Source organism: Amblyomma americanum, chromosome 1 (genome assembly GCF_052857255.1).
Source record: "Amblyomma americanum isolate KBUSLIRL-KWMA chromosome 1, ASM5285725v1, whole genome shotgun sequence".
Classification (NCBI taxonomy): domain Eukaryota; kingdom Metazoa; phylum Arthropoda; class Arachnida; order Ixodida; family Ixodidae; genus Amblyomma; species Amblyomma americanum.
The window spans coordinates 320186742-320330920 of NC_135497.1; positions in this window are offsets into that span (position 1 = coordinate 320186742).

The following is a 144179-nucleotide window of genomic DNA, read 5'->3' on the forward strand; positions in this document are numbered from 1 at the left end:
AGCAGGAACAAGTGCAGAGTTGTTGGATGTGAATTCTGTGTAATGAGACTGCTGTGACTCGTACGCTAGTGCTTGTGATGATGAGGCGACGTCCGGGAACTCTGGAACCTGAGAACAAAAAAAGGTGCATCGTAAGAACTATGAACATGTTTCGTAATCGTTACGGGAAAGACGGAGTCCACCGCACAGACACTTAAACTGGGAGCACAGCAGCAAGAGGCCACCTACGTTCTTAGACGCGTCCGTGACCGCCATGGCGATGGACGCACCGTCCCAGGTTAACACGGCGGCAGGAAAGGCGGCGACCACAGGTGGTATCGTCTGGTCATCGTATGGTGTCAAATAATTGGTCGACGGCTCGATGTCTTCTGCAAATTACGAGTTACGAGGCGGTGTCAGCAACAGGGCCAAGAAACTTGAGCAAAACTTTGTTTACCTTGACTCGTGATAAAGAAGTCTGAAGGCAATGAATCTTGAGCAGGAACAGGTGCAGAGTTGTTGGATGTGAACTCTGTAATGAGACTGCTGTGACTCGTACCCTAGTGCTTGTGATGATGAGGAGACGTCCGGGAACTCTGGAACCTGAGAACAAAAAAGGTGCATCGTAAGAACTAAGAACATGTTTCGTAATCGTTACGGGAAAGGAGTCCACCGCACAGACACTTAAACGGGGAACAAAGGAGCAAGAGCCCGCCTACGTTCTCAGACGCGTCTGTGACCGCCATGGCGATGGACTCGCGTCCCCGGATAACGCGGCGGCAGGAAAGTCGGCGAAAACAGGTGGTATCGTCTGGTCATCGTATGGTGTCAAATTATTGGTCGACGGCTCGATGGCTTCTGCAAATTACAAGTTACGAGGCGGTGTCAGCACCAGGGCCGAGAAACTTGAGCAAAACTTTGTTTACCTTGACTCGTGATAAAGAAGTCTGAAGGCAATGAATCTTGAGCAGGAACAAGTGCAGAGTTGTTGGATGTGAACCCTGTGTAATGAGACCGCTGTGACTCCTACCCTAGTGCTTGTGATGATGAGGCGACGTCCGGGAACTCTGGAACCTGAGAACAAAAAAAAGGTGCATCGTAAGAACTAAGAACATGTTTCGTAATCGTAACGGGAAAGACGGAGTCCACCGCACAGGCACTTAAACGGGGAGCACAGCAGTAAGAGGCCACCTACGTTCTTAGACGCGTCCGTGACCGCCATGGCGAAGGACGCGCCGTCCCAGGTTAACGCGGCGGCAGGAAAGGCGGCGACCACAGGTTGTATCGTCTGGTGTCAAATTATTGGTCGACGGCTCGATGTATTCTGCAAATTACAAGTTACGAGGCAGTGTCAGCAAGAGGGCCGAGAAACTTGAGCAAAAGTTCCTTCACCTTGACTCGTGATAAAGAAGTCTGAAGGCAATGAACCTTGAACAGGAACAAGTGCAGAGTTGTTGGATGTGAACCCTGTGTAATGAGACCGCTGTGACTCGTACCCTAGTGCTTGTGATGATGAGGCGATGTCCGGGAACTCTGGAACCTGCGAACAAAAAAGGTGCATCGTAAGAACTAAGAACATGTTTCGTAATCGTTACGGGAAAGACGGAATCCACCGCACAAACACTTAAACGGGGAGCACAGTAGCAAGAGGCCACCTACGTTCTTAGACGCGTCCGTGACCGCCTTGGCGATGGACGCGCCGTCCCCGGTTAACGCGGCGGCAGGAAAGGCGGCGACCACAGGTGGTATCGTCTGGTCATCGTATGGTGTCAAATTATTGGTCGACGGCTCGATGTCTTCTGCAAATTACGAGTTACGAGGCGGTGTCAGCAACAGGGCCAAGAAACTTGAGCAAAACTTTGTTTACCTTGACTCGTGATAAAGAAGTCTGAAGGCAATGAATCTTGAGCAGGAACAGGTGCAGAGTTGTTGGATGTGAACTCTGTAATGAGACTGCTGTGACTCGTACCCTAGTGCTTGTGATGATGAGGAGACGTCCGGGAACTCTGGAACCTGAGAACAAAAAAGGTGCATCGTAAGAACTAAGAACATGTTTCGTAATCGTTACGGGAAAGGAGTCCACCGCACAGACACTTAAACGGGGAACAAAGGAGCAAGAGCCCGCCTACGTTCTCAGACGCGTCTGTGACCGCCATGGCGATGGACTCGCGTCCCCGGATAACGCGGCGGCAGGAAAGTCGGCGAAAACAGGTGGTATCGTCTGGTCATCGTATGGTGTCAAATTATTGGTCGACGGCTCGATGGCTTCTGCAAATTACAAGTTACGAGGCGGTGTCAGCACCAGGGCCGAGAAACTTGAGCAAAACTTTGTTTACCTTGACTCGTGATAAAGAAGTCTGAAGGCAATGAATCTTGAGCAGGAACAAGTGCAGAGTTGTTGGATGTGAACCCTGTGTAATGAGACCGCTGTGACTCCTACCCTAGTGCTTGTGATGATGAGGCGACGTCCGGGAACTCTGGAACCTGAGAACAAAAAAAAGGTGCATCGTAAGAACTAAGAACATGTTTCGTAATCGTAACGGGAAAGACGGAGTCCACCGCACAGGCACTTAAACGGGGAGCACAGCAGTAAGAGGCCACCTACGTTCTTAGACGCGTCCGTGACCGCCATGGCGAAGGACGCGCCGTCCCAGGTTAACGCGGCGGCAGGAAAGGCGGCGACCACAGGTTGTATCGTCTGGTGTCAAATTATTGGTCGACGGCTCGATGTATTCTGCAAATTACAAGTTACGAGGCAGTGTCAGCAAGAGGGCCGAGAAACTTGAGCAAAAGTTCCTTCACCTTGACTCGTGATAAAGAAGTCTGAAGGCAATGAACCTTGAACAGGAACAAGTGCAGAGTTGTTGGATGTGAACCCTGTGTAATGAGACCGCTGTGACTCGTACCCTAGTGCTTGTGATGATGAGGCGATGTCCGGGAACTCTGGAACCTGCGAACAAAAAAGGTGCATCGTAAGAACTAAGAACATGTTTCGTAATCGTTACGGGAAAGACGGAATCCACCGCACAAACACTTAAACGGGGAGCACAGCAGCAAAAGGCCACCTACGCTCTTAGACGCGTCCGTGACCGCCTTGGCGATGGACGCGCCGTCCCAGGTTAACGCGGCGGCAGGAAAGGCGGCGACCACAGGTGGTATCGTCTGGTCATCGTATGGTGTCAAATTATTGGTCGAGGGCTCGATGTCTTCTGCAGATTACAAGTTACGAGGCGCTGTCAACACCAGGGCCGAGAAACTTGAGCAAAACTTTGTTTACCTTGACTCGTGATAAAGAAGTCTGAAGGCAATGAACCTTGAGCAGGAACAAGTGCAGAGTTGTTGGATGTGAACCCTGTGTAATGACACTGCTGTAACTCGTACCCTAGTGCTTGTGATGATGTGGCGACATCCGGGAACTCTGGAACCTGAGAACAAAAAAGGTGCATCGTACGAACTAAGAACATGTTTCGTAATCGTTACGGGAAACACGGAGTCCACCGCACAGACACTTAAACGGGGAGCACACCAGCAAGAGGCCACCTACGTTCTTAGACGCGTCCGTGACCGCCATGGTGATGGACGCACCGTCCCAGGTTAACACGGCGGCAGGAAAGGCGGCGACCACAGGTGGTATCGTCTGGTCATCGTATGGTGTCAAATAATTGGTCGACGGCTCGATGTCTTCTGCAAATTACGAGTTACGAGGCGGTGTCAGCAACAGGGCCGAGAAACTTGAGCAAAACTTTGTTTACCTTGACTCGTGATAAAGAAGTCTGAAGGCAATGAATCTTGAGCAGGAACAAGTGCAGAGTTGTTGGATGTGAACTCTGTAATGAGACTGCTGTGACTCGTACCCTAGTGCTTGTGATGATGAGGCGACGTCCGGGAACTCTGGAACCTGAGAACAAAAAAGGTGCATCGTAAGAACTAAGAACATGTTTCGTAATCGTTACGGGATAGGAGTCCACCGCACAGACACTTAAACGGGGAGCACACCAGCAAGAGGCCGCCTACGTTCTCAGACGCGTCTGTGACCGCCATGGCGATGGACTCGCGTCCCCGGATAACGCGGCGGCAAGAAAGTCGGCGACCACAGGTGGTATCGTCTGATCATCGTATGGTGTCAAATTATTGGTCGACGGCTCGATGGCTTCTGCAAATTACAAGTTACGAGGCGGTGTCAGCACCAGGGCCGAGAAACTTGAGAAAAACTTTGTTTACCTTGACTCGTGATAAAGAAGTCTGAAGGCAATGAATCTTGAGCAGGAACAAGTGCAGAGTTGTTGGATGTGAACCCTGTGTAATGAGACCGCTGTGACTCGTACCCTAGTGCTTGTGATGATGTGGCGACATCCGGGAACTCTGGAACCTGCGAACAAAAAAGGTGCATCGTAAGAACTAAGAACATGTTTCGTAATCGTTACGGGAAAGACGGAATCCACCGCACAAACACTTAAACGGGGAGCACAGTAGCAAGAGGCTACCTACGTTCTTAGACGCGTCCGTGACCGCCTTGGCGATGGACGCGCCGTCCCCGGTTAACGCGGCGGCAGGAAAGGCGGCGACCACAGGTGGTATCGTCTGGTCATCGTATGGTGTCAAATTATTGGTCGACGGCTCGATGTCTTCTGCAAATTACGAGTTACGAGGCGGTGTCAGCAACAGGGCCAAGAAACTTGAGCAAAACTTTGTTTACCTTGACTCGTGATAAAGAAGTCTGAAGGCAATGAATCTTGAGCAGGAACAGGTGCAGAGTTGTTGGATGTGAACTCTGTAATGAGACTGCTGTGACTCGTACCCTAGTGCTTGTGATGATGAGGAGACGTCCGGGAACTCTGGAACCTGAGAACAAAAAAGGTGCATCGTAAGAACTAAGAACATGTTTCGTAATCGTTACGGGAAAGGAGTCCACCGCACAGACACTTAAACGGGGAACAAAGGAGCAAGAGCCCGCCTACGTTCTCAGACGCGTCTGTGACCGCCATGGCGATGGACTCGCGTCCCCGGATAACGCGGCGGCAGGAAAGTCGGCGAAAACAGGTGGTATCGTCTGGTCATCGTATGGTGTCAAATTATTGGTCGACGGCTCGATGGCTTCTGCAAATTACAAGTTACGAGGCGGTGTCAGCACCAGGGCCGAGAAACTTGAGCAAAACTTTGTTTACCTTGACTCGTGATAAAGAAGTCTGAAGGCAATGAATCTTGAGCAGGAACAAGTGCAGAGTTGTTGGATGTGAACCCTGTGTAATGAGACCGCTGTGACTCCTACCCTAGTGCTTGTGATGATGAGGCGACGTCCGGGAACTCTGGAACCTGAGAACAAAAAAAAGGTGCATCGTAAGAACTAAGAACATGTTTCGTAATCGTAACGGGAAAGACGGAGTCCACCGCACAGGCACTTAAACGGGGAGCACAGCAGTAAGAGGCCACCTACGTTCTTAGACGCGTCCGTGACCTCCATGGCGAAGGACGCGCCGTCCCAGGTTAACGCGGCGGCAGGAAAGGCGGCGACCACAGGTTGTATCGTCTGGTGTCAAATTATTGGTCGACGGCTCGATGTATTCTGCAAATTACAAGTTACGAGGCAGTGTCAGCAAGAGGGCCGAGAAACTTGAGCAAAAGTTCCTTCACCTTGACTCGTGATAAAGAAGTCTGAAGGCAATGAACCTTGAACAGGAACAAGTGCAGAGTTGTTGGATGTGAACCCTGTGTAATGAGACCGCTGTGACTCGTACCCTAGTGCTTGTGATGATGAGGCGATGTCCGGGAACTCTGGAACCTGCGAACAAAAAAGGTGCATCGTAAGAACTAAGAACATGTTTCGTAATCGTTACGGGAAAGACGGAATCCACCGCACAAACACTTAAACGGGGAGCACAGTAGCAAGAGGCCACCTACGTTCTTAGACGCGTCCGTGACCGCCTTGGCGATGGACGCGCCGTCCCCGGTTAACGCGGCGGCAGGAAAGGCGGCGACCACAGGTGGTATCGTCTGGTCATCGTATGGTGTCAAATTATTGGTCGACGGCTCGATGTCTTCTGCAAATTACGAGTTACGAGGCGGTGTCAGCAACAGGGCCAAGAAACTTGAGCAAAACTTTGTTTACCTTGACTCGTGATAAAGAAGTCTGAAGGCAATGAATCTTGAGCAGGAACAGGTGCAGAGTTGTTGGATGTGAACTCTGTAATGAGACTGCTGTGACTCGTACCCTAGTGCTTGTGATGATGAGGAGACGTCCGGGAACTCTGGAACCTGAGAACAAAAAAGGTGCATCGTAAGAACTAAGAACATGTTTCGTAATCGTTACGGGAAAGGAGTCCACCGCACAGACACTTAAACGGGGAACAAAGGAGCAAGAGCCCGCCTACGTTCTCAGACGCGTCTGTGACCGCCATGGCGATGGACTCGCGTCCCCGGATAACGCGGCGGCAGGAAAGTCGGCGAAAACAGGTGGTATCGTCTGGTCATCGTATGGTGTCAAATTATTGGTCGACGGCTCGATGGCTTCTGCAAATTACAAGTTACGAGGCGGTGTCAGCACCAGGGCCGAGAAACTTGAGCAAAACTTTGTTTACCTTGACTCGTGATAAAGAAGTCTGAAGGCAATGAATCTTGAGCAGGAACAAGTGCAGAGTTGTTGGATGTGAACCCTGTGTAATGAGACCGCTGTGACTCCTACCCTAGTGCTTGTGATGATGAGGCGACGTCCGGGAACTCTGGAACCTGAGAACAAAAAAAAGGTGCATCGTAAGAACTAAGAACATGTTTCGTAATCGTAACGGGAAAGACGGAGTCCACCGCACAGGCACTTAAACGGGGAGCACAGCAGTAAGAGGCCACCTACGTTCTTAGACGCGTCCGTGACCGCCATGGCGAAGGACGCGCCGTCCCAGGTTAACGCGGCGGCAGGAAAGGCGGCGACCACAGGTTGTATCGTCTGGTGTCAAATTATTGGTCGACGGCTCGATGTATTCTGCAAATTACAAGTTACGAGGCAGTGTCAGCAAGAGGGCCGAGAAACTTGAGCAAAAGTTCCTTCACCTTGACTCGTGATAAAGAAGTCTGAAGGCAATGAACCTTGAACAGGAACAAGTGCAGAGTTGTTGGATGTGAACCCTGTGTAATGAGACCGCTGTGACTCGTACCCTAGTGCTTGTGATGATGAGGCGATGTCCGGGAACTCTGGAACCTGCGAACAAAAAAGGTGCATCGTAAGAACTAAGAACATGTTTCGTAATCGTTACGGGAAAGACGGAATCCACCGCACAAACACTTAAACGGGGAGCACAGCAGCAAAAGGCCACCTACGCTCTTAGACGCGTCCGTGACCGCCTTGGCGATGGACGCGCCGTCCCAGGTTAACGCGGCGGCAGGAAAGGCGGCGACCACAGGTGGTATCGTCTGGTCATCGTATGGTGTCAAATTATTGGTCGAGGGCTCGATGTCTTCTGCAGATTACAAGTTACGAGGCGCTGTCAACACCAGGGCCGAGAAACTTGAGCAAAACTTTGTTTACCTTGACTCGTGATAAAGAAGTCTGAAGGCAATGAACCTTGAGCAGGAACAAGTGCAGAGTTGTTGGATGTGAACCCTGTGTAATGACACTGCTGTAACTCGTACCCTAGTGCTTGTGATGATGTGGCGACATCCGGGAACTCTGGAACCTGAGAACAAAAAAGGTGCATCGTACGAACTAAGAACATGTTTCGTAATCGTTACGGGAAACACGGAGTCCACCGCACAGACACTTAAACGGGGAGCACACCAGCAAGAGGCCACCTACGTTCTTAGACGCGTCCGTGACCGCCATGGTGATGGACGCACCGTCCCAGGTTAACACGGCGGCAGGAAAGGCGGCGACCACAGGTGGTATCGTCTGGTCATCGTATGGTGTCAAATAATTGGTCGACGGCTCGATGTCTTCTGCAAATTACGAGTTACGAGGCGGTGTCAGCAACAGGGCCGAGAAACTTGAGCAAAACTTTGTTTACCTTGACTCGTGATAAAGAAGTCTGAAGGCAATGAAGCTTGAGCAGGAACAAGTGCAGAGTTGTTGGATGTGAACTCTGTAATGAGACTGCTGTGACTCGTACCCTAGTGCTTGTGATGATGAGGCGACGTCCGGGAACTCTGGAACCTGAGAACAAAAAAGGTGCATCGTAAGAACTAAGAACATGTTTCGTAATCGTTACGGGATAGGAGTCCACCGCACAGACACTTAAACGGGGAGCACACCAGCAAGAGGCCGCCTACGTTCTCAGACGCGTCTGTGACCGCCATGGCGATGGACTCGCGTCCCCGGATAACGCGGCGGCAAGAAAGTCGGCGACCACAGGTGGTATCGTCTGATCATCGTATGGTGTCAAATTATTGGTCGACGGCTCGATGGCTTCTGCAAATTACAAGTTACGAGGCGGTGTCAGCACCAGGGCCGAGAAACTTGAGAAAAACTTTGTTTACCTTGACTCGTGATAAAGAAGTCTGAAGGCAATGAATCTTGAGCAGGAACAAGTGCAGAGTTGTTGGATGTGAACCCTGTGTAATGAGACCGCTGTGACTCGTACCCTAGTGCTTGTGATGATGTGGCGACATCCGGGAACTCTGGAACCTGCGAACAAAAAAGGTGCATCGTAAGAACTAAGAACATGTTTCGTAATCGTTACGGGAAAGACGGAATCCACCGCACAAACACTTAAACGGGGAGCACAGTAGCAAGAGGCTACCTACGTTCTTAGACGCGTCCGTGACCGCCTTGGCGATGGACGCGCCGTCCCCGGTTAACGCGGCGGCAGGAAAGGCGGCGACCACAGGTGGTATCGTCTGGTCATCGTATGGTGTCAAATTATTGGTCGACGGCTCGATGTCTTCTGCAAATTACGAGTTACGAGGCGGTGTCAGCAACAGGGCCAAGAAACTTGAGCAAAACTTTGTTTACCTTGACTCGTGATAAAGAAGTCTGAAGGCAATGAATCTTGATCAGGAACAGGTGCAGAGTTGTTGGATGTGAACTCTGTAATGAGACTGCTGTGACTCGTACCCTAGTGCTTGTGATGATGAGGAGACGTCCGGGAACTCTGGAACCTGAGAACAAAAAAGGTGCATCGTAAGAACTAAGAACATGTTTCGTAATCGTTACGGGAAAGGAGTCCACCGCACAGACACTTAAACGGGGAACAAAGGAGCAAGAGCCCGCCTACGTTCTCAGACGCGTCTGTGACCGCCATGGCGATGGACTCGCGTCCCCGGATAACGCGGCGGCAGGAAAGTCGGCGAAAACAGGTGGTATCGTCTGGTCATCGTATGGTGTCAAATTATTGGTCGACGGCTCGATGGCTTCTGCAAATTACAAGTTACGAGGCGGTGTCAGCACCAGGGCCGAGAAACTTGAGCAAAACTTTGTTTACCTTGACTCGTGATAAAGAAGTCTGAAGGCAATGAATCTTGAGCAGGAACAAGTGCAGAGTTGTTGGATGTGAACCCTGTGTAATGAGACCGCTGTGACTCCTACCCTAGTGCTTGTGATGATGAGGCGACGTCCGGGAACTCTGGAACCTGAGAACAAAAAAAAGGTGCATCGTAAGAACTAAGAACATGTTTCGTAATCGTAACGGGAAAGACGGAGTCCACCGCACAGGCACTTAAACGGGGAGCACAGCAGTAAGAGGCCACCTACGTTCTTAGACGCGTCCGTGACCGCCATGGCGAAGGACGCGCCGTCCCAGGTTAACGCGGCGGCAGGAAAGGCGCCGACCACAGGTTGTATCGTCTGGTGTCAAATTATTGGTCGACGGCTCGATGTATTCTGCAAATTACAAGTTACGAGGCAGTGTCAGCAAGAGGGCCGAGAAACTTGAGCAAAAGTTCCTTCACCTTGACTCGTGATAAAGAAGTCTGAAGGCAATGAACCTTGAACAGGAACAAGTGCAGAGTTGTTGGATGTGAACCCTGTGTAATGAGACCGCTGTGACTCGTACCCTAGTGCTTGTGATGATGAGGCGATGTCCGGGAACTCTGGAACCTGCGAACAAAAAAGGTGCATCGTAAGAACTAAGAACATGTTTCGTAATCGTTACGGGAAAGACGGAATCCACCGCACAAACACTTAAACGGGGAGCACAGCAGCAAAAGGCCACCTACGCTCTTAGACGCGTCCGTGACCGCCTTGGCGATGGACGCGCCGTCCCAGGTTAACGCGGCGGCAGGAAAGGCGGCGACCACAGGTGGTATCGTCTGGTCATCGTATGGTGTCAAATTATTGGTCGAGGGCTCGATGTCTTCTGCAGATTACAAGTTACGAGGCGCTGTCAACACCAGGGCCGAGAAACTTGAGCAAAACTTTGTTTACCTTGACTCGTGATAAAGAAGTCTGAAGGCAATGAACCTTGAGCAGGAACAAGTGCAGAGTTGTTGGATGTGAACCCTGTGTAATGACACTGCTGTAACTCGTACCCTAGTGCTTGTGATGATGTGGCGACATCCGGGAACTCTGGAACCTGAGAACAAAAAAGGTGCATCGTACGAACTAAGAACATGTTTCGTAATCGTTACGGGAAACACGGAGTCCACCGCACAGACACTTAAACGGGGAGCACACCAGCAAGAGGCCGCCTACGTTCTCAGACGCGTCTGTGACCGCCATGGCGATGGACTCGCGTCCCCGGATAACGCGGCGGCAAGAAAGTCGGCGACCACAGGTGGTATCGTCTGATCATCGTATGGTGTCAAATTATTGGTCGACGGCTCGATGGCTTCTGCAAATTACAAGTTACGAGGCGGTGTCAGCACCAGGGCCGAGAAACTTGAGAAAAACTTTGTTTACCTTGACTCGTGATAAAGAAGTCTGAAGGCAATGAATCTTGAGCAGGAACAAGTGCAGAGTTGTTGGATGTGAACCCTGTGTAATGAGACCGCTGTGACTCGTACCCTAGTGCTTGTGATGATGTGGCGACATCCGGGAACTCTGGAACCTGCGAACAAAAAAGGTGCATCGTAAGAACTAAGAACATGTTTCGTAATCGTTACGGGAAAGACGGAATCCACCGCACAAACACTTAAACGGGGAGCACAGTAGCAAGAGGCTACCTACGTTCTTAGACGCGTCCGTGACCGCCTTGGCGATGGACGCGCCGTCCCCGGTTAACGCGGCGGCAGGAAAGGCGGCGACCACAGGTGGTATCGTCTGGTCATCGTATGGTGTCAAATTATTGGTCGACGGCTCGATGTCTTCTGCAAATTACGAGTTACGAGGCGGTGTCAGCAACAGGGCCAAGAAACTTGAGCAAAACTTTGTTTACCTTGACTCGTGATAAAGAAGTCTGAAGGCAATGAATCTTGATCAGGAACAGGTGCAGAGTTGTTGGATGTGAACTCTGTAATGAGACTGCTGTGACTCGTACCCTAGTGCTTGTGATGATGAGGAGACGTCCGGGAACTCTGGAACCTGAGAACAAAAAAGGTGCATCGTAAGAACTAAGAACATGTTTCGTAATCGTTACGGGAAAGGAGTCCACCGCACAGACACTTAAACGGGGAACAAAGGAGCAAGAGCCCGCCTACGTTCTCAGACGCGTCTGTGACCGCCATGGCGATGGACTCGCGTCCCCGGATAACGCGGCGGCAGGAAAGTCGGCGAAAACAGGTGGTATCGTCTGGTCATCGTACGGTGTCAAATTATTGGTCGACGGCTCGATGGCTTCTGCAAATTACAAGTTACGAGGCGGTGTCAGCACCAGGGCCGAGAAACTTGAGCAAAACTTTGTTTACCTTGACTCGTGATAAAGAAGTCTGAAGGCAATGAATCTTGAGCAGGAACAAGTGCAGAGTTGTTGGATGTGAACCCTGTGTAATGAGACCGCTGTGACTCCTACCCTAGTGCTTGTGATGATGAGGCGACGTCCGGGAACTCTGGAACCTGAGAACAAAAAAAAGGTGCATCGTAAGAACTAAGAACATGTTTCGTAATCGTAACGGGAAAGACGGAGTCCACCGCACAGGCACTTAAACGGGGAGCACAGCAGTAAGAGGCCACCTACGTTCTTAGACGCGTCCGTGACCGCCATGGCGAAGGACGCGCCGTCCCAGGTTAACGCGGCGGCAGGAAAGGCGCCGACCACAGGTTGTATCGTCTGGTGTCAAATTATTGGTCGACGGCTCGATGTATTCTGCAAATTACAAGTTACGAGGCAGTGTCAGCAAGAGGGCCGAGAAACTTGAGCAAAAGTTCCTTCACCTTGACTCGTGATAAAGAAGTCTGAAGGCAATGAACCTTGAACAGGAACAAGTGCAGAGTTGTTGGATGTGAACCCTGTGTAATGAGACCGCTGTGACTCGTACCCTAGTGCTTGTGATGATGAGGCGATGTCCGGGAACTCTGGAACCTGCGAACAAAAAAGGTGCATCGTAAGAACTAAGAACATGTTTCGTAATCGTTACGGGAAAGACGGAATCCACCGCACAAACACTTAAACGGGGAGCACAGCAGCAAAAGGCCACCTACGCTCTTAGACGCGTCCGTGACCGCCTTGGCGATGGACGCGCCGTCCCAGGTTAACGCGGCGGCAGGAAAGGCGGCGACCACAGGTGGTATCGTCTGGTCATCGTATGGTGTCAAATTATTGGTCGAGGGCTCGATGTCTTCTGCAGATTACAAGTTACGAGGCGCTGTCAACACCAGGGCCGAGAAACTTGAGCAAAACTTTGTTTACCTTGACTCGTGATAAAGAAGTCTGAAGGCAATGAACCTTGAGCAGGAACAAGTGCAGAGTTGTTGGATGTGAACCCTGTGTAATGACACTGCTGTAACTCGTACCCTAGTGCTTGTGATGATGTGGCGACATCCGGGAACTCTGGAACCTGAGAACAAAAAAGGTGCATCGTACGAACTAAGAACATGTTTCGTAATCGTTACGGGAAACACGGAGTCCACCGCACAGACACTTAAACGGGGAGCACACCAGCAAGAGGCCGCCTACGTTCTCAGACGCGTCTGTGACCGCCATGGCGATGGACTCGCGTCCCCGGATAACGCGGCGGCAAGAAAGTCGGCGACCACAGGTGGTATCGTCTGATCATCGTATGGTGTCAAATTATTGGTCGACGGCTCGATGGCTTCTGCAAATTACAAGTTACGAGGCGGTGTCAGCACCAGGGCCGAGAAACTTGAGAAAAACTTTGTTTACCTTGACTCGTGATAAAGAAGTCTGAAGGCAATGAATCTTGAGCAGGAACAAGTGCAGAGTTGTTGGATGTGAACCCTGTGTAATGAGACCGCTGTGACTCGTACCCTAGTGCTTGTGATGATGTGGCGACATCCGGGAACTCTGGAACCTGCGAACAAAAAAGGTGCATCGTAAGAACTAAGAACATGTTTCGTAATCGTTACGGGAAAGACGGAATCCACCGCACAAACACTTAAACGGGGAGCACAGTAGCAAGAGGCTACCTACGTTCTTAGACGCGTCCGTGACCGCCTTGGCGATGGACGCGCCGTCCCCGGTTAACGCGGCGGCAGGAAAGGCGGCGACCACAGGTGGTATCGTCTGGTCATCGTATGGTGTCAAATTATTGGTCGACGGCTCGATGTCTTCTGCAAATTACGAGTTACGAGGCGGTGTCAGCAACAGGGCCAAGAAACTTGAGCAAAACTTTGTTTACCTTGACTCGTGATAAAGAAGTCTGAAGGCAATGAATCTTGAGCAGGAACAGGTGCAGAGTTGTTGGATGTGAACTCTGTAATGAGACTGCTGTGACTCGTACCCTAGTGCTTGTGATGATGAGGAGACGTCCGGGAACTCTGGAACCTGAGAACAAAAAAGGTGCATCGTAAGAACTAAGAACATGTTTCGTAATCGTTACGGGAAAGGAGTCCACCGCACAGACACTTAAACGGGGAACAAAGGAGCAAGAGCCCGCCTACGTTCTCAGACGCGTCTGTGACCGCCATGGCGATGGACTCGCGTCCCCGGATAACGCGGCGGCAGGAAAGTCGGCGAAAACAGGTGGTATCGTCTGGTCATCGTATGGTGTCAAATTATTGGTCGACGGCTCGATGGCTTCTGCAAATTACAAGTTACGAGGCGGTGTCAGCACCAGGGCCGAGAAACTTGAGCAAAACTTTGTTTACCTTGACTCGTGATAAAGAAGTCTGAAGGCAATGAATCTTGAGCAGGAACAAGTGCAGAGTTGTTGGATGTGAACCCTGTGTAATGAGACCGCTGTGACTCCTACCCTAGTGCTTGTGATGATGAGGCGACGTCCGGGAACTCTGGAACCTGAGAACAAAAAAAAGGTGCATCGTAAGAACTAAGAACATGTTTCGTAATCGTAACGGGAAAGACGGAGTCCACCGCACAGGCACTTAAACGGGGAGCACAGCAGTAAGAGGCCACCTACGTTCTTAGACGCGTCCGTGACCGCCATGGCGAAGGACGCGCCGTCCCAGGTTAACGCGGCGGCAGGAAAGGCGCCGACCACAGGTTGTATCGTCTGGTGTCAAATTATTGGTCGACGGCTCGATGTATTCTGCAAATTACAAGTTACGAGGCAGTGTCAGCAAGAGGGCCGAGAAACTTGAGCAAAAGTTCCTTCACCTTGACTCGTGATAAAGAAGTCTGAAGGCAATGAACCTTGAACAGGAACAAGTGCAGAGTTGTTGGATGTGAACCCTGTGTAATGAGACCGCTGTGACTCGTACCCTAGTGCTTGTGATGATGAGGCGATGTCCGGGAACTCTGGAACCTGCGAACAAAAAAGGTGCATCGTAAGAACTAAGAACATGTTTCGTAATCGTTACGGGAAAGACGGAATCCACCGCACAAACACTTAAACGGGGAGCACAGCAGCAAAAGGCCACCTACGCTCTTAGACGCGTCCGTGACCGCCTTGGCGATGGACGCGCCGTCCCAGGTTAACGCGGCGGCAGGAAAGGCGGCGACCACAGGTGGTATCGTCTGGTCATCGTATGGTGTCAAATTATTGGTCGAGGGCTCGATGTCTTCTGCAGATTACAAGTTACGAGGCGCTGTCAACACCAGGGCCGAGAAACTTGAGCAAAACTTTGTTTACCTTGACTCGTGATAAAGAAGTCTGAAGGCAATGAACCTTGAGCAGGAACAAGTGCAGAGTTGTTGGATGTGAACCCTGTGTAATGACACTGCTGTAACTCGTACCCTAGTGCTTGTGATGATGTGGCGACATCCGGGAACTCTGGAACCTGAGAACAAAAAAGGTGCATCGTACGAACTAAGAACATGTTTCGTAATCGTTACGGGAAACACGGAGTCCACCGCACAGACACTTAAACGGGGAGCACACCAGCAAGAGGCCACCTACGTTCTTAGACGCGTCCGTGACCGCCATGGTGATGGACGCACCGTCCCAGGTTAACACGGCGGCAGGAAAGGCGGCGACCACAGGTGGTATCGTCTGGTCATCGTATGGTGTCAAATAATTGGTCGACGGCTCGATGTCTTCTGCAAATTACGAGTTACGAGGCGGTGTCAGCAACAGGGCCGAGAAACTTGAGCAAAACTTTGTTTACCTTGACTCGTGATAAAGAAGTCTGAAGGCAATGAATCTTGAGCAGGAACAAGTGCAGAGTTGTTGGATGTGAACTCTGTAATGAGACTGCTGTGACTCGTACCCTAGTGCTTGTGATGATGAGGCGACGTCCGGGAACTCTGGAACCTGAGAACAAAAAAGGTGCATCGTAAGAACTAAGAACATGTTTCGTAATCGTTACGGGATAGGAGTCCACCGCACAGACACTTAAACGGGGAGCACACCAGCAAGAGGCCGCCTACGTTCTCAGACGCGTCTGTGACCGCCATGGCGATGGACTCGCGTCCCCGGATAACGCGGCGGCAAGAAAGTCGGCGACCACAGGTGGTATCGTCTGATCATCGTATGGTGTCAAATTATTGGTCGACGGCTCGATGGCTTCTGCAAATTACAAGTTACGAGGCGGTGTCAGCACCAGGGCCGAGAAACTTGAGAAAAACTTTGTTTACCTTGACTCGTGATAAAGAAGTCTGAAGGCAATGAATCTTGAGCAGGAACAAGTGCAGAGTTGTTGGATGTGAACCCTGTGTAATGAGACCGCTGTGACTCGTACCCTAGTGCTTGTGATGATGTGGCGACATCCGGGAACTCTGGAACCTGCGAACAAAAAAGGTGCATCGTAAGAACTAAGAACATGTTTCGTAATCGTTACGGGAAAGACGGAATCCACCGCACAAACACTTAAACGGGGAGCACAGTAGCAAGAGGCCACCTACGTTCTTAGACGCGTCCGTGACCGCCTTGGCGATGGACGCGCCGTCCCCGGTTAACGCGGCGGCAGGAAAGGCGGCGACCACAGGTGGTATCGTCTGGTCATCGTATGGTGTCAAATTATTGGTCGAGGGCTCGATGTCTTCTGCAGATTACAAGTTACGAGGCGCTGTCAACACCAGGGCCGAGAAACTTGAGCAAAACTTTGTTTACCTTGACTCGTGATAAAGAAGTCTGAAGGCAATGAACCTTGAGCAGGAACAAGTGCAGAGTTGTTGGATGTGAACCCTGTGTAATGACACTGCTGTAACTCGTACCCTAGTGCTTGTGATGATGTGGCGACATCCGGGAACTCTGGAACCTGAGAACAAAAAAGGTGCATCGTACGAACTAAGAACATGTTTCGTAATCGTTACGGGAAACACGGAGTCCACCGCACAGACACTTAAACGGGGAGCACACCAGCAAGAGGCCACCTACGTTCTTAGACGCGTCCGTGACCGCCATGGTGATGGACGCACCGTCCCAGGTTAACACGGCGGCAGGAAAGGCGGCGACCACAGGTGGTATCGTCTGGTCATCGTATGGTGTCAAATAATTGGTCGACGGCTCGATGTCTTCTGCAAATTACGAGTTACGAGGCGGTGTCAGCAACAGGGCCGAGAAACTTGAGCAAAACTTTGTTTACCTTGACTCGTGATAAAGAAGTCTGAAGGCAATAAACCTTGAGCAGGAACAAGTGCAGAGTTGTTGGATGTGAACCCTGTGTAATGACACTGCTGTAACTCGTACCCTAGTGCTTGTGATGATGTGGCGACATCCGGGAACTCTGGAACCTGAGAACAAAAAAGGTGCATCGTACGAACTAAGAACATGTTTCGTAATCGTTACGGGAAACACGGAGTCCACCGCACAGACACTTAAACGGGGAGCACACCAGCAAGAGGCCACCTACGTTCTTAGACGCGTCCGTGACCGCCATGGTGATGGACGCACCGTCCCAGGTTAACACGGCGGCAGGAAAGGCGGCGACCACAGGTGGTATCGTCTGGTCATCGTATGGTGTCAAATAATTGGTCGACGGCTCGATGTCTTCTGCAAATTACAAGTAACGAGGCGGTGTCAGCAACAGGGCCGAGAAACTTGAGCAAAACTTTGTTTACCTTGACTCGTGATAAAGAAGTCTGAAGGCAATGAACCTTGAGCACCAACAAGTGCAGAGTTGTTGGATGTGAACCCTGTGTAATGACACTGCTGTGACTTGTACCCTAGTGCTTGTGATGATGTGGCGACGTCTGGGAACTCTGGAACCTGAGAACAAAAAAAAAGGTGCATCGTAAGAACTAAGAACATGTTGCACAATCGTTACGGGAAAGACGGAGTCCACCGCACAGACACTTAAACGGGGAGCACAGCAGCAAGAGGCCACCTACGTTCTTAGACGCCTCCGTGACCTCCATGGCGATGGACGTGACGTTCCCGGATAACGCGGCGGCAGGAAAGGCGGCGACCACAGGTGGTATCGTCTGGCCATCGTATTGTGTCAAATTATTGGTCGACGGCTCGATGTCTTCTGCAAATTACAAGTAACGAGGCGGTGTCAGCAACAGGGCCGAGAAACTTGAGCAAAACTTTGTTTACCTTGACTCGTGATAAAGAAGTCTGAAGGCAATGAATCTTGAGCAGGAACAAGTGCAGAGTTGTTGGATGGGAACCCTATGTAATGAGACCGCGGTGACTCGTACCCTAGTGCTTGTGATGATGAGGCGACGTCCGGGAACTCGGGAACCTGAGAACAATAAAAGGTGCATCGTATGAACTAAGAACATGTTTCGTAATCGTTACGGGAAAGACGGAGTCCACCGCACAGACACTTAAACGGGGAGCACAGGAGCAAGAGGCCGCCTACGTTCTCAGACGCGTCCGTGACCGCCATGGCGATGGACGTGCCGTCGCCGGATAACGCGGCGGCAGGAAAGGCGGCGACCACAGGTGGTATCGTCTGGCCATCGTATGGTGTCAAATTATTGGTCGACGGCTCGATGTCTTCTGCAAATTACAAGTTACGAGGCGGTGTCAGCACCAGGGCCGAGAGACTTGAGCAAAAGTTCCTTTACCTTGACTCGTGATAAAGAAGTCTGAAGGCAATGAACCTTGAGCAGGAACAAGTGCAGAGTTGTTGGATGTGAATTCTGTGTAATGAGACTGCTGTGACTCGTACGCTAGTGCTTGTGATGATGAGGCGACGTCCGGGAACTCTGGAACCTGAGAACAAAAAAGGTGCATCGTACGAACTAAGAACATGTTTCGTAATCGTTACGGGAAACACGGAGTCCACCGCACAGACACTTAAACGGGGAGCACACCAGCAAGAGGCCACCTACGTTCTTAGACGCGTCCGTGACCGCCATGGTGATGGACGCACCGTCCCAGGTTAACACGGCGGCAGGAAAGGCGGCGACCACAGGTGGTATCGTCTGGTCATCGTATGGTGTCAAATAATTGGTCGACGGCTCGATGTCTTCTGCAAATTACGAGTTACGAGGCGGTGTCAGCAACAGGGCCGAGAAACTTGAGCAAAACTTTGTTTACCTTGACTCGTGATAAAGAAGTCTGAAGGCAATGAATCTTGAGCAGGAACAAGTGCAGAGTTGTTGGATGTGAACTCTGTAATGAGACTGCTGTGACTCGTACCCTAGTGCTTGTGATGATGAGGCGACGTCCGGGAACTCTGGAACCTGAGAACAAAAAAGGTGCATCGTAAGAACTAAGAACATGTTTCGTAATCGTTACGGGATAAGAGTCCACCGCACAGACACTTAAACGGGGAGCACACCAGCAAGAGGCCGCCTACGTTCTCAGACGCGTCTGTGACCGCCATGGCGATGGACTCGCGTCCCCGGATAACGCGGCGGCAAGAAAGTCGGCGACCACAGGTGGTATCGTCTGATCATCGTATGGTGTCAAATTATTGGTCGACGGCTCGATGGCTTCTGCAAATTACAAGTTACGAGGCGGTGTCAGCACCAGGGCCGAGAAACTTGAGAAAAACTTTGTTTACCTTGACTCGTGATAAAGAAGTCTGAAGGCAATGAATCTTGAGCAGGAACAAGTGCAGAGTTGTTGGATGTGAACCCTGTGTAATGAGACCGCTGTGACTCGTACCCTAGTGCTTGTGATGATGAGGCGACGTCCGGGAACTCTGGAACCTGAGAACAAAAAAAAAGGTGCATCGTAAGAACTAAGAACATGTTTCGTAATCGTAACGGGAAAGACGGAGTCCACCGCACAGGCACTTAAACGGGGAGCACAGCAGCAAGAGGCCACCTACGTTCTCAGACGCGTCCGTGACCGCCATGGCGATGGACGCGCCGTCCCAGGTTAACGCGGCGGCAGGAAAGGCGGCGACCACATGTGGTATCGTCTGGCCATCGTATGGTGTCAAAATATTGGTCGACGGCTCGGTGTCTTCTGCAAATTACAAGTTACGAGGCGGTGTCAGCAACAGGGCCGAGAAACATGAGCAAAATTTGTTTACCTTGACTCGTGATAAAGAAGTCTGAAGGCAATGAATCTTGAGCAGGAACAAGTGCAGAGTTGTTGGATGTGAACCCTGTGTAATGAGACCGCTGTGACTCCTACCCTAGTGCTTGTGATGATGAGGTGACGTCCGGGAACTCTGGAACCTGAGAACAAAAAAATGGTGCATCGTAAGAACTAAGAACATGTTTCGTAATCGTAACGGGAAAGACGGAGTCCACCGCACAGGCACTTAAACGGGGAGCACACCAGCAAGAGGCCACCTACGTTCTTAGACGCGTCCGTGACCGCCATGGCGAAGGACGCGCCGTCCCAGGTTAACGCGGCGGCAGGAAAGGCGGCGACCACAGGTGGTATCGTCTGGTCATCGTATGGTGTCAAATTATTGGTCGAGGGCTCGATGTCTTCTGCAGATTACAAGTTACGAGGCGCTGTCAACACCAGGGCCGAGAAACTTGAGCAAAACTTTGTTTACCTTGACTCGTGATAAAGAAGTCTGAAGGCAATAAACCTTGAGCAGGAACAAGTGCAGAGTTGTTGGATGTGAACCCTGTGTAATGACACTGCTGTAACTCGTACCCTAGTGCTTGTGATGATGTGGCGACATCCGGGAACTCTGGAACCTGAGAACAAAAAAGGTGCATCGTACGAACTAAGAACATGTTTCGTAATCGTTACGGGAAACACGGAGTCCACCGCACAGACACTTAAACGGGGAGCACACCAGCAAGAGGCCACCTACGTTCTTAGACGCGTCCGTGACCGCCATGGTGATGGACGCACCGTCCCAGGTTAACACGGCGGCAGGAAAGGCGGCGACCACAGGTGGTATCGTCTGGTCATCGTATGGTGTCAAATAATTGGTCGACGGCTCGATGTCTTCTGCAAATTACGAGTTACGAGGCGGTGTCAGCAACAGGGCCGAGAAACTTGAGCAAAACTTTGTTTACCTTGACTCGTGATAAAGAAGTCTGAAGGCAATGAATCTTGAGCAGGAACAAGTGCAGAGTTGTTGGATGTGAACTCTGTAATGAGACTGCTGTGACTCGTACCCTAGAGCTTGTGATGATGAGGCGACGTCCGGGAACTCTGGAACCTGAGAACAAAAAAGGTGCATCGTAAGAACTAAGAACATGTTTCGTAATCGTTACGGGAAAGGAGTCCACCGCACAGACACTTAAACGGGGAGCACACCAGCAAGAGGCCGCCTACGTTCTCAGACGCGTCTGTGACCGCCATGGCGATGGACTCGCGTCCCCGGATAACGCGGCGGCAAGAAAGTCGGCGACCACAGGTGGTATCGTCTGATCATCGTATGGTGTCAAATTATTGGTCGACGGCTCGATGGCTTCTGCAAATTACAAGTTACGAGGCGGTGTCAGCACCAGGGCCGAGAAACTTGAGCAAAACTTTGTTTACCTTGACTCGTGATAAAGAAGTCTGAAGGCAATGAATCTTGAGCAGGAACAAGTGCAGAGTTGTTGGATGTGAACCCTGTGTAATGAGACCGCTGTGACTCGTACCCTAGTGCTTGTGATGATGAGGCGACGTCCGGGAACTCTGGAACCTGAGAACAAAAAAAAAGGTGCATCGTAAGAACTAAGAACATGTTTCGTAATCGTAACGGGAAAGACGGAGTCCACCGCGCAGGCACTTAAACGGGGAGCACAGCAGCAAGAAGCCACCTACGTTCTCAGACGCGTCCGTGACCGCCATGGCGATGGACGCGCCGTCCCAGGTTAACGCGGCGGCAGGAAAGGCGGCGACCACATGTGGTATCGTCTGGCCATCGTATGGTGTCAAATTATTGGTCGACGGCTCGGTGTCTTCTGCAAATTACAAGTTACGAGGCGGTGTCAGCAACAGGGCCGAGAAACATGAGCAAAATTTGTTTACCTTGACTCGTGATAAAGAAGTCTGAAGGCAATGAACCTTGAGCACCAACAAGTGCAGAGTTGTTGGATGTGAACCCTGTGTAATGACACTGCTGTGACTTGTACCCTAGTGCTTGTGATGATGTGGCGACGTCTGGGAACTCTGGAACCTGAGAACAAAAAAAAGGTGCATCGTAAGAACTAAGAACATGTTGCATAATCGTTACGGGAAAGACGGAGTCCACCGCACAGACACTTAAACGGGGAGCACAGCAGCAAGAGGCCACCTACGTTCTTAGACGCCTCCGTGACCTCCATGGCGATGAACGTGACGTTCCCGGATAACGCGGCGGCAGGAAAGGCGGCGACCACAGGTGGTATCGTCTGGCCATCGTATTGTGTCAAATTATTGGTCGACGGCTCGATGTCTTCTGCAAATTACAAGTAACGAGGCGGTGTCAGCAACAGGGCCGAGAAACTTGAGCAAAACTTTGTTTACCTTGACTCGTGATAAAGAAGTCTGAAGGCAATGAATCTTGAGCAGGAACAAGTGCAGAGTTGTTGGATGGGAACCCTATGTAATGAGACCGCGGTGACTCGTACCCAAGTGCTTGTGATGATGAGGCGACGTCCGGGAACTCGGGAACCTGAGAACAATAAAAGGTGCATCGTATGAACTAAGAACATGTTTCGTAATCGTTACGGGAAAGACGGAGTCCACCGCACAGACACTTAAACGGGGAGCACAGGAGCAAGAGGCCGCCTACGTTCTCAGACGCGTCCGTGACCGCCATGGCGATGGACGCACCGTCCCAGGTTAACACGGCGGCAGGAAAGGCGGCGACCACAGGTGGTATCGTCTGGTCATCGTATGGTGTCAAATAATTGGTCGACGGCTCGATGTCTTCTGCAAATTACGAGTTACGAGGCGGTGTCAGCAACAGGGCCAAGAAACTTGAGCAAAACTTTGTTTACCTTGACTCGTGATAAAGAAGTCTGAAGGCAATGAATCTTGAGCAGGAACAGGTGCAGAGTTGTTGGATGTGAACTCTGTAATGAGACTGCTGTGACTCGTACCCTAGTGCTTGTGATGATGAGGAGACGTCCGGGACCTCTGGAACCTGAGAACAAAAAAGGTGCATCGTAAGAACTAAGAACATGTTTCGTAATCGTTACGGGAAAGGAGTCCACCGCACAGACACTTAAACGGGGAACAAAGGAGCAAGAGCCCGCCTACGTTCTCAGACGCGTCTGTGACCGCCATGGCGGTGGACTCGCGTCCCCGGATAACGCGGCGGCAGGAAAGTCGGCGAAAACAGGTGGTATCGTCTGGTCATCGTATGGTGTCAAATTATTGGTCGACGGCTCGATGGCTTCTGCAAATTACAAGTTACGAGGCGGTGTCAGCACCAGGGCCGAGAAACTTGAGCAAAACTTTGTTTACCTTGACTCGTGATAAAGAAGTCTGAAGGCAATGAATCTTGAGCAGGAACAAGTGCAGAGTTGTTGGATGTGAACCCTGTGTAATGAGACCGCTGTGACTCCTACCCTAGTGCTTGTGATGATGAGGCGACGTCCGGGAACTCTGGATCCTCAGAACAAAAAAAAGGTGCATCGTAAGAACTAAGAACATGTTTCGTAATCGTAACGGGAAAGACGGAGTCCACCGCACAGGCACTTAAACGGGGAGCACAGCAGCAAGAGGCCACCTACGTTCTTAGACGCGTCCGTGACCGCCATGGCGAAGGACGCGCCGTCCCAGGTTAACGCGGCGGCAGGAAAGGCGGCGACCACATGTGGTATCGTCTGGCCATCGTATGGTGTCAAATTATTGGTCGACGGCTCGGTGTCTTCTGCAAATTACAAGTTACGAGGCGGTGTCAGCAACAGGGCCGAGAAACTTGAGCAAAACTTTGTTTACCTTGACTCGTGATAAAGATGTCTGAAGGCAATGAATCTTGAGCAGGAACAAGTGCAGAGTTGTTGGATGTGAACTCTGTGTAATGAGACCGCTGTGACTCGTACCCTAGTGCTTGTGATGATTAGGCGACGTCCGGGAACTCTGGAACCTGAGAACAAAAAAGGTGCATCGTAAGAACTAAGAACATGTTTCGTAATCGTTACAGGAAGGACGGAGTCCACCGCACAAACACTTAAACGGCGAGCACAGCAGCAAGAGGCCACCTACGTTCTTAGACGCGTCCGTGACCGCGATGGCGATGGACGCGCCGTCCCAGGTTAACGCGGCGGCAGGAAAGGCGGCGACCACAGGTGGTATTGTCTGGTCATCGTATGGTGTCAAATTATTGGTCGACGGCTCGATGTCTTCTGCAAATTACAAGTTACGAGGCGGTGTCAACACCAGGGCCGAGATACTTGAGCAAAACTTTGTTTACCTTGACTCGTGATAAAGAAGCCTGAAGGCAATGAACCTTGAGCAGGAACAAGTGCAGAGTTGTTGGATGTGAACTCTGTGTAATGAGACCGCTGTGACTCGTACCCTAGTGCTTGTGATGATGAGGCGACGTCCGGGAACTCTGGAACCTGCGAACAAAAAAGGTGCATCGTAAGAATTAAGAACATGTTTCGTAATCGTTACGGGAAAGACGGAGTCCACCGCACAAACACTTAAACGGGGAACACAGCAGCAAGAGGCCACGTACGTTCTTAGACGCGTCCGTGACCGCCTTGGCGATGGACGCGCCGTCCCAGGTTAACGCGGTGGCAGGAAAGGCGGCGACCACAGGTGGTATCGTCTGGTCATCGTATGGTGTCAAATTATTGGTCGACGGCTCGATGTCTTCTGCAAATTACAAGTTACGAGGCGGTGTCAGCAACAGGGCTGAGAAACTTGAGCAAAACTTCCTTTACCTTGACTCGTGATAAAGAAGTCTGAAGGCAATGAACCTTGAGCAGGAACAAGTGCAGAGTTGTTGGATGTGAACCCTGTGTAATGAGACCGCTGTGACTCGTACCCTAGTGCTTGTGATGACGAGGCGACGTCCGGGAACTCTGGATCCTGAGAACAAAAAAAGGTGCATCGTAAGAACTAAGAACATGTTTCGTAATCGTTACGGAAAAGACGGAGTCCACCGAACATGCACTTAAACGGGGAGCACAGGAGCAAGAGGCCGCCTACGTTCTCAGACGCGTCCGTGACCGCCATGGCGATGGACGTGCCGTCACCGGATAACGCGGCGGCAGGAAAGGCGGCGACCATAGGTGGTATCGTCTGGTCATCGTATGGTGTCAAATTATTGGTCGACGGCTCGATGTCTTCTGCAAATTACAAGTTACGAGGCGGTGTCAGCACCAGGGCCTAGAGACTTGAGGAAATCTTTGTTTACCTTGACTCGTGATAAAGAAGTCTGAAGACAATGAACCTTGGGCAGGAACAAGTGCAGAGTTGTTGGATGTGAACCCTGTGTAATGAGACCGCTGTGACTCGTACCCTAGTGCTTGTGATGATGAGGCGACGTCCGGGAACTCTGGAACCTGAGAACAAAAAAAGGTGCATCGTAAGAACTAAGAACATGTTTCGTAATCGTTACAGGAAGGACGGAGTCCACCGCACAAACACTTAAACGGCGAGCACAGCAGCAAGAGGCCACCTACGTTCTTAGACGCGTCCGTGACCGCGATGGCGATGGACGCGCCGTCCCAGGTTAACGCGGCGGCAGGAAAGGCGGCGACCACAGGTGGTATCGTCTGGTCATCGTATGGTGTCAAATTATTGGTCGACGGCTCGATGTCTTCTGCAAATTACAAGTTACGAGGCGGTGTCAACACCAGGGCCGAGATACTTGAGCAAAACTTTGTTTACCTTGACTCGTGATAAAGAAGCCTGAAGGCAATGAACCTTGAGCAGGAACAAGTGCAGAGTTGTTGGATGTGAACTCTGTGTAATGAGACCGCTGTGACTCGTACCCTAGTGCTTGTGATGATGAGGCGACGTCCGGGAACTCTGGAACCTGCGAACAAAAAAGGTGCATCGTAAGAATTAAGAACATGTTTCGTAATCGTTACGGGAAAGACGGAGTCCACCGCACAAACACTTAAACGGGGAACACAGCAGCAAGAGGCCACGTACGTTCTTAGACGCGTCCGTGACCGCCTTGGCGATGGACGCGCCGTCCCAGGTTAACGCGGTGGCAGGAAAGGCGGCGACCACAGGTGGTATCGTCTGGTCATCGTATGGTGTCAAATTATTGGTCGACGGCTCGATGTCTTCTGCAAATTACAAGTTACGAGGCGGTGTCAGCAACAGGGCTGAGAAACTTGAGCAAAACTTCCTTTACCTTGACTCGTGATAAAGAAGTCTGAAGGCAATGAACCTTGAGCAGGAACAAGTGCAGAGTTGTTGGATGTGAACCCTGTGTAATGAGACCGCTGTGACTCGTACCCTAGTGCTTGTGATGACGAGGCGACGTCCGGGAACTCTGGATCCTGAGAACAAAAAAAGGTGCATCGTAAGAACTAAGAACATGTTTCGTAATCGTTACGGAAAAGACGGAGTCCACCGAACATGCACTTAAACGGGGAGCACAGGAGCAAGAGGCCGCCTACGTTCTCAGACGCGTCCGTGACCGCCATGGCGATGGACGTGCCGTCACCGGATAACGCGGCGGCAGGAAAGGCGGCGACCATAGGTGGTATCGTCTGGTCATCGTATGGTGTCAAATTATTGGTCGACGGCTCGATGTCTTCTGCAAATTACAAGTTACGAGGCGGTGTCAGCACCAGGGCCTAGAGACTTGAGGAAATCTTTGTTTACCTTGACTCGTGATAAAGAAGTCTGAAGACAATGAACCTTGGGCAGGAACAAGTGCAGAGTTGTTGGATGTGAACCCTGTGTAATGAGACCGCTGTGACTCGTACCCTAGTGCTTGTGATGATGAGGCGACGTCCGGGAACTCTGGAACCTGAGAACAAAAAAAGGTGCATCGTAAGAACTAAGAACATGTTTCGTAATCGTAACGGGAAAGACGGAGTCCACCGCACAGGCACTTAAACAGGGAGCACAGCAGCAAGAGGCCACCTACGTTCTCAGACGCGTCCGTGACCGCCATGGCGATGGACGCGCCGTCCCAGGTTAACGCGGCGGCAGGAAAGGCGGCGACCACATGTGGTATCGTCTGGCCATCGTATGGTGTCAAATTATTGGTCGACGGCTCGGTGTCTTCTGCAAATTACAAGTTACGAGGCGGTGTCAGCAACAGGGCCGAGAAACTTGAGCAAAACTTTGTTTACCTTGACTCGTGATAAAGATGTCTGAAGGCAATGAATCTTGAGCAGGAACAAGTGCAGAGTTGTTGGATGTGAACTCTGTGTAATGAGACCGCTGTGACTCGTACCCTAGTGCTTGTGATGATTAGGCGACGTCCGGGAACTCTGGAACCTGAGAACAAAAAAGGTGCATCGTAAGAACTAAGAACATGTTTCGTAATCGTTACAGGAAAGACGGAGTCCACCGCACAAACACTTAAACGGCGAGCACAGCAGCAAGAGGCCACCTACGTTCTTAGACGCGTCCGTGACCGCGATGGCGATGGACGCGCCGTCCCAGGTTAACGCGGCGGCAGGAAAGGCGGCGACCACAGGTGGTATCGTCTGGTCATCGTATGGTGTCAAATTATTGGTCGACGGCTCGATGTCTTCTGCAAATTACAAGTTACGAGGCGGTGTCAACACCAGGGCCGAGATACTTGAGCAAAACTTTGTTTACCTTGACTCGTGATAAAGAAGTCTGAAGGCAATGAACCTTGAGCAGGAACAAGTGCAGAGTTGTTGGATGTGAACTCTGTGTAATGAGACCGCTGTGACTCGTACCCTAGTGCTTGTGATGATGAGGCGACGTCCGGGAACTCTGGAACCTGCGAACAAAAAAGGTGCATCGTAAGAACTAAGAACATGTTTCGTAATCGTTACGGGAAAGACGGAGTCCACCGCACAAACACTTAAACGGGGAGCACAGCAGCAAGAGGCCACGTACGTTCTTAGACGCGTCCGTGACCGCCTTGGCGATGGACGCGCCGTCCCAGGTTAATGCGGCGGCAGGAAAGGCGGCGACCACAGGTGGTATCGTCTGGTCATCGTATGGTGTCAAATTATTGGTCGACGGCTCGATGTCTTCTGCAAATTACAAGTTACGAGGCGGTGTCAGCAACAGGGCCGAGAAACTTGAGCAAAACTTCCTTTACCTTGACTCGGGATAAAGAAGTCTGAAGGCAATGAACCTTGAGCAGGAACAAGTGCAGAGTTGTTGGATGTGAACCCTGTGTAATGAGACCGCTGTGACTCGTACCCCAGTGCTTGTGTTGATGAGGCGACGTCCGGGAACTCTGGAACCTGAGAACAAAAAAAAAGGTGCATCGTAAGAACTAAGAACATGTTTCGTAATCGTTACGGGAAAGAAGGAGTCCACCGCACAGACACTTAAACGGGGAACAAAGGTGCTAGAGGCCGCCTACGTTCTCAGACGCGTCCGTGACCGCCGTGGCGATGGACTCGCCGTCCCTGGATAACGCGGCGGCAGGAAAGGCGGCGACCACAGGTGGTATCGTCTGGCCATCGTATGGTATCAAATTATTGGTCGACGGCTCGATGTCTTCTGCAAATTACAAGTTACGAGGCGGTGTCAGCAACAGGGCCGAGAAACTTGAGCAAAAGTTCCTTTACCTTCACTCGTGATAAAGAAGTCTGAAGGCAATGAACCTTGAACAGGAACAAGTGCAGAGTTGTTGGATGTGAACCCTGTGTAATGAGACCGCTCTGACTCGTACCCTAGTGCTTGTGATGATGAGGCGACGTCCGGGAACTCTGGAACCTGCGAACGAAAAAAGGTGCATCGTAAGAACTAAGAACATGTTTCGTAATCGTTACGGGAAAGACGGAGTCCACCGCACATGCACTTAAACGGGGAGCACAGGAGCTAGAGGCCGCCTACGTTCTCAGACGCGTCCGTGACCGCCATGGCGATGGACGTGCCGTCGCCGGATAACGCGGCGGCAGGAAAGGCGGCGACCATAGGTGGTATCGTCTGGCCATCGTATGGTGTCAAATTATTGGTCGACGGCTCGATGTCTTCTGCAAATTACAAGTTACGAAGCGGTGTCAGCACCAGGGCCTAGAGACTTGAGGAACACTTTGTCTACCTTGACTCGTGATAAAGAAGTCTGAAGGCAATGAACCTTGGCCAGGAACAAGTGCAGAGTTGTTGGATGTGAACCCTGTGTAATGAGACCGCTGTGACTCGTACCCTAGTGCTTGTGATGATGAGGCGACGTCCGGGAACTCTGGAACCTGAGAACAAAAAAAGGTGCATCGTAAGAACTAAGAACATGTTTCGTAATCGTAACGGGAAAGACGGAGTCCACCGCACAGGCACTTAAACGGGGAGCACAGCAGCAAGAGGCCACCTACGTTCTCAGACGCGTCCGTGACCGCCATGGCGATGGACGCGCCGTCCCAGGTTAACGCGGCGGCAGGAAAGGCGGCGACCAGAGGTGGTATCGTCTGGTCATCGTATGGTGTCAAATTATTGGTCGACGGCTCGATGTCTTCTGCAAATTACAAGTTACGAGGCGGTGTCAGCAACAGGGCTGAGAAACTTGAGCAAAACTTCCTTTACCTTGACTCGTGATAAAGAAGTCTGAAGGCAATGAACCTTGAGCAGGAACAAGTGCAGAGTTGTTGGATGTGAACCCTGTGTAATGAGACCGCTGTGACTCGTACCCTAGTGCTTGTGATGATGAGGCGACGTCCGGGAACTCTGGAACCTGAGAACAAAAAAGGTGCATTGTAAGAACTAAGAACATGTTTCGTAATCGTTACGGGAAAGAAGGAGTCCACCGCACAGACACTTAAACGGGGAACAAAGGAGCAAGAGGCCGCCTACGTTCTCAGACGCGTCCGTGACCGCCATGGCGATGGACGTGCCGTCGCCGGATAACGCGGCGGCAGGAAAGGCGGCGACCACAGGTGGTATCGTCTGGCCATCGTATGGTGTCAAATTATTTGTCGACGGCTCGATGTCTTCTGCAAATTACAAGTTACGAGGCGGTGTCAGCAACAGGTCCGAGAAACTTGAGCAAAACTTTGTTTACCTTGACTCGTGATAAAGAAGTCTGAAGGCAATGAACCTTGAACAGGAACAAGTGCAGAGTTGTTGGATGTGAACCCTGTGTAATGAGACCGCTGTGACTCGTACACTAGTGCTTGTGATGATGAGGCGACGTCCGGGAACTCTGGAACCTGCGAACAAAAAAAGGTGCATCGTAAGAACTAAGAACATGTTTCGTAATCGTTACGGGAAACACGGAGTCCACCGCACAGACACTTAAACGGGGAGCACACCAGCAAGAGGCCACCTACGTTCTTAGACGCGTCCGTGACCGCCATGGCGATGGACGCGCCGTCCCAGGTTAACGCGGCGGCAGGAAAGGCGGCGACCACAGGTGGTATCGTCTGGTCATCGTATGGTGTCAAATTATTGGTCGACGGCTCGATGTCTTCTGCAAATTACCAGTTACGAGGCAGTGTCAGCAACAGGGCCGAGAAACTTGAGCAAAACTTTGTTTACCTTGACTCGTGATAAAGAAGTCTGAAGGCAATGAACTTTGAGCAGGAACAAGTGCAGAGTTGTTGGATGTGAACTCTGTGTAATGAGACTGCTGTGACTCGTACCCTAGTGCTTGTGATGATGAGGCGACGTCCGGGAAATCTGGATCCTGAGAACAAAAAAGGTGCATCGTAAGAACTAAGAACATGTTTCGTAATCGTTACGGGAAAGACGGAGTCCACCGCACAGACACTAAAACGGGGAGCACAGGAGCAAGAGGCCGCCTACGTTCTCAGACGCGTCCGTGACCGCCATGGCGATGGACGTGCCGTCGCCGGATAACGCGGCGGCAGGAAAGGCGGCGACCACAGGTGGTATCGTCTGGCCATCGTATGGTGTCAAATTATTGGTCGACGGCTCGATGTCTTCTGCAAATTACAAGTTACGAGGCGGTGTCAGCACCAGGGCCGAGAGACTTGAGCAAAAATTCCTTTACCTTGACTCGTGATAAAGAAGTCTGAAGGCAATGAACCTTGAGCAGGAACAAGTGCAGAGTTGTTGGATGTGTACTCTGTGTAATGAGACCGCTGTGACTCGTACCCTAGTGCTTGTGATGATTAGGCGACGTCCGGGAACTCTGGAACCTGAGAACAAAAAAGGTGCATCGTAAGAACTAAGAACATGTTTCGTAATCGTTACAGGAAAGACGGAGTCCACCGCACAAACACTTAAACGGCGAGCACAGCAGCAAGAGGCCACCTACGTTCTTAGACGCGTCCGTGACCGCGATGGCGATGGACGCGCCGTCCCAGGTTAACGCGGCGGCAGGAAAGGCGGCGACCACAGGTGGTATCGTCTGGTCATCGTATGGTGTCAAATTATTGGTCGACGGCTCGATGTCTTCTGCAAATTACAAGTTACGAGGCGGTGTCAACACCAGGGCCGAGATACTTGAGCAAAACTTTGTTTACCTTGACTCGTGATAAAGAAGTCTGAAGGCAATGAACCTTGAGCAGGAACAAGTGCAGAGTTGTTGGATGTGAACCCTGTGTAATGAGACCGCTGTGACTCGTACCCTAGTGCTTGTGATGATGAGGCGATGTCCGGGAACTCTGGAACCTGCGAACAAAAAAGGTGCATCGTAAGAACTAAGAACATGTTTCGTAATCGTTACGGGAAACACGGAGTCCACCGCACAGACACTTAAACGGGGAGCACACCAGCAAGAGGCCACCTTCGTTCTTAGACGCGTCCGTGACCGCCATGGCGATGGACGCGCCGTCCCAGGTTAACGCGGCGGCAGGAAAGGCGGCGACCACAGGTGGTATCGTCTGGTCATCGTATGGTGTCAAATTATTGGTCGACGGCTCGATGTCTTCTGCAAATTACAAGTTACGAGGCAGTGTCAGCAACAGGGCCGAGAAACTTGAGCAAAACTTTGTTTACCTTGACTCGTGATAAAGAAGTCTGAAGGCAATGAACCTTGAGCAGGAACAAGTGCAGAGTTGTTGGATGTGAACTCTGTGTAATGAGACTGCTGTGACTCGTACCCTAGTGCTTGTGATGATGAGGCGACGTCCGGGAACTCTAGATCCTGAGAACAAAAAAGGTGCATCGTAAGAACTAAGAACATGTTTCGTAATCGTTACGGGAAAGACGGAGTCCACCGCACAGACACTAAAACGGGGAGCACAGGAGCAAGAGGCCGCCTACGTTCTCAGACGCGTCCGTGACCGCCATGGCGATGGACTCGCGTCCCCGGATAACGCGGCGGCAGGAAAGTCGGCGACCACAGGTGGTATCGTCTGGTCATCGTATGGTGTCAAATTATTGGTCGACGGCTCGATGGCTTCTGCAAATTACAAGTTACGAGGCGGTGTCAGCACCAGGGCCGAGAAACTTGAGCAAAACTTTGTTTACCTTGACTCGTGATAAAGAAGTCTGAAGGCAATGAATCTTGAGCAGGAACAAGTGCAGAGTTGTTGGATGTGAACCCTGTGTAATGAGACCGCTGTGACTCGTACCCTAGTGCTTGTGATGATGAGGCGACGTCCGGGAACTCTGGAACCTGAGAACAAAAAAAAGGTGCATCGTAAGAACTAAGAACATGTTTCGTAATCGTAACGGGAAAGACGGAGTCCACCGCACAGGCACTTAAACGGGGAGCACAGCAGCAAGAGGCCACCTACGTTCTCAGACGCGTCCGTGACCGCCATGGCGATGGACGCGCCGTCCCAGGTTAACGCGGCGGCAGGAAAGGCGGCGACCACATGTGGTATCGTCTGGCCATCGTATGCTGTCAATTTATTTGTCGACGGCTCGATGTCTTCTGCAAATTACAAGTTACGAGGCGGTGTCTGCAACAGGGCCGAGAAACTTGAGCAAAACTTTGTTTACCTTGACTCGTGATAAAGAAGTCTGAAGGCAATGAACCTTGAGCAGGAACAAGTGCAGAGTTGTTGGATGTGAGCCCTGTGTAATGACACTGCTGTGACTCGTACCCTAGTGCTTGTGATGATGAGGCGACGTCCGGGAACTCTGGAACCTGCGAACGAAAAAAGGTGCATCGTAAGAACTAAGAACATGTTTCGTAATCGTTACGGGAAAGACGGAGTCCACCGCACAGACACTTAAACGGGGAGCACAGCAGCAAGAGGCCACCTACGTTCTTAGACGCATCCGTGACCGCCATGGCGATGGACGCGCCATCCCAGGTTAACGCGGCGGCAGGAAAGGCGGCGACCACATGTGGTATCGTCTGGCCATCGTATGCTGTCAATTTATTTGTCGACGGCTCGATGTCTTCTGCAAATTACAAGTTACGAGGCGGTGTCAGCAACAGGTCCGAGAAACTTGAGCAAAACTTTGTTTACCTTGACTCGTGATAAAGAAGTCTGAAGGCAATGAACCTTGAACAGGAACAAGTGCAGAGTTGTTGGATGTGAACCCTGTGTAATGAGACCGCTGTGACTCGTACACTAGTGCTTGTGATGATGAGGCGACGTCCGGGAACTCTGGAACCTGCGAACAAAAAAAGGTGCATCGTAAGAACTAAGAACATGTTTCGTAATCGTTACGGGAAACACGGAGTCCACCGCACAGACACTTAAACGGGGAGCACACCAGCAAGAGGCCACCTACGTTCTTAGACGCGTCCGTGACCGCCATGGCGATGGACGCGCCGTCCCAGGTTAACGCGGCGGCAGGAAAGGCGGCGACCACAGGTGGTATCGTCTGGTCATCGTATGGTGTCAAATTATTGGTCGACGGCTCGATGTCTTCTGCAAATTACCAGTTACGAGGCAGTGTCAGCAACAGGGCCGAGAAACTTGAGCAAAACTTTGTTTACCTTGACTCGTGATAAAGAAGTCTGAAGGCAATGAACTTTGAGCAGGAACAAGTGCAGAGTTGTTGGATGTGAACTCTGTGTAATGAGACTGCTGTGACTCGTACCCTAGTGCTTGTGATGATGAGGCGACGTCCGGGAAATCTGGATCCTGAGAACAAAAAAGGTGCATCGTAAGAACTAAGAACATGTTTCGTAATCGTTACGGGAAAGACGGAGTCCACCGCACAGACACTAAAACGGGGAGCACAGGAGCAAGAGGCCGCCTACGTTCTCAGACGCGTCCGTGACCGCCATGGCGATGGACGTGCCGTCGCCGGATAACGCGGCGGCAGGAAAGGCGGCGACCACAGGTGGTATCGTCTGGCCATCGTATGGTGTCAAATTATTGGTCGACGGCTCGATGTCTTCTGCAAATTACAAGTTACGAGGCGGTGTCAGCACCAGGGCCGAGAGACTTGAGCAAAAATTCCTTTACCTTGACTCGTGATAAAGAAGTCTGAAGGCAATGAACCTTGAGCAGGAACAAGTGCAGAGTTGTTGGATGTGTACTCTGTGTAATGAGACCGCTGTGACTCGTACCCTAGTGCTTGTGATGATTAGGCGACGTCCGGGAACTCTGGAACCTGAGAACAAAAAAGGTGCATCGTAAGAACTAAGAACATGTTTCGTAATCGTTACAGGAAAGACGGAGTCCACCGCACAAACACTTAAACGGCGAGCACAGCAGCAAGAGGCCACCTACGTTCTTAGACGCGTCCGTGACCGCGATGGCGATGGACGCGCCGTCCCAGGTTAACGCGGCGGCAGGAAAGGCGGCGACCACAGGTGGTATCGTCTGGTCATCGTATGGTGTCAAATTATTGGTCGACGGCTCGATGTCTTCTGCAAATTACAAGTTACGAGGCGGTGTCAACACCAGGGCCGAGATACTTGAGCAAAACTTTGTTTACCTTGACTCGTGATAAAGAAGTCTGAAGGCAATGAACCTTGAGCAGGAACAAGTGCAGAGTTGTTGGATGTGAACCCTGTGTAATGAGACCGCTGTGACTCGTACCCTAGTGCTTGTGATGATGAGGCGATGTCCGGGAACTCTGGAACCTGCGAACAAAAAAGGTGCATCGTAAGAACTAAGAACATGTTTCGTAATCGTTACGGGAAACACGGAGTCCACCGCACAGACACTTAAACGGGGAGCACACCAGCAAGAGGCCACCTTCGTTCTTAGACGCGTCCGTGACCGCCATGGCGATGGACGCGCCGTCCCAGGTTAACGCGGCGGCAGGAAAGGCGGCGACCACAGGTGGTATCGTCTGGTCATCGTATGGTGTCAAATTATTGGTCGACGGCTCGATGTCTTCTGCAAATTACAAGTTACGAGGCAGTGTCAGCAACAGGGCCGAGAAACTTGAGCAAAACTTTGTTTACCTTGACTCGTGATAAAGAAGTCTGAAGGCAATGAACCTTGAGCAGGAACAAGTGCAGAGTTGTTGGATGTGAACTCTGTGTAATGAGACTGCTGTGACTCGTACCCTAGTGCTTGTGATGATGAGGCGACGTCCGGGAACTCTAGATCCTGAGAACAAAAAAGGTGCATCGTAAGAACTAAGAACATGTTTCGTAATCGTTACGGGAAAGACGGAGTCCACCGCACAGACACTAAAACGGGGAGCACAGGAGCAAGAGGCCGCCTACGTTCTCAGACGCGTCCGTGACCGCCATGGCGATGGACTCGCGTCCCCGGATAACGCGGCGGCAGGAAAGTCGGCGACCACAGGTGGTATCGTCTGGTCATCGTATGGTGTCAAATTATTGGTCGACGGCTCGATGGCTTCTGCAAATTACAAGTTACGAGGCGGTGTCAGCACCAGGGCCGAGAAACTTGAGCAAAACTTTGTTTACCTTGACTCGTGATAAAGAAGTCTGAAGGCAATGAATCTTGAGCAGGAACAAGTGCAGAGTTGTTGGATGTGAACCCTGTGTAATGAGACCGCTGTGACTCGTACCCTAGTGCTTGTGATGATGAGGCGACGTCCGGGAACTCTGGAACCTGAGAACAAAAAAAAGGTGCATCGTAAGAACTAAGAACATGTTTCGTAATCGTAACGGGAAAGACGGAGTCCACCGCACAGGCACTTAAACGGGGAGCACAGCAGCAAGAGGCCACCTACGTTCTCAGACGCGTCCGTGACCGCCATGGCGATGGACGCGCCGTCCCAGGTTAACGCGGCGGCAGGAAAGGCGGCGACCACATGTGGTATCGTCTGGCCATCGTATGCTGTCAATTTATTTGTCGACGGCTCGATGTCTTCTGCAAATTACAAGTTACGAGGCGGTGTCTGCAACAGGGCCGAGAAACTTGAGCAAAACTTTGTTTACCTTGACTCGTGATAAAGAAGTCTGAAGGCAATGAACCTTGAGCAGGAACAAGTGCAGAGTTGTTGGATGTGAGCCCTGTGTAATGACACTGCTGTGACTCGTACCCTAGTGCTTGTGATGATGAGGCGACGTCCGGGAACTCTGGAACCTGCGAACGAAAAAAGGTGCATCGTAAGAACTAAGAACATGTTTCGTAATCGTTACGGGAAAGACGGAGTCCACCGCACAGACACTTAAACGGGGAGCACAGCAGCAAGAGGCCACCTACGTTCTTAGACGCATCCGTGACCGCCATGGCGATGGACGCGCCATCCCAGGTTAACGCGGCGGCAGGAAAGGCGGCGACCACAGGTGGTATCGTCTGGTCATCGTATGGTGTCAAATTATTGGTCGACGGCTCGATGTCTTCTGCAAATTACAAGTTACGAGGCAGTGTCAGCAACAGGGCCGAGAAACTTGAGCAAAAGTTCCTTTACCTTGACTCGTGATAAAGAAGTCTGAAGGCAATGAACCTTGAGCAGGAACAAGTGCAGAGTTGTTGGATGTAAACTCCGTGTAATGAGACTGCTGTGACTCGTACCCTAGTGCTTGTGATGATGAGGCGACGTCCGGGAACTCTGGATCCTGAGAACAAAAAAGGTGCATCGTAAGAACTAAGAACATGTTTCGTAATCGTTACGGGAAAGACGGAGTCCACCGCACAGACACTTAAACGGGGAGCACAGGAGCAAGAGGCCGCCTACGTTCTCAGACACGTCCGTGACCGCCATGGTGATGGACGTGCCGTCGCCGGATAACGCGGCGGCAGGAAAGGCGGCGACCACAGGTGGTATCGTCTGGCTATCGTATGGTGTCAAATTATTGGTCGACGGCTCGATGTCTTCTGCAAATTACAAGTTACGAGGTGGTGTCAGCACCAGGGCCGAGAGACTTGAGCAAAACTTTGTTTACCTTGAGTCGTGATAAAGAAGTCTGAAGGCAATGAACCTTGAGCAGGAACAAGTGCAGAGTTGTTGGATGTGAACCCTGTGTAATGACACTGCTGTGACTGGTACCCTAGTGCTTGTGTTGATGAGGCGACGTCCGGGAACTCTGGAACCTGAGAACAAAAAAAAAGGTGCATCGTAAGAACTAAGAACATGTTTCGTAATCGTTACGGGAAAGAAGGAGTCCACCGCACAGACACTTAAACGGGGAACAAAGGTGCTAGAGGCCGCCTACGTTCTCAGACGCGTCCGTGACCGCCATGGCGATGGACTCGCCGTCCCCGGATAACGCGGCGGCAGGAAAGGCGGCGACCACAGGTGGTATCGTCTGGCCATCGTATGGTATCAAATTATTGGTCGACAGCTCGATGTCTTCTGCAAATTACAAGTTACGAGGCGGTGTCAGCACCAGGGCCGAGAAACTTGAGCAAAAGTTCCTTTACCTTCACTCGTGATAAAGAAGTCTGAAGGCAATGAACCTTGAACAGGAACAAGTGCAGAGTTGTTGGATGTGAACCCTGTGTAATGAGACTGCTGTGACTCGTACCCTAGTGCTTGTGATGATGAGGCGACGTCCGGGAACTCTGGAACCTGCGAACGAAAAAAGGTGCATCGTAAGAACTAAGAACATGTTTCGTAATCGTTACGGGAAAGACGGAGTCCACCGCACAAACACTTAAACGGGGAGCACAGCAGCAAGAGGCCACCTACGTTCTTAGACGCGTCCGTGACCGCCTTGGCGATGGACGCGCCGTCCCAGGCTAACGCGGCGGCAGGAAAGGCGGCGACCACAGGTGGTATCACCTGGTCATCGTATGGTGTCAAATTATTGGTCGACGGCTCGATGTCTTCTGCAAATTACAAGTTACGAGGCGGTGTCAACACCAGGGCCGAGATACTTGAGCAAAACTTTGTTTACCCTGACTCGTGATAAAGAAGTCTGAAGGCAATGAACCTTGAGCAGGAACAAGTGCAGAGTTGTTGGATGTGAACTCTGTGTAAGGAGACCGCTGTGACTCCTACCCTAGTGCTTGTGATGATGAGGCGACGTCCGGGAACTCTGGATCCTGAGAACAAAAAGGTGCATCGTAAGAACTAAGAACATGTTTCGTAATCGTTACGGGAAAGACGGAGTCCACCGCACAGACACTTAAACGGGGAGCACAGGAGCAAGAGGCCACCTACGTTCTCAGACGCGTCCGTGACCGCCATGGCGATTGACGTGCCGTCGCCGGATAACGCGGCGGCAGGAAAGTCGGCGACCACAGGTGGCATCGTCTGGTCACCGTATGGTGTTAAATTATTGGTCGACGGCTCGATGGCTTCTGCAAATTACAAGTAACGAGGCTTTGTCAGCACCAGGGCCGAGAAACTTGAGCAAAACTTTGTTTACCTTGACTCGTGATAAAGAAGTCTGAAGGCAATGAACCTTGGGCAGGAACAAGTGCAGAGTTGTTGGATGTGAACCCTGTGTAATGAGACCGCTGTGACTCGTACCCTAGTGCTTGTGATGATGAGGCGACATCCGGGAACTCTGGAACCTGCGAACAAAAAAAGGTGCATCGTAAGATCTAAGAACATGTTTCGTAATCGTTACGGGAAAGACGGAGTCCACCGCACAAACACTTAAAAGGGGAGCACAGCAGCAAGAGGCCACCTACGTTCTTAGACGCGTCCGTGACCGCCTTGGCGATGGACGCGCCATCCCAGGCTAACGCGGCGGCAGGAAAGGCGGCGACCACAGGTGGTATCGTCTGGTCATCGTATGGTGTCAAATTATTGGTCGACGGCTCGATGTCTTCTGCAAATTACAAGTTACGAGGCGGTGTCAGCAACAGGGCCGAGAAACTTGGGCAAAACTTCCTTTACCTTGACTCGTGATAAAGAAGTCTGAAGGCAATGAACCTTGAGCAGGAACAAGTGCAGAGTTGTTGGATGTGAACCCTGTGTAATGAGACTGCTGTGACTCGTACCCTAGTGCTTGTGTTGATGAGGCGACGTCCGGGAACTCTGGAACCTGAGAACAAAAAAAAGGTGCATCGTAAGAACTAAGAACATGTTTCGTAATCGTTACGGGAAAGAAGGAGTCCACCGCACAGACACTTAAACGGGGAACAAAGGTGCTAGAGGCCGCCTACGTTCTCAGACGCGTCCGTGACCGCCATGGCGATGGACTCGCCGTCCCCGGATAACGCGGCGGCAGGAAAGGCGGCGACCACAGGTGGTATCGTCTGGCCATCGTATGGTATCAAATTATTGGTCGACGGCTCGATGTCTTCTGCAAATTACAAGTTACGAGGCGGTGTCATCAACAGGGCCGAGAAACTTGAGCAAAAGTTCCTTTACCTTCACTCGTGATAAAGAAGTCTGAAGGCAATGAACCTTGAACAGGAACAAGTGCAGAGTTGGTGGATGTGAACCCTGTGTAATGAGACTGCTGTGACTCGTACCCTAGTGCTTGTGATGATGAGGCGACGTCCGGGAACTCTGGAACCTGCGAACGAAAAAAGGTGCATCGTAAGAACTAAGAACATGTTTCGTAATCGTTACGGGAAAGACGGAGTCCACCGCACAAACACTTAAACGGGGAGCACAGCAGCAAGAGGCCACCTACGTTCTTAGACGCGTCCGTGACCGCCTTGGCGATGGACGCGCCGTCCCAGGCTAACGCGGCGGCAGGAAAGGCGGCGACCACAGGTGGTATCACCTGGTCATCGTATGGTGTCAAATTATTGGTCGACGGCTCGATGTCTTCTGCAAATTACAAGTTACGAGGCGGTGTCAACACCAGGGCCGAGATACTTGAGCAAAACTTTGTTTACCTTGACTCGTGATAAAGAAGTCTGAAGGCAATGAACCTTGAGCAGGAACAAGTGCAGAGTTGTTGGATGTGAACTCTGTGTAATGAGACCGCTGTGACTCCTACCCTAGTGCTTGTGATGATGAGGCGACGTCCGGGAACTCTGGATCCTGAGAACAAAAAGGTGCATCGTAAGAACTAAGAACATGTTTCGTAATCGTTACGGGAAAGACGGAGACCACCGCACAGACACTTAAACGGGGAGCACAGGAGCAAGAGGCCACCTACGTTCTCAGACGCGTCCGTGACCGCTATGGCGATGGACGTGCCGTCGCCGGATAACGCGGCGGCAGGAAAGTCGGCGACCACAGGTGGCATCGTCTGGTCACCGTATGGTGTAAATTATTGGTCGACGGCTCGATGGCTTCTGCAAATTACAAGTAACGAGGCCTTGTCAGCACCAGGGCCGAGAAACTTGAGCAAAACTTTGTTTACCTTGACTCGTGATAAAGAAGTCTGAAGGCAATGAACCTTGAACAGGAACAAGTGCAGAGTTGTTGGATGTGAACCCTGTGTAATGACACTGCTGTGACTCGTACCCTAGAGCTTGTGATGATGAGGCGACGTCCGGGAACTCTGGATCCTGAGAACAAAAAAAGGTGCATCGTAAGAACTAAGAACATGTTTCGTAATCGTTACGGGAAAGACGGAGTCCACCGCACAGACACTTAAACGGGGAGCACAGGAGCAAGAAGCCACCTACGTTCTCAGACGCGTCCGTGACCGCCATGGCGATGGACGTGCCGTCGCCGGATAACGCGGCGGCAGGAAAGGCGGCGACCATAGGTGGTATCGTCTGGCCATCGTATGGTGTCAAATTATTGGTCGACGGCTCGATCTCTTCTGCAAATTACAAGTTACGAGGCGGTGTCAGCACCAGGGTCTAGAGACTTGAGGAAAACTTTGTTTACCTTGACTCGTGATAAAGAAGTCTGAAGGCAATGAACCTTGGGCAGGAACAATTGCAGAGTTGTTGGATGTGAACCCTGTGTAATGAGACCGCTGTGACTCGTACCCTAGTGCTTGTGATGATGAGGCGACGTCCGGGAACTCTGCAACCTGCGAACAAAAAAAGGTGCATCGTAAGAACTAAGAACATGTTTCGTAATCGTAACGGGAAAGACGGAGTCCACCGCACAGGCACTTAAACGGGGAGCACAGCAGCAAGAGGCCACCTACGTTCTCAGACGCGTCCGTGACCGCCATGGCGATGGACGCGCCGTCCCAGGTTAACGCGGCGGCAGGAAAGGCGGCGACCAGAGGTGGTATCGTCTGGTCATCGTATGGTGTCAAATTATTGGTCGACGGCTCGATGTCTTCTGCAAATTACAAGTTACGAGGAGGTGTCAGCAACAGGGCTGAGAAACTTGAGCAAAACTTCCTTTACCTTGACTCGTGATAAAGAAGTCTGAAGGCAATGACCCTTGAGCAGGAACAAGTGCAGAGTTGTTGGATGTGAACCCTGTGTAATGAGACCGCTGTGACTCGTACCCTAGTGCTTGTGATGATGAGGCGACGTCCGGGAACTCTGGAACCTGCGAACAAAAAAAGGTGCATCGTAAGAACTAAGAACATGTTTCGTAATCGTTACGGGAAAGACGGAGTCCACCGCACAGACACTTAAACGGGGAGCACAGCAGCAAGAGGCCACCTACGTTCTTAGACGCGTCCGTGACCGCCAAAGCGAAGGACGCGCCGTCCCAGGTTAACGCGGCGGCAGGAAAGGCGGCGACCACAGGTGGTATCGTCTGGTGTCAAATTATTGGTCGACGGCTCGAAGTATTCTGCAAATTACAAGTTACGAGGCGCTGTCAACACCAGGGCCGAGAAACTTGAGCAAAACTGTGTTTACCTTGACTCGTGATAAAGAAGTATGAAGGCAATGAACCTTGAGCAGGAACAAGTGCAGAGTTGTTGGATGTGAACCCTGTGTAATGACACGGCTGTAACTCGTACCCTAGTGCTTGTGATGATGTGGCGGCATCCGGGAACTCTGGAACCTGAGAACAAAAAAGGTTCGTCGTACGAACTAAGAACATGTTTCGTAATCGTTACGGGAAACACGGAGTCCACCGCACAGACACTTAAACGGGGAGCACACCAGCAAGAGGCCACCTACGTTCTTAGACGCGTCCGTGACCGCCATGGCGATGGACGCGCCGTCCCAGGTTAACGCGGCGGCAGGAAAGGCGGCGACCACAGGTGGTATCGTCTGGTCATCGTATGGTGTCAAATTATTGGTCGACGGCTCGATGTCTTCTGCAAATTACAAGTTACGAGGCAGTGTCAGCAACAGGGCCGAGAAACTTGAGCAAAACTTTGTTTACCTTGACTCGTGATAAAGAAGTCTGAAGGCAATGAACCTTGAGCAGGAACAAGTGCAGAGTTGTTGGATGTGAACTCTGTGTAATGAGACTGCTGTGACTCGTACCCTAGTGCTTGTGATGATGAGGCGACGTCCGGGAACTCTGGATCCTGAGAACAAAAAAGGTGCATCGTAAGAACTAAGAACATGTTTCGTAATCGTTACGGGAAAGACGGAGTCCACCGCACAGACACTAAAACGGGGAGCACAGGAGCAAGAGGCCGCCTACGTTCTCAGACGCGTCCGTGACCGCCATGGCGATGGACGTGCCGTCGCCGGATAACGCGGCGGCAGGAAAGGCGGCGACCACAGGTGGTATCCTCTGGCCATCGTATGGTGTCAAATTATTGGTCGACGGCTCGATGTCTTCTGCAGATTACAAGTTACGAGGCGGTGTCAGCACCAGGGCCGAGAGACTTGAGCAAAAGTTCCTTTACCTTGACTCGTGATAAAGAAGTCTGAAGGCAATGAACCTTGAGCAGGAACAAGTGCAGAGTTGTTGGATGTGAACTCTGTAATGAGACTGCTGTGACTCGTACCCTAGTGCTTGTGATGATGAGGCGACGTCCGGGAACTCTGGAACCTGAGAACAAAAAAGGTGCATCGTAAGAACTAAGAACATGTTTCGTAATCGTTACAGGAAAGACGGAGTCCACCGCACAGACACTTAAACGGGGAACAAAGGAGCAAGAGGCCGCCTACGTTCTCAGACGCGTCCGTGACCGCCATGGCGATGGACGTGCCGTCGCCGGATAACGCGGCGGCAGGAAAGGCGGCGACCACAGGTGGTATTATCTGGCCATCGTATGGTGTCAAATTATTGGTCGACGGCTCGATGTCTTCTGCAAATTACAAGTTACGAGTCGGTGTCAGCACCAGGGCCGAGAGGCTTGAGCAAAACTTTGTTTACCTTGACTCGTGATAAAGAAGTCTGAAGGCAATGAACCTTGAGCAGGAACAAGTGCAGAGTTGTTGGATGTGAACCCTGTGTAATGACACTGCTGTGACTGGTACCCTAGTGCTTGTGATGATGAGGCGACGTCAGGGAACTCTGAAACCTGAGAACAAAAAAGGTGCATCGTAAGAACTAAGAACATGTTTCGTAATCGTTACGGGAAAGACGGAGTCCACCGCACAGACACTTAAACGGGGAGCACAGGAGCAAGAGGCCGCCTACGTTCTCAGACACGTCCGTGACCGCCATGGTGATGGACGTGCCGTCGCCGGATAACGCGGCGGCAGGAAAGGCGGCGACCACAGGTGGTATCGTCTGGCTATCGTATGGTGTCAAATTATTGGTCGACGGCTCGATGTCTTCTGCAAATTACAAGTTACGAGGTGGTGTCAGCACCAGGGCCGAGAGACTTGAGCAAAACTTTGTTTACCTTGACTCGTGATAAAGAAGTCTGAAGGCAATGAACCTTGAGCAGGAACAAGTGCAGAGTTGTTGGATGTGAACCCTGTGTAATGACACTGCTGTGACTGGTACCCTAGTGCTTGTGATGATGAGGCGACGTCCGGGAACTCTGGAACCTGCGAACAAAAAAGGTGCATTGTAAGAACTAAGAACATGTTTCGTAATCGTTACAGGAAAGACGGAGTCCACCGCACAGACACTTAAACGGGGAGCACAGGAGCAAGAGGCCGCCTACGTTCTCAGACACGTCCGTGACCGCCATGGTGATGGACGTGCCGTCCCAGGTTAACGCGGCGGCAGGAAAGGCGGCGACCAGAGGTGGTATCGTCTGGTCATCGTAAGGTGTCAAATTATTGGTCGACGGCTCGATGTCTTCTGCAAATTACAAGTTACGAGGCAGTGTCAGCAACAGGGCCGAGAAACATGAGCAAAAGTTCCTTTACCTTGACTCGTGATAAAGAAGTCTGAAGGCAATGAACCTTGAACAGGAACAAGTGCCGAGTTGTTGGATGTGAACCCTGTGTAATGAGACCGCTGTGACTCGTACCCTAGTGCTTGTGATGATGAGGCGACGTCCGGGAACTCTGGAACCTGCGAACAAAAAAGGTGCATTGTAAGAACTAAGAACATGTTTCGTTATCGTTACGGGAAAGACGGAGTCCACCGCACAAACACTTAAACGGGGAGCACAGCAGCAAGAGGCCACGTACGTTCTTAGACGCGTCCGTGACCGCCTTGGCGATGGACGCGCCGTCCCAGGTTAATGCGGCGGCAGGAAAGGCGGCGACCACAGGTGGTATCGTCTGGTCATCGTATGGTGTCAAATTATTGGTCGACGGCTCGATGTCTTCTGCAAATTACAAGTTACGAGGCGGTGTCAGCAACAGGGCCGAGAAACTTGAGCAAAACTTCCTTTACCTTGATCGTGATAAAGAAGTCTGAAGGCAATGAACCTTGAGCAGGAACAAGTGCAGAGTTGTTGGATGTGAACCCTGTGTAATGAGACCGCTGTGACTCGTACCCTAGTGCTTGTGTTGATGAGGCGACGTCCGGGAACTCTGGAACCTGAGAACAAAAAAAAAGGTGCATCGTAAGAACTAAGAACATGTTTCGTAATCGTTACGGGAAAGAAGGAGTCCACCGCACAGACACTTAAACGGGGAACAAAGGTGCTAGAGGCCGCCTACGTTCTCAGACGCGTCCGTGACCGCCATGGCGATGGACTCGCCGTCCCCGGTTAACGCGGCGGCAGGAAAGGCGGCGACCAGAGGTGGTATCGTCTGGCCATCGTATGGTATCAAATTATTGGTCGACAGCTCGATGTCTTCTGCAAATTACAAGTTACGAGGCGGTGTCAGCACCAGGGCCGAGAAACTTGAGCAAAAGTTCCTTTACCTTCACTCGTGATAAAGAAGTCTGAAGGCAATGAACCTTGAACAGGAACAAGTGCAGAGTTGTTGGATGTGAACCCTGTGTAATGAGACTGCTGTGACTCGTACCCTAGTGCTTGTGATGATGAGGCGACGTCCGGGAACTCTGGAACCTGCGAACGAAAAAAGGTGCATCGTAAGAACTAAGAACATGTTTCGTAATCGTTACGGGAAAGACGGAGTCCACCGCACAAACATTTAAACGGGGAGCACAGCAGCAAGAGGCCACCTACGTTCTCAGACGCGTCCGTGACCGCCATGGCGATGGACGCGCCGTCCCAGGTTAACGCGGCGGCAGGAAAGGCGGCGACCACATGTGGTATCGTCTGGCCATCGTATGGTGTCAAATTATTGGTCGACGGCTCGGTGTCTTCTGCAAATTACATGTTACGAGGCGGTGTCAGCAACAGGGCCGAGAAACTTGAGCAAAACTTTGTTTACCTTGACTCGTGATAAAGAAGTCTGAAGGCAATGAATCTTGAGCAGGAACAAGTGCAGAGTTGTTGGATGTGAACTCTGTGTAATGAGACCGCTGTGACTCGTACCCTAGTGCTTGTGATGATTAGGCGACGTCCGGGAACTCTGGATCCTGAGAACAAAAAGGTGCATCGTAAGAACTAAGAACATGTTTCGTAATCGTTACAGGAAAGACGGAGTCCACCGCACAAACACTTAAACGGCGAGCACTGCAGCAAGAGGCCACCTACGTTCTTAGACGCGTCCGTGACCGCCATGGCGATGGACGCGCCGTCCCAGGTTAACGCGGCGGCAGGAAAGGCCGCGACCACAGGTGGTATCGTCTGGTCATCGTATGGTGTCAAATTATTGGTAGACGGCTCGATGTCTTCTGCAAATTACAAGTTACGAGGCGGTGACAGCAACAGGGCCGAGAAACTTGAGCAAAACTTCCTTTACCTTGACTCGTGATAAAGAAGTCTGAAGGCAATGAACCTTGAGCAGGAACAAGTGCAGAGTTGTTGGATCTGAACCCTGTGTAATGAGACCGCTGTGACTCGTACCCTAGTGCTTGTGATGATGAGGCGACGTCCGGGAACTCTGGAACCTGAGAACAAAAAAGGTGCATTGTATGACCTAAGAACTTGTTTCGTAATCGTTACGGGAAAGAAGGAGTCCACCGCACAGACACTTAAACAGGGAACAAAGGAGCAAGAGGCCGCCTACGTTCTCAGACGCGTCCGTGACCGCCATGGCGATGGACGTGCCGTCCGCGGATAACGCGACGGCAGGAAAGGCGGCGACCACAGGTGGTATCGTCTGGCCATCGTATGGTATCAAATTATTGGTCGACAGCTCGATGTCTTCTGCAAATTACAAGTTACGAGGCGGTGTCAGCACCAGGGCCGAGAAACTTGAGCAAAAGTTCCTTTACCTTCACTCGTGATAAAGAAGTCTGAAGGCAATGAACCTTGAACAGGAACAAGTGCAGAGTTGTTGGATGTGAACCCTGTGTAATGAGACTGCTGTGACTCGTACCCTAGTGCTTGTGATGATGAGGCGACGTCCGGGAACTCTGGAACCTGCGAACGAAAAAAGGTGCATCGTAAGAACTAAGAACATGTTTCGTAATCGTTACGGGAAAGACGGAGTCCACCGCACAAACACTTAAACGGGGAGCACAGCAGCAAGAGGCCACCTACGTTCTTAGACGCGTCCGTGACCGCCTTGGCGATGGACGCGCCGTCCCAGGCTAACGCGGCGGCAGGAAAGGCGGCGACCACAGGTGGTATCACCTGGTCATCGTATGGTGTCAAATTATTGGTCGACGGCTCGATGTCTTCTGCAAATTACAAGTTACGAGGCGGTGTCAACACCAGGGCCGAGATACTTGAGCAAAACTTTGTTTACCTTGACTCGTGATAAAGAAGTCTGAAGGCAATGAACCTTGAGCAGGAACAAGTGCAGAGTTGTTGGATGTGAACTCTGTGTAAGGAGACCGCTGTGACTCCTACCCTAGTGCTTGTGATGATGAGGCGACGTCCGGGAACTCTGGATCCTGAGAACAAAAAGGTGCATCGTAAGAACTAAGAACATGTTTCGTAATCGTTACGGGAAAGACGTAGTCCACCGCACAGGCACTTAAACGGGGAGCACAGCAGCAAGAGGCCACCTACGTTCTCAGACGCGTCCGTGACCGCCATGGCGATGGACGCGCCGTCCCAGGTTAACGCGGCGGCAGGAAAGGCGGCGACCACATGTGGTATCGTCTGGCCATCGTATGGTGTCAAATTATTGGTCGACGGCTCGGTGTCTTCTGCAAATTACAAGTTACGAGGCGGTGTCAGTAACAGGGCCGAGAAACTTGAGCAAAACTTTGTTTACCTTGACTCGTGATAAAGAAGTCTGAAGGCAATGAATCTTGAGCAGGAACAAGTGCAGAGTTGTTGGATGTGAACTCTGTGTAATGAGACCGCTGTGACTCGTACCCTAGTGCTTGTGATGATTAGGCGACGTCCGGGAACTCTGGATCCTGAGAACAAAAAGGTGCATCGTAAGAACTAAGAACATGTTTCGTAATCGTTACAGGAAAGACGGAGTCCACCGCACAAACACTTAAACGGCGAGCACTGCAGCAAGAGGCCACCTACGTTCTTAGACGCGTCCGTGACCGCCATGGCGATGGACGCGCCGTCCCAGGTTAACGCGGCGGCAGGAAAGGCGGCGACCACATGTGGTATCGTCTGGCCATCGTATGGTGTCAAATTATTGGTCGACGGCTCGGTGTCTTCTGCAAATTACAAGTTACGAGGCGGTGTCAGCAACAGGGCCGAGAAACTTGAGCAAAACTTTGTTTACCTTGACTCGTGATAAAGAAGTCTGAAGGCAATGAATCTTGAGCAGGAACAAGTGCAGAGTTGTTGGATGTGAACTCTGTGTAATGAGACCGCTGTGACTCGTACCCTAGTGCTTGTGATGATTAGGCGACGTCCGGGAACTCTGGATCCTGAGAACAAAAAGGTGCATCGTAAGAACTAAGAACATGTTTCGTAATCGTTACAGGAAAGACGGAGTCCACCGCACAAACACTTAAACGGCGAGCACTGCAGCAAGAGGCCACCTACGTTCTTAGACGCGTCCGTGACCGCCATGGCGATGGACGCGCCGTCCCAGGTTAACGCGGCGGCAGGAAAGGCGGCGACCACATGTGGTATCGTCTGGCCATCGTATGGTGTCAAATTATTGGTCGACGGCTCGGTGTCTTCTGCAAATTACAAGTTACGAGGCGGTGTCAGCAACAGGGCCGAGAAACTTGAGCAAAACTTTGTTTACCTTGACTCGTGATAAAGAAGTCTGAAGGCAATGAATCTTGAGCAGGAACAAGTGCAGAGTTGTTGGATGTGAACTCTGTGTAATGAGACCGCTGTGACTCGTACCCTAGTGCTTGTGATGATTAGGCGACGTCCGGGAACTCTGGATCCTGAGAACAAAAAGGTGCATCGTAAGAACTAAGAACATGTTTCGTAATCGTTACAGGAAAGACGGAGTCCACCGCACAAACACTTAAACGGCGAGCACTGCAGCAAGAGGCCACCTACGTTCTTAGACGCGTCCGTGACCGCCATGGCGATGGACGCGCCGTCCCAGGTTAACGCGGCGGCAGGAAAGGCCGCGACCACAGGTGGTATCGTCTGGTCATCGTATGGTGTCAAATTATTGGTAGACGGCTCGATGTCTTCTGCAAATTACAAGTTACGAGGCGGTGACAGCAACAGGGCCGAGAAACTTGAGCAAAACTTCCTTTACCTTGACTCGTGATAAAGAAGTCTGAAGGCAATGAACCTTGAGCAGGAACAAGTGCAGAGTTGTTGGATCTGAACCCTGTGTAATGAGACCGCTGTGACTCGTACCCTAGTGCTTGTGATGATGAGGCGACGTCCGGGAACTCTGGAACCTGAGAACAAAAAAGGTGCATTGTATGACCTAAGAACTTGTTTCGTAATCGTTACGGGAAAGAAGGAGTCCACCGCACAGACACTTAAACAGGGAACAAAGGAGCAAGAGGCCGCCTACGTTCTCAGACGCGTCCGTGACCGCCATGGCGATGGACGTGCCGTCCGCGGATAACGCGACGGCAGGAAAGGCGGCGACCACAGGTGGTATCGTCTGGCCATCGTATGGTATCAAATTATTGGTCGACAGCTCGATGTCTTCTGCAAATTACAAGTTACGAGGCGGTGTCAGCACCAGGGCCGAGAAACTTGAGCAAAAGTTCCTTTACCTTCACTCGTGATAAAGAAGTCTGAAGGCAATGAACCTTGAACAGGAACAAGTGCAGAGTTGTTGGATGTGAACCCTGTGTAATGAGACTGCTGTGACTCGTACCCTAGTGCTTGTGATGATGAGGCGACGTCCGGGAACTCTGGAACCTGCGAACGAAAAAAGGTGCATCGTAAGAACTAAGAACATGTTTCGTAATCGTTACGGGAAAGACGGAGTCCACCGCACAAACACTTAAACGGGGAGCACAGCAGCAAGAGGCCACCTACGTTCTTAGACGCGTCCGTGACCGCCTTGGCGATGGACGCGCCGTCCCAGGCTAACGCGGCGGCAGGAAAGGCGGCGACCACAGGTGGTATCACCTGGTCATCGTATGGTGTCAAATTATTGGTCGACGGCTCGATGTCTTCTGCAAATTACAAGTTACGAGGCGGTGTCAACACCAGGGCCGAGATACTTGAGCAAAACTTTGTTTACCTTGACTCGTGATAAAGAAGTCTGAAGGCAATGAACCTTGAGCAGGAACAAGTGCAGAGTTGTTGGATGTGAACTCTGTGTAAGGAGACCGCTGTGACTCCTACCCTAGTGCTTGTGATGATGAGGCGACGTCCGGGAACTCTGGATCCTGAGAACAAAAAGGTGCATCGTAAGAACTAAGAACATGTTTCGTAATCGTTACGGGAAAGACGGAGTCCACCGCACAGGCACTTAAACGGGGAGCACAGCAGCAAGAGGCCACCTACGTTCTCAGACGCGTCCGTGACCGCCATGGCGATGGACGCGCCGTCCCAGGTTAACGCGGCGGCAGGAAAGGCGGCGACCACATGTGGTATCGTCTGGCCATCGTATGGTGTCAAATTATTGGTCGACGGCTCGGTGTCTTCTGCAAATTACAAGTTACGAGGCGGTGTCAGTAACAGGGCCGAGAAACTTGAGCAAAACTTTGTTTACCTTGACTCGTGATAAAGAAGTCTGAAGGCAATGAATCTTGAGCAGGAACAAGTGCAGAGTTGTTGGATGTGAACTCTGTGTAATGAGACCGCTGTGACTCGTACCCTAGTGCTTGTGATGATTAGGCGACGTCCGGGAACTCTGGATCCTGAGAACAAAAAGGTGCATCGTAAGAACTAAGAACATGTTTCGTAATCGTTACAGGAAAGACGGAGTCCACCGCACAAACACTTAAACGGCGAGCACTGCAGCAAGAGGCCACCTACGTTCTTAGACGCGTCCGTGACCGCCATGGCGATGGACGCGCCGTCCCAGGTTAACGCGGCGGCAGGAAAGGCCGCGACCACAGGTGGTATCGTCTGGTCATCGTATGGTGTCAAATTATTGGTAGACGGCTCGATGTCTTCTGCAAATTACAAGTTACGAGGCGGTGACAGCAACAGGGCCGAGAAACTTGAGCAAAACTTCCTTTACCTTGACTCGTGATAAAGAAGTCTGAAGGCAATGAACCTTGAGCAGGAACAAGTGCAGAGTTGTTGGATCTGAACCCTGTGTAATGAGACCGCTGTGACTCGTACCCTAGTGCTTGTGATGATGAGGCGACGTCCGGGAACTCTGGAACCTGAGAACAAAAAAGGTGCATTGTATGAACGAAGAACATGTTTCATAATCGTTACGGGAAAGAAGGAGTCCACCGCACAGACACTTAAACAGGGAACAAAGGAGCAAGAGGCCGCCTACGTTCTCAGACGCGTCCGTGACCGCCATGGCGATGGACGTGCCGTCGCCGGATAACGCGGCGGCAGGAAAGGCGGCGACCACAGGTGGTATCGTCTGGCCATCGTATGCTGTCAATTTATTTGTCGACGGCTCGATGTCTTCTGCAAATTACAAGTTACGAGGCGGTGTCTGCAACAGGGCCGAGAAACTTGAGCAAAACTTTGTTTACCTTGACTCGTGATAAAGAAGTCTGAAGGCAATGAACCTTGAGCAGGAACAAGTGCAGAGTTGTTGGATGTGAACCCTGTGTAATGACACTGCTGTGACTGGTACCCTAGTGCTTGTGATGATGAGGCGACGTCCGGGAACTCTGAAACCTGAGAACAAAAAAGGTGCATCGTAAGAACTAAGAACATGTTTCGTAATCGTTACGAGAAAGACGGAGTCCACCGCACAGACACTTAAACGGGGAGCACAGCAGCAAGAGGCCACCTACGTTCTTATACGCATCCGTGACCGCCATGGTGATGGACGCGCCGTCCCAGGTTAACGCGGCGGCAGGAAAGGCGGCGACCACAGGTGGTATCGTCTGGTCATCGTATGGTGTCAAATTATTGGTCGACGGCTCGATGTCTTCTGCAAATTACAAGTTACGAGGCAGTGTCAGCAACAGGGCCGAGAAACTTGAGCAAAAGTTCCTTTACCTTGACTCGTGATAAAGAAGTCTGAAGGCAATGAACCTTGAACAGGAACAAGTGCCGAGTTGTTGGATGTGAACCCTGTGTAATGAGACCGCTGTGACTCGTACCCTAGTGCTTGTGATGATGTGGCGACGTCCGGGAACTCTGGAACCTGCGAACAAAAAAGGTGCATTGTAAGAACTAAGAACATGTTTCGTTATCCTTACGGGAAAGACGGAGTCCACCGCACAAACACTTAAACGGGGAGCACAGCAGCAAGAGGCCACGTACGTTCTTAGACGCGTCCGTGACCGCCTTGGCGATGGACGCGCCGTCCCAGGTTAATGCGGCGGCAGGAAAGGCGGCGACCACAGGTGGTATCGTCTGATCATCGTATGGTGTCAAATTATTGGTCGACGGCTCGATGTCTTCTGCAAATTACAAGTTACGAGGCGGTGTCAGCAACAGGGCCGAGAAACTTGAGCAAAACTTCCTTTACCTTGACTCGTGATAAAGAAGTCTGAAGGCAATGAACCTTGAGCAGGAACAAGTGCAGAGTTGTTGGATGTGAACCCTGTGTAATGAGACCGCTGTGACTCGTACCCTAGTGCTTGTGTTGATGAGGCGACGTCCTTGAACTCTGGAACCTGAGAACAAAAAAAGGTGCATCGTAAGAACTAAGAACATGTTTCGTAATCGTTACGGGAAAGAAGGAGTCCACCGCACAGACACTTAAACGGGGAACAAAGGTGCTAGAGGCCGCCTACGTTCTCAGACGCGTCCGTGACCGCCATGGCGATGGACTCGCCGTCCCCGGATAACGCGGCGGCAGGAAAGGCGGCGACCACAGGTGGTATCGTCTGGCCATCGTATGGTATCAAATTATTGGTCGACAGCTCGATGTCTTCTGCAAATTACAAGTTACGAGGCGGTGTCAGCACCAGGGCCGAGAAACTTGAGCAAAAGTTCCTTTACCTTCACTCGTGATAAAGAAGTCTGGAGGCAATGAACCTTGAACAGGAACAAGTGCAGAGTTGTTGGATGTGAACCCTGTGTAATGAGACTGCTGTGACTCGTACCCTAGTGCTTGTGATGATGAGGCGACGTCCGGGAACTCTGGAACCTGCGAACGAAAAAAGGTGCATCGTAAGAACTAAGAACATGTTTCGTAATCGTTACGGGAAAGACGGAGTCCACCGCACAAACACTTAAATGGGGAGCACAGCAGCAAGAGGCCACCTACGTTCTTAGACGCGTCTGTGACCGCCTTGGCGATGGACGCGCCGTCCCAGGCTAACGCGGCGGCAGGAAAGGCGGCGACCACAGGTGGTATCACCTGGTCATCGTATGGTGTCAAATTATTGGTCGACGGCTCGATGTCTTCTGCAAATTACAAGTTACGAGGCGGTGTCAACACCAGGGCCGAGATACTTGAGCAAAACTTTGTTTACCCTGACTTGTGATAAAGAAGTCTGAAGGCAATGAACCTTGAGCAGGAACAAGTGCAGAGTTGTTGGATGTGAACTCTGTGTAAGGAGACCGCTGTGACTCCTACCCTAGTGCTTGTGATGATGAGGCGACGTCCGGGAACTCTGGATCCTGAGAACAAAAAGGTGCATCGTAAGAACTAAGAACATGTTTCGTAATCGTTACGGGAAAGACGGAGTCCACCGCACAGACACTTAAACGGGGAGCACAGGAGCAAGAGGCCACCTACGTTCTCAGACGCGTCCGTGACCGCCATGGCGATTGACGTGCCGTCGCCGGATAACGCGGCGGCAGGAAAGTCGGCGACCACAGGTGGCATCGTCTGGTCACCGTATGGTGTTAAATTATTGGTCGACGGCTCGATGGCTTCTGCAAATTACAAGTAACGAGGCTTTGTCAGCACCAGGGCCGAGAAACTTGAGCAAAACTTTGTTTACCTTGACTCGTGATAAAGAAGTCTGAAGGCAATGAACCTTGGGCAGGAACAAGTGCAGAGTTGTTGGATGTGAACCCTGTGTAATGAGACCGCTGTGACTCGTACCCTAGTGCTTGTGATGATGAGGCGACGTCCGGGAACTCTGGAACCTGCGAACAAAAAAAGGTGCATCGTAAGATCTAAGAACATGTTTCGTAATCGTTACGGGAAAGACGGAGTCCACCGCACAAACACTTAAAAGGGGAGCACAGCAGCAAGAGGCCACCTACGTTCTTAGACGCGTCCGTGACCGCCTTGGCGATGGACGCGCCATCCCAGGCTAACGCGGCGGCAGGAAAGGCGGCGACCACAGGTGGTATCGTCTGGTCATCGTATGTTGTCAAATTATTGGTCGACGGCTCGATGTCTTCTGCAAATTACAAGTTACGAGGCGGTGTCAGCAACAGGGCCGAGAAACTTGAGCAAAACTTCCTTTACCTTGACTCGTGATAAAGAAGTCTGAAGGCAATGAACCTTGAGCAGGAACAAGTGCAGAGTTGTTGGATGTGAACCCTGTGTAATGAGACCGCTGTGACTCGTACCCTAGTGCTTGTGTTGATGAGGCGACGTCCGGGAACTCTGGAACCTGAGAAAAAAAAAAGGTGCATCGTAAGAACTATGAACATGTTTCGTAATCGTTACGGGAAAGACGGAGTCCACCGCACAGACACTTAAACGGGGAGCACAGGAGCAAGAGGCCACCTACGTTCTCAGACGCGTCCGTGACCGCCATGGCGATGGACGTGCCGTCGCCGGATAACGCGGCGGCAGGAAAGTCGGCGACCACAGGTGGCATCGTCTGGTCACCGTATGGTGTTAAATTATTGGTCGACGGCTCGATGGCTTCTGCAAATTACAAGTAACGAGGCCTTGTCAGCACCAGGGCCGAGAAACTTGAGCAAAACTTTGTTTACCTTGACTCGTGATAAAGTCTGAAGGCAATGAACCTTGAACAGGAACAAGTGCGCAGTTGTTGGATGTGAACCCTGTGTAATGACACTGCTGTGACTCGTACCCTAGAGCTTGTGATGATGAGGCGACGTCTGGGAACTCTGGATCCTGAGAACAAAAAAAGGTGCATCGTACGAACTAAGAACATGTTTCGTAATCGTTACGGGAAAGACGGAGTCCACCGCACAGACACTTAAACGGGGAGCACAGGAGCAAGAAGCCACCTACGTTCTCAGACGCGTCCGTGACCGCCATGGCGATGGACGTGCCGTCGCAGGATAACGCGGCGGCAGGAAAGGCGGCGACCATAGGTGGTATCGTCTGGCCATCGTATGGTGTCAAATTATTGGTCGACGGCTCGATCTCGTCTGCAAATTACAAGTTACGAGGCGGTGTCAGCACCAGGGTCTAGAGACTTGAGGAAAACTTTGTTTACCTTGACTCGTGATAAAGAAGTCTGAAGGCAATGAACCTTGGGCAGGAACAATTGCAGAGTTGTTGGATGTGAACCCTGTGTAATGAGACCGCTGTGACTCGTACCCTAGTGCTTGTGATGATGAGGCGACGTCCGGGAACTCTGGAACCTGAGAACAAAAAAGGTGCATTGTAAGAACTAAGAACATGTTTCGTAATCGTTACGGGAAAGAAGGAGTCCACCGCCCAGACACCTAAATGGGGAACAAAGAGCAAGAGGCCGCCTACGTTCTCAGACGCGTCCGTGACCGCCATGGCGATGGACGTGCCGTCGCCGGATAACGCGGCGGCAGGAAAGGCGGCGACCACAGGTGGTATCGTCTGGCCATCGTATGGTGTCAAATTATTTGTCGACGGCTCGATGTCTTCTGCAAATTACAAGTTACGAGGCGGTGTCAGCAACAGGTCCGAGAAACTTGAGCAAAACTTTGTTTACCTTGACTCGTGATAAAGAAGTCTGAAGGCAATGAACCTTGAACAGGAACAAGTGCAGAGTTGTTGGATGTGAACCCTGTGTAATGAGACCGCTTTGACTCGTACCCTAGTGCTTGTGATGATGAGGCGACGTCCGGGAACTCTGGAACCTGCGAACAAAAAAAGGTGCATCGTAAGAACTAAGAACATGTTTCGTAATCGTTACGGGAAAGACGGAGTCCACCGCACAGACACTTAAACGGGGAGCACAGCAGCAAGAGGCCACCTACGTTCTTAGACGCGTCCGTGACCGCCATGGCGAAGGACGCGCCGTCCCAGGTTAACGCGGCGGCAGGAAAGGCGGCGACCACAGGTGGTATCGTCTGGTGTCAAATTATTGGTCGACGGCTCGAAGTATTCTGCAAATTACAAGTTACGAGGCAGTGTCAGCAAGAGGGCCGAGAAACTTGAGCAAAAGTTCCTTCACCTTGACTCGTGATAAAGAAGTCTGAAGGCAATGAACCTTGAACAGGAACAAGTGCAGAGTTGTTGGATGTGAACCCTGTGTAATGAGACCGCTGTGACTCGTACCCTAGTGCTTGTGATGATGAGGCGATGTCCGGGAACTCTGGAACCTGCGAACAAAAAGGTGCATCGTAAGAACTAAGAACATGTTTCGTAATCGTTACGGGAAAGACGGAATCCAATGCACAAACACTTAAACGGGGAGCACAGTAGCAAGAGGCCACCTACGTTCTTAGACGCGTCCGTGACCGCCTTGGCGATGGCCGCGCCGTCCCCGGTTAACGCGGCGGCAGGAAAGGCGGCGACCACAGGTGGTATCGTCTGGTCATCGTATGGTGTCAAATTATTGGTCGAGGGCTCGATGTCTTCTGCAGATTACAAGTTACGAGGCGCTGTCAACACCAGGGCCGAGAAACTTGAGCAAAACTGTGTTTACCTTGACTCGTGATAAAGAAGTCTGAAGGCAATGAACCTTGAGCAGGAACAAGTGCAGAGTTGTTGGATGTGAACCCTGTGTAATGACACTGCTGTAACTCGTACCCTAGTGCTTGTGATGATGTGGCGGCATCCGGGAACTCTGGAACCTGAGAACAAAAAAGGTGCGTCGTACGAACTAAGAACATGTTTCGTAATCGTTACGGGAAACACGGAGTCCACCGCACAGACACTTAAACGGGGAGCACACCAGCAAGAGGCCACCTACGTTCTTAGACGCGTCCGTGACCGCCATGGCGATGGACGCGCCGTCCCAGGTTAACGCGGCGGCAGGAAAGGCGGCGACCACAGGTGGTATCGTCTGGTCATCGTATGGTGTCAAATTATTGGTCGACGGCTCGATGTCTTCTGCAAATTACAAGTTACGAGGCAGTGTCAGCAACAGGGCCGAGAAACTTGAGCAAAACTTTGTTTACCTTGACTCGTGATAAAGAAGTCTGAAGGCAATGAACCTTGAGCAGGAACAAGTGCAGAGTTGTTGGATGTGAACTCTGTGTAATGAGACTGCTGTGACTCGTACCCTAGTGCTTGTGATGATGAGGCGACGTCCGGGAACTCTGGATCCTGAGAACAAAAAAGGTGCATCGTAAGAACTAAGAACATGTTTCGTAATCGTTACGGGAAAGACGGAGTCCACCGCACAGACACTAAAACGGGGAGCACAGGAGCAAGAGGCCGCCTACGTTCTCAGACGCGTCCGTGACCGCCATGGCGATGGACGTGCCGTCGCCGGATAACGCGGCGGCAGGAAAGGCGGCGACCACAGGTGGTATCGTCTGGCCATCGTATGGTGTCAAATTATTGGTCGACGGCTCGATGTCTTCTGCAAATTACAAGTTACGAGGCGGTGTCAGCACCAGGGCCGAGAGACTTGAGCAAAAGTTCCTTTACCTTGACTCGTGATAAAGAAGTCTGAAGGCAATGAACCTTGAGCAGGAACAAGTGCAGAGTTGTTGGATGTGAACTCTGTAATGAGACTGCTGTGACTCGTACCCTAGTGCTTGTGATGATGAGGCGACGTCCGGGAACTCTGGAACCTGAGAACAAAAAAGGTGCATCGTAAGAACTAAGAACATGTTTCGTAATCGTTACAGGAAAGACGGAGTCCACCGCACAAACACTTAAACGGCGAGCACTGCAGCAAGAGGCCACCCACGTTCTTAGACGCGTCCGTGACCGCCATGGCGATGGACGCGCCGTCCCAGGTTAACGCGGCGGCAGGAAAGGCCGCGACCACAGGTGGTATCGTCTGGTCATCGTATGGTGTCAAATTATTGGTAGACGGCTCGATGTCTTCTGCAAATTACAAGTTACGAGGCGGTGTCAGCAACAGGGCCGAGAAACTTGAGCAAAACTTCCTTTACCTTGACTCGTGATAAAGAAGTCTGAAGGCAATGAACCTTGAACAGGAACAAGTGCAGAGTTGTTGGATGTGAACCCTGTGTAATGAGACCGCTGTGACTCGTATCCTAGTGATTGTGATGATGAGGCGACGTCCGGGAACTCTGGAACCTGAGAACAAAAAAGGTGCATTGTATGAACTAAGAACATGTTTCATAATCGTTACGGGAAAGAAGGAGTCCACCGCACAGACACTTAAACAGGGAACAAAGGAGCAAGAGGCCGCCTACGTTCTCAGACGCGTCCGTGACCGCCATGGCGATGGACGTGCCGTCGCCGGATAACGCGGCGGCAGGAAAGGCGGCGACCATAGGTGGTATCGTCTGGCCATCGTATGCTGTCAATTTATTTGTCGACGGCTCGATGTCTTCTGCAAATTACAAGTTACGAGGCGGTGTCTGCAACAGGGCCGAGAAACTTGAGCAAAACTTTGTTTACCTTGACTCGTGATAAAGAAGTCTGAAGGCAATGAACCTTGAGCAGGAACAAGTGCAGAGTTGTTGGATGTGAACCCTGTGTAATGAGACCGCTGTGACTCGTACCCTAGTGCTTGTGTTGATGAGGCGACGTCCGGGAACTCTGGAACCTGAGAACAAAAAAAGGTGCATCGTAAGAACTAAGAACATGTTTCGTAATCGTTACGGGAAAGAAGGAGTCCACCGCACAGACACTTAAACGGGGAACAAAGGTGCTAGAGGCCGCCTACGTTCTCAGACGCGTCCGTGACCGCCATGGCGATGGACTCGCCGTCCGCGGATAACGCGACGGCAGAAAAGGCGGCGACCACAGGTGGTATCGTCTGGCCATCGTATGGTATCAAATTATTGGTCGACAGCTCGATGTCTTCTGCAAATTACAAGTTACGAGGCGGTGTCAGCACCAGGGCCGAGAAACTTGAGCAAAAGTTCCTTTACCTTCACTCGTGATAAAGAAGTCTGAAGGCAATGAACCTTGAACAGGAACAAGTGCAGAGTTGTTGGATGTGAACCCTGTGTAATGAGACTGCTGTGACTCGTACCCTAGTGCTTGTGATGATGAGGCGACGTCCGGGAACTCTGGAACCTGCGAACGAAAAAAGGTGCATCGTAAGAACTAAGAACATGTTTCGTAATCGTTACGGGAAAGACGGAGTCCACCGCACAAACACTTAAACGGGGAGCACAGCAGCAAGAGGCCACCTACGTTCTTAGACGCGTCCGTGACCGCCTTGGCGATGGACGCGCCGTCCCAGGCTAACGCGGCGGCAGGAAAGGCGGCGACCACAGGTGGTATCACCTGGTCATCGTATGGTGTCAAATTATTGGTCGACGGCTCGATGTCTTCTGCAAATTACAAGTTACGAGGCGGTGTCAACACCAGGGCCGAGATACTTGAGCAAAACTTTGTTTACCTTGACTCGTGATAAAGAAGTCTGAAGGCAATGAACCTTGAGCAGGAACAAGTGCAGAGTTGTTGGATGTGAACTCTGTGTAAGGAGACCGCTGTGACTCCTACCCTAGTGCTTGTGATGATGAGGCGACGTCCGGGAACTCTGGATCCTGAGAACAAAAAGGTGCATCGTAAGAACTAAGAACATGTTTCGTAATCGTTACGGGAAAGACGGAGTCCACCGCACAGGCACTTAAACGGGGAGCACAGCAGCAAGAGGCCACCTACGTTCTCAGACGCGTCCGTGACCGCCATGGCGATGGACGCGCCGTCCCAGGTTAACGCGGCGGCAGGAAAGGCGGCGACCACATGTGGTATCGTCTGGCCATCGTATGGTGTCAAATTATTGGTCGACGGCTCGGTGTCTTCTGCAAATTACAAGTTACGAGGCGGTGTCAGCAACAGGGCCGAGAAACTTGAGCAAAACTTTGTTTACCTTGACTCGTGATAAAGAAGTCTGAAGGCAATGAATCTTGAGCAGGAACAAGTGCAGAGTTGTTGGATGTGAACTCTGTGTAATGAGACCGCTGTGACTCGTACCCTAGTGCTTGTGATGATTAGGCGACGTCCGGGAACTCTGGATCCTGAGAACAAAAAGGTGCATCGTAAGAACTAAGAACATGTTTCGTAATCGTTACAGGAAAGACGGAGTCCACCGCACAAACACTTAAACGGCGAGCACTGCAGCAAGAGGCCACCTACGTTCTTAGACGCGTCCGTGACCGCCATGGTGATGGACGCGCCGTCCCAGGTTAACGCGGCGGCAGGAAAGGCCGCGACCACAGGTGGTATCGTCTGGTCATCGTATGGTGTCAAATTATTGGTAGACGGCTCGATGTCTTCTGCAAATTACAAGTTACGAGGCGGTGACAGCAACAGGGCCGAGAAACTTGAGCAAAACTTCCTTTACCTTGACTCGTGATAAAGAAGTCTGAAGGCAATGAACCTTGAGCAGGAACAAGTGCAGAGTTGTTGGATCTGAACCCTGTGTAATGAGACCGCTGTGACTCGTACCCTAGTGCTTGTGATGATGAGGCGACGTCCGGGAACTCTGGAACCTGAGAACAAAAAAGGTGCATTGTATGAACGAAGAACATGTTTCATAATCGTTACGGGAAAGAAGGAGTCCACCGCACAGACACTTAAACAGGGAACAAAGGAGCAAGAGGCCGCCTACGTTCTCAGACGCGTCCGTGACCGCCATGGCGATGGACGTGCCGTCGCCGGATAACGCGGCGGCAGGAAAGGCGGCGACCACAGGTGGTATCGTCTGGCCATCGTATGCTGTCAATTTATTTGTCGACGGCTCGATGTCTTCTGCAAATTACAAGTTACGAGGCGGTGTCTGCAACAGGGCCGAGAAACTTGAGCAAAACTTTGTTTACCTTGACTCGTGATAAAGAAGTCTGAAGGCAATGAACCTTGAGCAGGAACAAGTGGAGAGTTGTTGGATGTGAACCCTGTGTAATGACACTGCTGTGACTGGTACCCTAGTGCTTGTGATGATGAGGCGACGTCCGGGAACTCTGAAACCTGAGAACAAAAAAGGTGCATCGTAAGAACTAAGAACATGTTTCGTAATCGTTACGAGAAAGACGGAGTCCACCGCACAGACACTTAAACGGGGAGCACAGCAGCAAGAGGCCACCTACGTTCTTATACGCATCCGTGACCGCCATGGTGATGGACGCGCCGTCCCAGGTTAACGCGGCGGCAGGAAAGGCGGCGACCACAGGTGGTATCGTCTGGTCATCGTATGGTGTCAAATTATTGGTCGACGGCTCGATGTCTTCTGCAAATTACAAGTTACGAGGCAGTGTCAGCAACAGGGCCGAGAAACTTGAGCAAAAGTTCCTTTACCTTGACTCGTGATAAAGAAGTCTGAAGGCAATGAACCTTGAACAGGAACAAGTGCCGAGTTGTTGGATGTGAACCCTGTGTAATGAGACCGCTGTGACTCGTACCCTAGTGCTTGTGATGATGTGGCGACGTCCGGGAACTCTGGAACCTGCGAACAAAAAAGGTGCATTGTAAGAACTAAGAACATGTTTCGTTATCCTTACGGGAAAGACGGAGTCCACCGCACAAACACTTAAACGGGGAGCACAGCAGCAAGAGGCCACGTACGTTCTTAGACGCGTCCGTGACCGCCTTGGCGATGGACGCGCCGTCCCAGGTTAATGCGGCGGCAGGAAAGGCGGCGACCACAGGTGGTATCGTCTGATCATCGTATGGTGTCAAATTATTGGTCGACGGCTCGATGTCTTCTGCAAATTACAAGTTACGAGGCGGTGTCAGCAACAGGGCCGAGAAACTTGAGCAAAACTTCCTTTACCTTGACTCGTGATAAAGAAGTCTGAAGGCAATGAACCTTGAGCAGGAACAAGTGCAGAGTTGTTGGATGTGAACCCTGTGTAATGAGACCGCTGTGACTCGTACCCTAGTGCTTGTGTTGATGAGGCGACGTCCTTGAACTCTGGAACCTGAGAACAAAAAAAAAGGTGCATCGTAAGAACTAAGAACATGTTTCGTAATCGTTACGGGAAAGAAGGAGTCCACCGCACAGACACTTAAACGGGGAACAAAGGTGCTAGAGGCCGCCTACGTTCTCAGACGCGTCCGTGACCGCCATGGCGATGGACTCGCCGTCCCCGGATAACGCGGCGGCAGGAAAGGCGGCGACCACAGGTGGTATCGTCTGGCCATCGTATGGTATCAAATTATTGGTCGACAGCTCGATGTCTTCTGCAAATTACAAGTTACGAGGCGGTGTCAGCACCAGGGCCGAGAAACTTGAGCAAAAGTTCCTTTACCTTCACTCGTGATAAAGAAGTCTGGAGGCAATGAACCTTGAACAGGAACAAGTGCAGAGTTGTTGGATGTGAACCCTGTGTAATGAGACTGCTGTGACTCGTACCCTAGTGCTTGTGATGATGAGGCGACGTCCGGGAACTCTGGAACCTGCGAACGAAAAAAGGTGCATCGTAAGAACTAAGAACATGTTTCGTAATCGTTACGGGAAAGACGGAGTCCACCGCACAAACACTTAAATGGGGAGCACAGCAGCAAGAGGCCACCTACGTTCTTAGACGCGTCCGTGACCGCCTTGGCGATGGACGCGCCGTCCCAGGCTAACGCGGCGGCAGGAAAGGCGGCGACCACAGGTGGTATCACCTGGTCATCGTATGGTGTCAAATTATTGGTCGACGGCTCGATGTCTTCTGCAAATTACAAGTTACGAGGCGGTGTCAACACCAGGGCCGAGATACTTGAGCAAAACTTTGTTTACCCTGACTTGTGATAAAGAAGTCTGAAGGCAATGAACCTTGAGCAGGAACAAGTGCAGAGTTGTTGGATGTGAACTCTGTGTAAGGAGACCGCTGTGACTCCTACCCTAGTGCTTGTGATGATGAGGCGACGTCCGGGAACTCTGGATCCTGAGAACAAAAAGGTGCATCGTAAGAACTAAGAACATGTTTCGTAATCGTTACGGGAAAGACGGAGTCCACCGCACAGACACTTAAACGGGGAGCACAGGAGCAAGAGGCCACCTACGTTCTCAGACGCGTCCGTGACCGCCATGGCGATTGACGTGCCGTCGCCGGATAACGCGGCGGCAGGAAAGTCGGCGACCACAGGTGGCATCGTCTGGTCACCGTATGGTGTTAAATTATTGGTCGACGGCTCGATGGCTTCTGCAAATTACAAGTAACGAGGCTTTGTCAGCACCAGGGCCGAGAAACTTGAGCAAAACTTTGTTTACCTTGACTCGTGATAAAGAAGTCTGAAGGCAATGAACCTTGGGCAGGAACAAGTGCAGAGTTGTTGGATGTGAACCCTGTGTAATGAGACCGCTGTGACTCGTACCCTAGTGCTTGTGATGATGAGGCGACGTCCGGGAACTCTGGAACCTGCGAACAAAAAAAGGTGCATCGTAAGATCTAAGAACATGTTTCGTAATCGTTACGGGAAAGACGGAGTCCACCGCACAAACACTTAAAAGGGGAGCACAGCAGCAAGAGGCCACCTACGTTCTTAGACGCGTCCGTGACCGCCTTGGCGATGGACGCGCCATCCCAGGCTAACGCGGCGGCAGGAAAGGCGGCGACCACAGGTGGTATCGTCTGGTCATCGTATGGTGTCAAATTATTGGTCGACGGCTCGATGTCTTCTGCAAATTACAAGTTACGAGGCGGTGTCAGCAACAGGGCCGAGAAACTTGAGCAAAACTTCCTTTACCTTGACTCGTGATAAAGAAGTCTGAAGGCTATGAACCTTGAGCAGGAACAAGTGCAGAGTTGTTGGATGTGAACCCTGTGTAATGAGACCGCTGTGACTCGTACCCTAGTGCTTGTGTTGATGAGGCGACGTCCGGGAACTCTGGAACCTGAGAAAAAAAAAAGGTGCATCGTAAGAACTATGAACATGTTTCGTAATCGTTACGGGAAAGACGGAGTCCACCGCACAGACACTTAAACGGGGAGCACAGGAGCAAGAGGCCACCTACGTTCTCAGACGCGTCCGTGACCGCCATGGCGATGGACGTGCCGTCGCCGGATAACGCGGCGGCAGGAAAGTCGGCGACCACAGGTGGCATCGTCTGGTCACCGTATGGTGTTAAATTATTGGTCGACGGCTCGATGGCTTCTGCAAATTACAAGTAACGAGGCCTTGTCAGCACCAGGGCCGAGAAACTTGAGCAAAACTTTGTTTACCTTGACTCGTGATAAAGAAGTCTGAAGGCAATGAACCTTGAACAGGAACAAGTGCGCAGTTGTTGGATGTGAACCCTGTGTAATGACACTGCTGTGACTCGTACCCTAGAGCTTGTGATGATGAGGCGACGTCTGGGAACTCTGGATCCTGAGAACAAAAAAAGGTGCATCGTAAGAACTAAGAACATGTTTCGTAATCGTTACGGGAAAGACGGAGTCCACCGCACAGACACTTAAACGGGGAGCACAGGAGCAAGAAGCCACCTACGTTCTCAGACGCGTCCGTGACCGCCATGGCGATGGACGTGCCGTCGCCGGATAACGCGGCGGCAGGAAAGGCGGCGACCATAGGTGGTATCGTCTGGCCATCGTATGGTGTCAAATTATTGGTCGACGGCTCGATCTCGTCTGCAAATTACAAGTTACGAGGCGGTGTCAGCACCAGGGTCTAGAGACTTGAGGAAAACTTTGTTTACCTTGACTCGTGATAAAGAAGTCTGAAGGCAATGAACCTTGGGCAGGAACAATTGCAGAGCTGTTGGATGTGAACCCTGTGTAATGAGACCGCTGTGACTCGTACCCTAGTGCTTGTGATGATGAGGCGACGTCCGGGAACTCTGGAACCTGAGAACAAAAAAGGTGCATTGTAAGAACTAAGAACATGTTTCGTAATCGTTACGGGAATTAAGGAGTCCACCGCCCAGACACCTAAATGGGGAACAAAGAGCAAGAGGCCGCCTACGTTCTCAGACGCGTCCGTGACCGCCATGGCGATGGACGTGCCGTCGCCGGATAACGCGGCGGCAGGAAAGGCGGCGACCACAGGTGGTATCGTCTGGCCATCGTATGGTGTCAAATTATTTGTCGACGGCTCGATGTCTTCTGCAAATTACAAGTTACGAGGCGGTGTCAGCAACAGGTCCGAGAAACTTGAGCAAAACTTTGTTTACCTTGACTCGTGATAAAGAAGTCTGAAGGCAATGAACCTTGAACAGGAACAAGTGCAGAGTTGTTGGATGTGAACCCTGTGTAATGAGACCGCTTTGACTCGTACCCTAGTGCTTGTGATGATGAGGCGACGTCCGGGAACTCTGGAACCTGCGAACAAAAAAAGGTGCATCGTAAGAACTAAGAACATGTTTCGTAATCGTTACGGGAAAGACGGAGTCCACCGCACAGACACTTAAACGGGGAGCACAGCAGCAAGAGGCCACCTACGTTCTTAGACGCGTCCGTGACCGCCATGGCGAAGGACGCGCCGTCCCAGGTTAACGCGGCGGCAGGAAAGGCGGCGACCACAGGTGGTATCGTCTGGTGTCAAATTATTGGTCGACGGCTCGAAGTATTCTGCAAATTACAAGTTACGAGGCAGTGTCAGCAAGAGGGCCGAGAAACTTGAGCAAAAGTTCCTTCACCTTGACTCGTGATAAAGAAGTCTGAAGGCAATGAACCTTGAACAGGAACAAGTGCAGAGTTGTTGGATGTGAACCCTGTGTAATGAGACCGCTGTGACTCGTACCCTAGTGCTTGTGATGATGAGGCGATGTCCGGGAACTCTGGAACCTGCGAACAAAAAGGTGCATCGTAAGAACTAAGAACATGTTTCGTAATCGTTACGGGAAAGACGGAATCCAATGCACAAACACTTAAACGGGGAGCACAGTAGCAAGAGGCCACCTACGTTCTTAGACGCGTCCGTGACCGCCTTGGCGATGGCCGCGCCGTCCCCGGTTAACGCGGCGGCAGGAAAGGCGGCGACCACAGGTGGTATCGTCTGGTCATCGTATGGTGTCAAATTATTGGTCGAGGGCTCGATGTCTTCTGCAGATTACAAGTTACGAGGCGCTGTCAACACCAGGGCCGAGAAACTTGAGCAAAACTGTGTTTACCTTGACTCGTGATAAAGAAGTCTGAAGGCAATGAACCTTGAGCAGGAACAAGTGCAGAGTTGTTGGATGTGAACCCTGTGTAATGACACTGCTGTAACTCGTACCCTAGTGCTTGTGATGATGTGGCGGCATCCGGGAACTCTGGAACCTGAGAACAAAAAAGGTGCGTCGTACGAACTAAGAACATGTTTCGTAATCGTTACGGGAAACACGGAGTCCACCGCACAGACACTTAAACGGGGAGCACACCAGCAAGAGGCCACCTACGTTCTTAGACGCGTCCGTGACCGCCATGGCGATGGACGCGCCGTCCCAGGTTAACGCGGCGGCAGGAAAGGCGGCGACCACAGGTGGTATCGTCTGGTCATCGTATGGTGTCAAATTATTGGTCGACGGCTCGATGTCTTCTGCAAATTACAAGTTACGAGGCAGTGTCAGCAACAGGGCCGAGAAACTTGAGCAAAACTTTGTTTACCTTGACTCGTGATAAAGAAGTCTGAAGGCAATGAACCTTGAGCAGGAACAAGTGCAGAGTTGTTGGATGTGAACTCTGTGTAATGAGACTGCTGTGACTCGTACCCTAGTGCTTGTGATGATGAGGCGACGTCCGGGAACTCTGGATCCTGAGAACAAAAAAGGTGCATCGTAAGAACTAAGAACATGTTTCGTAATCGTTGCGGGAAAGACGGAGTCCACCGCACAGACACTAAAACGGGGAGCACAGGAGCAAGAGGCCGCCTACGTTCTCAGACGCGTCCGTGACCGCCATGGCGATGGACGTGCCGTCGCCGGATAACGCGGCGGCAGGAAAGGCGGCGACCACAGGTGGTATCGTCTGGCCATCGTATGGTGTCAAATTATTGGTCGACGGCTCGATGTCTTCTGCAAATTACAAGTTACGAGGCGGTGTCAGCACCAGGGCCGAGAGACTTGAGCAAAAGTTCCTTTACCTTGACTCGTGATAAAGAAGTCTGAAGGCAATGAACCTTGAGCAGGAACAAGTGCAGAGTTGTTGGATGTGAACTCTGTAATGAGACTGCTGTGACTCGTACCCTAGTGCTTGTGATGATGAGGCGACGTCCGGGAACTCTGGAACCTGAGAACAAAAAAGGTGCATCGTAAGAACTAAGAACATGTTTCGTAATCGTTACAGGAAAGACGGAGTCCACCGCACAAACACTTAAACGGCGAGCACTGCAGCAAGAGGCCACCCACGTTCTTAGACGCGTCCGTGACCGCCATGGCGATGGACGCGCCGTCCCAGGTTAACGCGGCGGCAGGAAAGGCCGCGACCACAGGTGGTATCGTCTGGTCATCGTATGGTGTCAAATTATTGGTAGACGGCTCGATGTCTTCTGCAAATTACAAGTTACGAGGCGGTGTCAGCAACAGGGCCGAGAAACTTGAGCAAAACTTCCTTTACCTTGACTCGTGATAAAGAAGTCTGAAGGCAATGAACCTTGAACAGGAACAAGTGCAGAGTTGTTGGATGTGAACCCTGTGTAATGAGACCGCTGTGACTCGTATCCTAGTGATTGTGATGATGAGGCGACGTCCGGGAACTCTGGAACCTGAGAACAAAAAAAAGGTGCATCGTAAGAACTAAGAACATGTTTCGTAATCATTACGGGAAAGAAGGAGTCCACCGCACAGACACTTAAACGGGGAACAAAGGTGCTAGGGGCCGCCTACGTTCTCAGACGCATCCGTGACCGCCATGGCGATGGACTCGCCGTCCCCGGATAACGCGGCGGCAGGAAAGGCGGCGACCACAGGTGGTATCGTCTGGCCATCGTATGGTATCAAATTATTGGTCGACAGCTCGATGTCTTCTGCAAATTACAAGTTACGAGGCGGTGTCAGCACCAGGGCCGAGAAACTTGAGCAAAGGTTCCTTTACCTTCACTCGTGATAAAAAGTCTGAAGGCAATGAACCTTGAGCAGGAACAAGTGCAGAGTTGTTGGATGTGAACCCTGTGTAATGACACTGCTGTGACTGGTACCCTAGTGCTTGTGATGATGAGGCGACGTCCGGGAACTCTGAAACCTGAGAACAAAAAAGGTGCATCGTAAGAACTAAGAACATGTTTCGTAATCGTTACGGGAAAGACGGAGTCCACCGCACAGACACTTAAACGGGGAGCACAGCAGCAAGAGGCCACCTACGTTCTTAGACGCATCCGTGACCGCCATGGCGATGGACGCGCCGTCCCAGGTTAACGCGGCGGCAGGAAAGGCGGCGACCACAGGTGGTATTATCTGGTCATGGTATGGTGTCAAATTATTGGTCGACGTCTCGATGTCTTCTGCAAATTACAAGTTACGAGGCAGTGTCAGCAACAGGGCCGAGAAACTTGAGCAAAAGTTCCTTTACCTTGACTCGTGATAAAGAAGTCTGAAGGCAATGAACCTTGAGCAGGAACAAGTGCAGAGTTGTTGGATGTAAACTCTGTGTAATGAGACTGCTGTGACTCGTACCCTAGTGCTTGTGATGATGAGGCGACGTCCGGGAACTCTGGATCCTGAGAACAAAAAAGGTGCATCGTAAGAACTAAGAACATGTTTCGTAATCGTTACGGGAAAGACGGAGTCCACCGCACAGACACTTAAACGGGGAGCACAGGAGCAAGAGGCCGCCTACGTTCTCAGACACGTCCGTGACCGCCATGGTGATGGACGTGCCGTCGCCGGATAACGCGGCGGCAGGAAAGGCGGCGACCACAGGTGGTATCGTCTGGCTATCGTATGGTGTCAAATTATTGGTCGACGGCTCGATGTCTTCTGCAAATTACAAGTTACGAGGTGGTGTCAGCACCAGGGCCGAGAGACTTGAGCAAAACTTTGTTTACCTTGACTCGTGATAAAGAAGTCTGAAGGCAATGAACCTTGAGCAGGAACAAGTGCAGAGTTGTTGGATGTGAACCCTGTGTAATGACACAGCTGTGACTGGTACCCTAGTGCTTGTGATGATGAGGCGACGTCCGGGAACTCTGAAACCTGAGAACAAAAAAGGTGCATCGTAAGAACTAAGAACATGTTTCGTAATCGTTACGGGAAAGACGGAGTCCACCGCACCGACACTTAAACGGGAAGCACAGCAGCAAGAGGCCACCTACGTTATTAGACGCGTCCGTGACAGCCATGGCGATGGACGCGCCGTCCCAGGTTAACGCGGCGGCAGGAAAGGCGGCGACCAGATGTGGTATCGTCTGGTCATCGTAAGGTGTCAAATTATTGGTCGACGGCTCGATGTCTTCTGCAAATTACAAGTTACGAGGCAGTGTCAGCAACAGGGCCGAGAAACTTGAGCAAAAGTTCCTTTACCTTGACTCGTGATAAAGAAGTCTGAAGGCAATGAACCTTGAACAGGAACAAGTGCCGAGTTGTTGGATGTGAACCCTGTGTAATGAGACCGCTGTAACTCGTACCCTAGTGCTTGTGATGATGAGGCGACGTCCGGGAACTCTGGAACCTGCGAACAAAAATGGTGCATTGTAAGAACTAAGAACATGTTTCGTTATCGTTACGGGAAAGACGGAGTCCACCGCACAAACACTTAAACGGGGAGCACAGCAGCAAGAGGCCACGTACGTTCTTAGACGCGTCCGTGACCGCCTTGGCGATGGACGCGCCGTCCCAGGTTAATGCGGCGGCAGGAAAGGCGGGCGACCACAGGTGGTATCGTCTGGTCATCGTATGGTGTCAAATTATTGGTCGACGGCTCGATGTCTTCTGCAAATTACAAGTTACGAGGCGGTGTCAGCAACAGGGCCGAGAAACTTGAGCAAAACTTCCTTTACCTTGACTCGTGATAAAGAAGTCTGAAGGCAATGAACCTTGAGCAGGAACAAGTGCAGAGTTGTTGGATGTGAACCCTGTGTAATGAGACCGCTGTGACTCGTACCCTTGTGGTTGTGTTGATGAGGCGACGTCCGGGAACTCTGGAACCTGAGAACAAAAAAAAAGGTGCATCGTAAGAACTAAGAACATGTTTCGTAATCATTACGGGAAAGAAGGAGTCCACCGCACAGACACTTAAACGGGGAACAAAGGTGCTAGGGGCCGCCTACGTTCTCAGACGCATCCGTGACCGCCATGGCGATGGACTCGCCGTCCCCGGATAACGCGGCGGCAGGAAAGGCGGCGACCACAGGTGGTATCGTCTGGCCATCGTATGGTATCAAATTATTGGTCGACAGCTCGATGTCTTCTGCAAATTACAAGTTACGAGGCGGTGTCAGCACCAGGGCCGAGAAACTTGAGCAAAAGTTCCTTTACCTTCACTCGTGATAAAGAAGTCTGAAGGCAATGAACCTTGAACAGGAACAAGGGCAGAGTTGTTGGATGTGAACCTGTGTAATGAGACTGCTGTGACTCGTACCCTAGTGCTTGTGATGATGAGGCGACGTCCGGGAACTCTGGAACCTGCGAACGAAAAAAGGTGCATCGTAAGAACTAAGAACATGTTTCGTAATCGTTACGGGAAAGACGGAGTCCACCGCACAAACACTTAAACGGGGAGCACAGCAGCAAGAGGCCACCTACGTTCTTAGACGCGTCCGTGACCGCCTTGGCGATGGACGCGCCGTCCCAGGCTAACGCGGCGGCAGGAAAGGCGGCGACCACAGGTGGTATCACCTGGTCATCGTATGGTGTCAAATTATTGGTCGACGGCTCGATGTCTTCTGCAAATTACAAGTTACGAGGCGGTGTCAACACCAGGGCCGAGATACTTGAGCAAAACTTTGTTTACCTTGACTCGTGATAAAGAAGTCTGAAGGCAATGAACCTTGAGCAGGAACAAGTGCAGAGTTGTTGGATGTGAACTCTGTGTAAGGAGACCGCTGTGACTCCTACCCTAGTGCTTGTGATGATGAGGCGACGTCCGGGAACTCTGGATCCTGAGAACAAAAAGGTGCATCGTAAGAACTAAGAACATGTTTCGTAATCGTTACGGGAAAGACGGAGTCCACCGCACAGACACTTAAACGGGGAGCACAGGAGCAAGAGGCCACCTACGTTCTCATACGCGTCCGTGACCGCCATGGCGATGGACGTGCCGTCGCCGGATAACGCGGCGGCAGGAAAGTCGGCGACCACAGGTGGCATCGTCTGGTCACCGTATGGTGTTAAATTATTGGTCGACGGCTCGATGGCTTCTGCAAATTACAAGTAACGAGGCTTTGTCAGCACCAGGGCCGAGAAACTTGAGCAAAACTTTGTTTACCTTGACTCGTGATAAAGAAGTCTGAAGGCAATGAACCTTGGGCAGGAACAAGTGCAGAGTTGTTGGATGTGAACCCTGTGTAATGAGACCGCTGTGACTCGTACCCTAGTGCTTGTGATGATGAGGCGACGTCCGGGAACTCTGGAACCTGCGAACAAAAAAAGGTGCATCGTAAGATCTAAGAACATGTTTCGTAATCGTTACGGGAAAGACGGAGTCCACCGCACAAACACTTAAAAGGGGAGCACAGCAGCAAGAGGCCACCTACGTTCTTAGACGCGTCCGTGACCGCCTTGGCGATGGACGCGCCATCCCAGGCTAACGCGGCGGCAGGAAAGGCGGCGACCACAGGTGGTATCGCCTGGCCATCGTATGGTGTCAATTTATTTGTCGACGGCTCGATGTCTTCTGCAAATTACAAGTTACGAGGCGGTGTCTGCAACAGGGCCGAGAAACTTGAGCAAAACTTTGTTTACCTTGACTCGTGATAAAGAAGTCTGAAGGCAATGAACCTTGAACAGGAACAAGTGCAGAGTTGTTGGATGTGAACCCTGTGTAATGAGACCGCTGTGACTCGTATCCTAGTGATTGTGATGATGAGGCGACGTCCGGGAACTCTGGAACCTGAGAACAAAAAAGGTGCATCGTAAGAACTAAGAACGTGTTTCGTAATCGTTACGGGAAAGGAGTCCACCGCACAGACACTTAAACGGGGAACAAAGGAGCAAGAGGCCGCCTACGTTCTCAGACGCGTCCGTGACCGCCATGGCGATGGACGTGCCGTCGCCGGATAACGCGGCGGCAGGAAAGGCGGCGACCACAGGTGGTATTATCTGGCCATCGTATGGTGTCAAATTATTGGTCGACGGCTCGATGTCTTCTGCAAGTTACAAGTTACGAGTCGGTGTCAGCACCAGGGCCGAGAGGCTTGAGCAAAACTTTGTTTACCTTGACTCGTGATAAAGAAGTCTGAAGGCAATGAACCATGAGCAGGAACAAGTGCAGAGTTGTTGGATGTGAACCCTGTGTAATGACACTGCTGTGACTGGTACCCTAGTGCTTGTGATGATGAGGCGACGTCCGGGAACTCTGAAACCTGAGAACAAAAAAGGTGCATCGTAAGAACTAAGAACATGTTTCGTAATCGTTACGGGAAAGACGGAGTCCACCGCACAGACACTTAAACGGGGAGCACAGCAGCAAGAGGCCACCTACGTTCTTAGACGCATCCGTGACCGCCATGGCGATGGACGCGCCGTCCCAGGTTAACGCGGCGGCAGGAAAGGCGGCGACCACAGGTGGTATCGTCTGGTCATCGTATGGTGTCAAATTATTGGTCGACGGCTCGATGTCTTCTGCAAATTACAAGTTACAAGGCAGTGTCAGCAACAGGGCCGAGAAACTTGAGCAAAAGTTCCTTTACCTTGACTCGTGATAAAGAAGTCTGAAGGCAATGAACCTTGAGCAGGAACAAGTGCAGAGTTGTTGGATGTAAACTCTGTGTAATGAGACTGCTGTGACTCGTACCCTAGTGCTTGTGATGATGAGGCGACGTCCGGGAACTCTGGATCCTGAGAACAAAAAAGGTGCATCGTAAGAACTAAGAACATGATTCGTAATCGTTACGGGAAAGACGGAGTCCACCGCACAGACACTTAAACGGGGAGCACAGGAGCAAGAGGCCGCCTACGTTCTCAGACACGTCCGTGACCGCCATGGTGATGGACGTGCCGTCGCCGGATAACGCGGCGGCAGGAAAGGCGGCGACCACAGGTGGTATAGTCTGGCTATCGTATGGTGTCAAATTATTGGTCGACGGCTCGATGTCTTCTGCAAATTACAAGTTACGAGGTGGTGTCAGCACCAGGGCCGAGAGACTTGAGCAAAACTTTGTTTACCTTGACTCGTGATAAAGAAGTCTGAAGGCAATGAACCTTGAGCAGGAACAAGTGCAGAGTTGTTGGATGTGAACCCTGTGTAATGACACTGCTGTGACTGGTACCCTAGTGCTTGTGATGATGAGGCGACGTCCGGGAACTCTGAAACCTGAGAACAAAAAAGGTGCATCGTAAGAACTAAGAACATGTTTCGTAATCGTTACGGGAAAGACGGAGTCCACCGCACCGACACTTAAACGGGAAGCACAGCAGCAAGAGGCCACCTACGTTATTAGACGCGTCCGTGACCGCCATGGCGATGGACGCGCCGTCCCAGGTTAACGCGGCGGCAGGAAAGGCGGCGACCAGAGGTGGTATCGTCTGGTCATCGTAAGGTGTCAAATTATTGGTCGACGGCTCGATGTCTTCTGCAAATTACAAGTTACGAGGCAGTGTCAGCAACAGGGCCGAGAAACTTGAGCAAAAGTTCCTTTACCTTGACTCGTGATAAAGAAGTCTGAAGGCAATGAACCTTGAACAGGTACAAGTGCCGAGTTGTTGGATGTGAACCCTGTGTAATGAGACCGCTGTGACTCGTACCCTAGTGCTTGTGATGATGAGGCGACGTCCGGGAACTCTGGAACCTGCGAACAAAAAAGGTGCATTGTAAGAACTAAGAACATGTTTCGTAATCGTTACGGGAAAGACGGAGTCCACCGCACAAACACTTAAACGGGGAGCACAGCAGCAAGAGGCCACGTACGTTCTTAGACGCGTCCGTGACCGCCTTGGCGATGGACGCGCCGTCCCAGGTTAATGCGGCGGCAGGAAAGGCGGGCGACCACAGGTGGTATCGTCTGGTCATCGTATGGTGTCAAATTATTGGTCGACGGCTCGATGTCTTCTGCAAATTACAAGTTACGAGGCGGTGTCAGCAACAGGGCCGAGAAACTTGAGCAAAACTTCCTTTACCTTGACTCGTGATAAAGAAGTCTGAAGGCAATGAACCTTGAGCAGGAACAAGTGCAGAGTTGTTGGATGTGAACCCTGTGTAATGAGACCGCTGTGACTCGTACCCTAGTGCTTGTGTTGATGAGGCGACGTCCGGGAACTCTGGAACCTGAGAACAAAAAAAAAGGTGCATCGTAAGAACTAAGAACATGTTTCGTAATCGTTACGGGAAAGAAGGAGTCCACCGCACAGACACTTAAACGGGGAACAAAGGTGCTAGAGGCCGCCTACGTTCTCAGACGCGTCCGTGACCGCCATGGCGATGGACTCGCCGTCCCCGGATAACGCGGCGGCAGGAAAGGCGGCGACCACAGGTGGTATCGTCTGGCCATCGTATGGTATCAAATTATTGGTCGACAGCTCGATGTCTTCTGCAAATTACAAGTTACGAGGCGGTGTCAGCACCAGGGCCGAGAAACTTGAGCAAAAGTTCATTTACCTTCACTCGTGATAAAGAAGTCTGAAGGCAATGAACCTTGAACAGGAACAAGGGCAGAGTTGTTGGATGTGAACCTGTGTAATGAGACTGCTGTGACTCGTACCCTAGTGCTTGTGATGATGAGGCGACGTCCGGGAACTCTGGAACCTGCGAACGAAAAAAGGTGCATCGTAAGAACTAAGAACATGTTTCGTAATCGTTACGGGAAAGACGGAGTCCACCGCACAAACACTTAAACGGGGAGCACAGCAGCAAGAGGCCACCTACGTTCTTAGACGCGTCCGTGACCGCCTTGGCGATGGACGCGCCGTCCCAGGCTAACGCGGCGGCAGGAAAGGCGGCGACCACAGGTGGTATCACCTGGTCATCGTATGGTGTCAAATTATTGGTCGACGGCTCGATGTCTTCTGCAAATTACAAGTTACGAGGCGGTGTCAACACCAGGGCCGAGATACTTGAGCAAAACTTTGTTTACCTTGACTCGTGATAAAGAAGTCTGAAGGCAATGAACCTTGAGCAGGAACAAGTGCAGAGTTGTTGGATGTGAACTCTGTGTAAGGAGACAGCTGTGACTCCTACCCTAGTGCTTGTGATGATGAGGCGACGTCCGGGAACTCTGGATCCTGAGAACAAAAAGGTGCATCGTAAGAACTAAGAACATGTTTCGTAATCGTTACGGGAAAGACGGAGTCCACCGCACAGACACTTAAACGGGGAGCACAGGAGCAAGAGGCCACCTACGTTCTCAGACGCGTCCGTGACCGCCATGGCGATGGACGTGCCGTCGCCGGATAACGCGGCGGCAGGAAAGTCGGCGACCACAGGTGGCATCGTCTGGTCACCGTATGGTGTTAAATTATTGGTCGACGGCTCGATGGCTTCTGCAAATTACAAGTAACGAGGCTTTGTCAGCACCAGGGCCGAGAAACTTGAGCAAAACTTTGTTTACCTTGACTCGTGATAAAGAAGTCTGAAGGCAATGAAGCTTGGGCAGGAACAAGTGCAGAGTTGTTGGATGTGAACCCTGTGTAATGAGACCGCTGTGACTCGTACCCTAGTGCTTGTGATGATGAGGCGACGTCCGGGAACTCTGGAACCTGCGAACAAAAAAAGGTGCATCGTAAGATCTAAGAACATGTTTCGTAATCGTTACGTTAAAGACGGAGTCCACCGCACAAACACTTAAAAGGGGAGCACAGCAGCAAGAGGCCACCTACGTTCTTAGACGCGTCCGTGACCGCCTTGGCGATGGACGCGCCATCCCAGGCTAACGCGGCGGCAGGAAAGGCGGCGACCACAGGTGGTATCGCCTGGCCGTCGTATGGTGTCAATTTATTTGTCGACGGCTCGATGTCTTCTGCAAATTACAAGTTACGAGGCGGTGTCTGCAACAGGGCCGAGAAACTTGAGCAAAACTTTGTTTACCTTGACTCGTGATAAAGAAGTCTGAAGGCAATGAACCTTGAACAGGAACAAGTGCAGAGTTGTTGGATGTGAACCCTGTGTAATGAGACCGCTGTGACTCGTATCCTAGTGATTGTGATGATGAGGCGACGTCCGGGAACTCTGGAACCTGAGAACAAAAAAGGTGCATCGTAAGAACTAAGAACGTGTTTCGTAATCGTTACGGGAAAGGAGTCCACCGCACAGACACTTATACGGGGAACAAAGGAGCAAGAGGCCGCCTACGTTCTCAGACGCGTCCGTGACCGCCATGGCGATGGACGTGCCGTCGCCGGATAACGCGGCGGCAGGAAAGGCGGCGACCACAGGTGGTATTATCTGGCCATCGTATGGTGTCAAATTATTGGTCGACGGCTCGATGTCTTCTGCAAATTACAAGTTACGAGTCGGTGTCAGCACCAGGGCCGAGAGGCTTGAGCAAAACTTTGTTTACCTTGACTCGTGATAAAGAAGTCTGAAGGCAATGAACCATGAGCAGGAACAAGTGCAGAGTTGTTGGATGTGAACCCTGTGTAATGACACTGCTGTGACTGGTACCCTAGTGCTTGTGATGATGAGGCGACGTCCGGGAACTCTCAAACCTGAGAACAAAAAAGGTGCATCGTAAGAACTAAGAACATGTTTCGTAATCGTTACGGGAAAGACGGAGTCCACCGCACAGACACTTAAACGGGGAGCACAGCAGCAAGAGGCCACCTACGTTCTTAGACGCATCCGTGACCGCCATGGCGATGGACTCGCCGTCCCAGGTTAACGCGGCGGCAGGAAAGGCGGCGACCACAGGTGGTATCGTCTGGTCATCGTATGGTGTCAAATTATTGGTCGACGGCTCGATGTCTTCTGCAAATTACAAGTTACGAGGCAGTGTCAGCAACAGGGCCGAGAAACTTGAGCAAAAGTTCCTTTACCTTGACTCGTGATAAAGAAGTCTGAAGGCAATGAACCTTGAGCAGGAACAAGTGCAGAGTTGTTGGATGTAAACTCTGTGTAATGAGACTGCTGTGACTCGTACCCTAGTGCTTGTGATGATGAGGCGACGTCCGGGAACTCTGGATCCTGAGAACAAAAAAAGGTGCATCGTAAGAACTAAGAACATGTTTCGTAATCGTTACGGGAAAGACGGAGTCCACCGCACAGACACTTAAACGGGGAGCACAGGAGCAAGAGGCCGCCTACGTTCTCAGACACGTCCGTGACCGCCATGGTGATAGACGTGCCGTCGCCGGATAACGCGGCGGCAGGAAAGGCGGCGACCACAGGTGGTATCGTCTGGCTATCGTATGGTGTCAAATTATTGGTCGACGGCTCGATGTCTTCTGCAAATTACAAGTTACGAGGTGGTGTCAGCACCAGGGCCGAGAGACTTGAGCAAAACTTTGTTTACCTTGACTCGTGATAAAGAAGTCTGAAGGCAATGAACCTTGAGCAGGAACAAGTGCAGAGTTGTTGGATGTGAACCCTGTGTAATGACACTGCTGTGACTGGTACCCTAGTGCTTGTGATGATGAGGCGACGTCCGGGAACTCTGAAACCTGAGAACAAAAAAGGTGCATCGTAAGAACTAAGAACATGTTTCGTAATCGTTACGGGAAAGACGGAGTCCACCGCACCGACACTTAAACGGGAAGCACAGCAGCAAGAGGCCACCTACGTTATTAGACGCGTCCGTGACCGCCATGGCGATGGACGCGCCGTCCCAGGTTAACGCGGCGGCAGGAAAGGCGGCGACCAGAGGTGGTATCGTCTGGTCATCGTAAGGTGTCAAATTATTGGTCGACGGCTCGATGTCTTCTGCAAATTACAAGTTACGAGGCAGTGTCAGCAACAGGGCTGAGAAACTTGAGCAAAAGTTCCTTTACCTTGACTCGTGATAAAGAAGTCTGAAGGCAATGAACCTTGAACAGGAACAAGTGCCGAGTTGTTGGATGTGAACCCTGTGTAATGAGACCGCTGTGACTCGTACCCTAGTGCTTGTGATGATGAGGCGACGTCCGGGAACTCTGGAACCTGCGAACAAAAAAGGTGCATTGTAAGAACTAAGAACATGTTTCGTTATCGTTACGGGAAAGACGGAGTCCACCGCACAAACACTTAAACGGGGAGCACAGCAGCAAGAGGCCACGTACGTTCTTAGACGCGTCCGTGACCGCCTTGGCGATGGACGCGCCGTCCCAGGTTAATGCGGCGGCAGGAAAGGCGGCGACCACAGGTGGTATCGTCTGGTCATCGTATGGTGTCAAATTATTGGTCGACGGCTCGATGTCTTCTGCAAATTACAAGTTACGAGGCGGTGTCAGCAACAGGGCCGAGAAACTTGAGCAAAACTTCCTTTACCTTGACTCGTGATAAAGAAGTCTGAAGGCAATGAAGCTTGAGCAGGAACAAGTGCAGAGTTGTTGGATGTGAACCCTGTGTAATGAGACCGCTGTGACTCGTACCCTAGTGCTTGTGTTGATGAGGCGACGTCCGGGAACTCTGGAACCTGAGAACAAAAAAAGGTGCATCGTAAGAACTAAGAACATGTTTCGTAATCGTTACGGGAAAGAAGGAGTCCACCGCACAAACACTTAAACGGGGGACAAAGGTGCTAGAGGCCGCCTACGTTCTCAGACGCGTCCGTGACCGCCATGGCGATGGACTCGCCGTCCCAGGTTAACGCGGCGGCAGGAAAGGCGGCGACCACAGGTGGTATCGTCTGGTCATCGTATGGTGTCAAATTATTGGTCCACGGCTCGATGTCTTCTGCAAATTACAAGTTACGAGGCAGTGTCAGCAACAGGGCCGAGAAACTTGAGCAAAAGTTCCTTTACCTTGACTCGTGATAAAGAAGTCTGAAGGCAATGAACCTTGAGCAGGAACAAGTGCAGAGTTGTTGGATGTAAAATCTGTGTAATGAGACTGCTGTGACTCGTACCCTAGTGCTTGTGATGATGAGGCGACGTCCGGGAACTCTGGATCCTGAGAACAAAAAAGGTGCATCGTAAGAACTAAGAACATGTTTCGTAATCGTTACGGGAAAGACGGAGTCCACCGCACAGACACTTAAACGGGGAGCACAGGAGCAAGAGGCCGCCTACGTTCTCAGACACGTCCGTGACCGCCATGGTGATGGACGTGCCGTCGCCGGATAACGCGGCGGCAGGAAAGGCGGCGACCACAGGTGGTATCGTCTGGCTATCGTATGGTGTCAAATTATTGGTCGACGGCTCGATGTCTTCTGCAAATTACAAGTTACGAGGTGGTGTCAGCACCAGGGCCGAGAGACTTGAGCAAAACTTTGTTTACCTTGTCTCGTGATAAAGAAGTCTGAAGGCAATGAACCTTTAGCAGGAACAAGTGCAGAGTTGTTGGTTGTGAACCCTGTGTAATGACACTGCTGTGACTGGTACCCTAGTGCTTGTGATGATGAGGCGACGCCCGGGAACTCTGAAACCTGAGAACAAAAAAGGTGCATCGTAAGAACTAAGAACATGTTTCGTAATCGTTACGGGAAAGACGGAGTCCACCGCACCGACACTTAAACGGGGAGCACAGCAGCAAGAGGCCACCTACGTTATTAGACGCGTCCGTGACCGCCATGGCGATGGACGCGACGTCCCAGGTTAACGCGGCGGCAGGAAAGGCGGCGACCAGAGGTGGTATCGTCTGGTCATCGTAAGGTGTCAAATTATTGGTCGACGGCTGAATGTCTTCTGCAAATTACAAGTTACGAGGCAGTGTCAGCAACAGGGCCGAGAAACTTGAGCAAAAGTTCCTTTACCTTGACTCGTGATAAAGAAGTCTGAAGGCAATGAACCTTGAACAGGAACAAGTGCCGAGTTGTTGGATGTGAACCCTGTGTAATGAGACCGCTGTGACTCGTACCCTAGTGCTTGTGATGATGAGGCGACGTCCGGGAACTCTGGAACCTGCGAACAAAAAAGGTGCATTGTAAGAACTAAGAACATGTTTCGTTATCGTTACGGGAAAGACGGAGTCCACCGCACAAACACTTAAACGGGGTGCACAGCAGCAAGAGGCCACGTACGTTCTTAGACGCGTCCGTGACCGCCTTGGCGATGGACGCGCCGTCCCAGGTTAACGCGGCGGCAGGAAAGGCGGCGACCACAGGTGGTATCGTCTGATCATCGTATGGTGTCAAATTATTGGTCGACGGCTCGATGTCTTCTGCAAATTACAAGTTACGAGGCGGTGTCAGCAACAGGGCCGAGAAACTTGAGCAAAACTTCCTTTACCTTGACTCGTGATAAAGAAGTCTGAAGGCAATGAACCTTGAGCAGGAACAAGTGCAGAGTTGTAGGATGTGAACCCTGTGTAATGAGACCGCTGTGACTCGTACCCTAGTGCTTGTGTTGATGAGGCGACGTCCGGGAACTCTGGAACCTGAGAACAAAAAAAAAGGTGCATCGTAAGAACTAAGAACATGTTTCGTAATCGTTACGGGAAAGAAGGAGTCCACCGCACAGACACTTAAACGGGGAGCACAGGAGCAAGAGGCCACGTACGTTCTTAGACGCGTCCGTGACCGCCTTGGCGATGGACGCGCCGTCCCAGGTTAATGCGGCGGCAGGAAAGGCGGGCGACCACAGGTGGTATCGTCTGGTCATCGTATGGTGTCAAATTATTGGTCGACGGCTCGATGTCTTCTCCAAATTACAAGTTACGAGGCGGTGTCAGCAACAGGGCCGAGAAACTTGAGCAAAACTTCCTTTACCTTGACTCGTGATAAAGAAGTCTGAAGGCAATGAACCTTGAGCAGGAACAAGGGCAGAGTTGTTGGATGTGAACCTGTGTAATGAGACTGCTGTGACTCGTACCCTAGTGCTTGTGATGATGAGGCGACGTCCGGGAACTCTGGAACCTGCGAACGAAAAAAGGTGCATCGTAAGAACTAAGAACATGTTTCGTAATCGTTACGGGAAAGACGGAGTCCACCGCACAAACACTTAAACGGGGAGCACAGCAGCAAGAGGCCACCTACGTTCTTAGACGCGTCCGTGACCGCCTTGGCGATGGACGCGCCGTCCCAGGCTAACGCGGCGGCAGGAAAGGCGGCGACCACAGGTGGTATCACCTGGTCATCGTATGGTGTCAAATTATTGGTCGACGGCTCGATGTCTTCTGCAAATTACAAGTTACGAGGCGGTGTCAACACCAGGGCCGAGATACTTGAGCAAAACTTTGTTTACCTTGACTCGTGATAAAGAAGTCTGAAGGCAATGAACCTTGAGCAGGAACAAGTGCAGAGTTGTTGGATGTGAACTCTGTGTAAGGAGACAGCTGTGACTCCTACCCTAGTGCTTGTGATGATGAGGCGACGTCCGGGAACTCTGGATCCTGAGAACAAAAAGGTGCATCGTAAGAACTAAGAACATGTTTCGTAATCGTTACGGGAAAGACGGAGTCCACCGCACAGACACTTAAACGGGGAGCACAGGAGCAAGAGGCCACCTACGTTCTCAGACGCGTCCGTGACCGCCATGGCGATGGACGTGCCGTCGCCGGATAACGCGGCGGCAGGAAAGTCGGCGACCACAGGTGGCATCGTCTGGTCACCGTATGGTGTTAAATTATTGGTCGACGGCTCGATGGCTTCTGCAAATTACAAGTAACGAGGCTTTGTCAGCACCAGGGCCGAGAAACTTGAGCAAAACTTTGTTTACCTTGACTCGTGATAAAGAAGTCTGAAGGCAATGAAGCTTGGGCAGGAACAAGTGCAGAGTTGTTGGATGTGAACCCTGTGTAATGAGACCGCTGTGACTCGTACCCTAGTGCTTGTGATGATGAGGCGACGTCCGGGAACTCTGGAACCTGCGAACAAAAAAAGGTGCATCGTAAGATCTAAGAACATGTTTCGTAATCGTTACGTTAAAGACGGAGTCCACCGCACAAACACTTAAAAGGGGAGCACAGCAGCAAGAGGCCACCTACGTTCTTAGACGCGTCCGTGACCGCCTTGGCGATGGACGCGCCATCCCAGGCTAACGCGGCGGCAGGAAAGGCGGCGACCACAGGTGGTATCGCCTGGCCGTCGTATGGTGTCAATTTATTTGTCGACGGCTCGATGTCTTCTGCAAATTACAAGTTACGAGGCGGTGTCTGCAACAGGGCCGAGAAACTTGAGCAAAACTTTGTTTACCTTGACTCGTGATAAAGAAGTCTGAAGGCAATGAACCTTGAACAGGAACAAGTGCAGAGTTGTTGGATGTGAACCCTGTGTAATGAGACCGCTGTGACTCGTATCCTAGTGATTGTGATGATGAGGCGACGTCCGGGAACTCTGGAACCTGAGAACAAAAAAGGTGCATCGTAAGAACTAAGAACGTGTTTCGTAATCGTTACGGGAAAGGAGTCCACCGCACAGACACTTATACGGGGAACAAAGGAGCAAGAGGCCGCCTACGTTCTCAGACGCGTCCGTGACCGCCATGGCGATGGACGTGCCGTCGCCGGATAACGCGGCGGCAGGAAAGGCGGCGACCACAGGTGGTATTATCTGGCCATCGTATGGTGTCAAATTATTGGTCGACGGCTCGATGTCTTCTGCAAATTACAAGTTACGAGTCGGTGTCAGCACCAGGGCCGAGAGGCTTGAGCAAAACTTTGTTTACCTTGACTCGTGATAAAGAAGTCTGAAGGCAATGAACCATGAGCAGGAACAAGTGCAGAGTTGTTGGATGTGAACCCTGTGTAATGACACTGCTGTGACTGGTACCCTAGTGCTTGTGATGATGAGGCGACGTCCGGGAACTCTCAAACCTGAGAACAAAAAAGGTGCATCGTAAGAACTAAGAACATGTTTCGTAATCGTTACGGGAAAGACGGAGTCCACCGCACAGACACTTAAACGGGGAGCACAGCAGCAAGAGGCCACCTACGTTCTTAGACGCATCCGTGACCGCCATGGCGATGGACGCGCCGTCCCAGGTTAACGCGGCGGCAGGAAAGGCGGCGACCACAGGTGGTATCGTCTGGTCATCGTATGGTGTCAAATTATTGGTCGACGGCTCGATGTCTTCTGCAAATTACAAGTTACGAGGCAGTGTCAGCAACAGGGCCGAGAAACTTGAGCAAAAGTTCCTTTACCTTGACTCGTGATAAAGAAGTCTGAAGGCAATGAACCTTGAGCAGGAACAAGTGCAGAGTTGTTGGATGTAAACTCTGTGTAATGAGACTGCTGTGACTCGTACCCTAGTGCTTGTGATGATGAGGCGACGTCCGGGAACTCTGGATCCTGAGAACAAAAAAAGGTGCATCGTAAGAACTAAGAACATGTTTCGTAATCGTTACGGGAAAGACGGAGTCCACCGCACAGACACTTAAACGGGGAGCACAGGAGCAAGAGGCCGCCTACGTTCTCAGACACGTCCGTGACCGCCATGGTGATAGACGTGCCGTCGCCGGATAACGCGGCGGCAGGAAAGGCGGCGACCACAGGTGGTATCGTCTGGCTATCGTATGGTGTCAAATTATTGGTCGACGGCTCGATGTCTTCTGCAAATTACAAGTTACGAGGTGGTGTCAGCACCAGGGCCGAGAGACTTGAGCAAAACTTTGTTTACCTTGACTCGTGATAAAGAAGTCTGAAGGCAATGAACCTTGAGCAGGAACAAGTGCAGAGTTGTTGGATGTGAACCCTGTGTAATGACACTGCTGTGACTGGTACCCTAGTGCTTGTGATGATGAGGCGACGTCCGGGAACTCTGAAACCTGAGAACAAAAAAGGTACATCGTAAGAACTAAGAACATGTTTCGTAATCGTTACGGGAAAGACGGAGTCCACCGCACCGACACTTAAACGGGAAGCACAGCAGCAAGAGGCCACCTACGTTATTAGACGCGTCCGTGACCGCCATGGCGATGGACGCGCCGTCCCAGGTTAACGCGGCGGCAGGAAAGGCGGCGACCAGAGGTGGTATCGTCTGGTCATCGTAAGGTGTCAAATTATTGGTCGACGGCTCGATGTCTTCTGCAAATTACAAGTTACGAGGCAGTGTCAGCAACAGGGCCGAGAAACTTGAGCAAAAGTTCCTTTACCTTGACTCGTGATAAAGAAGTCTGAAGGCAATGAACCTTGAACAGGAACAAGTGCCGAGTTGTTGGATGTGAACCCTGTGTAATGAGACCGCTGTGACTCGTACCCTAGTGCTTGTGATGATGAGGCGACGTCCGGGAACTCTGGAACCTGCGAACAAAAAAGGTGCATTGTAAGAACTAAGAACATGTTTCGTTATCGTTACGGGAAAGACGGAGTCCACCGCACAAACACTTAAACGGGGAGCACAGCAGCAAGAGGCCACGTACGTTCTTAGACGCGTCCGTGACCGCCTTGGCGATGGACGCGCCGTCCCAGGTTAATGCGGCGGCAGGAAAGGCGGCGACCACAGGTGGTATCGTCTGGTCATCGTATGGTGTCAAATTATTGGTCGACGGCTCGATGTCTTCTGCAAATTACAAGTTACGAGGCGGTGTCAGCAACAGGGCCGAGAAACTTGAGCAAAACTTCCTTTACCTTGACTCGTGATAAAGAAGTCTGAAGGCAATGAACCTTGAGCAGGAACAAGTGCAGAGTTGTTGGATGTGAACCCTGTGTAATGAGACCGCTGTGACTCGTACCCTAGTGCTTGTGTTGATGAGGCGACGTCCGGGAACTCTGGAACCTGAGAACAAAAAAAAGGTGCATCGTAAGAACTAAGAACATGTTTCGTAATCGTTACGGGAAAGAAGGAGTCCACCGCACAAACACTTAAACGGGGGACAAAGGTGCTAGAGGCCGCCTACGTTCTCAGACGCGTCCGTGACCGCCATGGCGATGGACTCGCCGTCCCAGGTTAACGCGGCGGCAGGAAAGGCGGCGACCACAGGTGGTATCGTCTGGTCATCGTATGGTGTCAAATTATTGGTCCACGGCTCGATGTCTTCTGCAAATTACAAGTTACGAGGCAGTGTCAGCAACAGGGCCGAGAAACTTGAGCAAAAGTTCCTTTACCTTGACTCGTGATAAAGAAGTCTGAAGGCAATGAACCTTTAGCAGGAACAAGTGCAGAGTTGTTGGTTGTGAACCCTGTGTAATGACACTGCTGTGACTGGTACCCTAGTGCTTGTGATGATGAGGCGACGCCCGGGAACTCTGAAACCTGAGAACAAAAAAGGTGCATCGTAAGAACTAAGAACATGTTTCGTAATCGTTACGGGAAAGACGGAGTCCACCGCACCGACACTTAAACGGGGAGCACAGCAGCAAGAGGCCACCTACGTTATTAGACGCGTCCGTGACCGCCATGGCGATGGACGCGCCGTCCCAGGTTAACGCGGCGGCAGGAAAGGCGGCGACCAGAGGTGGTATCGTCTGGTCATCGTAAGGTGTCAAATTATTGGTCGACGGCTGAATGTCTTATGCAAATTACAAGTTACGAGGCAGTGTCAGCAACAGGGCCGAGAAACTTGAGCAAAAGTTCCTTTACCTTGACTCGTGATAAAGAAGTCTGAAGGCAATGAACCTTGAACAGGAACAAGTGCCGAGTTGTTGGATGTGAACCCTGTGTAATGAGACCGCTGTGACTCGTACCCTAGTGCTTGTGATGATGAGGCGACGTCCGGGAACTCTGGAACCTGCGAACAAAAAAGGTGCATTGTAAGAACTAAGAACATGTTTTGTTATCGTTACGGGAAAGACGGAGTCCACCGCACAAACACTTAAACGGGGTGCACAGCAGCAAGAGGCCACGTACGTTCTTAGACGCGTCCGTGACCGCCTTGGCGATGGACGCGCCGTCCCAGGTTAACGCGGCGGCAGGAAAGGCGGCGACCACAGGTGGTATCGTCTGATCATCGTATGGTGTCAAATTATTGGTCGACGGCTCGATGTCTTCTGCAAATTACAAGTTACGAGGCGGTGTCAGCAACAGGGCCGAGAAACTTGAGCAAAACTTCCTTTACCTTGACTCGTGATAAAGAAGTCTGAAGGCAATGAACCTTGAGCAGGAACAAGTGCAGAGTTGTAGGATGTGAACCCTGTGTAATGAGACCGCTGTGACTCGTACCCTAGTGCTTGTGTTGATGAGGCGACGTCCGGGAACTCTGGAACCTGAGAACAAAAAAAAAGGTGCATCGTAAGAACTAAGAACATGTTTCGTAATCGTTACGGGAAAGAAGGAGTCCACCGCACAGACACTTAAACGGGGAGCACAGGAGCAAGAGGCCACGTACGTTCTTAGACGCGTCCGTGACCGCCTTGGCGATGGACGCGCCGTCCCAGGTTAATGCGGCGGCAGGAAAGGCGGGCGACCACAGGTGGTATCGTCTGGTCATCGTATGGTGTCAAATTATTGGTCGACGGCTCGATGTCTTCTCCAAATTACAAGTTACGAGGCGGTGTCAGCAACAGGGCCGAGAAACTTGAGCAAAACTTCCTTTACCTTGACTCGTGATAAAGAAGTCTGAAGGCAATGAACCTTGAGCAGGAACAAGTGCAGAGTTGTTGGATGTGAACCCTGTGTAATGAGACCGCTGTGACTCGTACCCTAGTGCTTGTGTTGATGAGGCGACGTCCGGGAACTCTGGAACCTGAGAACAAAAAAAAAGGTGCATCGTAAGAACTAAGAACATGTTTCGTAATCGTTACGGGAAAGAAGGAGTCCACCGCACAGACACTTAAACGGGGAACAAAGGTGCTAGAGGCCGCCTACGTTCTCAGACGCGTCCGTGACCGCCATGGCGATGGACTCGCCGTCCCCGGATAACGCGGCGGCAGGAAAGGCGGCGACCACAGGTGGTATCGTCTGGCCATCGTATGGTATCAAATTATTGGTCGACAGCTCGATGTCTTCTGCAAATTACAAGTTACGAGGCGGTGTCAGCACCAGGGCCGAGAAACTTGAGCAAAAGTTCCTTTACCTTCACTCGTGATAAAGAAGTCTGAAGGCAATGAACCTTGAACAGGAACAAGGGCAGAGTTGTTGGATGTGAACCTGTGTAATGAGACTGCTGTGACTCGTACCCTAGTGCTTGTGATGATGAGGCGACGTCCGGGAACTGTGGAACCTGCGAACGAAAAAAGGTGCATCGTAAGAACTAAGAACATGTTTCGTAATCGTTACGGGAAAGACGGAGTCCACCGCACAAACACTTAAACGGGGAGCACAGCAGCAAGAGGCCACCTACGTTCTTAGACGCGTCCGTGACCGCCTTGGCGATGGACGCGCCGTCCCAGGCTAACGCGGCGGCAGGAAAGGCGGCGACCACAGGTGGTATCACCTGGTCATCGTATGGTGTCAAATTATTGGTCGACGGCTCGATGTCTTCTGCAAATTACAAGTTACGAGGCGGTGTCAACACCAGGGCCGAGATACTTGAGCAAAACTTTGTTTACCTTGACTCGTGATAAAGAAGTCTGAAGGCAATGAACCTTGAGCAGGAACAAGTGCAGAGTTGTTGGATGTGAACTCTGTGTAAGGAGACAGCTGTGACTCCTACCCTAGTGCTTGTGATGATGAGGCGACGTCCGGGAACTCTGGATCCTGAGAACAAAAAGGTGCATCGTAAGAACTAAGAACATGTTTCGTAATCGTTACGGGAAAGACGGAGTCCACCGCACAGACACTTAAACGGGGAGCACAGGAGCAAGAGGCCACCTACGTTCTCAGACGCGTCCGTGACCGCCATGGCGATGGACGTGCCGTCGCCGGATAACGCGGCGGCAGGAAAGTCGGCGACCACAGGTGGCATCGTCTGGTCACCGTATGGTGTTAAATTATTGGTCGACGGCTCGATGGCTTCTGCAAATTACAAGTAACGAGGCTTTGTCAGCACCAGGGCCGAGAAACTTGAGCAAAACTTTGTTTACCTTGACTCGTGATAAAGAAGTCTGAAGGCAATGAACCTTGAACAGGAACAAGTGCAGAGTTGTTGGATGTGAACCCTGTGTAATGAGACCGCTGTGACTCGTATCCTAGTGATTGTGATGATGAGGCGACGTCCGGGAACTCTGGAACCTGAGAACAAAAAAGGTGCATCGTAAGAACTAAGAACGTGTTTCGTAATCGTTACGGGAAAGGAGTCCACCGCACAGACACTTAAACGGGGAACAAAGGAGCAAGAGGCCGCCTACGTTCTCAGACGCGTCCGTGACCGCCATGGCGATGGACGTGCCGTCGCCGGATAACGCGGCGGCAGGAAAGGCGGCGACCACAGGTGGTATTATCTGGCCATCGTATGGTGTCAAATTATTGGTCGACAGCTCGATGTCTTCTGCAAATTACAAGTTACGAGGCGGTGTCAGCACCAGGGCCGAGAAACTTGAGCAAAAGTTCCTTTACCTTCACTCGTGATAAAGAAGTCTGAAGGCAATGAACCTTGAACAGGAACACGTGCAGAGTTGTTGGATGTGAACCCTGTGTAATGAGACTGCTGTGACTCGTACCCTAGTGCTTGTGATGATGAGGCGACGTCCGGGAACTCTGGAACCTGCGAACGAAAAAAGGTGCATCGTAAGAACTAAGAACATGTTTCGTAATCGTTACGGGAAAGACGGAGTCCACCGCACAAACACTTAAACGGGGAGCACAGCAGCAAGAGGCCACCTACGTTCTTAGACGCGTCCGTGACCGCCTTGGCGATGGACGCGCCGTCCCAGGCTAACGCGGCGGCAGGAAAGGCGGCGACCACAGGTGGTATCACCTGGTCATCGTATGGTGTCAAATTATTGGTCGACGGCTCGATGTCTTCTGCAAATTACAAGTTACGAGGCGGTGTCAACACCAGGGCCGAGATACTTGAGCAAAACTTTGTTTACCCTGACTCGTGATAAAGAAGTCTGAAGGCAATGAACCTTGAGCAGGAACAAGTGCAGAGTTGTTGGATGTGAACTCTGTGTAAGGAGACCGCTGTGACTCCTACCCTAGTGCTTGTGATGATGAGGCGACGTCCGGGAACTCTGGATCCTGAGAACAAAAAGGTGCATCGTAAGAACTAAGAACATGTTTCGTAATCGTTACGGGAAAGACGGAGTCCACCGCACAGACACTTAAACGGGGAGCACAGGAGCAAGAGGCCACCTACGTTCTCAGACGCGTCCGTGACCGCCATGGCGATTGACGTGCCGTCGCCGGATAACGCGGCGGCAGGAAAGTCGGCGACCACAGGTGGCATCGTCTGGTCACCGTATGGTGTTAAATTATTGGTCGACGGCTCGATGGCTTCTGCAAATTACAAGTAACGAGGCTTTGTCAGCACCAGGGCCGAGAAACTTGAGCAAAACTTTGTTTACCTTGACTCGTGATAAAGAAGTCTGAAGGCAATGAACCTTGGGCAGGAACAAGTGCAGAGTTGTTGGATGTGAACCCTGTGTAATGAGACCGCTGTGACTCGTACCCTAGTGCTTGTGATGATGAGGCGACGTCCGGGAACTCTCAAACCTGAGAACAAAAAAGGTGCATCGTAAGAACTAAGAACATGTTTCGTAATCGTTACGGGAAAGACGGAGTCCACCGCACAGACACTTAAACGGGGAGCACAGCAGCAAGAGGCCACCTACGTTCTTAGACGCATCCGTGACCGCCATGGCGATGGACGCGCCGTCCCAGGTTAACGCGGCGGCAGGAAAGGCGGCGACCACAGGTGGTATCGTCTGGTCATCGTATGGTGTCAAATTATTGGTCGACGGCTCGATGTCTTCTGCAAATTACAAGTTACGAGGCAGTGTCAGCAACAGGGCCGAGAAACTTGAGCAAAAGTTCCTTTACCTTGACTCGTGATAAAGAAGTCTGAAGGCAATGAACCTTGAGCAGGAACAAGTGCAGAGTTGTTGGATGTAAACTCTGTGTAATGAGACTGCTGTGACTCGTACCCTAGTGCTTGTGATGATGAGGCGACGTCCGGGAACTCTGGATCCTGAGAACAAAAAAAGGTGCATCGTAAGAACTAAGAACATGTTTCGTAATCGTTACGGGAAAGACGGAGTCCACCGCACAGACACTTAAACGGGGAGCACAGGAGCAAGAGGCCGCCTACGTTCTCAGACACGTCCGTGACCGCCATGGTGATAGACGTGCCGTCGCCGGATAACGCGGCGGCAGGAAAGGCGGCGACCACAGGTGGTATCGTCTGGCTATCGTATGGTGTCAAATTATTGGTCGACGGCTCGATGTCTTCTGCAAATTACAAGTTACGAGGTGGTGTCAGCACCAGGGCCGAGAGACTTGAGCAAAACTTTGTTTACCTTGACTCGTGATAAAGAAGTCTGAAGGCAATGAACCTTGAGCAGGAACAAGTGCAGAGTTGTTGGATGTGAACCCTGTGTAATGACACTGCTGTGACTGGTACCCTAGTGCTTGTGATGATGAGGCGACGTCCGGGAACTCTGAAACCTGAGAACAAAAAAGGTGCATCGTAAGAACTAAGAACATGTTTCGTAATCGTTACGGGAAAGACGGAGTCCACCGCACCGACACTTAAACGGGAAGCACAGCAGCAAGAGGCCACCTACGTTATTAGACGCGTCCGTGACCGCCATGGCGATGGACGCGCCGTCCCAGGTTAACGCGGCGGCAGGAAAGGCGGCGACCAGAGGTGGTATCGTCTGGTCATCGTAAGGTGTCAAATTATTGGTCGACGGCTCGATGTCTTCTGCAAATTACAAGTTACGAGGCAGTGTCAGCAACAGGGCCGAGAAACTTGAGCAAAAGTTCCTTTACCTTGACTCGTGATAAAGAAGTCTGAAGGCAATGAACCTTGAACAGGAACAAGTGCCGAGTTGTTGGATGTGAACCCTGTGTAATGAGACCGCTGTGACTCGTACCCTAGTGCTTGTGATGATGAGGCGACGTCCGGGAACTCTGGAACCTGCGAACAAAAAAGGTGCATTGTAAGAACTAAGAACATGTTTCGTTATCGTTACGGGAAAGACGGAGTCCACCGCACAAACACTTAAACGGGGAGCACAGCAGCAAGAGGCCACGTACGTTCTTAGACGCGTCCGTGACCGCCTTGGCGATGGACGCGCCGTCCCAGGTTAATGCGGCGGCAGGAAAGGCGGCGACCACAGGTGGTATCGTCTGGTCATCGTATGGTGTCAAATTATTGGTCGACGGCTCGATGTCTTCTGCAAATTACAAGTTACGAGGCGGTGTCAGCAACAGGGCCGAGAAACTTGAGCAAAACTTCCTTTACCTTGACTCGTGATAAAGAAGTCTGAAGGCAATGAACCTTGAGCAGGAACAAGTGCAGAGTTGTTGGATGTGAACCCTGTGTAATGAGACCGCTGTGACTCGTACCCTAGTGCTTGTGTTGATGAGGCGACGTCCGGGAACTCTGGAACCTGAGAACAAAAAAAAGGTGCATCGTAAGAACTAAGAACATGTTTCGTAATCGTTACGGGAAAGAAGGAGTCCACCGCACAAACACTTAAACGGGGGACAAAGGTGCTAGAGGCCGCCTACGTTCTCAGACGCGTCCGTGACCGCCATGGCGATGGACTCGCCGTCCCAGGTTAACGCGGCGGCAGGAAAGGCGGCGACCACAGGTGGTATCGTCTGGTCATCGTATGGTGTCAAATTATTGGTCCACGGCTCGATGTCTTCTGCAAATTACAAGTTACGAGGCAGTGTCAGCAACAGGGCCGAGAAACTTGAGCAAAAGTTCCTTTACCTTGACTCGTGATAAAGAAGTCTGAAGGCAATGAACCTTGAGCAGGAACAAGTGCAGAGTTGTTGGATGTAAAATCTGTGTAATGAGACTGCTGTGACTCGTACCCTAGTGCTTGTGATGATGAGGCGACGTCCGGGAACTCTGGATCCTGAGAACAAAAAAGGTGCATCGTAAGAACTAAGAACATGTTTCGTTATCGTTACGGGAAAGACGGAGTCCACCGCACAAACACTTAAACGGGGTGCACAGCAGCAAGAGGCCACGTATGTTCTTAGACGCGTCCGTGACCGCCTTGGCGATGGACGCGCCGTCCCAGGTTAATGCGGCGGCAGGAAAGGCGGCGACCACAGGTGGTATCGTCTGATCACCGTATGGTGTCAAATTATTGGTCGACGGCTCGATGTCTTCTGCAAATTACAAGTTACGAGGCAGTGTCAGCAACAGGGCCGAGAAACTTGAGCAAAAGTTCCTTTACCTTGACTCGTGATAAAGAAGTCTGAAGGCAATGAACCTTGAACAGGAACAAGTGCCGAGTTGTTGGATGTGAACCCTGTGTAATGAGACCGCTGTGACTCGTACCCTAGTGCTTGTGATGATGAGGCGACGTCCGGGAACTCTGGAACCTGCGAACAAAAAAGGTGCATTGTAAGAACTAAGAACATGTTTCGTTATCGTTACGGGAAAGACGGAGTCCACCGCACAGACACTTAAACGGGGAGCACAGGAGCAAGAGGCCGCCTACGTTCTCAGACACGTCCGTGACCGCCATGGTGATGGACGTGCCGTCGCCGGATAACGCGGCGGCAGGAAAGGCGGCGACCACAGGTGGTATCGTCTGGCTATCGTATGGTGTCAAATTATTGGTCGACGGCTCGATGTCTTCTGCAAATTACAAGTTACGAGGTGGTGTCAGCACCAGGGCCGAGAGACTTGAGCAAAACTTTGTTTACCTTGTCTCGTGATAAAGAAGTCTGAAGGCAATGAACCTTTAGCAGGAACAAGTGCAGAGTTGTTGGTTGTGAACCCTGTGTAATGACACTGCTGTGACTGGTACCCTAGTGCTTGTGATGATGAGGCGACGCCCGGGAACTCTGAAACCTGAGAACAAAAAAGGTGCATCGTAAGAACTAAGAACATGTTTCGTAATCGTTACGGGAAAGACGGAGTCCACCGCACCGACACTTAAACGGGGAGCACAGCAGCAAGAGGCCACCTACGTTATTAGACGCGTCCGTGACCGCCATGGCGATGGACGCGCCGTCCCAGGTTAACGCGGCGGCAGGAAAGGCGGCGACCAGAGGTGGTATCGTCTGGTCATCGTAAGGTGTCAAATTATTGGTCGACGGCTGAATGTCTTCTGCAAATTACAAGTTACGAGGCAGTGTCAGCAACAGGGCCGAGAAACTTGAGCAAAAGTTCCTTTACCTTGACTCGTGATAAAGAAGTCTGAAGGCAATGAACCTTGAACAGGAACAAGTGCCGAGTTGTTGGATGTGAACCCTGTGTAATGAGACCGCTGTGACTCGTACCCTAGTGCTTGTGATGATGAGGCGACGTCCGGGAACTCTGGAACCTGCGAACAAAAAAGGTGCATTGTAAGAACTAAGAACATGTTTCGTTATCGTTACGGGAAAGACGGAGTCCACCGCACAAACACTTAAACGGGGTGCACAGCAGCAAGAGGCCACGTACGTTCTTAGACGCGTCCGTGACCGCCTTGGCGATGGACGCGCCGTCCCAGGTTAATGCGGCGGCAGGAAAGGCGGCGACCACAGGTGGTATCGTCTGATCACCGTATGGTGTCAAATTATTGGTCGACGGCTCGATGTCTTCTGCAAATTACAAGTTACGAGGCGGTGTCAGCAACAGGGCCGAGAAACTTGAGCAAAACTTCCTTTACCTTGACTCGTGATAAAGAAGTCTGAAGGCAATGAACCTTGAGCAGGAACAAGTGCAGAGTTGTAGGATGTGAACCCTGTGTAATGAGACCGCTGTGACTCGTACCCTAGTGCTTGTGTTGATGAGGCGACGTCCGGGAACTCTGGAACCTGAGAACAAAAAAAAGGTGCATCGTAAGAACTAAGAACATGTTTCGTAATCGTTACGGGAAAGAAGGAGTCCACCGCACAGACACTTAAACGGGGAGCACAGGAGCAAGAGGCCGCCTACGTTCTCAGACACGTCCGTGACCGCCATGGTGATGGACGTGCCGTCGCCGGATAACGCGGCGGCAGGAAAGGCGGCGACCACAGGTGGTATCGTCTGGCTATCGTATGGTGTCAAATTATTGGTCGACGGCTCGATGTCTTCTGCAAATTACAAGTTACGAGGTGGTGTCAGCACCAGGGCCGAGAGACTTGAGCAAAACTTTGTTTACCTTGTCTCGTGATAAAGAAGTCTGAAGGCAATGAACCTTGAGCAGGAACAAGTGCAGAGTTGTTGGTTGTGAACCCTGTGCAATGACACTGCTGTGACTGGTACCCTAGTGCTTGTGATGATGAGGCGACGTCCGGGAACTCTGAAACCTGAGAACAAAAAAGGTGCATCGTAAGAACTAAGAACATGTTTCGTAATCGTTACGGGAAAGACGGAGTCCACCGCACCGACACTTAAACGGGGAGCACAGCAGCAAGAGGCCACCTACGTTATTAGACGCGTCCGTGACCGCCATGGCGATGGACGCGCCGTCCCAGGTTAACGCGGCGGCAGGAAAGGCGGCGACCAGAGGTGGTATCGTCTGGTCATCGTAAGGTGTCAAATTATTGGTCGACGGCTCAATGTCTTCTGCAAATTACAAGTTACGAGGCAGTGTCAGCAACAGGGCCGAGAAACTTGAGCAAAAGTTCCTTTACCTTGACTCGTGATAAAGAAGTCTGAAGGCAATGAACCTTGAACAGGAACAAGTGCCGAGTTGTTGGATGTGAACCCTATGTAATGAGACCGCTGTGACTCGTACCCTAGTGCTTGTGATGAGGCGACGTCCGGGAACTCTGGAACCTGCGAACAAAAAAGGTGCATTGTAAGAACTAAGAACATGTTTCGTTATCGTTACGGGAAAGACGGAGTCCACCGCACAAACACTTAAACGGGGTGCACAGCAGCAAGAGGCCACGTACGTTCTTAGACGCGTCCGTGACCGCCTTGGCGATGGACGCGCCGTCCCAGGTTAATGCGGCGGCAGGAAAGGCGGCGACCACAGGTGGTATCGTCTGATCATCGTATGGTGTCAAATTATTTGTCGACGGCTCGATGTCTTCTGCAAATTACAATTTACGAGGCGGTGTCAGCAACAGGGCCGAGAAACTTGAGCAAAACTTCCTTTACCTTGACTCGTGATAAAGAAGTCTGAAGGCAATGAACCTTGAGCAGGAACAAGTGCAGAGTTGTTGGATGTGAACCCTGTGTAATGAGACCGCTGTGACTCGTACCCTAGTGCTTGTGTTGATGAGGCGACGTCCGGGAACTCTGGAACCTGAGAACAAAAAAAAGGTGCATCGTAAGAACTAAGAACATGTTTCGTAATCGTTACGGGAAAGAAGGAGTCCACCGCACAGACACTTAAACGGGGAACAAAGGTGCTAGAGGCCGCCTACGTTCTCAGACGCGTCCGTGACCGCCATGGCGATGGACTCGCCGTCCCCGGATAACGCGGCGGCAGGAAAGGCGGCGACCACAGGTGGTATCGTCTGGCCATCGTATGGTATCAAATTATTGGTCGACAGCTCGATGTCTTCTGCAAATTACAAGTTACGAGGCGGTGTCAGCACCAGGGCCGAGAAACTTGAGCAAAACTTTGTTTACCTTGACTCGTGATAAAGAAGTCTGAAGGCAATGAACCTTGGGCAGGAACAAGTGCAGAGTTGTTGGATGTGAACCCTGTGTAATGAGACCGCTGTGACTCGTACCCTAGTGCTTGTGATGATGAGGCGACGTCCGGGAACTCTGGAACCTGCGAACAAAAAAAGGTGCATCGTAAGATCTAAGAACATGTTTCGTAATCGTTACGGGAAAGACGGAGTCCACCGCACAAACACTTAAAAGGGGAGCACAGCAGCAAGAGGCCACCTACGTTCTTAGACGCGTCCGTGACCGCCTTGGCGATGGACGCGCCATCCCAGGCTAACGCGGCGGCAGGAAAGGCGGCGACCACAGGTGGTATCGTCTGGTCATCGTATGGTGTCAAATTATTGGTCGACGGCTCGATGTCTTCTGCAAATTACAAGTTACGAGGCGGTGTCAGCAACAGGGCCGAGAAACTTGAGCAAAACTTTGTTTACCTTGACTCGTGATAAAGAAGTCTGAAGGCAATGAACCTTGAGCAGGAACAAGTGCAGAGTTGTTGGATGTGAACCCTGTGTAATGAGACCGCTGTGACTCGTACCCTAGTGCTTGTGTTGATGAGGCGACGTCCGGGAACTCTGGAACCTGAGAACAAAAAAAAGGTGCATCGTAAGAACTAAGAACATGTTTCGTAATCGTTACGGGAAAGAAGGAGTCCACCGCACAGACACTTAAACGGGGAACAAAGGTTCTAGAGGCCGCCTACGTTCTCAGACGCGTCCGTGACCGCCATGGCGATGGACTCGCCGTCCCCGGATAACGCGGCGGCAGGAAAGGCGGCGACCACAGGTGGTATCGTCTGGCCATCGTATGGTATCAAATTATTGGTCGACGGCTCGATGTCTTCTGCAAATTACAAGTTACGAGGCGGTGTCATCAACAGGGCCGAGAAACTTGAGCAAAAGTTCCTTTACCTTCACTCGTGATAAAGAAGTCTGAAGGCAATGAACCTTGAACAGGAACAAGTGCAGAGTTGGTGGATGTGAACCCTGTGTAATGAGACTGCTGTGACTCGTACCCTAGTGCTTGTGATGATGAGGCGACGTCCGGGAACTCTGGAACCTGCGAACGAAAAAAGGTGCATCGTAAGAACTAAGAACATGTTTCGTAATCGTTACGGGAAAGACGGAGTCCACCGCACAAACACTTAAACGGGGAGCACAGCAGCAAGAGGCCACCTACGTTCTTAGACGCGTCCGTGACCGCCTTGGCGATGGACGCGCCGTCCCAGGTTAATGCGGCGGCAGGAAAGGCGGCGACCACAGGTGGTATCGTCTGATCATCGTATGGCGTCAAATTATTGGTCGACGGCTCGATGTCTTCTGCAAATTACAAGTTACGAGGTGGTGTCAGCACCAGGGCCGAGACACTTGAGCAAAACTTTGTTTACCTTGTCTCGTGATAAAGAAGTCTGAAGGCAATGAACCTTGAGCAGGAACAAGTGCAGAGTTGTTGGTTGTGAACCCTGTGCAATGACACTGCTGTGACTGGTACCCTAGTGCTTGTGATGATGAGGCGACGTCCGGGATCTCTGAAACCTGAGAACAAAAAAGGTGCATCGTAAGAACTAAGAACATGTTTCGTAATCGTTACGGGAAAGACGGAGTCCACCGCACCGACACTTAAACGGGGAGCACAGCAGCAAGAGGCCACCTACGTTATTAGACGCGTCCGTGACCGCCATGGCGATGGACGCGCCGTCCCAGGTTAACGCGGCGGCAGGAAAGGCGGCGACCAGAGGTGGTATTGTCTTGTCATCGTAAGGTGTCAAATTATTGGTCGACGGCTCAATGTCTTCTGCAAATTACAAGTTACGAGGCAGTGTCAGCAACAGGGCCGAGAAACTTGAGCAAAAGTTCCTTTACCTTGACTCGTGATAAAGAAGTCTGAAGGCAATGAACCTTGAACAGGAACAAGTGCCGAGTTGTTGGATGTGAACCCTGTGTAATGAGACCGCTGTGACTCGTACCCTAGTGCTTGTGATGAGGCGACGTCCGGGAACTCTGGAACCTGCGAACAAAAAAGGTGCATTGTAAGAACTAAGAACATGTTTCGTTATCGTTACGGGAAAGACGGAGTCCACCGCACAAACACTTAAACGGGGTGCACAGCAGCAAGAGGCCACGTACGTTCTTAGACGCGTCCGTGACCGCCTTGGCGATGGACGCGCCGTCCCAGGTTAATGCGGCGGCAGGAAAGGCGGCGACCACAGGTGGTATCGTCTGATCATCGTATGGTGTCAAATTATTGGTCGACGGCTCGATGTCTTCTGCAAATTACAATTTACGAGGCGGTGTCAGCAACAGGGCCGAGAAACTTGAGCAAAACTTCCTTTACCTTGACTCGTGACAAAGAAGTCTGAAGGCAATGAACCTTGAGCAGGAACAAGTGCAGAGTTGTTGGATGTGAACCCTGTGTAATGAGACCGCTGTGACTCGTACCCTAGTGCTTGTGTTGATGAGGCGACGTCCGGGAACTCTGGAACCTGAGAACAAAAAAAAAGGTGCATCGTAAGAACTAAGAACATGTTTCGTAATCGTTACGGGAAAGAAGGAGTCCACCGCACAGACACTTAAACGGGGAACAAAGGTGCTAGAGGCCGCCTACGTTCTCAGACGCGTCCGTGACCGCCATGGCGATGGACTCGCCGTCCCCGGATAACGCGGCGGCAGGAAAGGCGGCGACCACAGGTGGTATCGTCTGGCCATCGTATGGTATCAAATTATTGGTCGACGGCTCGATGGCTTCTGCAAATTACAAGTAACGAGGCTTTGTCAGCACCAGGGCCGAGAAACTTGAGCAAAACTTTGTTTACCTTGACTCGTGATAAAGAAGTCTGAAGGCAATGAACCTTGGGCAGGAACAAGTGCAGAGTTGTTGGATGTGAACCCTGTGTAATGAGACCGCTGTGACTCGTACCCTAGTGCTTGTGATGATGAGGCGACGTCCGGGAACTCTGGAACCTGCGAACAAAAAAAGGTGCATCGTAAGATCTAAGAACATGTTTCGTAATCGTTACGGGAAAGACGGAGTCCACCGGACAAACACTTAAAAGGGGAGCACAGCAGCAAGAGGCCACCTACGTTCTTAGACGCGTCCGTGACCGCCTTGGCGATGGACGCGCCATCCCAGGCTAACGCGGCGGCAGGAAAGGCGGCGACCACAGGTGGTATCGTCTGGTCATCGTATGGTGTCAAATTATTGGTCGACGGCTCGATGTCTTCTGCAAATTACAAGTTACGAGGCGGTGTCAGCAACAGGGCCGAGAAACTTGAGCAAAACTTCCTTTACCTTGACTCGTGATAAAGAAGTCTGAAGGCAATGAACCTTGAGCAGGAACAAGTGCAGAGTTGTTGGATGTGAACCCTGTGTAATGAGACCGCTGTGACTCGTACCCTAGTGCTTGTGTTGATGAGGCGACGTCCGGGAACTCTGGAACCTGAGAACAAAAAAAAGGTGCATCGTAAGAACTAAGAACATGTTTCGTAATCGTTACGGGAAAGAAGGAGTCCACCGCACAGACACTTAAACGGGGAACAAAGGTTCTAGAGGCCGCCTACGTTCTCAGACGCGTCCGTGACCGCCATGGCGATGGACTCGCCGTCCCCGGATAACGCGGCGGCAGGAAAGGCGGCGACCACAGGTGGTATCGTCTGGCCATCGTATGGTATCAAATTATTGGTCGACGGCTCGATGTCTTCTGCAAATTACAAGTTACGAGGCGGTGTCATCAACAGGGCCGAGAAACTTGAGCAAAAGTTCCTTTACCTTCACTCGTGATAAAGAAGTCTGAAGGCAATGAACCTTGAACAGGAACAAGTGCAGAGTTGGTGGATGTGAACCCTGTGTAATGAGACTGCTGTGACTCGTACCCTAGTGCTTGTGATGATGAGGCGACGTCCGGGAACTCTGGAACCTGCGAACGAAAAAAGGTGCATCGTAAGAACTAAGAACATGTTTCGTAATCGTTACGGGAAAGACGGAGTCCACCGCACAAACACTTAAACGGGGAGCACAGCAGCAAGAGGCCACCTACGTTCTTAGACGCGTCCGTGACCGCCTTGGCGATGGACGCGCCGTCCCAGGTTAATGCGGCGGCAGGAAAGGCGGCGACCACAGGTGGTATCGTCTGATCATCGTATGGTGTCAAATTATTGGTCGACGGCTCGATGTCTTCTGCAAATTACAAGTTACGAGGCGGTGTCAGCAACAGGGCCGAGAAACTTGAGCAAAACTTCCTTTACCTTGACTCGTGATAAAGAAGTCTGAAGGCAATGAACCTTGAGCAGGAACAAGTGCAGAGTTGTTGGATGTGAACCCTGTGTAATGAGACCGCTGTGACTCGTACCCTAGTGCTTGTGTTGATGAGGCGACGTCCGGGAACTCTGGAACCTGAGAACAAAAAAAAGGTGCATCGTAAGAACTAAGAACATGTTTCGTAATCGTTACGGGTAAGAAGGAGTCCACCGCACAGACACTTAAACGGGGAACAAAGGTGCTAGAGGCCGCCTACGTTCTCAGACGCGTCCGTGACCGCCATGGCGATGGACTCGCCGTCCCCGGATAACGCGGCGGCAGGAAAGGCGCCGACCACAGGTGGTATCGTCTGGCCATCGTATGGTATCAAATATTGGTCGACAGCTCGATGTCTTCTGCAAATTACAAGTTACGAGGCGGTGTCAGCACCAGGGCCGAGAAACTTGAGCAAAAGTTCCTTACCTTCACTCGTGATAAAGAAGTCTGAAGGCAATGAACCTTGAACAGGAACAAGTGCAGAGTTGTTGGATGTGAACCCTGTGTAATGAGACTGCTGTGACTCGTACCCTAGTGCTTGTGATGATGAGGCGACGTCCGGGAACTCTGGAACCTGCGAACGAAAAAAGGTGCATCGTAAGAACTAAGAACATGTTTCGTAATCGTTACGGGAAAGACGGAGTCCACCGCACAAACACTTAAACGGGGAGCACAGCAGCAAGAGGCCACCTACGTTCTTAGACGCGTCCGTGACCGCCTTGGCGATGGACGCGCCGTCCCAGGCTAACGCGGCGGCAGGAAAGGCGGCGACCACAGGTGGTATCACCTGGTCATCGTATGGTGTCAAATTATTGGTCGACGGCTCGATGGCTTCTGCAAATTACAAGTAACGAGGCTTTGTCAGCACCAGGGCCGAGAAACTTGAGCAAAACTTTGTTTACCTTGACTCGTGATAAAGAAGTCTGAAGGCAATGAACCTTGGGCAGGAACAAGTGCAGAGTTGTTGGATGTGAACCCTGTGTAATGAGACCGCTGTGACTCGTACCCTAGTGCTTGTGATGATGAGGCGACGTCCGGGAACTCTGGAACCTGCGAACAAAAAAAGGTGCATCGTAAGATCTAAGAACATGTTTCGTAATCGTTACGGGAAAGACGGAGTCCACCGCACAAACACTTAAAAGGGGAGCACAGCAGCAAGAGGCCACCTACGTTCTTAGACGCGTCCGTGACCGCCTTGGCGATGGACGCGCCATCCCAGGCTAACGCGGCGGCAGGAAAGGCGGCGACCACAGGTGGTATCGTCTGGTCATCGTATGGTGTCAAATTATTGGTCGACGGCTCGATGTCTTCTGCAAATTACAAGTTACGAGGCGGTGTCAGCAACAGGGCCGAGAAACTTGAGCAAAACTTCCTTTACCTTGACTCGTGATAAAGAAGTCTGAAGGCAATGAACCTTGAGCAGGAACAAGTGCAGAGTTGTTGGATGTGAACCCTGTGTAATGAGACCGCTGTGACTCGTACCCTAATGCTTGTGTTGATGAGGCGACGTCCGGGAACTCTGGAACCTGAGAACAAAAAAAAGGTGCATCGTAAGAACTAAGAACATGTTTCGTAATCGTTACGGGAAAGAAGGAGTCCACCGCACAGACACTTAAACGGGGAACAAAGGTTCTAGAGGCCGCCTACGTTCTCAGACGCGTCCGTGACCGCCATGGCGATGGACTCGCCGTCCCCGGATAACGCGGCGGCAGGAAAGGCGGCGACCACAGGTGGTATCGTCTGGCCATCGTATGGTATCAAATTATTGGTCGACGGCTCGATGTCTTCTGCAAATTACAAGTTACGAGGCGGTGTCATCAACAGGGCCGAGAAACTTGAGTATAAGTTCCTTTACCTTCACTCGTGATAAAGAAGTCTGAAGGCAATGAACCTTGAACAGGAACAAGTGCAGAGTTGGTGGATGTGAACCCTGTGTAATGAGACTGCTGTGACTCGTACCCTAGTGCTTGTGATGATGAGGCGACGTCCGGGAACTCTGGAACCTGCGAACGAAAAAAGGTGCATCGTAAGAACTAAGAACATGTTTCGTAATCGTTACGGAAAGACGGAGTCCACCGCACAAACACTTAAACGGGGAGCACAGCAGCAAGAGGCCACCTACGTTCTTAGACGCGTCCGTGACCGCCTTGGCGATGGACGCGCCGTCCCAGGTTAATGCGGCGGCAGGAAAGGCGGCGACCACAGGTGGTATCGTCTGATCATCGTATGGTGTCAAATTATTGGTCGACGGCTCGATGTCTTCTGCAAATTACAAGTTACGAGGCGGTGTCAGCACCAGGGCCAAGAAACTTGAGCAAAAGTTCCTTACCTTCACTCGTGATAAAGAAGTCTGAAGGCAATGAACCTTGAACAGGAACAAGTGCAGAGTTGTTGGATGTGAACCCTGTGTAATGAGACTGCTGTGACTCGTACCCTAGTGCTTGTGATGATGAGGCGACGTCCGGGAACTCTGGAACCTGCGAACGAAAAAAGGTGCATCGTAAGAACTAAGAACATGTTTCGTAATCGTTACGGGAAAGACGGAGTCCACCGCACAAACACTTAAACGGGGAGCACAGCAGCAAGAGGCCACCTACGTTCTTAGACGCGTCCGTGACCGCCTTGGCGATGGACGCGCCGTCCCAGGCTAACGCGGCGGCAGGAAAGGCGGCGACCACAGGTGGTATCACCTGGTCATCGTATGGTGTCAAATTATTGGTCGACGGCTCGATGGCTTCTGCAAATTACAAGTAACGAGGCTTTGTCAGCACCAGGGCCGAGAAACTTGAGCAAAACTTTGTTTACCTTGACTCGTGATAAAGAAGTCTGAAGGCAATGAACCTTGGGCAGGAACAAGTGCAGAGTTGTTGGATGTGAACCCTGTGTAATGAGACCGCTGTGACTCGTACCCTAGTGCTTGTGATGATGAGGCGACGTCCGGGAACTCTGGAACCTGCGAACAAAAAAAGGTGCATCGTAAGATCTAAGAACATGTTTCGTAATCGTTACGGGAAAGACGGAGTCCACCGCACAAACACTTAAAAGGGGGAGCACAGCAGCAAGAGGCCACCTACGTTCTTAGACGCGTCCGTGACCGCCTTGGCGATGGACGCGCCATCCCAGGCTAACGCGGCGGCAGGAAAGGCGGCGACCACAGGTGGTATCGTCTGGTCATCGTATGGTGTCAAATTATTGGTCGACGGCTCGATGTCTTCTGCAAATTACAAGTTACGAGGCGGTGTCAGCAACAGGGCCGAGAAACTTGAGCAAAACTTCCTTTACCTTGACTCGTGATAAAGAAGTCTGAAGGCAATGAACCTTGAGCAGGAACAAGTGCAGAGTTGTTGGATGTGAACCCTGTGTAATGAGACCGCTGTGACTCGTACCCTAGTGCTTGTGTTGATGAGGCGACGTCCGGGAACTCTGGAACCTGAGAACAAAAAAAAGGTGCATCGTAAGAACTAAGAACATGTTTCGTAATCGTTACGGGAAAGAAGGAGTCCACCGCACAGACACTTAAACGGGGAACAAAGGTGCTAGAGGCCGCCTACGTTCTCAGACGCGTCCGTGACCGCCTTGGCGATGGACGCGCCGTCCCAGGCTAACGCGGCGGCAGGAAAGGCGGCGACCACAGGTGGTATCACCTGGTCATCGTATGGTGTCAAATTATTGGTCGACGGCTCGATGTCTTCTGCAAATTACAAGTTACGAGGTGGTGTCAGCACCAGGGCCGAGAGACTTGAGCAAAACTTTGTTTACCTTGACTCGTGATAAAGAAGTCTGAAGGCAATGAACCTTGAGCAGGAACAAGTGCAGAGTTGTTGGATGTGAACCCTGTGTAATGACACTGCTGTGACTGGTACCCTAGTGCTTGTGATGATGAGGCGACGTCCGGGAACTCTGAAACCTGAGAACAAAAAAAGGTGCATCGTAAGATCTAAGAACATGTTTCGTAATCGTTACGGGAAAGACGGAGTCCACCGCACAAACACTTAAAAGGGGAGCACAGCAGCAAGAGGCCACCTACGTTCTTAGACGCGTCCGTGACCGCCTTGGCGATGGACGCGCCATCCCAGGCTAACGCGGCGGCAGGAAAGGCGGCGACCACAGGTGGTATCGTCTGGCCATCGTATGGTGTCAATATATTTGTCGACGGCTCGATGTCTTCTGCAAATTACAAGTTACGAGGCGGTGTCTGCAACAGGGCCGAGAAACTTGAGCAAAACTTTGTTTACCTTGACTCGTGATAAAGAAGTCTGAAGGCAATGAACCTTGAACAGGAACAAGTGCAGAGTTGTTGGATGTGAACCCTGTGTAATGAGACCGCTGTGACTCGTATCCTAGTGATTGTGATGATGAGGCGACGTCCGGGAACTCTGAAACCTGAGAACAAAAAAGGTGCATCGTAAGAACTAAGAACATGTTTCGTAATCGTTACGGGAAAGACGGAGTCCACCGCACCGACACTTAAACGGGAAGCACAGCAGCAAGAGGCCACCTACGTTATTAGACGCGTCCGTGACCGCCTTGGCGATAGACGCGCCGTCCCAGGTTAACGCGGCGGCAGGAAAGGCGGCGACCACAGGTGGTATCACCTGGTCATCGTATGGTGTCAAATTATTGGTCGACGGCTCGATGGCTTCTGCAAATTACAAGTAACGAGGCTTTGTCAGCACCAGGGCCGAGAAACTTGAGCAAAACTTTGTTTACCTTGACTCGTGATAAAGAAGTCTGAAGGCAATGAACCTTGGGCAGGAACAAGTGCAGAGTTGTTGGATGTGAACCCTGTGTAATGAGACCGCTGTGACTCGTACCCTAGTGCTTGTGATGATGAGGCGACGTCCGGGAACTCTGGAACCTGCGAACAAAAAAAGGTGCATCTTAAGATCTAAGAACATGTTTCCTAATCGTTACGGGAAAGACGGAGTCCACCGCACAAACACTTAAAAGGGGAGCACAGCAGCAAGAGGCCACCTACGTTCTTAGACGCGTCCGTGACCGCCATGGTGATGGACGCGCCATCCCAGGCTAACGCGGCGGCAGGAAAGGCGGCGACCACAGGTGGTATCGTCTGGTCATCGTATGGTGTCAAATTATTGGTCGACGGCTCGATGTCTTCTGCAAATTACAAGTTACGAGGCGGTGTCAGCAACAGGGCCGAGAAACTTGAGCAAAACTTCCTTTACCTTGACTCGTGATAAAGAAGTCTGAAGGCAATGAACCTTGAGCAGGAACAAGTGCAGAGTTGTTGGATGTGAACCCTGTGTAATGAGACCGCTGTGACTCGTACCCTAGTGCTTGTGTTGATGAGGCGACGTCCAGGAACTCTGGAACCTGAGAACAAAAAAAAAGGTGCATCGTAAGAACTAAAAACATGTTTCGTAATCGTTACGGGAAAGAAGGAGTCCACCGCACAGACACTTAAACGGGGAACAAAGGTGCTAGAGGCCGCCTACGTTCTCAGACGCGTCCGTGACCGCCATGGCGATGGACTCGCCGTCCCCGGATAACGCGGCGGCGGGAAAGGCGGCGACCACAGGTGGTATCGTCTGGCCATCGTATGGTATCAAATTATTGGTCGACGGCTCGATGTCTTCTGCAAATTACAAGTTACGAGGCGGTGTCATCAACAGGGCCGAGAAACTTGAGCAAAAGTTCCTTTACCTTCACTCGTGATAAAGAAGTCTGAAGGCAATGAACCTTGAACAGGAACAAGTGCAGAGTTGGTGGATGTGAACCCTGTGTAATGAGACTGCTGTGACTCGTACCCTAGTGCTTGTGATGATGAGGCGACGTCCGGGAACTCTGGAACCTGCGAACGAAAAAAGGTGCATCGTAAGAACTAAGAACATGTTTCGTAATCGTTACGGGAAAGACGGAGTCCACCGCACAAACACTTAAACGGGGAGCACAGCAGCAAGAGGCCACCTACGTTCTTAGACGCGTCCGTGACCGCCTTGGCGATGGACGCGCCGTCCCAGGCTAACGCGGCGGCAGGAAAGGCGGCGACCACAGGTGGTATCACCTGGTCATCGTATGGTGTCAAATTATTGGTCGACGGCTCGATGTCTTCTGCAAATTACAAGTTACGAGGCGGTGTCAACACCAGGGCCGAGATACTTGAGCAAAACTTTGTTTACCTTGACTCGTGATAAAGAAGTCTGAAGGCAATGAACCTTGAGCAGGAACAAGTGCAGAGTTGTTGGATGTGAACTCTGTGTAATGAGACCGCTGTGACTCCTACCCTAGTGCTTGTGATGATGAGGCGACGTCCGTGAACTCTTGATCCTGAGAACAAAAAGGTGCATCGTAAGAACTAAGAACATGTTTCGTAATCGTTACGGGAAAGACGGAGTCCACCGCACAGACACTTAAACCGGGAGCACAGGAGCAAGAGGCCACCTACGTTCTCAGACGCGTCCGTGACCGCCATGGCGATGGACGTGCCGTCGCCGGATAACGCGGCGGCAGGAAAGTCGGCGACCACAGGTGGCATCGTCTGGTCACCGTATGGTGTTAAATTATTGGTCGACGGTTCGATGGCTTCTGCAAATTACAAGTAACGAGGCCTTGTCAGCACCAGGGCCGAGAAACTTGAGCAAAACTTTGTTTACCTTGACTCGTGATAAAGAAGTCTGAAGGCAATGAACCTTGAACAGGAACAAGTGCAGAGTTGTTGGATGTGAACCCTGTGTAATGACACTGCTGTGACTCGTACCCTAGAGCTTGTGATGATGAGGCGACGTCCGGGAACTCTGGATCCTGAGAACAAAAAAGGTGCATCGTAAGAACTAAGAACATGTTTCGTAATCGTTACGGGAAAGACGGAGTCCACCGCACAGACACTTAAACGGGAGCACAGGAGCAAGAAGCCACCTACGTTCTCAGACGCGTCCGTGACCGCCATGGCGATGGACGTGCCGTCGCCGGATAACGCGGCGGCAGGAAAGGCGGCGACCATAGGTGGTATCGTCTGGCCATCGTATGGTGTCAAATTATTGGCCGACGGCTCGATCTCTTCTGCAAATTACAAGTTACGAGGCGGTGTCAGCACCAGGGTCTAGAGACTTGAGGAAAACTTTGTTTACCTTGACTCGTGATAAAGAAGTCTGAAGGCAATGAACCTTGGGCAGGAACAATTGCAGAGTTGTTGGATGTGAACCCTGTGTAATGAGACCGCTGTGACTCGTACCCTAGTGCTTGTGATGATGAGGCGACGTCCGGGAACTCTGCAACCTGCGAACAAAAAAAGGTGCATCGTAAGAACTAAGAACATGTTTCGTAATCGTAACGGGAAAGACGGAGTCCACCGCACAGGCACTTAAACGGGGAGCACAGCAGCAAGAGGCCACCTACGTTCTCAGACGCGTCCGTGACCGCCATGGCGATGGACGCGCCGTCCCAGGTTAACGCGGCGGCAGGAAAGGCGGCGACCAGAGGTGGTATCGTCTGGTCATCGTATGGTGTCAAATTATTGGTCGACGGCTCGATGTCTTCTGCAAATTACAAGTTACGAGGAGGTGTCAGCAACAGGGCTGAGAAACTTGAGCAAAACTTCCTTTACCTTGACTCGTGATAAAGAAGTCTGAAGGCAATGAACCTTGAGCAGGAACAAGTGCAGAGTTGTTGGATGTGAACCCTGTGTAATGAGACCGCTGTGACTCGTACCCTAGTGCTTGTGATGATGAGGCGACGTCCGGGAACTCTGGAACCTGAGAACAAAAAGGTGCATTGTAAGAACTAAGAACATGTTTCGTAATCGTTACGGGAAAGAAGGAGTCCACCGCACAGACACTTAAACGGGGAACAAAGGAGCAAGAGGCCGCCTACGTTCTCAGACGCGTCCGTGACCGCCATGGCGATGGACGTGCCGTCGCCGGATAACGCGGCGGCAGGAAAGGCGGCGACCACAGGTGGTATCGTCTGGTCATCGTATGGTGTCAAATTATTTGTCGACGGCTCGATGTCTTCTGCAAATTACAAGTTACGAGGCGGTGTCAGCAACAGGTCCGAGAAACTTGAGCAAAACTTTGTTTACCTTGACTCGTAATAAAGAAGTCTGAAGGCAATGAACCTTGAACAGGAACAAGTGCAGAGTTGTTGGATGTGAACCCTGTGTAATGAGACCGCTGTGACTCGTACCCTAGTGCTTGTGATGATGAGGCGACGTCCGGGAACTCTGGAACCTGCGAACAAAAAAAGGTGCATCGTAAGAACTAAGAACATGTTTCGTAATCGTTACGGGAAAGACGGAGTCCACCGCACAGACACTTAAACGGGGAGCACAGTAGCAAGAGGCCACCTACGTTCTTAGACGCGTCCGTGACCGCCATGGCGATGGACGTGCCGTCGCCGGATAACGCGGCGGCAGGAAAGGCGGCGACCACAGGTGGTATCGTCTGGCTATCGTATGGTGTCAAATTATTGGTCGACGGCTCGATGTCTTCTGCAAATTACAAGTTACGAGGTGGTGTCAGCACCAGGGCCGAGAGACTTGAGCAAAACTTTGTTTACCTTGACTCGTGATAAAGAAGTCTGAAGGCAATGAACCTTGAGCAGGAACAAGTGCAGAGTTGTTGGATGTGAACCCTGTGTAATGACACTGCTGTGACTGGTACCCTAGTGCTTGTGATGATGAGGCGACGTCCGGGAACTCTGAAACCTGAGAACAAAAAAGGTGCATCGTAAGAACTAAGAACATGTTTCGTAATCGTTACGGGAAAGACGGAGTCCACCGCACCGACACTTAAACGGGAAGCACAGCAGCAAGAGGCCACCTACGTTATTAGACGCGTCCGTGACCGCCATGGCGATGGACGCGCCGTCCCAGGTTAACGCGGCGGCAGGAAAGGCGGCGACCAGAGGTGGTATCGTCTGGTCATTGTAAGGTGTCAAATTATTGGTCGACGGCTCGATGTCTTCTGCAAATTACAAGTTACGAGGCAGTGTCAGCAACAGGGCCGAGAAACTTGAGCAAAAGTTCCTTTACCTTGACTCGTGATAAAGAAGTCTGAAGGCAATGAACCTTGAACAGGAACAAGTGCCGAGTTGTTGGATGTGAACCCTGTGTAATGAGACCGCTGTGACTCGTACCCTAGTGCTTGTGATGATGAGGCGACGTCCGGGAACTCTGGAACCTGCGAACAAAAAAGGTGCATTGTAAGAACTAAGAACATGTTTCGTTATCGTTACGGGAAAGACGGAGTCCACCGCACAAACATTTAAACGGGGAGCACAGCAGCAAGAGGCCACGTACGTTCTTAGACGCGTCCGTGACCGCCTTGGCGATGGACGCGCCGTCCCAGGTTAATGCGGCGGCAGGAAAGGCGGCGACCACAGGTGGTATCGTCTGGTCATCGTATGGTGTCAAATTATTGGTCGACGGCTCGATGTCTTCTGCAAATTACAAGTTACGAGGCGGTGTCAGCAACAGGTCCGAGAAACTTGAGCAAAACTTTGTTTACCTTGACTCGTAATAAAGAAGTCTGAAGGCAATGAACCTTGAACAGGAACAAGTGCAGAGTTGTTGGATGTGAACCCTGTGTAATGAGACCGCTGTGACTCGTACCCTAGTGCTTGTGATGATGAGGCGACGTCCGGGAACTCTGGAACCTGCGAACAAAAAAAGGTGCATCGTAAGAACTAAGAACATGTTTCGTAATCGTTACGGGAAAGACGGAGTCCACCGCACAGACACTTAAACGGGGAGCACAGTAGCAAGAGGCCACCTACGTTCTTAGACGCGTCCGTGACCGCCTTGGCGATGGCCGCGCCGTCCCCGGTTAACGCGGCGGCAGGAAAGGCGGCGACCACAGGTGGTATCGTCTGGTCATCGAATGGTGTCAAATTATTGGTCGACGGCTCGATGTCTTCTGCAAATTACAAGTTACGAGGCAGTGTCAGCAACAGGGCCGAGAAACTTGAGCAAAACTTTGTTTACCTTGACTCGTGATAAAGAAGTCTGAAGGCAATGAACCTTGAGCAGGAAGAAGTGCAGAGTTGTTGGATGTGAACTCTGTGTAATGAGACTGCTGTGACTCGTACCCTAGTGCTTGTGATGATGAGGCGACGTCCGGGAACTCTGGAACCTGAGAACAAAAAAGGTGCATCGTAAGAACTAAGAACATGTTTCGTAATCGTTACAGGAAAGACGGAGTCCACCGCACAAACACTTAAACGGCGAGCACTGCAGCAAGAGGCAACCCACGTTCTGAGACGCGTCCGTGACCGCCATGGCGATGGACGCGCCGTCCCAGGTTAACGCGGCGGCAGGAAAGGCCGCGACCACAGGTGGTATCGTCTGGTCATCGTATGGTGTCAAATTATTGGTAGACGGCTCGATGTCTTCTGCAAATTACAAGTTACGAGGCGGTGTCAGCAACAGGGCCGAGAAACTTGAGCAAAACTTCCTTTACCTTGACTCGTGATAAAGAAGTCTGAAGGCAATGAACCTTGAGCAGGAACAAGTGCAGAGTTGTTGGATGTGAACCCTGTGTAATGAGACCGCTGTGACTCGTATCCTAGTGATTCTGATGATGAGGCGACGTCCGGGAACTCTGGAACCTGAGAACAAAAAAGGTGCATCGTAAGAACTAAGAACGTGTTTCGTAATCGTTACGGGAAAGGAGTCCACCGCACAGACACTTAAACGGGGAACAAAGGAGCAAGAGGCCGCCTACGTTCTCAGACGCGTCCGTGACCGCCATGGCGATGGACGTGCCGTCGCCGGATAACGCGGCGGCAGGAAAGGCGGCGACCACAGGTGGTAATATCTGGCCATCGTATGGTGTCAAATTATTGGTCGACGGCTCGATGTCTTCTGCAAATTACAAGTTACGAGTTGGTGTCAGCACCAGGGCCGAGAGGCTTGAGCAAAAGTTCCTTTACCTTGACTCCTGATAAAGAAGTCTGAAGGCAATGAACCTTGGCAGGAACAAGTGCAGAGTTGTTGGATGTAAACTCTGTAATGAGACTGCTGTGACTCGTACTCTAGTGCTTGTGATGATGAGGCGACGTCCGGGAACTCTGGATCCTGAGAACAAAAAAGGTGCATCGTAAGAACTAAGAACATGTTTCGTAATCGTTACGGGAAAGACGGAGTCCACCGCACAGACACTTAAACGGGGAGCACAGGAGCAAGAGGCCGCCTACGTTCTCAGACACGTCCGTGACCGCCATGGTGATGGACGTGCCGTCGCCGGATAACGCGGCGGCAGGAAAGGCGGCGACCACAGGTGGTATCGTCTGGCTATCGTATGGTGTCAAATTATTGGTCGACGGCTCGATGTCTTCTGCAAATTACAAGTTACGAGGTGGTGTCAGCACCAGGGCCGAGAGACTTGAGCAAAACTTTGTTTACCTTGACTCGTGATAAAGAAGTCTGAAGGCAATGAACCTTGAGCAGGAACAAGTGCAGAGTTGTTGGATGTGAACCCTGTGTAATGACACTGCTGTGACTGGTACCCTAGTGCTTGTGATGATGAGGCGACGTCCGGGAACTCTGAAACCTGAGAACAAAAAAGGTGCATCGTAAGAACTAAGAACATGTTTAGTAATCGTTACGGGAAAGACGGAGTCCACCGCACCGACACTTAAACGGGAAGCACAGCAGCAAGAGGCCACCTACGTTATTAGACGCGTCCGTGACCGCCATGGCGATGGACGCGCCGTCCCAGGTTAACGCGGCGGCAGGAAAGGCGGCGACCAGAGGTGGTATCGTCTGGTCATCGTAAGGTGTCAAATTATTGGTCGACGGCTCGATGTCTTCTGCAAATTACAAGTTACGAGGCAGTGTCAGCAACAGGGCCGAGAAACTTGAGCAAAAGTTCCTTTACCTTGACTCGTGATAAAGAAGTCTGAAGGCAATGAACCTTGAACAGGAACAAGTGCCGAGTTGTTGGATGTGAACCCTGTGTAATGAGACCGCTGTGACTCGTACCCTAGTGCTTGTGATGATGAGGCGACGTCCGGGAACTCTGGAACCTGCGAACAAAAAAGGTGCATTGTAAGAACTAAGAACATGTTTCGTTATCGTTACGGGAAAGACGGAGTCCACCGCACAAACATTTAAACGGGGAGCACAGCAGCAAGAGGCCACGTACGTTCTTAGACGCGTCCGTGACCGCCTTGGCGATGGACGCGCCGTCCCAGGTTAATGCGGCGGCAGGAAAGGCGGCGACCACAGGTGGTATCGTCTGGTCATCGTATGGTGTCAAATTATTGGTCGACGGCTCGATGTCTTCTGCAAATTACAAGTTACGAGGCGGTGTCAGCAACAGGGCTGAGAAACTTGAGCAAAACTTCCTTTACCTTGACTCGTGATAAAGAAGTCTGAAGGCAATGAACCTTGAGCAGGAACAAGTGCAGAGTTGTTGGATGTGAACCCTGTGTAATGAGACCGCTGTGACTCGTACCCTAGTGCTTGTGTTGATGAGGCGACGTCCGGGAACTCTTGAACCTGAGAACAAAAAAAAAGGTGCATCGTAAGAACTAAGAACATGTTTCGTAATCGTTACGGGAAAGACGGAGTCCACCGCACAAACACTTAAAAGGGGAGCACAGCAACAAGAGGCCACCTACGTTCTTAGACGCGTCCGTGACCGCCTTGGCGATGGACGCGCCATCCCAGGCTAACGCGGCGGCAGGAAAGGCGGCGACCACAGGTGGTATCGTCTGGCCATCGTATGGTGTCAATATATTTGTCGACGGCTCGATGTCTTCTGCAAATTACAAGTTACGAGGCGGTGTCTGCAACAGGGCCGAGAAACTTGAGCAAAACTTTGTTTACCTTGACTCGTGATAAAGAAGTCTGAAGGCAATGAACCTTGAACAGGAACAAGTGCAGAGTTGTTGGATGTGAACCCTGTGTAATGAGACCGCTGTGACTCGTATCCTAGTGATTGTGATGATGAGGCGACGTCCGGGAACTCTGGAACCTGAGAACAAAAAAGGTGCATCGTAAGAACTAAGAACGTGTTTCGTAATCGTTACGGGAAAGGAGTCCACCGCACAGACACTTAAACGGGGAACAAAGGAGCAAGAGGCCGCCTACGTTCTCAGACGCGTCCGTGACCGCCATGGCGATGGACGTGCCGTCGCCGGATAACGCGGCGGCAGGAAAGGCGGCGACCACAGGTGGTATTATCTGGCCATCGTATGGTGTCAAATTATTGGTCGACGGCTCGATGTCTTCTGCAAATTACAAGTTACGAGTCGGTGTCAGCACCAGGGCCGAGAGGCTTGAGCAAAACTTTGTTTACCTTGACTCGTGATAAAGAAGTCTGAAGGCAATGAACCATGAGCAGGAACAAGTGCAGAGTTGTTGGATGTGAACCCTGTGTAATGACACTGCTGTGACTGGTACCCTAGTGCTTGTGATGATGAGGCGACGTCCGGGAACTCTGAAACCTGAGAACAAAAAAGGTGCATCGTAAGAACTAAGAACATGTTTCGTAATCGTTACGGGAAAGACGGAGTCCACCGCACAGACACTTAAACGGGGAGCACAGCAGCAAGAGGCCACCTACGTTCTTAGACGCATCCGTGACCGCCATGGCGATGGACGCGCCGTCCCAGGTTAACGCGGCGGCAGGAAAGGCGGCGACCACAGGTGGTATCGTCTGGTCATCGTATGGTGTCAAATTATTGGTCGACAGCTCGATGTCTTCTGCAAATTACAAGTTACGAGGCGGTGTCAGCACCAGGGCCGAGAAACTTGAGCAAAAGTTCCTTTACCTTCACTCGTGATAAAGAAGTCTGAAGGCAATGAACCTTGAACAGGAACAAGTGCAGAGTTGTTGGATGTGAACCCTGTGTAATGAGACTGCTGTGACTCGTACCCTAGTGCTTGTGATGATGAGGCGACGTCCGGGAACTCTGGAACCTGCGAACGAAAAAAGGTGCATCGTAAGAACTAAGAACATGTTTCGTAATCGTTACGGGAAAGACGGAGTCCACCACACAAACACTTAAACGGGGAGCACAGCAGCAAGAGGCCACCTACGTTCTTAGACGCGTCCGTGACCGCCTTGGCGATGGACGCGCCGTCCCAGGCTAACGCGGCGGCAGGAGAGGCGGCGACCACAGGTGGTATCACCTGGTCATCGTATGGTGTCAAATTATTGGTCGACGGCTCGATGTCTTCTGCAAATTACAAGTTACGAGGCGGTGTCAACACCAGGGCCGAGATACTTGAGCAAAACTTTGTTTACCTTGACTCGTGATAAAGAAGTCTGAAGGCAATGAACCTTGAGCAGGAACAAGTGCAGAGTTGTTGGATGTGAACTCTGTGTAAGGAGACCGCTGTGACTCCTACCCTAGTGCTTGTGATGATGAGGCGACGTCCGGGAACTCTGGATCCTGAGAACAAAAAGGTGCATCGTAAGAACTAAGAACATGTTTCGTAATCGTTACGGGAAAGACGGAGTCCACCGCACAGACACTTAAACGGGGAGCACAGGAGCAAGAGGCCACCTACGTTCTCAGACGCGTCCGTGACCGCCATGGCGATGGACGTGCCGTCGCCGGATAACGCGGCGGCAGGAAAGTCGGCGACCACAGGTGCCATCGTCTGGTCACCGTATGGTGTTAAATTATTGGTCGACGGCTCGATGGCTTCTGCAAATTACAAGTAACGAGGCTTTGTCAGCACCAGGGCCGAGAAACTTGAGCAAAACTTTGTTTACCTTGACTCGTGATAAAGAAGTCTGAAGGCAATGAACCTTGGGCAGGAACAAGTGCAGAGTTGTTGGATGTGAACCCTGTGTAATGAGACCGCTGTGACTCGTACCCTAGTGCTTGTGATGATGAGGCGACGTCCGGGAACTCTGGAACCTGCGAACAAAAAAAGGTGCATCGTAAGATCTAAGAACATGTTTCGTAATCGTTACGGGAAAGACGGAGTCCACCGCACAAACACTTAAAAGGGGAGCACAGCAGCAAGAGGCCACCTACGTTCTTAGACGCGTCCGTGACCGCCTTGGCGATGGACGCGCCATCCCAGGCTAACGCGGCGGCAGGAAAGGCGGCGACCACAGGTGGTATCGTCTGGCCATCGTATGGTGTCAATATATTTGTCGACGGCTCGATGTCTTCTGCAAATTACAAGTTACGAGGCGGTGTCTGCAACAGGGCCGAGAAACTTGAGCAAAACTTTGTTTACCTTGACTCGTGATAAAGAAGTCTGAAGGCAATGAACCTTGAACAGGAACAAGTGCAGAGTTGTTGGATGTGAACCCTGTGTAATGAGACCGCTGTGACTCGTATCCTAGTGATTGTGATGATGAGGCGACGTCCGGGAACTCTGGAACCTGAGAACAAAAAAGGTGCATCGTAAGAACTAAGAACGTGTTTCGTAATCGTTACGGGAAAGGAGTCCACCGCACAGACACTTAAACGGGGAACAAAGGAGCAAGAGGCCGCCTACGTTCTCAGACGCGTCCGTGACCGCCATGGCGATGGACGTGCCGTCGCCGGATAACGCGGCGGCAGGAAAGGCGGCGACCACAGGTGGTATTATCTGGCCATCGTATGGTGTCAAATTATTGGTCGACGGCTCGATGTCTTCTGCAAATTACAAGTTACGAGTCGGTGTCAGCACCAGGGCCGAGAGGCTTGAGCAAAACTTTGTTTACCTTGACTCGTGATAAAGAAGTCTGAAGGCAATGAACCATGAGCAGGAACAAGTGCAGAGTTGTTGGATGTGAACCCTGTGTAATGACACTGCTGTGACTGGTACCCTAGTGCTTGTGATGATGAGGCGACGTCCGGGAACTCTGAAACCTGAGAACAAAAAAGGTGCATCGTAAGAACTAAGAACATGTTTCGTAATCGTTACGGGAAAGACGGAGTCCACCGCACAGACACTTAAACGGGGAGCACAGCAGCAAGAGGCCACCTACGTTCTTAGACGCATCCGTGACCGCCATGGCGATGGACGCGCCGTCCCAGGTTAACGCGGCGGCAGGAAAGGCGGCGACCACAGGTGGTATCGTCTGGTCATCGTGTGGTGTCAAATTATTGGTCGACGGCTCGATGTCTTCTGCAAATTACAAGTTACGAGGCAGTGTCAGCAACAGGGCCGAGAAACTTGAGCAAAAGTTCCTTTACTTTGACTCGTGATAAAGAAGTCTGAAGGCAATGAACCTTGAGCAGGAACAAGTGCAGAGTTGTTGGATGTAAACTCTGTGTAATGAGACTGCTGTGACTCGTACCCTAGTGCTTGTGATGATGAGGCGACGTCCGGGATCTCTGGATCCTGAGAACAAAAAAGGTGCATCGTAAGAACTAAGAACATGTTTCGTAATCGTTACGGGAAAGACGGAGTCCACCGCACAGACACTTAAACGGGGAGCACAGGAGCAAGAGGCCGCCTACTTTCTCAGACACGTCCGTGACCGCCATGGTGATGGACGTGCCGTCGCCGGATAACGCGGCGGCAGGAAAGGCGGCGACCACAGGTGGTATCGTCTGGCTATCGTATGGTGTCAAATTATTGGTCGACGGCTCGATGTCTTCTGCAAATTACAAGTTACGAGGTGGTGTCAGCACCAGGGCCGAGAGACTTGAGCAAAACTTTGTTTACCTTGACTCGTGATAAAGAAGTCTGAAGGCAATGAACCTTGAGCAGGAACAAGTGCAGAGTTGTTGGATGTGAACCCTGTGTAATGACACTGCTGTGACTGGTACCTTAGTGCTTGTGATGATGAGGCGACGTCCGGGAACTCTGAAACCTGAGAACAAAAAAGGTGCATCGTAAGAACTAAGAACATGTTTCGTAATCGTTACGGGAAAGACGGAGTCCACCGCACCGACACTTAAACGGGAAGCACAGCAGCAAGAGGCCACCTACGTTATTAGACGCGTCCATGACCGCCATGGCGATGGACGCGCCGTCCCAGGTTAATGCGGCGGCAGGAAAGGCGGCGACCACAGGTGGTATCGTCTGGTCATCGTATGGTATCAAATTATTGGTCGACAGCTCGATGTCTTCTGCAAATTACAAGTTACGAGGCGGTGTCAGCACCAGGGCCGAGAAACTTGAGCAAAAGTTCCTTTACCTTCACTCGTGATAAAGAAGTCTGAAGGCAATGAACCTTGAACAGGAACAAGTGCAGAGTTGTTGGATGTGAACCCTGTGTAATGAGACTGCTGTGACTCGTACCCTAGTGCTTGTGATGATGAGGCGACGTCCGGGAACTCTGGAACCTGCGAACGAAAAAAGGTGCATCGTAAGAACTAAGAACATGTTTCGTAATCGTTACGGGAAAGACGGAGTCCACCGCACAAGCACTTAAACGGGGAGCACAGCAGCAAGAGGCCACCTACGTTCTTAGACGCGTCCGTGACCGCCTTGGCGATGGACGCGCCGTCCCAGGCTAACGCGGCGGCAGGAAAGGCGGCGACCACAGGTGGTATCACCTGGTCATCGTATGGTGTCAAATTATTGGTCGACGGCTCGATGTCTTCTGCAAATTACAAGTTACGAGGCGGTGTCAACACCAGGGCCGAGATACTTGAGCAAAACTTTGTTTAGCTTGACTCGTGATAAAGAAGTCTGAAGGCAATGAACCTTGAGCAGGAACAAGTGCAGAATTGTTGGATGTGAACTCTGTGTAATGAGACCGCTGTGACTCCTACCCTAGTGCTTGTGATGATGAGGCGACGTCCGGGAACTCTGGATCCTGAGAACAAAAAGGTGCATCGTAAGAACTAAGAACATGTTTCGTAATCGTTACGGGAAAGACGGAGTCCACCGCACAGACACTTAAACGGGGAGCACAGGAGCAAGAGGCCACCTACGTTCTCAGACGCGTCCGTGACCGCCATGGCGATGGACGTGCCGTCGCCGGATAACGCGGCGGCAGGAAAGTCGGCGACCACAGGTGGCATCGTCTGGTCACCGTATGGTGTTAAATTATTGGTCGACGGCTCGATGGCTTCTGCAAATTACAAGTAACGAGGCCTTGTCAGCACCAGGGCCGAGAAACTTGAGCAAAACTTTGTTTACCTTGACTCGTGATAAAGAAGTCTGAAGGCAATGAACCTTGAACAGGAACAAGTGCAGAGTTGTTGGATGTGAACCCTGTGTAATGACACTGCTGTGACTCGTACCCTAGAGCTTGTGATGATGAGGCGACGTCCGGGAACTCTGGATCCTGAGAACAAAAAAAGGTGCATCGTAAGAACTAAGAACATGTTTCGTAATCGTTACGGGAAAGACGGAGTCCACCGCACAGACACTTAAACGGGGAGCACAGGAGCAAGAAGCCACCTACGTTCTCAGACGCGTCCGTGACCGCCATGGCGATGGACGTGCCGTCGCCGGATATCGCGGCGGCAGGAAAGGCGGCGACCATAGGTGGTATCGTCTGGCCATCGTATGGTGTCAAATTATTGGTCGACGGCTCGATCTCTTCTGCAAATTTCAAGTTACGAGGCGGTGTCAGCACCAGGGTCTAGAGACTTGAGGAAAACTTTGTTTACCTTGACTCGTGATAAAGAAGTCTGAAGGCAATGAACCTTGGGCAGGAACAATTGCAGAGTTGTTGGATGTGAACCCTTTGTAATGAGACCGCTGTGACTCGTACCCTAGTGCTTGTGATGATGAGGCGACGTCCGGGAACTCTGCAACCTGCGAACAAAAAAGGTGCATCGTAAGAACTAAGAACATGTTTCGTAATCGTAACGGGAAAGACGGAGTCCACCGCACAGGCACTTAAACGGGGAGCACAGCAGCAAGAGGCCACCTACGTTCTCAGACGCGTCCGTGACCGCCATGGCGATGGACGCGCCGTCCCAGGTTAACGCGGCGGCAGGAAAGGCGGCGACCAGAGGTGGTATCGTCTGGTCATCGTATGGTGTCAAATTATTGGTCGACGGCTCGATGTCTTCTGCAAATTACAAGTTACGAGGAGGTGTCAGCAACAGGGCTGAGAAACTTGAGCAAAACTTCCTTTACCTTGACTCGTGATAAAGAAGTCTGAAGGCAATGAACCTTGAGCAGGAACAAGTGCAGAGTTGTTGGATGTGAACCCTGTGTAATGAGACCGCTGTGACTCGTACCCTAGTGCTTGTGATGATGAGGCGACGTCCGGGAACTCTGGAACCTGAGAACAAAAAAGGTGCATTGTAAGAATTAAGAACATGTTTCGTAATCGTTACCGGAAAGAAGGAGTCCACCGCACAGACACTTAAACGGGGAACAAAGGAGCAAGAGGCCGCCTACGTTCTCAGACGCGTCCGTGACCGCCATGGCGATGGACGTGCCGTCGCCGGATAACGCGGCGGCAGGAAAGGCGGCGACCACAGGTGGTATCGTCTGGCCATCGTATGGTGTCAAATTATTTGTCGACGGCTCGATGTCTTCTGCAAATTACAAGTTACGAGGCGGTGTCAGCAACAGGTCCGAGAAACTTGAGCAAAACTTTGTTTACCTTGACTCGTAATAAAGAAGTCTGAAGGCAATGAACCTTGAACAGGAACAAGTGCAGAGTTGTTGGATGTGAACCCTGTGTAATGAGACCGCTGTGACTCGTACCCTAGTGCTTGTGATGATGAGGCGACGTCCGGGAACTCTGGAACCTGCGAACAAAAAAAGGTGCATCGTAAGAACTAAGAACATGTTTCGTAATCGTTACGGGAAAGACGGAGTCCACCGCACAGACACTTAAACGGGGAGCACAGCAGCAAGAGGCCACCTACGTTCTTAGACGCGTCCGTGACCGCCATGGCGAAGGACGCGCCGTCCCAGGTTAACGCGGCGGCAGGAAAGGCGGCGACCACAGGTGGTATCGTCTGGTGTCAAGTTATTGGTCGACGGCTCGAAGTATTCTGCAAATTACAAGTTACGAGGCAGTGTCAGCAAGAGGGCCGAGAAACTTGAGCAAAAGTTCCTTCACCTTGACTCGTGATAAAGAAGTCTGAAGGCAATGAACCTTGAACAGGAACAAGTGCAGAGTTGTTGGATGTGAACCCTGTGTAATGAGACCGCTGTGACTCGTACCCTAGTGCTTGTGATGATGAGGCGATGTCCGGGAACTCTGGAACCTGCGAACAAAAAAGGTGCATCGTAAGAACTAAGAACATGTTTCGTAATCGTTACGGGAAAGACGGAATCCACCGCACAAACACTTAAACGGGGAGCACAGTAGCAAGAGGCCACCTACGTTCTTAGACGCGTCCGTGACCGCCTTGGCGATGGCCGCGCCGTCCCCGGTTAACGCGGCGGCAGGAAAGGCGGCGACCACAGGTGGTATCGTCTGGTCATCGTATGGTGTCAAATTATTGGTCGAGGGCTCGATGTCTTCTGCAGATTACAAGTTACGGGGCGCTGTCAACACCAGGGCCGAGAAACTTGAGCAAAACTGTGTTTGCCTTGACTCGTGATAAAGAAGTCTGAAGGCAATGAACCTTGAGCAGGAACAAGTGCAGAGTTGTTGGATGTGAACCCTGTGTAATGACACTGCTGTAACTCGTACCCTAGTGCTTGTGATGATGTGGCGGCATCCGGGAACTCTGGAACCTGAGAACAAAAAAGGTGCGTCGTACGAACTAAGAACATGTTTCGTAATCGTTACGGGAAACACGGAGTCCACCGCACAGACACTTAAACGGGGAGCACACCAGCAAGAGGCCACCTACGTTCTTAGACGCGTCCGTGACCGCCATGGCGATGGACGCGCCGTCCCAGGTTAACGCGGCGGCAGGAAAGGCGGCGACCACAGGTGGTATCGTCTGGTCATCGTATGGTGTCAAATTATTGGTCGACGGCTCGATGTCTTCTGCAAATTACAAGTTACGAGGCAGTGTCAGCAACAGGGCCGAGAAACTTGAGCAAAACTTTGTTTACCTTGACTCGTGATAAAGAAGTCTGAAGGCAATGAACCTTGAGCAGGAACAAGTGCAGAGTTGTTGGATGTGAACTCTGTGTAATGAGACTGCTGTGACTCGTACCCTAGTGCTTGTGATGATGAGGCGACGTCCGGGAACTCTGGATCCTGAGAACAAAAAAGGTGCATCGTAAGAACTAAGAACATGTTTCGTAATCGTTACGGGAAAGACGGAGTCCACCGCACAGACACTAAAACGGGGAGCACAGGAGCAAGAGGCCGCCTACGTTCTCAGACGCGTCCGTGACCGCCATGGCGATGGTCGTGCCGTCGCCGGATAACGCGACGGCAGGAAAGGCGGCGACCACAGGTGGTATCGTCTGGCCATCGTATGGTGTCAAATTATTGGTCGACGGCTCGATGTCTTCTGCAAATTACAAGTTACGAGGCGGTGTCAGCACCTGGGCCGAGAGACTTGAGCAAAAGTTCCTTTACCTTGACTCGTGATAAAGAAGTCTGAAGGCAATGAACCTTGAGCAGGAACAAGTGCAGAGTTGTTGGATGTGAACTCTGTAATGAGACTGCTGTGAATCGTACCCTAGTGCTTGTGATGATGAGGCGACGTCCGGGAACTCTGGAACCTGAGAACAAAAAAGGTGCATCGTAAGAACTAAGAACATGTTTCGTAATCGTTACAGGAAAGACGGAGGCCACCGCACAAACACTTAAACGGCGAGCACTGCAGCAAGAGGCCACCCACGTTCTTAGACGCGTCCGTGACCGCCATGGCGATGGACGCGCCGTCCCAGGTTAACGCGGCGGCAGGAAAGGCCGCGACCACAGGTGGTATCGTCTGGTCATCGTATGGTGTCAAATTATTGGTAGACGGCTCGATGTCTTCTGCAAATTACATGTTACGAGGCGGTGTCAGCAACAGGGCCGAGAAACTTGAGCAAAACTTCCTTTACCTTGACTCGTGATAAAGAAGTCTGAAGGCAATGAACCTTGAGCAGGAACAAGTGCAGAGTTGTTGGATGTGAACCCTGTGTAATGAGACCGCTGTGACTCGTATCCTAGTGATTCTGATGATGAGGCGACGTCCGGGAACTCTGGAACCTGAGAACAAAAAAGGTGCATCGTAAGAACTAAGAACGTGTTTCGTAATCGTTACGGGAAAGGAGTCCACCGCACAGACACTTAAACGGGGAACAAAGGAGCAAGAGGCCGCCTACGTTCTCAGACGCGTCCGTGACCGCCATGGCGATGGACGTGCCGTCGCCGGATAACGCGGCGGCAGGAAAGGCGGCGACCACAGGTGGTATTATCTGGCCATCGTATGGTGTCAAATTATTGGTCGACGGCTCGATGTCTTCTGCAAATTACAAGTTACGAGTCGGTGTCAGCACCAGGGCCGAGAGGCTTGAGCAAAACTTTGTTTACCTTGACTCGTGATAAAGAAGTCTGAAGGCAATGAACCTTGAACAGGAACAAGTGCAGAGTTGTTGGATGTGAACCCTGTGTAATGAGACTGCTGTGACTCGTACCCTAGTGCTTGTGATGATGAGGCGACGTCCGGGAACTCTGGAACCTGCGAACGAAAAAAGGTGCATCGTAAGAACTAAGAACATGTTTCGTAATCGTTACGGGAAAGACGGAGTCCACCGCACAAACACTTAAACGGGGAGCACAGCAGCAAGAGGCCACCTACGTTCTTAGACGCGTCCGTGACCGCCTTGGCGATGGACGCGCCGTCCCAGGCTAACGCGGCGGCAGGAGAGGCGGCGACCACAGGTGGTATCACCTGGTCATCGTATGGTGTCAAATTATTGGTCGACGGCTCGATGTCTTCTGCAAATTACAAGTTACGAGGCGGTGTCAACACCAGGGCCGAGATACTTGAGCAAAACTTTGTTTACCTTGACTCGTGATAAAGAAGTCTGAAGGCAATGAACCTTGAGCAGGAATAAGTGCAGAGTTGTTGGATGTGAACTCTGTGTAAGGAGACCGCTGTGACTCCTACCCTAGTGCTTGTGATGATGAGGCGACGTCCGGGAACTCTGGATCCTGAGAACAAAAAGGTGCATCGTAAGAACTAAGAACATGTTTCGTAATCGTTACGGGAAAGACGGAGTCCACCGCACAGACACTTAAACGGGGAGCACAGGAGCAAGAGGCCACCTACGTTCTCAGACGCGTCCGTGACCGCCATGGCGATGGACGTGCCGTCGCCGGATAACGCGGCGGCAGGAAAGTCGGCGACCACAGGTGCCATCGTCTGGTCACCGTATGGTGTTAAATTATTGGTCGACGGCTCGATGGCTTCTGCAAATTACAAGTAACGAGGCTTTGTCAGCACCAGGGCCGAGAAACTTGAGCAAAACTTTGTTTACCTTGACTCGTGATAAAGAAGTCTGAAGGCAATGAACCTTGGGCAGGAACAAGTGCAGAGTTGTTGGATGTGAACCCTGTGTAATGAGACCGCTGTGACTCGTACCCTAGTGCTTGTGATGATGAGGCGACGTCCGGGAACTCTGGAACCTGCGAACAAAAAAAGGTGCATCGTAAGATCTAAGAACATGTTTCGTAATCGTTACGGGAAAGACGGAGTCCACCGCACAAACACTTAAAAGGGGAGCACAGCAGCAAGAGGCCACCTACGTTCTTAGACGCGTCCGTGACCGCCTTGGCGATGGACGCGCCATCCCAGGCTAACGCGGCGGCAGGAAAGGCGGCGACCACAGGTGGTATCGTCTGGCCATCGTATGGTGTCAATATATTTGTCGACGGCTCGATGTCTTCTGCAAATTACAAGTTACGAGGCGGTGTCTGCAACAGGGCCGAGAAACTTGAGCAAAACTTTGTTTACCTTGACTCGTGATAAAGAAGTCTGAAGGCAATGAACCTTGAACAGGAACAAGTGCAGAGTTGTTGGATGTGAACCCTGTGTAATGAGACCGCTGTGACTCGTATCCTAGTGATTGTGATGATGAGGCGACGTCCGGGAACTCTGGAACCTGAGAACAAAAAAGGTGCATCGTAAGAACTAAGAACGTGTTTCGTAATCGTTACGGGAAAGGAGTCCACCGCACAGACACTTAAACGGGGAACAAAGGAGCAAGAGGCCGCCTACGTTCTCAGACGCGTCCGTGACCGCCATGGCGATGGACGTGCCGTCGCCGGATAACGCGGCGGCAGGAAAGGCGGCGACCACAGGTGGTATTATCTGGCCATCGTATGGTGTCAAATTATTGGTCGACGGCTCGATGTCTTCTGCAAATTACAAGTTACGAGTCGGTGTCAGCACCAGGGCCGAGAGGCTTGAGCAAAACTTTGTTTACCTTGACTCGTGATAAAGAAGTCTGAAGGCAATGAACCATGAGCAGGAACAAGTGCAGAGTTGTTGGATGTGAACCCTGTGTAATGACACTGCTGTGACTGGTACCCTAGTGCTTGTGATGATGAGGCGACGTCCGGGAACTCTGAAACCTGAGAACAAAAAAGGTGCATCGTAAGAACTAAGAACATGTTTCGTAATCGTTACGGGAAAGACGGAGTCCACCGCACAGACACCTAAACGGGGACCACAGCAGCAAGAGGCCACCGACGTTCTTAGACGCGTCCGTGACCGCCATGGCGATGGACGCCCCGTCCCTGGTTAACGCGGCGGCAGAAAAGGCGGCGACCACAGGTGGTATCGTCTGGTCATCGTATGGTGTCAAATTATTGGTCGACGGCTCGATGTCTTCTGCAAATTACAAGTTACGAGGCGGTGTCAGCACCAGGGCCGAGAAACTTGAGCAAAACTTTGTTTACCTTGACTCGTAATAAAGAAGTCTGAAGGCAATGAGCCTTGAGCAGGAACATGTGCAAAATTGTTGGATATGAACCCTGTGTAGTGAGACTGCTGTGACTCGTACCCTAGTGCTTGTTATGATGAGGCGACGTCCGGGAACTCTGGATCCTGAGAACAAAAAAGGTGCATCGTAAGAACTAAGAACATGTTTCGTAATCGTTACGGGAAAGACGGAGTCCACCGCACAGACACTTAAACGGGGAGCACAGGAGCAAGAGGCCGCCTACTTTCTCAGACACGTCCGTGACCGCCATGGTGATGGACGTGCCGTCGCCGGATAACGCGGCGGCAGGAAAGGCGGCGACCACAGGTGGTATCGTCTGGCTATCGTATGGTGTCAAATTATTGGTCGACGGCTCGATGTCTTCTGCAAATTACAAGTTACGAGGTGGTGTCAGCACCAGGGCCGAGAGACTTGAGCAAAACTTTGTTTACCTTGACTCGTGATAAAGAAGTCTGAAGGCAATGAACCTTGAGCAGGAACAAGTGCAGAGTTGTTGGATGTGAACCCTGTGTAATGACACTGCTGTGACTGGTACCCTAGTGCTTGTGATGATGAGGCGACGTCCGGGAACTCTGAAACCTGAGAACAAAAAAGGTGCATCGTAAGAACTAAGAACATGTTTCGTAATCGTTACGGGAAAGACGGAGTCCACCGCACCGACACTTAAACGGAAAGCACAGCAGCAAGAGGCCACCTACGTTATTAGACGCGTCCGTGACCGCCATGGCGATGGACGCGCCGTCCCAGGTTAATGCGGCGGCAGGAAAGGCGGCGACCACAGGTGGTATCGTCTGGTCATCGTATGGTATCAAATTATTGGTCGACAGCTCGATGTCTTCTGCAAATTACAAGTTACGAGGCGGTGTCAGCACCAGGGCCGAGAAACTTGAGCAAAAGTTCCTTTACCTTCACTCGTGATAAAGAAGTCTGAAGGCAATGAACCTTGAACAGGAACAAGTGCAGAGTTGTTGGATGTGAACCCTGTGTAATGAGACTGCTGTGACTCGTACCCTAGTGCTTGTGATGATGAGGCGACGTCCGGGAACTCTGGAACCTGCGAACGAAAAAAGGTGCATCGTAAGAACTAAGAACATGTTTCGTAATCGTTACGGGAAAGACGGAGTCCACCGCACAAGCACTTAAACGGGGAGCACAGCAGCAAGAGGCCACCTACGTTCTTAGACGCGTCCGTGACCGCCTTGGCGATGGACGCGCCGTCCCAGGCTAACGCGGCGGCAGGAAAGGCGGCGACCACAGGTGGTATCACCTGGTCATCGTATGGTGTCAAATTATTGGTCGACGGCTCGATGTCTTCTGCAAATTACAAGTTACGAGGCGGTGTCAACACCAGGGCCGAGATACTTGAGCAAAACTTTGTTTAGCTTGACTCGTGATAAAGAAGTCTGAAGGCAATGAACCTTGAGCAGGAACAAGTGCAGAATTGTTGGATGTGAACTCTGTGTAATGAGACCGCTGTGACTCCTACCCTAGTGCTTGTGATGATGAGGCGACGTCCGGGAACTCTGGATCCTGAGAACAAAAAGGTGCATCGTAAGAACTAAGAACATGTTTCGTAATCGTTACGGGAAAGACGGAGTCCACCGCACAGACACTTAAACGGGGAGCACAGGAGCAAGAGGCCACCTACGTTCTCAGACGCGTCCGTGACCGCCATGGCGATGGACGTGCCGTCGCCGGATAACGCGGCGGCAGGAAAGTCGGCGACCACAGGTGGCATCGTCTGGTCACCGTATGGTGTTAAATTATTGGTCGACGGCTCGATGGCTTCTGCAAATTACAAGTAACGAGGCCTTGTCAGCACCAGGGCCGAGAAACTTGAGCAAAACTTTGTTTACCTTGACTCGTGATAAAGAAGTCTGAAGGCAATGAACCTTGAACAGGAACAAGTGCAGAGTTGTTGGATGTGAACCCTGTGTAATGACACTGCTGTGACTCGTACCCTAGAGCTTGTGATGATGAGGCGACGTCCGGGAACTCTGGATCCTGAGAACAAAAAAAGGTGCATCGTAAGAACTAAGAACATGTTTCGTAATCGTTACGGGAAAGACGGAGTCCACCGCACAGACACTTAAACGGGGAGCACAGGAGCAAGAAGCCACCTACGTTCTCAGACGCGTCCGTGACCGCCATGGCGATGGACGTGCCGTCGCCGGATAACGCGGCGGCAGGAAAGGCGGCGACCATAGGTGGTATCGTCTGGCCATCGTATGGTGTCAAATTATTGGTCGACGGCTCGATCTCTTCTGCAAATTTCAAGTTACGAGGCGGTGTCAGCACCAGGGTCTAGAGACTTGAGGAAAACTTTGTTTACCTTGACTCGTGATAAAGAAGTCTGAAGGCAATGAACCTTGGGCAGGAACAATTGCAGAGTTGTTGGATGTGAACCCTTTGTAATGAGACCGCTGTGACTCGTACCCTAGTGCTTGTGATGATGAGGCGACGTCCGGGAACTCTGCAACCTGCGAACAAAAAAGGTGCATCGTAAGAACTAAGAACATGTTTCGTAATCGTAACGGGAAAGACGGAGTCCACCGCACAGGCACTTAAACGGGGAGCACAGCAGCAAGAGGCCACCTACGTTCTCAGACGCGTCCGTGACCGCCATGGCGATGGACGCGCCGTCCCAGGTTAACGCGGCGGCAGGAAAGGCGGCGACCAGAGGTGGTATCGTCTGGTCATCGTATGGTGTCAAATTATTGGTCGACGGCTCGATGTCTTCTGCAAATTACAAGTTACGAGGAGGTGTCAGCAACAGGGCTGAGAAACTTGAGCAAAACTTCCTTTACCTTGACTCGTGATAAAGAAGTCTGAAGGCAATGAACCTTGAGCAGGAACAAGTGCAGAGTTGTTGGATGTGAACCCTGTGTAATGAGACCGCTGTGACTCGTACCCTAGTGCTTGTGATGATGAGGCGACGTCCGGGAACTCTGGAACCTGAGAACAAAAAAGGTGCATTGTAAGAATTAAGAACATGTTTCGTAATCGTTACCGGAAAGAAGGAGTCCACCGCACAGACACTTAAACGGGGAACAAAGGAGCAAGAGGCCGCCTACGTTCTCAGACGCGTCCGTGACCGCCATGGCGATGGACGTGCCGTCGCCGGATAACGCGGCGGCAGGAAAGGCGGCGACCACAGGTGGTATCGTCTGGCCATCGTATGGTGTCAAATTATTTGTCGACGGCTCGATGTCTTCTGCAAATTACAAGTTACGAGGCGGTGTCAGCAACAGGTCCGAGAAACTTGAGCAAAACTTTGTTTACCTTGACTCGTAATAAAGAAGTCTGAAGGCAATGAACCTTGAACAGGAACAAGTGCAGAGTTGTTGGATGTGAACCCTGTGTAATGAGACCGCTGTGACTCGTACCCTAGTGCTTGTGATGATGAGGCGACGTCCGGGAACTCTGGAACCTGCGAACAAAAAAAGGTGCATCGTAAGAACTAAGAACATGTTTCGTAATCGTTACGGGAAAGACGGAGTCCACCGCACAGACACTTAAACGGGGAGCACAGCAGCAAGAGGCCACCTACGTTCTTAGACGCGTCCGTGACCGCCATGGCGAAGGACGCGCCGTCCCAGGTTAACGCGGCGGCAGGAAAGGCGGCGACCACAGGTGGTATCGTCTGGTGTCAAGTTATTGGTCGACGGCTCGAAGTATTCTGCAAATTACAAGTTACGAGGCAGTGTCAGCAAGAGGGCCGAGAAACTTGAGCAAAAGTTCCTTCACCTTGACTCGTGATAAAGAAGTCTGAAGGCAATGAACCTTGAACAGGAACAAGTGCAGAGTTGTTGGATGTGAACCCTGTGTAATGAGACCGCTGTGACTCGTACCCTAGTGCTTGTGATGATGAGGCGATGTCCGGGAACTCTGGAACCTGCGAACAAAAAAGGTGCATCGTAAGAACTAAGAACATGTTTCGTAATCGTTACGGGAAAGACGGAATCCACCGCACAAACACTTAAACGGGGAGCACAGTAGCAAGAGGCCACCTACGTTCTTAGACGCGTCCGTGACCGCCTTGGCGATGGCCGCGCCGTCCCCGGTTAACGCGGCGGCAGGAAAGGCGGCGACCACAGGTGGTATCGTCTGGTCATCGTATGGTGTCAAATTATTGGTCGAGGGCTCGATGTCTTCTGCAGATTACAAGTTACGGGGCGCTGTCAACACCAGGGCCGAGAAACTTGAGCAAAACTGTGTTTGCCTTGACTCGTGATAAAGAAGTCTGAAGGCAATGAACCTTGAGCAGGAACAAGTGCAGAGTTGTTGGATGTGAACCCTGTGTAATGACACTGCTGTAACTCGTACCCTAGTGCTTGTGATGATGTGGCGGCATCCGGGAACTCTGGAACCTGAGAACAAAAAAGGTGCGTCGTACGAACTAAGAACATGTTTCGTAATCGTTACGGGAAACACGGAGTCCACCGCACAGACACTTAAACGGGGAGCACACCAGCAAGAGGCCACCTACGTTCTTAGACGCGTCCGTGACCGCCATGGCGATGGACGCGCCGTCCCAGGTTAACGCGGCGGCAGGAAAGGCGGCGACCACAGGTGGTATCGTCTGGTCATCGTATGGTGTCAAATTATTGGTCGACGGCTCGATGTCTTCTGCAAATTACAAGTTACGAGGCAGTGTCAGCAACAGGGCCGAGAAACTTGAGCAAAACTTTGTTTACCTTGACTCGTGATAAAGAAGTCTGAAGGCAATGAACCTTGAGCAGGAACAAGTGCAGAGTTGTTGGATGTGAACTCTGTGTAATGAGACTGCTGTGACTCGTACCCTAGTGCTTGTGATGATGAGGCGACGTCCGGGAACTCTGGATCCTGAGAACAAAAAAGGTGCATCGTAAGAACTAAGAACATGTTTCGTAATCGTTACGGGAAAGACGGAGTCCACCGCACAGACACTAAAACGGGGAGCACAGGAGCAAGAGGCCGCCTACGTTCTCAGACGCGTCCGTGACCGCCATGGCGATGGTCGTGCCGTCGCCGGATAACGCGACGGCAGGAAAGGCGGCGACCACAGGTGGTATCGTCTGGCCATCGTATGGTGTCAAATTATTGGTCGACGGCTCGATGTCTTCTGCAAATTACAAGTTACGAGGCGGTGTCAGCACCTGGGCCGAGAGACTTGAGCAAAAGTTCCTTTACCTTGACTCGTGATAAAGAAGTCTGAAGGCAATGAACCTTGAGCAGGAACAAGTGCAGAGTTGTTGGATGTGAACTCTGTAATGAGACTGCTGTGAATCGTACCCTAGTGCTTGTGATGATGAGGCGACGTCCGGGAACTCTGGAACCTGAGAACAAAAAAGGTGCATCGTAAGAACTAAGAACATGTTTCGTAATCGTTACAGGAAAGACGGAGGCCACCGCACAAACACTTAAACGGCGAGCACTGCAGCAAGAGGCCACCCACGTTCTTAGACGCGTCCGTGACCGCCATGGCGATGGACGCGCCGTCCCAGGTTAACGCGGCGGCAGGAAAGGCCGCGACCACAGGTGGTATCGTCTGGTCATCGTATGGTGTCAAATTATTGGTAGACGGCTCGATGTCTTCTGCAAATTACATGTTACGAGGCGGTGTCAGCAACAGGGCCGAGAAACTTGAGCAAAACTTCCTTTACCTTGACTCGTGATAAAGAAGTCTGAAGGCAATGAACCTTGAGCAGGAACAAGTGCAGAGTTGTTGGATGTGAACCCTGTGTAATGAGACCGCTGTGACTCGTATCCTAGTGATTCTGATGATGAGGCGACGTCCGGGAACTCTGGAACCTGAGAACAAAAAAGGTGCATCGTAAGAACTAAGAACGTGTTTCGTAATCGTTACGGGAAAGGAGTCCACCGCACAGACACTTAAACGGGGAACAAAGGAGCAAGAGGCCGCCTACGTTCTCAGACGCGTCCGTGACCGCCATGGCGATGGACGCGCCGTCCCAGGTTAATGCGGCGGCAGGAAAGGCGGCGACCACAGGTGGTATCGTCTGGTCATCGTATGGTATCAAATTATTGGTCGACGGCTCGATGTCTTCTGCAAATTACAAGTTACGAGGCGGTGTCAGCACCAGGGCCGAGAAACTTGAGCAAAAGTTCCTTTACCTTCACTCGTGATAAAGAAGTCTGAAGGCAATGAACCTTGAACAGGAACAAGTGCAGAGTTGTTGGATGTGAACCCTGTGTAATGAGACTGCTGTGACTCGTACCCTAGTGCTTGTGATGATGAGGCGACGTCCGGGAACTCTGGAACCTGCGAACGAAAAAAGGTGCATCGTAAGAACTAAGAACATGTTTCGTAATCGTTACGGGAAAGACGGAGTCCACCGCACAAGCACTTAAACGGGGAGCACAGCAGCAAGAGGCCACCTACGTTCTTAGACGCGTCCGTGACCGCCTTGGCGATGGACGCGCCGTCCCAGGCTAACGCGGCGGCAGGAAAGGCGGCGACCACAGGTGGTATCACCTGGTCATCGTATGGTGTCAAATTATTGGTCGACGGCTCGATGTCTTCTGCAAATTACAAGTTACGAGGCAGTGTCAGCAACAGGGCCGAGAAACTTGAGCAAAAGTTCCTTTACCTTGACTCGTGATAAAGAAGTCTGAAGACAATGAACCTTGAGCAGGAACAAGTGCAGAGTTGTTGGATGTAAACTCTGTGTAATGAGACTGCTGTGACTCGTACCCTAGTGCTTGTGATGATGAGGCGACGTCCGGGAACTCTGGATCCTGAGAACAAAAAAGGTGCATCGTAAGAACTAAGAACATGTTTCGTAATCGTTACGGGAAAGACGGAGTCCACCGCACAGACACTTAAAAGGGGAGCACAGGAGCAAGAGGCCGCCTACGTTCTCAGACACGTCCGTAACCGCCATGGTGATGGACGTGCCGTCGCCGGATAACGCGGCGGCAGGAAAGGCGGCGACCAGAGGTGGTATCGTCTGGTCATCGTAAGGTGTCAAATTATTGGTCGACGGCTCGATGTCTTCTGCAAATTACAAGTTACGAGGCAGTGTCAGCAACAGGGCCGAGAAACTTGAGCAAAAGTTCCTTTACCTTGACTCGTGATAAAGAAGTCTGAAGGCAATGAACCTTGAACAGGAACAAGTGCCGAGTTGTTGGATGTGAACCCTGTGTAATGAGACCGCTGTGACTCGTACCCTAGTGCTTGTGATGATGAGGCGACGTCCGGGAACTCTGGAACCTGCGAACAAAAGAGGTGCATTGCAAGAACTAAGAACATGTTTCGTTATCGTTACGGGAAAGACGGAGTCCACCGCACAAACACTTAAACAGGGAGCACAGCAGCAAGAGGCCACGTACGTTCTTAGACGCGTCCGTGACCGCCATGGCGATGGACGCGCCGTCCCAGGTTAATGCGGCGGCAGGAAAGGCGGCGACCACAGGTGGTATCGTCTGGCCATCGTATGGTATCAAATTATTGGTCGACAGCTCGATGTCTTCTGCAAATTACAAGTTACGAGGCGGTGTCAGCACCAGGGCCGAGAAACTTGAGCAAAAGTTCCTTTACCTTCACTCGTGATAAAGAAGTCTGAAGGCAATGAACCTTGAACAGGAACAAGTGCAGAGTTGTTGGATGTGAACCCTGTGTAATGACACTGCTGTGACTGGTACCCTAGTGCTTGTGATGATGAGGCGACGTCCGGGAACTCTGAAACCTGAGAACAAAAAAGGTGCATCGTAAGAACTAAGAACATGTTTCGTAATCGTTACGGGAAAGACGGAGTCCACCGCACAGACACTTAAACGGGGAGCACAGCAGCAAGAGGCCACCTACGTTCTTAGACGCATCCGTGACCGCCATGGCGATGGACGCGCCGTCCCAGGTTAACGCGGCGGCAGGAAAGGCGGCGACCACAGGTGGTATCGTCTGGTCATCGTATGGTGTCAAATTATTGGTCGACGGCTCGATGTCTTCTGCAAATTACAAGTTACGAGGCAGTGTCAGCAACAGGGCCGAGAAACTTGAGCAAAAGTTCCTTTACTTTGACTCGTGATAAAGAAGTCTGAAGGCAATGAACCTTGAGCAGGAACAAGTGCAGAGTTGTTGGATGTAAACTCTGTGTAATGAGACTGCTGTGACTCGTACCCTAGTGCTTGTGATGATGAGGCGACGTCCGGGAACTCTGGATCCTGAGAACAAAAAAGGTGCATCGTAAGAACTAAGAACATGTTTCGTAATCGTTACGGGAAAGACGGAGTCCACCGCACAGACACTTAAACGGGGAGCACAGGAGCAAGAGGCCGCCTACTTTCTCAGACACGTCCGTGACCGCCATGGTGATGGACGTGCCGTCGCCGGATAACGCGGCGGCAGGAAAGGCGGCGACCACAGGTGGTATCGTCTGGCTATCGTATGGTGTCAAATTATTGGTCGACGGCTCGATGTCTTCTGCAAATTACAAGTTACGAGGTGGTGTCAGCACCAGGGCCGAGAGACTTGAGCAAAACTTTGTTTACCTTGACTCGTGATAAAGAAGTCTGAAGGCAATGAACCTTGAGCAGGAACAAGTGCAGAGTTGTTGGATGTGAACCCTGTGTAATGACACTGCTGTGACTGGTACCCTAGTGCTTGTGATGATGAGGCGACGTCCGGGAACTCTGAAACCTGAGAACAAAAAAGGTGCATCGTAAGAACTAAGAACATGTTTCGTAATCGTTACGGGAAAGACGGAGTCCACCGCACCGACACTTAAACGGGAAGCACAGCAGCAAGAGGCCACCTACGTTATTAGACGCGTCCGTGACCGCCATGGCGATGGACGCGCCGTCCCAGGTTAATGCGGCGGCAGGAAAGGCGGCGACCACAGGTGGTATCGTCTGGTCATCGTATGGTATCAAATTATTGGTCGACAGCTCGATGTCTTCTGCAAATTACAAGTTACGAGGCGGTGTCAGCACCAGGGCCGAGAAACTTGAGCAAAAGTTCCTTTACCTTCACTCGTGATAAAGAAGTCTGAAGGCAATGAACCTTGAACAGGAACAAGTGCAGAGTTATTGGATGTGAACCCTGTGTAATGAGACTGCTGTGACTCGTACCCTAGTGCTTGTGATGATGAGGCGACGTCCGGGAACTCTGGAACCTGCGAACGAAAAAAGGTGCATCGTAAGAACTAAGAACATGTTTCGTAATCGTTACGGGAAAGACGGAGTCCACCGCACAAGCACTTAAACGGGGAGCACAGCAGCAAGAGGCCACCTACGTTCTTAGACGCGTCCGTGACCGCCTTGGCGATGGACGCGCCGTCCCAGGCTAACGCGGCGGCAGGAAAGGCGGCGACCACAGGTGGTATCACCTGGTCATCGTATGGTGCCAAATTATTGGTCGACGGCTCGATGTCTTCTGCAAATTACAAGTTACGAGGCGGTGTCAACACCAGGGCCGAGATACTTGAGCAAAACTTTGTTTAGCTTGACTCGTGATAAAGAAGTCTGAAGGCAATGAACCTTGAGCAGGAACAAGTGCAGAATTGTTGGATGTGAACTCTGTGTAATGAGACCGCTGTGACTCCTACCCTAGTGCTTGTGATGATGAGGCGACGTCCGGGAACTCTGGATCCTGAGAACAAAAAGGTGCATCGTAAGAACTAAGAACATGTTTCGTAATCGTTACGGGAAAGACGGAGTCCACCGCACAGACACTTAAACGGGGAGCACAGGAGCAAGAGGCCACCTACGTTCTCAGACGCGTCCGTGACCGCCATGGCGATGGACGTGCCGTCGCCGGATAACGCGGCGGCAGGAAAGTCGGCGACCACAGGTGGCATCGTCTGGTCACCGTATGGTGTTAAATTATTGGTCGACGGCTCGATGGCTTCTGCAAATTACAAGTAACGAGGCCTTGTCAGCACCCGGGCCGAGAAACTTGAGCAAAACTTTGTTTACCTTGACTCGTGATAAAGTGAAGGCAATGAACCTTGAACAGGAACAAGTGCAGAGTTGTTGGATGTGAACCCTGTGTAATGACACTGCTGTGACTCGTACCCTAGAGCTTGTGATGATGAGGCGACGTCCGGGAACTCTGGATCCTGAGAACAAAAAAAGGTGCATCGTAAGAACTAAGAACATGTTTCGTAATCGTTACGGGAAAGACGGAGTCCACCGCACAGACACTTAAACGGGGAGCACAGGAGCAAGAAGCCACCTACGTTCTCAGACGCGTCCGTGACCGCCATGGCGATGGACGTGCCGTCGCCGGATAACGCGGCGGCAGGAAAGGCGGCGACCATAGGTGGTATCGTCTGGCCATCGTATGGTGTCAAATTATTGGTCGACGGCTCGATCTCTTCTGCAAATTTCAAGTTACGAGGCGGTGTCAGCACCAGGGTCTAGAGACTTGAGGAAAACTTTGTTTACCTTGACTCGTGATAAAGAAGTCTGAAGGCAATGAACCTTGGGCAGGAACAATTGTAGAGTTGTTGGATGTGAACCCTTTGTAATGAGACCGCTGTGACTCGTACCCTAGTGCTTGTGATGATGAGGCGACGTCCGGGAACTCTGCAACCTGCGAACAAAAAAGGTGCATCGTAAGAACTAAGAACATGTTTCGTAATCGTAACGGGAAAGACGGAGTCCACCGCACAGGCACTTAAACGGGGAGCACAGCAGCAAGAGGCCACCTACGTTCTCAGACGCGTCCGTGACCGCCATGGCGATGGACGCGCCGTCCCAGGTTAACGCGGCGGCAGGAAAGGCGGCGACCAGAGGTGGTATCGTCTGGTCATCGTATGGTGTCAAATTATTGGTCGACGGCTCGATGTCTTCTGCAAATTACAAGTTACGAGGAGGTGTCAGCAACAGGGCTGAGAAACTTGAGCAAAACTTCCTTTACCTTGACTCGTGATAAAGAAGTCTGAAGGCAATGAACCTTGAGCAGGAACAAGTGCAGAGTTGTTGGATGTGAACCCTGTGTAATGAGACCGCTGTGACTCGTATCCTAGTGATTCTGATGATGAGGCGACGTCCGGGAACTCTGGAACCTGAGAACAAAAAAGGTGCATCGTAAGAACTAAGAACGTGTTTCGTAATCGTTACGGGAAAGGAGTCCACCGCACAGACACTTAAACGGGGAACAAAGGAGCAAGAGGCCGCCTACGTTCTCAGACGCGTCCGTGACCGCCATGGCGATGGACGTGCCGTCGCCGGATAACGCGGCGGCAGGAAAGGCGGCGACCACAGGTGGTATTATCTGGCCATCGTATGGTGTCAAATTATTGGTCGACGGCTCGATGTCTTCTGCAAATTACAAGTTACGAGTCGGTGTCAGCACCAGGGCCGAGAGGCTTGAGCAAAACTTTGTTTACCTTGACTCGTGATAAAGAAGTCTGAAGGCAATGAACCATGAGCAGGAACAAGTGCAGAGTTGTTGGATGTGAACCCTGTGTAATGACACTGCTGTGACTGGTACCCTAGTGCTTGTGATGATGAGGCGACGTCCGGGAACTCTGAAACCTGAGAACAAAAAAGGTGCATCGTAAGAACTAAGAACATGTTTCGTAATCGTTACGGGAAAGACGGAGTCCACCGCACAGACACTTAAACGGGGAGCACAGCAGCAAGAGGCCACCTACGTTCTTAGACGCATCCGTGACCGCCATGGCGATGGACGCGCCGTCCCAGGTTAACGCGGCGGCAGGAAAGGCGGCGACCACAGGTGGTATCGTCTGGTCATCGTATGGTGTCAAATTATTGGTCGACGGCTCGATGTCTTCTGCAAATTACAAGTTACGAGGCAGTGTCAGCAACAGGGCCGAGAAACTTGAGCAAAAGTTCCTTTACCTTGACTCGTGATAAAGAAGTCTGAAGACAATGAACCTTGAGCAGGAACAAGTGCAGAGTTGTTGGATGTAAACTCTGTGTAATGAGACTGCTGTGACTCGTACCCTAGTGCTTGTGATGATGAGGCGACGTCCGGGAACTCTGGATCCTGAGAACAAAAAAGGTGCATCGTAAGAACTAAGAACATGTTTCGTAATCGTTACGGGAAAGACGGAGTCCACCGCACAGACACTTAAACGGGGAGCACAGGAGCAAGAGGCCGCCTACGTTCTCAGACACGTCCGTAACCGCCATGGTGATGGACGTGCCGTCGCCGGATAACGCGGCGGCAGGAAAGGCGGCGACCAGAGGTGGTATCGTCTGGTCATCGTAAGGTGTCAAATTATTGGTCGACGGCTCGATGTCTTCTGCAAATTACAAGTTACGAGGCAGTGTCAGCAACAGGGCCGAGAAACTTGAGCAAAAGTTCCTTTACCTTGACTCGTGATAAAGAAGTCTGAAGGCAATGAACCTTGAACAGGAACAAGTGCCGAGTTGTTGGATGTGAACCCTGTGTAATGAGACCGCTGTGACTCGTACCCTAGTGCTTGTGATGATGAGGCGACGTCCGGGAACTCTGGAACCTGCGAACAAAAGAGGTGCATTGCAAGAACTAAGAACATGTTTCGTTATCGTTACGGGAAAGACGGAGTCCACCGCACAAACACTTAAACGGGGAGCACAGCAGCAAGAGGCCACGTACGTTCTTAGACGCGTCCGTGACCGCCATGGCGATGGACGCGCCGTCCCAGGTTAATGCGGCGGCAGGAAAGGCGGCGACCACAGGTGGTATCGTCTGGCCATCGTATGGTATCAAATTATTGGTCGACAGCTCGATGTCTTCTGCAAATTACAAGTTACGAGGCGGTGTCAGCACCAGGGCCGAGAAACTTGAGCAAAAGTTCCTTTACCTTCACTCGTGATAAAGAAGTCTGAAGGCAATGAACCTTGAACAGGAACAAGTGCAGAGTTGTTGGATGTGAACCCTGTGTAATGACACTGCTGTGACTGGTACCCTAGTGCTTGTGATGATGAGGCGACGTCCGGGAACTCTGAAACCTGAGAACAAAAAAGGTGCATCGTAAGAACTAAGAACATGTTTCGTAATCGTTACGGGAAAGACGGAGTCCACCGCACAGACACTTAAACGGGGAGCACAGCAGCAAGAGGCCACCTACGTTCTTAGACGCATCCGTGACCGCCATGGCGATGGACGCGCCGTCCCAGGTTAACGCGGCGGCAGGAAAGGCGGCGACCACAGGTGGTATCGTCTGGTCATCGTATGGTGTCAAATTATTGGTCGACGGCTCGATGTCTTCTGCAAATTACAAGTTACGAGGCAGTGTCAGCAACAGGGCCGAGAAACTTGAGCAAAAGTTCCTTTACTTTGACTCGTGATAAAGAAGTCTGAAGGCAATGAACCTTGAGCAGGAACAAGTGCAGAGTTGTTGGATGTAAACTCTGTGTAATGAGACTGCTGTGACTCGTACCCTAGTGCTTGTGATGATGAGGCGACGTCCGGGAACTCTGGATCCTGAGAACAAAAAAGGTGCATCGTAAGAACTAAGAACATGTTTCGTAATCGTTACGGGAAAGACGGAGTCCACCGCACAGACACTTAAACGGGGAGCACAGGAGCAAGAGGCCGCCTACTTTCTCAGACACGTCCGTGACCGCCATGGTGATGGACGTGCCGTCGCCGGATAACGCGGCGGCAGGAAAGGCGGCGACCACAGGTGGTATCGTCTGGCTATCGTATGGTGTCAAATTATTGGTCGACGGCTCGATGTCTTCTGCAAATTACAAGTTACGAGGTGGTGTCAGCACCAGGGCCGAGAGACTTGAGCAAAACTTTGTTTACCTTGACTCGTGATAAAGAAGTCTGAAGGCAATGAACCTTGAGCAGGAACAAGTGCAGAGTTGTTGGATGTGAACCCTGTGAAATGACACTGCTGTGACTGGTACCCTAGTGCTTGTGATGATGAGGCGACGTCCGGGAACTCTGAAACCTGAGAACAAAAAAGGTGCATCGTAAGAACTAAGAACATGTTTCGTAATCGTTACGGGAAAGACGGAGTCCACCGCACCGACACTTAAACGGGAAGCACAGCAGCAAGAGGCCACCTACGTTATTAGACGCGTCCGTGACCGCCATGGCGATGGACGCGCCGTCCCAGGTTAATGCGGCGGCAGGAAAGGCGGCGACCACAGGTGGTATCGTCTGGTCATCGTATGGTATCAAATTATTGGTCGACAGCTCGATGTCTTCTGCAAATTACAAGTTTCGAGGCGGTGTCAGCACCAGGGCCGAGAAACTTGAGCAAAAGTTCCTTTACCTTCACTCGTGATAAAGAAGTCTGAAGGCAATGAACCTTGAACAGGAACAAGTGCAGAGTTGTTGGATGTGAACCCTGTGTAATGAGACTGCTGTGACTCGTACCCTAGTGCTTGTGATGATGAGGCGACGTCCGGGAACTCTGGAACCTGCGAACGAAAAAAGGTGCATCGTAAGAACTAAGAACATGTTTCGTAATCGTTACGGGAAAGACGGAGTCCACCGCACAAGCACTTAAACGGGGAGCACAGCAGCAAGAGGCCACCTACGTTCTTAGACGCGTCCGTGACCGCCTTGGCGATGGACGCGCCGTCCCAGGCTAACGCGGCGGCAGGAAAGGCGGCGACCACAGGTGGTATCACCTGGTCATCGTATGGTGTCAAATTATTGGTCGACGGCTCGATGTCTTCTGCAAATTACAAGTTACGAGGCGGTGTCAACACCAGGGCCGAGATACTTGAGCAAAACTTTGTTTAGCTTGACTCGTGATAAAGAAGTCTGAAGGCAATGAACCTTGAGCAGGAACAAGTGCAGAATTGTTGGATGTGAACTCTGTGTAATGAGACCGCTGTGACTCCTACCCTAGTGCTTGTGATGATGAGGCGACGTCCGGGAACTCTGGATCCTGAGAACAAAAAGGCGCATCGTAAGAACTAAGAACATGTTTCGTAATCGTTACGGGAAAGACGGAGTCCACCGCACAGACACTTAAACGGGGAGCACAGGAGCAAGAGGCCACCTACGTTCTCAGACGCGTCCGTGACCGCCATGGCGATGGACGTGCCGTCGCCGGATAACGCGGCGGCAGGAAAGTCGGCGACCACAGGTGGCATCGTCTGGTCACCGTATGGTGTTAAATTATTGGTCGACGGCTCGATGGCTTCTGCAAATTACAAGTAACGAGGCCTTGTCAGCACCCGGGCCGAGAAACTTGAGCAAAACTTTGTTTACCTTGACTCGTGATAAAGTGAAGGCAATGAACCTTGAACAGGAAGAAGTGCAGAGTTGTTGGATGTGAACCCTGTGTAATGACACTGCTGTGACTCGTACCCTAGAGCTTGTGATGATGAGGCGACGTCCGGGAACTCTGGATCCTGAGAACAAAAAAAGGTGCATCGTAAGAACTAAGAACATGTTTCGTAATCGTTACGGGAAAGACGGAGTCCACCGCACAGACACTTAAACGGGGAGCACAGGAGCAAGAAGCCACCTACGTTCTCAGACGCGTCCGTGACCGCCATGGCGATGGACGTGCCGTCGCCGGATAACGCGGCGGCAGGAAAGGCGGCGACCATAGGTGGTATCGTCTGGCCATCGTATGGTGTCAAATTATTGGTCGACGGCTCGATCTCTTCTGCAAATTTCAAGTTACGAGGCGGTGTCAGCACCAGGGTCTAGAGACTTGAGGAAAACTTTGTTTACCTTGACTCGTGATAAAGAAGTCTGAAGGCAATGAACCATGAGCAGGAACAAGTGCAGAGTTGTTGGATGTGAACCCTGTGTAATGACACTGCTGTGACTGGTACCCTAGTGCTTGTGATGATGAGGCGACGTCCGGGAACTCTGAAACCTGAGAACAAAAAAGGTGCATCGTAAGAACTAAGAACATGTTTCGTAATCGTTACGGGAAAGACGGAGTCCACCGCACAGACACTTAAACGGGGAGCACAGCAGCAAGAGGCCACCTACGTTCTTAGACGCATCCGTGACCGCCATGGCGATGGACGCGCCGTCCCAGGTTAACGCGGCGGCAGGAAAGGCGGCGACCACAGGTGGTATCGTCTGGTCATCGTATGGTGTCAAATTATTGGTCGACGGCTCGATGTCTTCTGCAAATTACAAGTTACGAGGCAGTGTCAGCAACAGGGCCGAGAAACTTGAGCAAAAGTTCCTTTACCTTGACTCGTGATAAAGAAGTCTGAAGACAATGAACCTTGAGCAGGAACAAGTGCAGAGTTGTTGGATGTAAACTCTGTGTAATGAGACTGCTGTGACTCGTACCCTAGTGCTTGTGATGATGAGGCGACGTCCGGGAACTCTGGATCCTGAGAACAAAAAAGGTGCATCGTAAGAACTAAGAACATGTTTCGTAATCGTTACGGGAAAGACGGAGTCCACCGCACAGACACTTAAACGGGGAGCACAGGAGCAAGAGGCCGCCTACGTTCTCAGACACGTCCGTAACCGCCATGGTGATGGACGTGCCGTCGCCGGATAACGCGGCGGCAGGAAAGGCGGCGACCAGAGGTGGTATCGTCTGGTCATCGTAAGGTGTCAAATTATTGGTCGACGGCTCGATGTCTTCTGCAAATTACAAGTTACGAGGCAGTGTCAGCAACAGGGCCGAGAAACTTGAGCAAAAGTTCCTTTACCTTGACTCGTGATAAAGAAGTCTGAAGGCAATGAACCTTGAACAGGAACAAGTGCCGAGTTGTTGGATGTGAACCCTGTGTAATGAGACCGCTGTGACTCGTACCCTAGTGCTTGTGATGATGAGGCGACGTCCGGGAACTCTGGAACCTGCGAACAAAAGAGGTGCATTGCAAGAACTAAGAACATGTTTCGTTATCGTTACGGGAAAGACGGAGTCCACCGCACAAACACTTAAACGGGGAGCACAGCAGCAAGAGGCCACGTACGTTCTTAGACGCGTCCGTGACCGCCATGGCGATGGACGCGCCGTCCCAGGTTAATGCGGCGGCAGGAAAGGCGGCGACCACAGGTGGTATCGTCTGGCCATCGTATGGTATCAAATTATTGGTCGACAGCTCGATGTCTTCTGCAAATTACAAGTTACGAGGCGGTGTCAGCACCAGGGCCGAGAAACTTGAGCAAAAGTTCCTTTACCTTCACTCGTGATAAAGAAGTCTGAAGGCAATGAACCTTGAACAGGAACAAGTGCAGAGTTGTTGGATGTGAACCCTGTGTAATGACACTGCTGTGACTGGTACCCTAGTGCTTGTGATGATGAGGCGACGTCCGGGAACTCTGAAACCTGAGAACAAAAAAGGTGCATCGTAAGAACTAAGAACATGTTTCGTAATCGTTACGGGAAAGACGGAGTCCACCGCACAGACACTTAAACGGGGAGCACAGCAGCAAGAGGCCACCTACGTTCTTAGACGCATCCGTGACCGCCATGGCGATGGACGCGCCGTCCCAGGTTAACGCGGCGGCAGGAAAGGCGGCGACCACAGGTGGTATCGTCTGGTCATCGTATGGTGTCAAATTATTGGTCGACGGCTCGATGTCTTCTGCAAATTACAAGTTACGAGGCAGTGTCAGCAACAGGGCCGAGAAACTTGAGCAAAAGTTCCTTTACTTTGACTCGTGATAAAGAAGTCTGAAGGCAATGAACCTTGAGCAGGAACAAGTGCAGAGTTGTTGGATGTAAACTCTGTGTAATGAGACTGCTGTGACTCGTACCCTAGTGCTTGTGATGATGAGGCGACGTCCGGGAACTCTGGATCCTGAGAACAAAAAAGGTGCATCGTAAGAACTAAGAACATGTTTCGTAATCGTTACGGGAAAGACGGAGTCCACCGCACAGACACTTAAACGGGGAGCACAGGAGCAAGAGGCCGCCTACTTTCTCAGACACGTCCGTGACCGCCATGGTGATGGACGTGCCGTCGCCGGATAACGCGGCGGCAGGAAAGGCGGCGACCACAGGTGGTATCGTCTGGCTATCGTATGGTGTCAAATTATTGGTCGACGGCTCGATGTCTTCTGCAAATTACAAGTTACGAGGTGGTGTCAGCACCAGGGCCGAGAGACTTGAGCAAAACTTTGTTTACCTTGACTCGTGATAAAGAAGTCTGAAGGCAATGAACCTTGAGCAGGAACAAGTGCAGAGTTGTTGGATGTGAACCCTGTGAAATGACACTGCTGTGACTGGTACCCTAGTGCTTGTGATGATGAGGCGACGTCCGGGAACTCTGAAACCTGAGAACAAAAAAGGTGCATCGTAAGAACTAAGAACATGTTTCGTAATCGTTACGGGAAAGACGGAGTCCACCGCACCGACACTTAAACGGGAAGCACAGCAGCAAGAGGCCACCTACGTTATTAGACGCGTCCGTGACCGCCATGGCGATGGACGCGCCGTCCCAGGTTAATGCGGCGGCAGGAAAGGCGGCGACCACAGGTGGTATCGTCTGGTCATCGTATGGTATCAAATTATTGGTCGACAGCTCGATGTCTTCTGCAAATTACAAGTTTCGAGGCGGTGTCAGCACCAGGGCCGAGAAACTTGAGCAAAAGTTCCTTTACCTTCACTCGTGATAAAGAAGTCTGAAGGCAATGAACCTTGAACAGGAACAAGTGCAGAGTTGTTGGATGTGAACCCTGTGTAATGAGACTGCTGTGACTCGTACCCTAGTGCTTGTGATGATGAGGCGACGTCCGGGAACTCTGGAACCTGCGAACGAAAAAAGGTGCATCGTAAGAACTAAGAACATGTTTCGTAATCGTTACGGGAAAGACGGAGTCCACCGCACAAGCACTTAAACGGGGAGCACAGCAGCAAGAGGCCACCTACGTTCTTAGACGCGTCCGTGACCGCCTTGGCGATGGACGCGCCGTCCCAGGCTAACGCGGCGGCAGGAAAGGCGGCGACCACAGGTGGTATCACCTGGTCATCGTATGGTGTCAAATTATTGGTCGACGGCTCGATGTCTTCTGCAAATTACAAGTTACGAGGCGGTGTCAACACCAGGGCCGAGATACTTGAGCAAAACTTTGTTTAGCTTGACTCGTGATAAAGAAGTCTGAAGGCAATGAACCTTGAGCAGGAACAAGTGCAGAATTGTTGGATGTGAACTCTGTGTAATGAGACCGCTGTGACTCCTACCCTAGTGCTTGTGATGATGAGGCGACGTCCGGGAACTCTGGATCCTGAGAACAAAAAGGCGCATCGTAAGAACTAAGAACATGTTTCGTAATCGTTACGGGAAAGACGGAGTCCACCGCACAGACACTTAAACGGGGAGCACAGGAGCAAGAGGCCACCTACGTTCTCAGACGCGTCCGTGACCGCCATGGCGATGGACGTGCCGTCGCCGGATAACGCGGCGGCAGGAAAGTCGGCGACCACAGGTGGCATCGTCTGGTCACCGTATGGTGTTAAATTATTGGTCGACGGCTCGATGGCTTCTGCAAATTACAAGTAACGAGGCCTTGTCAGCACCCGGGCCGAGAAACTTGAGCAAAACTTTGTTTACCTTGACTCGTGATAAAGTGAAGGCAATGAACCTTGAACAGGAACAAGTGCAGAGTTGTTGGATGTGAACCCTGTGTAATGACACTGCTGTGACTCGTACCCTAGAGCTTGTGATGATGAGGCGACGTCCGGGAACTCTGGATACTGAGAACAAAAAAAGGTGCATCGTAAGAACTAAGAACATGTTTCGTAATCGTTACGGGAAAGACGGAGTCCACCGCACAGACACTTAAACGGGGAGCACAGGAGCAAGAAGCCACCTACGTTCTCAGACGCGTCCGTGACCGCCATGGCGATGGACGTGCCGTCGCCGGATAACGCGGCGGCAGGAAAGGCGGCGACCATAGGTGGTATCGTCTGGCCATCGTATGGTGTCAAATTATTGGTCGACGGCTCGATCTCTTCTGCAAATTTCAAGTTACGAGGCGGTGTCAGCACCAGGGTC